Source organism: Oryctolagus cuniculus, chromosome 14 (assembly GCF_051225735.1).
Source record: "Oryctolagus cuniculus isolate XC-2025 breed Fujian yellow rabbit chromosome 14, ASM5122573v1, whole genome shotgun sequence".
Taxonomy (NCBI): domain Eukaryota; kingdom Metazoa; phylum Chordata; class Mammalia; order Lagomorpha; family Leporidae; genus Oryctolagus; species Oryctolagus cuniculus.
Window position 1 is genome coordinate 2400365 of NC_142880.1, and position 139669 is coordinate 2540033.

The 139669-nt window shown below is 55.3% G+C and overlaps 2 protein-coding genes across 12 annotated transcripts in view; one reads left to right on the forward strand and one right to left on the reverse strand.

Moving 5' to 3' along the window:
• Positions 1 to 24641: 24641 nt before the first annotated feature.
• Positions 24642 to 113002, forward strand: SCAMP1 (secretory carrier membrane protein 1). Of its 4 annotated transcripts, none has more exons than XM_089312904.1 (9): positions 24642 to 24666; positions 54239 to 54316; positions 70038 to 70136; positions 70896 to 71004; positions 73068 to 73196; positions 79069 to 79228; positions 93802 to 93903; positions 97999 to 98116; positions 110542 to 113002. In XM_089312904.1, exons 3-9 carry the CDS (start codon positions 70059 to 70061, stop codon positions 110704 to 110706), a joined length of 861 nt encoding a protein of 286 aa, XP_089169030.1. In that variant the 5' UTR covers positions 24642 to 24666; positions 54239 to 54316; positions 70038 to 70058; the 3' UTR covers positions 110707 to 113002. The 4 variants fall into 4 exon arrangements, with proteins under 4 accessions (XP_089169030.1, XP_051693552.1, XP_089169029.1 ...); XM_051837592.3 differs by lacking the exon at positions 24642 to 24666 and adding an exon at positions 25860 to 26055; XM_089312903.1 differs by lacking the exon at positions 24642 to 24666 and adding an exon at positions 30935 to 30991.
• Positions 113003 to 120576: 7574 nt separating this feature from the next.
• The window catches only part of LHFPL2 (LHFPL tetraspan subfamily member 2), a 110792-nt gene continuing 91699 nt past the window's right edge, over positions 120577 to 139669 (reverse strand). For all 8 annotated transcript variants that reach the window (XM_089312906.1, XM_070056314.2, XM_070056315.2 and 5 more), the window contains 2 exons: positions 136105 to 136612; positions 120577 to 123456 (listed from right to left, as the gene is read on the reverse strand). In XM_089312906.1, coding sequence (XP_089169032.1) covers positions 123200 to 123456; positions 136105 to 136528 — 681 coding nt within the window. In that variant the 5' untranslated portion in view covers positions 136529 to 136612 and the 3' untranslated portion in view covers positions 120577 to 123199. The remainder of the gene's footprint in view (positions 123457 to 136104; positions 136613 to 139669) is intronic.

The window sequence follows — 139669 nt, forward strand, 5'->3', positions numbered from 1 at the left end:
GCTGCGGCCACCTGGGGAGTGAATCCGTGGATGGAGGCGTGATCTCACTCTGTCACTCTTTCAAGTGAATATTAAAAATAAATAAAATCACACTTACTTAAATTTAATAAAGGGAAATGGAGGAGTGGTGGAACTTCAAGAAAATATTTCTCCAGCACAAGATGCGCTATTTCCTGAAGAATCCCCAACGCTCTGTGTGGGGAGCAACTGGGAGCAACTCGGACTAGACTAAGTTACTGGAATTAAGACTTATTCTATGCATCTGCTCTCCCACAATATGGCGCTGGGAGAGGAGGAAACAGCTTCTACACAGCTGCCTCCAGTTCAGCCAATAAACTGTAGGACTTGCTCCTGATTGGAGGAGAGCAGCGTACTCGGCGTGTGGGCAGCCGAGTTGGGATTGGCGGAGGAGGACTATAAAGGAGGAGAGAGACGAGAGACGGCATGCAGCAGGAACATCTAAGGGGAACATCTAGCTGAAGGAACACCTGAGCAGCCCCCGAGAGAGCCGGCCGGCGGTGTGCCGCTCCCCTGCGGAAGTGGGGAAAGTGGCAGGGGGAACCGCCCTTCCACAGAGGTGGAAGGGACAGTAGCCAACCCGGGAAGAACCAGCAGCAAACCCGGGGAGGGCCGAGCAGACAAAAGAACAGCGCAGGGTCCTGTGTCGTTCCTCCACGAAGAGGGGGAGCGACACTCTGTAACACGGAGAGGCTGGATCTGCTGTGTTTTAAAAGAGCTACGTGCCTCCTCCATCCTGCGAACCTTCAGTGACTCCCTGCTTTGGAAGCCGAGACTGCTGGTATCTTCAGCCCCTTTTACAATCACGGTTCTCACGGTCGTTAGCAGGGATGCCTCGTGTGCTGAGAAATCCTGACTGCAGCTCTGCCAGTCCCAGGGCCTTTTTACATTGAAGTCATCACTGCTGGGTTGGGGGGACACACGTGGGGACTTGCTGAACACCCCGGCAGGCGCTGCGCTCGGCCCCCAGGGAGGGAAGAACCGGGAACACCGGTGCACGGATAATTTCAGTCCTGGGAGACTTTATAACACGAGGACTTTCTGGAGTGGCAGCAATGGACAGTAGAATGCGCTGAAGCGACTTGCTTCTGAGACTTAGAGGAAGTGGGGACAGGAGGCCCAGGGTGGACAGGGCGAGAGGCAGAGGGCGAGGGCAGGAGGCCCAGGGTGGACAGGGCGAGAGGCAGAGGGTGAGGGCAGGAGGCCCAGGGTGGACAGGGCGAGAGGCAGAGGGCGAGGGCAGGAGGCCCAGGGTGGACAGGGCGAGAGGCAGAGGGTGAGGGCAGGAGGCCCAGGGTGGACAGGGCGAGAGGCAGAGGGTGAGGGCAGGAGGCCCAGGGTGGACAGGGCGAGAGGCAGAGGGCGAGGGCAGGAGGCCCAGGGTGGACAGGGCGAGAGGCAGAGGGCGAGGGCAGGAGGCCCAGGGTGGACAGGGCGAGAGGCAGAGGGTGAGGGCAGGAGGCCCAGGGTGGACAGGGCGAGAGGCAGAGGGTGAGGGCAGGAGGCCCAGGGTGGACAGGGCGAGAGGCAGAGGGTGAGGGCAGGAGGCCCAGGGTGGACAGGGCGAGAGGCAGAGGGTGAGGGCAGGAGGCCCAGGGTGGACAGGGCGAGAGGCAGAGGGTGAGGGCAGGAGGCCCAGGGTGGACAGGGCGAGAGGCAGAGGGTGAGGGCAGGAGGCCCAGGGTGGACAGGGCGAGAGGCAGAGGGTGAGGGCAGGAGGCCCAGGGTGGACAGGGCGAGAGGCAGAGGGTGAGGGCAGGAGGCCCAGGGTGGACAGGGCGAGAGGCAGAGGGTGAGGGCAGGAGCGCGCTGGGGCCAGGGCTGGCGGCGGGGCCGGAGCTGCACCCTGGGCAGGCGGCCCTGTGCTCACTCCCTGCGCGCTCCCCATTGTGAAGGGAGCTCACTGCTGCAGCTCCACATCTGGCCAGACAGCGGGGAGCACTCAGCTAACGGCGGCTCAGAGGAATTGCTGTGTTTGCAGCTGTGTCTCCTTGATAAAATAATTGTTGTTTCAAGTGGGAAATTATCATGTAGAGTTGTAACCGAATGCCAAAGTGGTGTCTTAGCACAGCTTGACTTAGTGGTATATAAATAGATTTTGGGGAAGGAAGGCATAATATTAAAAAGACGTTCATTATACATGGTGGGTAAGAATTTTTCCAAAGAACCAAAGGGAACAATAGCAGGGGGAAGTGACAAGATAAAGAGGCTTGGGTTACAGGCGAAGCCTACGGCACACACGGCCTCTAACCACATTCAGGGACAGCACACACACTCTTCTTTTTAAGGATCTTTTTACTTATCTGAAAGTCAGAGTTACACAGAGAGAGGGAGTGAGAGAGATCTTCCATCCACCGGTTCATTCCCCAAATGGCTTCAACGGTGAGGGCTGGGCCAGGCGAGCCAGGATCCAGGAGCTTCAGCTGGGTCTCCCACGTGGGTAGCAGAGGCCCAAGCACATGGTCATCTTCCGCCGCTTTCCCAGGCAGATCAGCAAGTTACTGGGTTGGAAGTGGAGCAGCTGGGACTCCAATTGGAGCTTCTATGAGACGCCGGCACCGCAGCCCGGGCTTAGCCCACTGGGCCTCAGCACCGACCCCACGCTCTGTGTCCTCGGGTGAGGTGGGTTACACAATCCGGGGAAGTCTGCGTGTCTCCCCACTTTGGAAGGCTCACTTGGCCGAGTGTGAATTCTCGGTCTGAGACTTTAACACTTGGGCTGTGCTACCCCCACGGCCTCTGGGCGCCACAGTTTCTGAAGAGACGGCAGCTCTGAATTCTAGTCCCTTGTGCCGGCTGAGTTACTCTCTTCTTCATTTAGAATTCTCCGACTTTCGGCACCTTGCCTCGGACGTGCCTATGTTGGTGTCTCCGAGTTTATCTTACTTGGGACTCACTGCGTTTCTCGGGCATGTGAGTGAAAGTCTTCCATCAAGCGTGCTTGCTCTTTGGTTACTACTTCTTTCTTTTTTCCTTTCCTTCTGGACTGCCGTCAGGTGTCTGTTGGTACGCTTGATGGTGTTCAAGTGGCCCCTTAGGGTCCATTCTGTTTTCTTCACTATTTTGTTCTGCATAATCTCAGCTGACGCATCCCTTCATTCCTCTGTCAGCTCGAGTCTGCTGTGGAGCCAACCAAGCAGGATTGGTGTATTTTTGTGCAACGTGAATGTGGATGTCGTATGAGCTGTGAATATTTATTTTTCACATCGCCATTAACCATGTACCCTCCCCCGAGCAGTGTGTTGTGAATCAAACATAAAATACTGCAGACGGTGTCAATTGTATCTGCTCCATTCTCAGGGAATGTAATTCTCATCACCTTGAAATTGACTTCAAGACTTCCTTAAATAGCTATCGGGCCAAAAAAGGTTAAAGTGGAAATCACAGGTCTTTTGGACAGTCGTGGATAATAATAATACACAACACACGGAGAAGTTCCAACATTTAGAGGCCAATATGTGGGTGCAAATGTTTTAAGAAAAGAGACACCCTAAGCATCCATTTCAAAAGTATGAGAAAATAATTGCGAAATACACTTTAAAATGAGCATGAAATTACTGACATCAGAAAACAGAAAATCAGCCGACAAACCCTGCGAGGCGCCTTTTAAAAATTACAGTTCATGGTTTTGGTCTTGGGATTGGTTCTTTATAAAGACTAATGTAACAGACGTGCTAGGCCCAGGGTGCTGCTTCACAGGGAAGCGAGGCTGCGTGCAGGGCCTCGCGTGGCCCTCTGACTGGGACGGCGCTCCGTGCACAACAGCGCTCGCTGACTAGCCGTCCGCACCGCGGCATCGGCATTCCCTGCGGGGGAAACCGGGCGAGCTGGGAAGGTGCTCGGCGGGACGCGATCCCGGAACCTGCGCCACCCTCCTCTTTGCTCTGCTCTGGCTACTTGTAACTTTTTTTTCCCCTAAAGTTTATTTATTTAATTGAAAGCCAGAATGACAGAGATCTTCTATGCGCTGGCCAAATGGCCAACAGTCTTCCATCTGAAGGCCAAAACAGCTGGAGCTGGGTCGGTCTGGAGCCAGGAGCCTGGAACTCCATCTGGGTCTCCCACCCGGGTCCAAGCGCTTGGGTCATTTCTGCGGCCTTCCCAGGCACATTAGCCGGAAGCTGGATTGCAAGTGGAGCAGCCGGGACTGAAGGGGTGCTGATATGGGATGTGGGCATGCACATGGCGACTCGACTGGCTGTACTCAATGCAGTCCCTTGGGGAACTCTGAAAATCGTGCTGTTGTCAGCAACCCGCCTGGCCATTGCTCTGATGGACACCTGAACCAAAGGCGATGTTTGTGACTCGATTAGAGTTTGCTCACAATCCACACTGCTTCATGTGTTATAGGACGCGGCCACTGTGACAGTTAAGGGGAGATCTTCCTGCTGGTTCAGAGAGAATCCTGCTGGAGAGAAGAGAGGCTCCTGAGTCAGTTATTCCTCGGGGGAAGTCATGAGCCAGGGCCTCGCCAGAGGGGCTGTGCAGGTCCCCAGACCGCCCTGTTCCAGTCGCAGCCGCTCAGCATCCAGCTCCCTAGTAACGCACCTGGGAAAGCAGCAGCAGTTGGCTAAGTGCATCCACGGTGGAGGCCTGGAAGAAGATCTGGGCTCCTGGTTTCGGTCTGGCCCAGCCCTGGCCAGTGCAGCCATTTGGGGAATGAACCAGCAGATGGAAGCGCGCTCTCTCTCTCTCTCTCTCTTTCCCTCCTCCTCCTCTCCTCTCTTGTAACTCTGCCTTCCAAATAAATAAATTAAAAAAGAAAACTTTTTTAAAAAGTGCCTTGTATTGAGAAAGAACATGACAAGAACAGAGAAATGCTTTTTGTTACATTAAAAGAAAACCAGATTTGCAATAAATGCTGCCTGCTATGGTTCTTTGCCTGCAATCTGTGTGACATGAGTGGAGGTGGGTGCTGAGCGTCAAGACACACACAGTTTCTGTGTGAAAAGCAGGTGTTGTTTGCAGTCTCTTCCACTGTGGGCCGAAGGCACAAACCCCATTTCCTAGGCTGTTACACTGCTTCCTGGTCTCAGGCACAGGCAGGAGCCGATCTGCTTCCTGCAGGAACGTGGTGGAAAGCTTAAGTTGATTTACAAACTACATAGTTGTCAAAGATATAATTGGATATGCGGGCAGCAACAGGACAGCACACAGGTTAAATGTAGATACATACAGTTTACACACATGCACGCATGCACACAGTGTTAGGCATGAACTTCGTCACAAGAATTTGCAGTTCTGTTCTCTTCATACACACGTAAACATCTGCAAATTGTGGTCACGGCAGGTTCTGTGTTGGGTGCAATGTTACAGCTAATTTTGACAGGAATTTTACACGCATCACAACCAACCATATGCACATTGCTGCTGTACAGCTATTTTTTAAAAAATTTTTTTGACAGGCAGAGTGGACAGTGAGAGAGAGAGACAGAGAGAAAGGTCTTCCTTTGCCGTTGGTTCACCCTCCAATGGCCGCAGCCGCTGGCGCACCGCACTGATCCGAAGGCAGGAGCCAGGTGCTTATCCTGGTCTCCCATGCGGGTGCAGGGCCCAGGGACTTGGGCCATCCTCCACTGCACTCCCGGGCCACAGCAGAGAGCTGGCCTGGAAGAGGGGCAACTGGGACAGAATCTGGAGCCCCGACCGGGACTAGAACCTGGTGTGCCAGCGCCACAGGTGGAGGATTAGCCTAGTGAGCCATGGCGCCGGCCTAAATTTTTTGAATATTTATATTTATTTTCATTTTCTTTGAGAGGCAGAGACAGAAGGAGAGACAGACACACAGAGAAAGATCTTCCAGCTGCTGGTTCACTGTCCAAATGCCTGCCACAGCTGAGGGTAGGCAGAGCAAAGCCAGGAGCCTGAAACTCGGCTCAGGTCTCCGTGTGGGTGGCAGGGCCCCATTAGTATGAAGCTGGCATCAGAGGTGGGGCTGGGACTCGAACCTGGGCACTCCAGTACGGGATGTGGGCTTCCCAACTGACGCCTGAACCGCGGCGGCACCAAACGCCCGCCCTGAGCAGCCATCTTGGTAAGCTAGAACAGGGCTGGCAGACTACAGCCAGAGGGCCACGTCTGACTGCATTGTGCATATCCCTATCCGTGTGTGGATTCTGTCAACTCTGACGTGCAGGGCGCAGTCCCCGCGCCTGCTCTCACTTCCACGCTCACTGTAAGTGTGAGAGGCTCCCCACACCGCCTTCAGGTTGAATTACTTGGAAGAAGTGTTCACAGAACAGATGGCAAGATGTTGGACGCAGGGTTATTGTTTCTTTAGGGAAACCATGTTGGGCAATGCCTAAAACCTCCATTACCACATGGCGCCTGGCGTGTCTGCGGCTGCCGCGGTTAAGCTATGTTGGATCGGACCACCGGCAGGGATAGGTACGCTTTAGTTCCGGACACGTGGACAGTGCGTGATCCCTATACTTTGCTTAAGGTGCCCCTGTGCGTGCTCCAGCCACGCCCGCGTGACCTTTTCGCTGACTGGCTCCCCTACTGCACATGTCCTTCGTAAGCTTTACAAGCCTGTACGCTTCCTCAATACGGCGGTTCCTGCTTCGACAGAACTCCCGGTGCTTGTGCTGTGTTCTTCCCTATCATGGACGCCTTGTGGGGGAGTGTCTGTGTGTCCCCTGCTGGTCAGGGGTCAGCCTCAGGCTTAAGACTCCAACAAAACCAGCCAAGAAAACAAGTGGAACATCAATGTGAGGGTGTGATCGGCTTCTCCCGTGGAGTACTGACCCTCACGCGTGACAACGTGTGTGGCGTGGTGTCGGCAGGAGGATGACCTGAGCGTTGGTGTCGGGGGCTTTAAGTGCAGCCACCCTGCCTGTACTCCAGGGAGACTGCCAGCCCCAACCACACCCTCCGTGCTCCTGACTCGTCCAGCCTGCACTTTACACAAAGATATCGCTGTCACTTATGACGTAAATTTCCTTTCGAGAGCACTTTGTACCTGCTGATCAAAAATAATCTCACATTTAAAACATAATTCATGCCAATATCAATATTTAGTTCTATGACATCCAGGCAGCCGATCCTGGTCAGGAAGAGCCATGGGGAGCGTGTCCCCACCAGGGCTGGACTTCAGCTTCTGAGTCCATTCAGTTTTCTTTTACGTTGGGGAGGGAGCCAGTAGTAAGGGACGTGTCATTCCATCAACGAACCTGCACTGAGGGCCTTGTCCAGCAAGTGACTGCCAGGCACACAGTTCTCCAACCGTTCCCAAATCTGCTTCATGCCCTGTGGGAGAACAAAAGGTGATTGACAAGCGAAGGCACAGAATTATCTGGGTCAAAACAGTTCAGTCCAGACCCATAGAGTAAACACTTTCAGCTCTAAGCCCCATGAACAAGTGGAGTTTTGTTTTTTTTTAAAGATTTATTTATTTATTTGAAAGTCGGCCGGCACTGCGGCTCACTAGGCTAATCCTCTGCCTGCAGCGCCGGCACACCGGGTTCTAGTCCCGGTCAGGGCGCCGGATTCTGTCCCGGTTGCCCCTCTTCCAGGCCAGCTCTCTGCTGTGGCCCAGGAGTGCAGTGGAGGATGGCCCAAGTGCTTGGGCCCTGCACCCCATGGGAGACCAGGATAAGCACCTGGCTCCTGCCTTTGGATCAGTGCGGTGGGCCGGCCACAGCAGCCATTGGAGGGTGAACCAACAGAAAAAAGGAAGACCTTTCTCTCTGTCTCTCTCTCTTACTGTCCATTCTGCCTGTCAAAAAAAAAAAAAAAAAAAAAAAAAAAAAAAAAAAAAAAGGGAGAGGGAGAGGAGGGAGAGGGAGAGAGCAGTTTCACCCAGGTCTCCCATGTGGCTGCAGGGGCCAGGGACTCAGGCCATCCTTGGCTGCTTTTCCAGGCGCATTAGCAGGTAGCTGGACTGGAAGAGGAGCAGCTGGGACTCAAACAGGCAAACGGGCACCCATACGGATGCCAGTGCTGCAGGTGGCAGCTTTACCTGCTACGCCACAGATCTGGCCCCGCACTGTAGATGTTTTGCACATTAGTTAAGTCAAAACAGAGCTATATTCCTTCTCCTGAACTTGTTTTTCAGTTGTGAAAGTAATGAATGGTATTAAATAGATGAAATTAAAGTAGGAAAAGGGAAGAGTACATTTTGTCATATATTTCTTTTCTAAAACATTGTTTTTTTTTTTAAATAGGTTTATTTCTTTATTTGAAAGGCAGAGTGATAGAAAGAGATTATATTTTCCATCCACTGGCTCAGTTCCCAAATGGCCACAACATCGAGGTCTGGGCCAAGCCAAAGCCAGGAATCAAGAGCCAGGAACTGCATTTTGGGCTCCCGTATGGATGGCAGGGGTCCAAGCACTTGAGCCATCTTCTATTGCGTCAGCAGGGAGCTGGACCAGAAGTGGAATAGCTGGGACTCGAACCAGCACCCTGATAGGGGATGCCTGGGTTGTAATCAGTGGCTTAACATGTGGCAGCACAGCGCTGGCCCCCTAAACACCATTTTCAATGTATTTATTTGAGAGAGAGCACCCCACCATTCACTTTGTCACTCCCAAATGCCCACAACAACTGAGGGGCTAAAGCCAGCAGTCAAAAACTCAATCCAGGTCTCCCATGCGGGTGACAGGATCCGCACTACTCACGTGAACACCACTGCTGTCCGCAGTGCACACTGGCAGAAAACTGGAATCAGGAACCAGAGCCTGGGACTGAACCCGGATACTCTGACGTGGGACACAGCTACCCCGACCAGTGACAACAGCTAGGCCACACACCTTCCTTTGCGTTCTAATTCAGGCTTTTAAAATGTACCTGTCTCTTCCCTTCCTACGGTAGATCCTACCTTTCCCACTAATTATTATTCTTGTTATTTCATGTTGCTACAGATTTCTTTTAAAATATCAGTAGATGTATAGTAATCCATGCAAGGATTTAGCATTGTTGACTTAACCACTTGACTTGCATTATCCACATTTTTTTCAAATAAAGTTTTCATTTGTGAGTTATTGGAACAATGCACCAGAATGTCATTCCAAGATCTTTCTTCTCCAAAGTCAGCAAGGCAAGAGGGGTCATCTAGAACCTTCCTTTTTACAGTTGGCAGTCGCTTGTATGATAAAACGTGTGTTCACATACAAATGAAATTCAACAATAAGTAAAATATTTTCCTATTTGTGATTTTCCTCATGCTGACACACTAAGAAACACGTACTCCGGCCTCTCCTCTCTAAGTTGAATAGAACCAGGCTTCCGGAAGCTCCACACGGGGGAAGAAGCAAGATCAGCGGTGCCCGGCCAGGGTCAGCGAGGTTCGGCCGTCCACGTGCGGTCACACGGGCAGAGGAGAGGAAGCAGGGCACGTGCGTACTATCAGAGTCACTGTGGCGCCCGCAACGGGGCTGCGCCTGGCGCCCGGCGCCCATCTGCAGGTGGGCAGCAGGGACTGGACTCCCGGAGCCCCGTCCTGGCCTCGCAGGTGGGTGAGGCGGGGCCGGGGTCCATCAGAGCCGCCAGACGCCGGCCCCCGTCTCCAGGCTACCTGGGGGCTCCGCCGAGCCCCCTGTCCGGCCTGCCTGCCCCGAGGTGCGGCGTCTCCCGCGGCGCCCTCCGTGCCCACGGGCGCACGCGCAGTCTCCTGCTCCGGGCGCACTCCGAGCGCCCAGCTGTTCAGGCCCAGCCTGTGTTCCGGGACTCCGCCTGCATTTATTTAGAAATATATTATTGAACTTGCTGTTTTTCTGCTAACATCAAGTTTTATTTTTTATTTTTAAGGATTTATTTATTTGAAAGAGTTACACAGAGAAGGAGAGGCAGAGATAGAGAGAGGATGGAAGATCATCAGAGAGGTCTTCCATCCGCTGGTTCACTCCCCAGATGGCCGCAACAGCCAGAGCTGTAACAGTCCAAAGCCAGGAGCCAGGAGCTTCTTCCTGGTCTCTCACGTGGGTGCAGGAGCCCAAGGACTTGGGCCATCTTCTACTGCTTTCCCAGGCCACAGCAGAGAGCTGGATTGGAATTGGAGAGCCAGGACTTGAACCGGCGTCCATAGGGGATGCTACACTGAAAGCAGTGGCTTTACCTGTTACACCGCAGTGCTGGCCCCAACATCAACTTTTAAAATCTCACATCATTATATCTCCATTGAGTTTCATTTTTTTTAATTTGACATATAGTTAGACAGAGAGAGAGAGAGAGAGAGACAGAGAGAAAGGTCTTCCTTCCGTTGGTTCACCCCCCAAATGGCCACTATGGCCGGAACTACGCTGATCTGAAACCAGGAGCCAGGTGCTTCCTCCTGGTCTCCCATGAGGGTACAGGGACCCAAGCACTTGGGCCATCCTCCACTGCCCTCCCGGGCCACAGCAGAGAGCTGGACTGGAAGAGGAGCAACCGGGACTAGAACCTGGCGCCCATATGGGTTGCCGGTGCCGCAGGTGGAGGATTAACCAAGTGAGCCATGGCCCCGGCCATTGAGTTTCATCTTTAAAAGCTTGCTTGTATTCCAAATTCCAATTTAACCAACAAACTGGTCCAGTATCCTTGAGAAAAGGTGATAAATTTCTTTAAAACCTGATAAAGTAAAGGTTTCTGGTCTTTATCGTCAGTGAACTTCCAGTACGCTTTATGGCGAAAAGTCAGTCACTAAGCCGGCAAAGGGAAGACAAGTGATTTTGTAATTTTATTTTTTATACAGTAGTCTCATTGCTCTTCAAAAATCCTTTTTCGGAACTTTTATTATAGCTCTTATGCACTAGGATAAAATACATAGCATTTTATGGGGAAAATTCAGAACATATGGTTAAAAAACACTTAACAGAGCCAGTCATAAAAAGAGGTCAGAAGCACTGCTGGGTCGGCCCAAGTCTGATGTGGAGGAAGGAAGTCTTGGCTGTAACTGCGTCTGTCCGTTCGCTTACGCACACGTGGAGTCATCCATTTGTTCAGTTACCTGTGTCCGTGCTGTGCCGGCTCTCAGAGATGCGAACGAGACGCAGGAATGGTGCGTGTCCCGCCAGGACGGATCGCTGGAAGGAGGCGGGGTGGGAAGAGGTGTGGGAATCGGCTCTGCCGGCCACGTCACGTCCTTTCAGCAGCCTGTGAGGGAGCCACAGCCGGGGTAGACGCTGATGGTGCGTCTCACGGCTCGTGCTCACGGCCTCTCAGCCTCTCTGCTTCGGAGTTTTCCCTAAAGCTGCCGGACTGCTGTGTGTGTGTGCGTGTGCGTGTGCGTGTGTGCACGTGTGTCTGTGTGTATGTGCGTGTGTGTGCACGTGTGTGTGCGTGTGCATGTGTTAACATCACTGGGGTTGGAGCTCAGCCGACGGTGTCAAGAGGTGGTGTCTGAAGCCCCCAGCTCCCCAGCCCCCGCAGGGCGATTCTTCGACGGGGTTCCGCAGGAGGTTCCCGCCGACTCTCAGCCTCACTCACCCACAGCGGTGACCTCTGTGATCATCTTTGCCTCTTTCTCCGCTCTCTCTATCACTCGGCTTCCTGGGAGCAGCACTCAGGAACTACCGTGTCCACGTCCGTCGTCACTCGCACGCAAGGCCGGCCTTTGGCAGAAGCCAGTTGTTGGGTTACAATACGGAGACCATTTCTGCAGAGGAGGGAGACGTCAGCAGGGCCCTCTGGTTCCGCAGAGGAGGGGCAGCTCCTTCCTTGGGTGTTGTCCGGACAGACGATAGCTCAGTTGCAGGGGCCAAACAAAGGGAGAATTGTGACACTGACAGATGAGAGAGGAGGCTGTCCCTTTCTTTAGTGCAGCCACTGGAGATACCCAGTCCCGGGATGGAGTGGAGTGGGCCGATTTGCATGTCTGCGTTTCTGTGTCGGAAGCCTTCTGGGGGAATCAGTGGTGAGCTGGGTGGAGCGAGAGCCCAGCTTAGGACTGAGTGGTTTTGAGAACAAAGGATAGGAACCTGCCTGTGCTTGACTTCTGAAACCACGCTCTGAGCGGAACGCTTTGAAGTGGGGGATGTCACGGCGCCCGTGTGAGGCTCAGAGAATGGCTGTGAGAGGGAGGGAAGAACCATGTGGTTGCCGCACGGAATTTGGTGGCCTTTTATTCTCTTTTAACCAAGGGAATCTGCCCAACTCCTGGAGAGACGGACTCTGAAAATGTAAAGCCAGCTTTGAAAGAAGTTGTCATTCAGTAAATCTTTGCACAAAGCCAGCAACAACCAGTCCGTCAGGAGGACCCGGATTCGTGGGGAAGCTCTCTGGGGACCAGTGGTTTGAGCAGGGCCTTGCTGGTGTTGACGGGAGGAGCTGCATTCACACCACACCCAGAGCCTGAAATTGTGCCCGAGGTGGATGGACTCATCATGGCACCTGAGGCCACGCGTGGAGGGAGACAACTGCCGGGGTACGGATAGCGGTGGGCAGGGCCTGTGTGCCAGGGGTTTGTCTGTTGTCCCTGGGAGACTCAGTCCAGTCATAAGTTTGGAGGTGGGGCCTTCGGCAAGTGATGGCATTGAATCGGGTTGTTAGGGTGGAGCCCCGGTGGTCAGACATGGTGGATTTATAAGCAGACAGGAAGATGGACTCACACCCCCTCTTGCATTGGGATGCTCTGTGCCCCCTGAACCAACCAGCAAGAATGCCCTCATCAGATACCCAGCCAACAGGGCCGTGCAATCCCAGGCCATGACCATCCAGAACCGTGGCCCAAAATAAACCCTCATAAAGGCAACTCTGTAGCGGGAGTCCCAGACAGAGCGGGACACCAAGGCTCTTCACACGGAAACAGCTTTTATGTTGCCTGCAGGCCCGGAGGAAAGTTTTGTCTCCAGACTCTGGGCCCCGAACAAAGCAGAGCGCTGTCTTAAATACCCTGGCGCGAACAGCTGTACGTTTTCTAATATTCAGTTATACAACTGTTGATTGGCTATCTTAGGACTGCAGCACTACCTACACAACTGTCACTCAAAGTCACAGGTGCGCGTACCCGCTCGCTGCAGCTGACCCAGCTGAGTCGCACGGAGGCGTTTGCCAGGAAAGCTCCCTCCTCCCCCTCCTCCCCTCCTCCCCCTCCTCCCCTCCTCCCCCTCCTCCCCTCCTCCCCCTCCTCCCCTCCTCCCCCCCTCCCCTCCTCCCACCCCTCCTCCCCCTCCTCCCCCTCCTCCCCCTCCACCCCCTCCACCTAGCTGAGTCGCACAGAGGCGTTTGCCAGGAAAGCTCCCTCCTCCCCCTCCTCCCCTCCTCCCCCTCCTCCCCTCCTCCCCCCTCCCCTCCTCCCACCCCTCCTCCCCCTCCTCTCCCTCCTCCCCCTCCTCCCCTCCTCCCACCCCTCCTCCCCCTCCTCTCCCTCCTCCCCCTCCTCCCCTCCTACCCCTCCTCCCCTCCTCCCCCTCCTCCCCCCTCCCCTCCTCCCCCCTCCCCTCCTCCCCTCCTCCCCTCCTCCCCTCCTTCCCCTCCTCCCCTTCCTCCCCCCCTCCCCTCCTCTCCTCCTCCCCTCCTTCCCCTCCACCCCCTCCTCCCCCTCCTCCCCCTCCACCCCCTCCACCCCCTCCACCCCCTCCTCTTCCTCCATCCCCTCCTCCTCCTCCTCCCCCTTCACCCCCTCCTCCTCCTCCTTCCCCTCCTCCCCCTCCACCCCCTTCCCAGAAAGCCCCTGCTGCCCTACCATTTCTGTCTTTAGCTGTCTTTTTTTTCCTACCTAAGGGAGGGGTCCCTGCCACAATGCCTCTCAGGTATTTCATTATAGTGATGAATGGACTAACTGGACTGGTCAGATGGAGGGAGGTGACCCGGGCAAGGGTGGGAGAGACTGAGGGACGATGGGCTCTGCTGGCCATGTGTGTGTGTCTGCTCTGCCCAGCCCTCTGGTAACTGGATCTGAGGAAGTGTGAGTTACTGCTGTGTACACTAAGAACACACAAGATTGTAAAAAACAACATGGAATTTGTTACTCGGGCGACACGACAAGTCCTAATTCTCTTAGAGGTTTTTCTATTTACTTGACAGGCAGGGTGACAGAAAGAGGTAGCGATGACAGGTCGATCGATATATTGATGGCTCTTCCATCTGCTGGTTCACTCTCCGAATGGCTGCACCAGGCCACAGGCAGGAACCAGGAACTTCATCCGAGTGTCCCACATGGGCAGCAGGGGCCCCGGTACTGCACTAGAGCCATGTTCCACTGGTTTCTCTGGGCATTAGCGGGGGGAGCTGGATTGGAAGAGGAGCAGCGGGGACTTGAGGTGGCACTCATGTGCCACAACACCAGCATCAACAAATCCTAATTCGGAATGCCGAGACAAACAGTACAAGACTCCAGGCAGGAGGCCTCTCTTTCTCATCGTAACTCTCAGATTAACTCCACTGTCTGAGTGCTGATTTGGTCACTTGTCAGAGGGAGGTGAGGACGCCTGGCTCCCCACGGGAACTGTCGGTTAAAACATGTGTGTTGCACCCCAGCTGCCAACTGCCACAAGCCTGGCCGTCAGCAAGGTTCAGCAGCCTCCGCTCCCAGCTCACACAAGGCGGGAGACAGCGGCAGCCCAGGTAAACTCGAATTCTTTCTTTCTCTCTCTTTCTCTCTTTCTCTCTCTCTTTCTTTTTTTTTTTATTTTTTTGACAGGCAGAGTTAGAGAGAAAGGTCTTCTTTCCGTTGGTTCACCCCCCAAATGGCCGCTATGGCCAGAGCTGATCTGAAGCCAGGAGCCAGGTGCTTCCTCCTGGTCTCCCATGCGGGTGCAGGGCCCAAGCACTTGGGCCATCCTCCACTGCCCTCCTGGGCCACAGCAGAGAGCTGGCCTGGAAGAGGAGCAACCGGGACAGAATCTGGCACCCCGACCAGGACTAGAACCCGGGGTGCTGGTGCCGCAGGCAGAGGATTAGCCTAGTGAGCCGCAGCACCGGCCTCTATTTCTTTTTAAACATTCTCTGCATCCAGGTAGATTCAGAGAACCCGAGAGTAACTTTTCTTTCCCTAAAGGCCTAATAATCAGATCTGGGGGAATTCCTTTTGGGAAGTTGGGAAACGCGTTGATGGCTGCAGTTGTGTCCACTCTTGGAAGAATTTTCTCAAGATTTATGTCTCATTCGCAATCTAAGAATTGTAAACCTTTTTTACTTTGAAGACTTATGCATTTGCATAGACATTAGGTAACATCAAGTATGATTATATAATTTATGGTTCATGGAAAAATAGTCAGTTTTCCAAAGCTAAATAAAAATAATTTAGATAAACGAACTTAGACAAGAATAGTTCTTTCTGACTTCACACACAGATCACACTGAGTACACAACTAGTCACAGGACTGTTATGGTGGGGCCTGCACTGTGCCACAGCAGGTTCAGCCACTGCTTGTGCCGCTGGCGTCCCATATGAGAGGTAGTTCCAGCTCCCTGCTCACGTGCCTGGGAAAGCAGCAGGAGATGGCCCAAGCGCTTGGACCCCTGGACTCCTGTGGGACACCCAGATGAAGCTCCTGGCTCCTGGCTTTGGCCTGGCCCAGCCCTGGCCATTGTAGCCACTTGGGGAATGAACCAGGGGGTGGCAGATTCCTCTCTGTCTCTCCCTCTCTCTCTTTCTCTCTGTGCAACTCCGACATTCAAATAAATGAATCTTTAAAAAAGGGGCTGTAATGTTATTTTAGGCTGTAATATGTTAAGTATGACCGCTGGTGAGCACCTCCTTAATTTTATACAGCTGATGGGTCGTAGTGTCTTTCTGTCTTGCAAAATGAAGATGATTTCACATCACGTTTTTATGAAGACCACAGACTGTTCTAGAAGTTACAGGGAGACCTGCAGTTAGTGCTGTGGTCTGAATGTGCCTCCCAAAGCTCAAACTCTAACACCTGACACCCAGTGCAGAGAGCAAGGGCCTTTGGGAGGTGATTCCTCCCGAGTGGGGTCAGTGCCCTCGTGGGCGGGGACCCAGGGACCTGTGTGCCCCTCCCACCTTCTACCACACGAGGACCCAGCAAGAAGGCGCCGTCCTGAAGCCGAGAGCAGCCCCCACCAGACACCGAGCCTGCTGTGACTTGATCTGGGACCTCCAGCCTCAGAACTCTGAATGATACACTTCCGCTGCGTATCAATATCCAGTCCCGGGGACTTTGTGAGAACAGCCTGCATGCAAGAAGTCAGTTCGTTCTTGCATCTCACTGACCTGTTCCGTTTCCAATGCTTCCTTGGTGTTTCTTTGAAAGTGTCGCTCCCCCTCTTCGTGGAGGAGCAACACAGGACCCTGTGCTGTTCTTTCGTCTGCTCGGCCCTCCCCGGGTTTGCTGCTGGTTCTTCCCGGGTTGGCTACTATCCCTTCCACCTCTGTGGAAGGGCGGTTCCCCCTGGCCACATTCCCCACTTCCGCAGGGAAGCAGCACACCGCCAGCCGGCTCTTCTCGGGGGCTGCACAGGTGTTCCCTTTAGATGTTCCCCTTAGATGTTCCTGGTGCATGCCGTCTCTCTCCTCCTTTATAGTCCTCCTCCGCCAATCCCAACTCGGCTGCCCACACGCCGAGTACGCTGCTCTCCTCTAATCAGGAGCAAGTCCTACAGTTTATTAGCTGAACTGGAGGCAGCTGTGTAGAAGCTGTTTACTTCTCTCCCAGCGCCATATTGTGGGAGAGCAGATGCATAGAATAAGTCTTAATTCCAGTAACTTAGTCCAGTCCGGATTGCTCCCCACAGATCCCCCTTTCTTTTTATTTTTTGGCGTTGATACATGCCTGTCTTCGGTGTCCCGCGGCACACACTCTGCTCTGCTTGCTAGAGTTGCCATAGGTTCTTACAAGTCCTATCAATCAGGCAAACCGAATCCGGGTCCTCTCTTCGCCATGTTATGAGGAGGTTTTTAGGCGCTGATGCGTGCCTGTGTTCGGTGCCCCGCAGCGCATGCTCTGCTCTGCCTGCAGGGGCTTACAAGCCCTAACAATCAGGCAAACCGAATCCAAGCTCTCACATTGCCGTATTGTGGGGGAGGCCTTACTGATGTTAATTCGTGCCTGTCTTCGGTGACCTGCGGCGCATAAGCTGCTAGCCGCCTGCAGGTGCTCATCGCCTCACTTAATCAGGCAGACCGAATCCAAGCTCTCACATTGCAGTGTTGTGGGGAGGCCTTATTGATGTTAATTCGTGCCTGTCTTCGGTGACCTGCGGCGCATAAGCTGCTAGCCGCCGCAGGTGCTCACCGCCTCCCTAATCAGGCAGACCGAATCCAAGCTTTCTCATTGCCATGTTGAGGGGAGGCCTTTCTATTTCTCTATTCCTCTATCTCCGGGCATTCCTATTTCTCCCATTTTACTTCTGTCTGCCAACATTCCTATTTCTCTCATTTTACTTCTAAACTTCTGTTTCTCTTATCCCCGCGGTTTCCCGGCGGCACTCGCCCCGAGGCTGCTTCTCGGCACCTTGCCCCGCAGCAGCTTCACGGCTCTGCGCGGCTTCCCGGCGCCTCGCCCCGCAGGCGGGTTCCCGGCTCTGTGCGCACGCTCCGCGGTCTCCACGCACTTCGCGCCTGCACCACGGCCTCGCGCCAGCCCCGCGTTCCCTATCTATTCACGCCCCGTGCTCTCTCTGCACGCGGCGGCTTCCGCGAATGTTTCTGCCACCACCGGCATTCAGTCCAAGTTCCCCGGACTAACCTGGCGAATTTCAACCTGGCGGCCCACGTCTCTGCCTCTGGTTCCGGATCTTCGCCTCTTGCTCCCCGGGGTGACTTGAAGAATTCCAAGGTGGCTTATGTCTCCGCCTTGGCCTGCACTCGTGGCTTCATCCTCCCTAACATTTTTCTCTACCCGGTATGTTTCTTTAAGTTTTCTTCCAACAATATTCCTCTCATTTCTCCTGGCTTCTCCCCACAGTCCGTATCCGAGTCCAAGCCTCCTCCAGGTTTCACTTTCGCTTTCAGTCTCCTAGCTTCCCCGCCATAGTCCGCATCCGAGTCTATGAAAGCTTTCACTTTCGCTTTCAATCCTAACTTCTTTCCCACAGTCCATATCCAAGTCTATGCCTAGGCTTTCAATAGCTTCTTCCGGCACCTTTCTTGTCCAGCTTTCCCCTAGGCTCTTCGCTAGTCTCTCTCTCCGGTATTTTCCTGCTTCTTCCCGTTTCTTCCCTCCTAAGTTTCCTATCCGAGTCACGGCACCATTATGTCGCTCCCCCTCTTCGTGGAGGAGCAACACAGGACCCTGCGCTGTTCTTTCGTCTGCTCGGCCCTCCCCGGGTTTGCTGCTGGTTCTTCCCGGGTTGGCTACTATCCCTTCCACCTCCGTGGAGGGGCGGTTCCCCCTGGCCACATTCCCCACTTCCGCAGGGGAGCGGCACACCGCCGGCTGGCTCTTCTCGGGGGCTGCACAGGTGTTCCCCTTAGATGTTCCCCTTAGATGTTCCTGGTGCATGCCGTCTCTCTCCTCCTTTATAGTCCTCCTCCGCCAATCCCAACTCGGCTGCCCACACGCCGAGTACGCTGCTCTCCTCTAATCAGGAGCAAGTCCTACAGTTTATTAGCTGAACTGGAGGCAGCTGTGTAGAAGCTGTTTACTTCTCTCCCAGCGCCATATTGTGGGAGAGCAGATGCATAGAATAAGTCTTAATTCCAGTAACTTAGTCCAGTCCGGATTGCTCCCCACAGAAATCGTTAAGAATTAAGAATTTCAATCCACACAAGACTATTATCATAGCTACTTAATTTTGTTTGCTAAAATCATTGCTCCTTATCTTACACTTGAGTTCCCTCTAACTGAAGATGGTAAGTGGCAGTCTGTTTAGTAAGACAAGAGATCTTAACAGTGAACACAACTTCTTTTAAAAAGATTTATTTATGTATTTGAAAGGCAGAGTGACAGGGGGAGAGGGAGAGGGAGAGGGAGAGAGAGAGAGAGATGCCTGCAGTGGCAAAGGCTGAGCCAGGCCAAGGCCAGAGACTGGAAATGCAATGCAGGTCTCCCATGTGGGTGGCAGGAACCCAGTGTTAAGCCATCAGCTGCTGCCTCCCAGGTGTGCACCAGCAGGAAGCTGGAGTTGGGGGCACAGGTGGGACTGGAACTCAGTACTTCCACTCGGGACTGGGTGTCCAAAGCAGTGTCTTGACTACTAGGCCAGACGCCTGCTGCTTCTATTTTATTTTGGAAATGTGCTGGTCATGGGCCACTGAGCTGGTTTTATGACCCATTAGTGAACTTCACTTCAAGAACTGAAGTTTGAAGAATAATAGGATAAGAGGAAGCAGATGCCTAAATCAATACATGTGGAGTGTCAGAGGCGGGGCAGCAAGGTGAGCAGAGACTGAGGTATGTCAGGAAGGCAATGAACTGCGCGCTTCTCCTGCAGCCTGCAGGATAATCATGGATTTAGGCAGTGGTCTACTTAGTCAGAAGTGTTAAGCAGTAACACTTGCAACAGTCGAGAGCTATTCAAAATGCAACTCAGTAAAGAACAGCTGATAAGGACCAAATAAAACTACGGCATCCATCCACCCTTCCTTCATCCGTCTATCCATCCACACAGCCGTCTATCCAGCTACCCATCCACCCACTCACCTTCCCTTCCACCTACCCATCCATCCATCTTTCCACACACCCATCTATTCACCCATCATCCTTCCTCCCATCCATCCATCCATCCATCCATCCACATACACTCATCCATCCACCCATCCATCCATCCTTCCACATACCCATCTATCCACCCATCATCCTTCCTTCATCCATCCTTCCACACACCCATCTATCACCTACCCATCCATCCATCCATCTACCCATCCATCCATCCATCCATCCACCTATCCATCCATCCTTCCACACACCCATCTATCCACCCATCATCCTTCCCCCATCCATCCATCTACACACCCATCCATCCACCTACCCATCCATCCTCCCATGCATCCGTCCACTTGACTCTTGCCCACACTGTGTAAGACAGAGTCACAATGTTGGAAAATGTGCAATTCCCGCCTCTGAGCTCTTGTGGTAATGAGGGAGCCTGGCCAGACTGGGCCCATCTTGCAGCTCCTTCCCAGCGTGTACACACTGAACAAATCAGGAGAGAAGCCCCATGTAATAAACACTTATTAACAATGAAATGATACTGGAGAATCAAAGGGTCTTTATCTTCACGCAAGAAAGAATTTAGGTGTGAGACAGAGAGCAGTGGAAAGCAAAGTAGCAAAGTTTATTAGGGTGGGGACATGCATGAGAACAGATGGGCACCTCTCTAGACAGAACCCAAGAGAGAGTGCGCAGTTCACATTTCAGCTGGGTTTTTAAGGGGATGGGTCTTGCCTTCCCGCCTTTTCTCTCCCCCTCTCCTCCAGAATAAAGGACCTGTTGGGTGTAAGAGGAAGCCTGGCTGGCTTCTCTCTAGGGTGCCCGCCTTAGAGGAAGGATGTCTATCAGGGCAGGGAGAAGGGGCGGGGCCGCCTGGACAGGTATCAGGGTCTGGGCGGGACTTTGAAGTGCAGATGCTGGGCTGCACCTGGGAGGTTATGGGGTGACTTTGAAATGCAGATGCTGGACTGTGTAGATGTCAATTCCCTTAGGCCCTTCTCACACATGTAGGCTAATTTCTGACTTCCTACCTAACAGTAAAATTTAGGTTTTGATAAAAAACTAGCTAGAAAAGGCTCCATTAAGACTGCCTGCCTGGGGCCGGCACTGTGGTGTTGCAGGTTAAGCTGCTGCTCGCAGCACTGGCATCCTGTGTGGGCACTGGTTTGAGTCCCAGCTGCTCCTCTTCTGATCCAGCTCCCCGCTAAAGCACCTGGGAAAGCAGTGGCGGGTGACACGAATCGTTGGGCCCCTGCACCCATGGAGCTCCTGGCTCCTGGCTTTGGCCTGGCCCAGTCCAGGTCGTTGCTGCCATCTGAGGAGTGAACCAGCCTATGGAGGATCTCTCTCTGTCTCTCCTTTGTCTCTGTAACTCTGCCTTTCAAATAAATAAATCAGTTGTTAAACACCAGACTGCCTCCAGCCTTCACAGTAATTAATGTATAACCACAGCCTTTGTTCCTTGGAGATAACCGAGCCCCTAGCCCCAGATCTGATCATGGTGTTGGGGGCTTCTGTTTTCCTTACTTAAATAAAACTTCACTTCTTCCACTTTCACTGGTGTGTCCAGGCTTGGAAATGGTCATCAACACCAGGACACATCTCGCCAGTTCTGCAGGAGCTGGGGGGGACACATAACGGAGACACAGTTACGGACAGAGGCGCACACGCTGCAGGTGTTACCCACTTTGAGGGTGCAGTGTGGGGCACAGCAGGGCAGCCTTCCTGCCGGAATGGGGGAGGGGCGGGAAGGAGGATGCAGATCTAAGAGGAGCCATAAATAGCACTAGTAGACCAGCGGCTGGCTGTGCAGAATGAAGAGGGAAAGAGACAAGAAGTGCTTTCCTTTAATAAGAGTAAGCCTCAGCTTCAAAGCCAAATAGAATTAAGTTGCATGTTCCAGTTTTTAACAATACCACCTCAGTGCTAGCTACACAGTGAGCTAACAGCTGCGGGAAACTGAGCCTGCTCGGAACAAGTTAGAGGCCTTAGCTTTCTCTTCATCAGCACTATTTGCATTTTGATCTTGAGCTGAAACGTGCTGCTTGGGAATCTTACACGGGGAGCCGAGTGACCCGTCCCTGCTTCTCCTCTGTTCTGCACTCCTCACTGGTGCGGGCTCCTTTTTTCTTGCTGCCCTAACAAAGCTGCTACAAATGGAGCAGATGAGAACAGCACGCATCTACATCTTGCAGCTGTGGGTCAGCAGGACTGGTATTGGTTTATTTGGGCTAAAATCGAGGTGCCCTGGGGCTGGCTTCCCTCTTGTCTCTGGGGTGTTACTGATTTGCTTAATATATTTGAAATTAATAAGCCATGTGGGCTCTTGCCACATTTTCAGAGAAGAATTCTGAATACTGGCACAAATAAACCAGGCAACATGGTAAGTTTTAAGCTTTTTATTTAGTTAGAGAAATGCATAGGAGGGTGAGGGCTCTATCTAAGAGAGAGAGATCTGGATTCATACCAAGCACCAGGAGCCAGCCCTGTGGAGGAGCGTGCAGGCTGGGAAGCATGGAGTGGGTGGCCCGAAGGCCACACGCCCCGAAGGCATGGGGCAGCAACAGAGACTCCGGGCATCGAGGAAGAAGGGCAAAAAGGCAAAAGGGCCAAGCCCATAATGTCCCAGGCCTTTATCCACTTCCAAAGGGAGTGGTTAATTAGCCTGATTGGCAGGTGGGCACACAGGTGGGGTCAGGTAGGGGGATGAGATCACACAGGGGGCGTGGTGACGGCGTGGTCTTGCAGCTCACAAATCTGATCCATTTTATCCTGGATGCCTGCCTACAACACTGGCAGAATTCAGTCCCAGGGCTGCTGCCAAGGCCCTTCCCGGCTTCTGCAGGCCACACCCAGCTTGGTTCTTGAACCCCTGGCTCCTTCCTCCAGGCCGGCGACTCTCCTGCCTTCCTACTCCACTTTGACTCCTGAGATTACACCAGCCCTGCTTAGCTAATCCAGGGTGATCTCCCGTCTCAGTGCCCTCGGTGTCACTGACATGTGCGAACGCACCCTTGCTATGTAAGGTAACACGTACAGGTGCCAGGGTGGGCACCTCCAGAGAGAGGGGGTATTTGGTGTCTTCTTTGGATCCCTTTAGGAAAGTGTAGCCCACGGCAGAGTAGGGGTCGGCTGCGTTCCTGCTGGGTCACTGCAGACACAGCGTGCAGCTGGAGAGGTGGCGACTTCAGTTCTCTCCCACGAGTCAGCCCAGAGTCCACTGAGCCGGGGTGGTGCATGTGCCAGCCCGCGTCTTCTCAGCATTTTCCACCTACATGCTAGCCACAAGGGCAAACATGGCATTCGGACCTGAGCGCCTGCCCAAGGGATTCATAAACCAAAATCGTCAGAGAAGCCGCGGTGATCATTGTGAGGGGCAATCTTAAAAAGACACAGGGATTGCAGGGGCCCGCACTGTGGCTCACTTGGTTAATCCTCCACCTGCCGCACCGCCATCCCATGTGGGTGCCGGATTCTGTCCCGGTTGCCCCTCTTCCAGGCCAGCTCTCTGCTGTGGCCCGGGAGTGCAGTGGAGGATGGCCCAAGTGCTTGGGCCCTGCACCCCATGGGAGACCAGGATAAGCACCTGGCTCCTGGCTTCGGATCAGCGCAGCGCCAGCCATGGTGGCCATTTGGGGGGTGAGCAAATAGAAGGAAGACTTCTGTCTCTCTCTCTCTATCACTGTCTAACTGTCAAATAATAAAATAAAAAAAATTTAAAAAAAGACACAGGGTTCGCAAGAGTGAGCCACTGTCCCAGACGAACAGCATGTGCAGGGGCCCACGATGGCCCTGTCACACGTTCCTCGGGCACAGGACCACCCTGCCTTTGGGTCATTGCTTCATCTTCCAACCTCAGCACTCAGTGGGTGCTCAACAGAGAACAGCACGGCAGCTGGCCAGAGGTGATCTGCTGAGACCAAGGCATACAGCTGGTTCTGTTAGGTGGGAAGTTACAAATTAGCCTGGCCTGCCAGGTGTGTTCTCTCCATTCAGCCACGTGACCTTGTTTCCCCACAAGCTGACTGGGCACTCCCTCAGATCCTGCCCCTGTCCCCAGTGAACCCTGCTACCTTGCTCTCTCACGCTTGAATTCTTTCAGACAAGAGCCCCACCACTCATCTCCACTAACAGTTTGATTCTTAATTATTTATTACATTTAGAAGGCAGCTCTTGGGAAACAACTCCTGCAGCAGACGAGGCCCTGTGGTGAGCTGACCTTCCACACAGCACATCCTTTTTACATGAAATTATCACTAATCAAACTCATCCACTGAAACCTGAGTGGAGAGACATGAACTCCATTCCCAGGTGCCCCACCCGCTTCCTTCGTAATCGAGGCCGACTGCCAAACCTGGCCAAACTCAAGCTTCCTCCGGTGTTGACGCTGAACCCTCCGGTTTTGTGATTGTGGTTTCAAGGAAGCTGACGGAGGAGAAAGCTGGGCCGTGGGCTGAGCGTGTGGTCACACTGCTGGGCGCTGCCTGGCCCTCAGAGTCACCCGGGGTCCTCTAAGCACACTAACTCTGCACTGTTCTAATTAAAAAAAAAAAAAAAATTTTTTTTTTGACAGGCAGAGAGGACAGTGAGAGAGAGACAGAGAGAAAGGTCTTCCTTTGCCATTGGTTCACCCTCCAATGGCCGCCGTGGCCGGCGCGCTGCGGCCAGCGCACCGCGCTGATCCGAAGGCAGGAACCAGGTGCTTCTCCTGGTCTCCCAAGGGGTGCAGGGCCCAAACACTTGGGCCATCCTCCACTGCACTCCCGGGCCACAGCAGAAAGCTGGCCTGGAAGAGGGGCAACTGGGACAGAATCCGGTGCCCCGACCGGGACTAGAACCCGGTGTGCCGGGGCCGCAAGGCGGAGGATTAGCCTAGTGAGCCGCGGCGCCGGCCTGCACTGTTCTAGAGACTGCGTTCGCGGCACTGCAGCCTGGGGTCCGGAGGGGTCTCCATTAGGTTGCGCTTCCAGCCCCCTTCACCTCTGTCGCAGGGGCAGATGCTGAGCAGTGGTGTCCTGAGGCCTCGGGCTGTGCTTTTGGCAGTGCACACCTTGCTGAGAAACTGTGTGGGCCCCACCATGAAAAACTAGCTGCACACAAGCCTGCATGATGATCGCGTTTTTCCAAAGTGCGAACACTTAGGACGTGTTCGTGCTATCAGCCGTGACAGGTACGTGGGTGAGCACCTCGTGAGAACCGGGAGAGGAACGGGCAGGGCTCTGTAACAACGCGGCCTGTAACCCTCGCATCGCATGCTAAGGCTGTTGGCTGCGACTGAGAGGAGCTGGGAATTTCCATCCTGCAGTGCAGGCTCCGCTGCTGCTCCTCGTCTGGGAATACAGGAGACGCACAGCCAGCCCAGGCTGATTCTCTGAGACGGTGGGGGAGTGAGGGCCAGGAGGCAGGCGCTAAGGACGGGCTGGGTCTCCTCGCCGCCGTCAGACCCTCAGCCAGCACTTCCCTGTCCTTACTCTACGCCTAAACCACCTGCTGGGGCTGATTGCCACTCGCCGGAGCTGGCAGCAGCACCAGCAGGCGGGCTCCCGCTCCCTTCCGGCCGCGCCGTCCCTTCTCGGTGGCGCCCCGAGGCCTCACCACCCCCGCCCCCGTGTCGGGGACCCCCTCGGAGGGAGCCCCCGCGGCGAATGGCTTCCCGTCCAGGCTCTGGGCGACCGCTTCACCTGCGGGGCTACCCTGCGCCGCGCACGGCCCGGGAAGGCCATGGAGGATCCCGTGTGGGTCCTTTCAATCCGCCCCGGCCGCGGGCGCGTCCTCTCCGCGCCGTCCCGCCGAGGCGGAGGGCAGGGGCAGGGGCAGGGGCAGGGGCAGGGGCAGGGGCAGGCGGGCGGGCTGGGGCAGCGGCGGTGCGCGGCGCGCGTTTCTGGAGAAGCTCCCTCCCGGTGCGGGGCGCAGAGCCAAGACCCGAGCGGTGGATGCGTGTAGTCCGCGCCGAAACCTCTGAACGTGAACGCAAAGGGGGCGTCTTTTGTCCTCCGCTGCCATTCACCGGAGGGCCTGGCCTCCTCACCCGACCCCAACCCTCCGACCTCTCGGAGGCCCGGCTTCCCGGGCCGGTCAGCGGCGCTGCGGCCCGCAGTCCTCACGGCCCGCGGCCCGGCCAGGGCGAGGCCCGCGCGCTGGGCTGCAGCTTCCAGGCCGGCAGGCGCGGCCCGCGCGCGTCGGCCCTCGCGCCGTGGCACGGCGACCCCTCGCCGGCCTCCGGTGGCGGTCACCGCCGGGACGCGGCGCGCGTCACCTCCGCTCGCGCCGCGGCCCCGGTCCGCGCTCGGTCGCCGCGAAAGCCCGGAGCGCGGGGAGCGGGCCGGGGCGCCGGGCATGCTCAGTGCGCGGCCGGCGGGGCGGCCCCGCGAGCGGCGCCCGGATCTGCGCGGCGGCGGCGGCGGCGGCGGCGGCGACGACGTGAGCGCGCAGGGGGGCGGCGGCCTCGCCTCGTCTCTGTCGCTGCGCCGGGGCCGGCAGGGTGACGCCGAGCGCCACGGAGATGTCGGATTTCGACAGTAACCCGTTTGCGGACCCGGACCTCAACAACCCCTTCAAGGTGAGCGCCGGCCCCGCACCTCCCGCGCCGCGGCGCGGCCGAGTCTGAGGAAGCAGACGCGTCCCTGGGGCGCCCGGAGCCCGCCCTCGGCGGCCCGGGCCCGGCGCCTTCGCGCCCCGTTCCTGGGGTCGCCCGCGGCCCCCGCGCCCCGGGTCGGGGGTCGGGGGTCGGGGCGGAGCCGGCTCAGCGCCGCGCCGGCCGCCGCCGAGGGTCGCGCCGCGCCCGGGCCCGCGCGCCGGCAGGGGCCCGGGCCCGCCTCCCGGGAGTCGGGGGCGCGGGCTGGGCCGGGGCGGGGGTCGCGGCGGGCCGGGCGCGGTTGTCATGGGGACCCGCGGCGGCGGCTGCGATGCGCGGGTGTGGAGGGGGCGAGAGGTGAGGCCAGAATCGCTGTGTCGTTGCGTTTTGAACTTGTGCTGCGCGCGGCTTCCAGCGGCGGCGCTGCCCTGCCCGGCTCCGCGCCGGGCTGCGGCTGGGGGGTCTCGGGTCTGCAAAGCGTTCCCGCACGTCTAGAAAACAATGGTGCACGTGCACGCCCCGCTACCTGCCTGCGCCCGGCCAGGTGACCGCTGGGAGCCTTGCCAAGCCCCTGCGCGGCGCGCTTCCCCGCGCCGTGCGTTTCCCACGTGAGCCGCTCCGCTGCCCGGAGTGGCCCGCGGCAGGCTGCGCCGCGCCGGGGCCGGGCGCCCGGACCCGCGGAGGCCGGCGGAGAGCGGGCCCGCGCCTGCGCCCGGGCGAGCGCCTACACCGCCTAGCAGGTGTGCTGCGTGGCCAGCTGCTGAGCGAAGCTAGTTTTTTTTTTTTCCTCCTGGCCGCGTGCGCTAGTAACCTAATTTGTGTCACACAGAATGTGTAGTAGCTGTCCTGTGTGGTCACCAGGAGTCACTCCGCATCCCATCTGTGGGAATCCTGGAAGATGCCCCTCTCCTGATAGCTGGGCTGGCGGTATCATGGAGGATGTTGGTGGCCGGATCCCGGTTATTCCTGACCCGACTCACCGTGTAGAAGCGCAGGATGGACGCAGGCCCTACTCCAGTGCCCCCGAGCTCACTTAAGACAGTGAATAAAAACAATTTATTTATTTTTTGACAGCTCACCTATAGCTGTGTGTTCGTTTATTTTCTTACAGATGATACAGTTGCATTTGAAGGGGGCAGCTTTTCCTCCCAGAAGTTTTTGTTTCAGTTCGTATTGGACTCACTTCCACGTTGTGGAAAATCGGGTTATTAAATCATGGATGATCTTTTATAGAGTTACTTATTTAATGTATTTAGAAGGCAGAAGGGCAGAGGTGGGCAGCTGGGTAGACAGGTGAGCACATCCAGTGGTACCTTCGTCCGCTGGCTCACTCCCCAGATGTCCACAGTAGCTGATCCAGCAGACAGGAACTCCACCCGGCCTCCCATATAGACGGCAGGGACTCGTGCTTGGGCATCCGTCATCCACTGCTGCCCAGGGTGACCAGCGGGGATCTGGATGGGGAGTGGAGCAGCCGGGACTGGATCTTTCACTGTGATCTGGGATGCCAGTGTCTCAAGTGATTCCCCCAAATCATACGTGTGGTAGAGACATTTCATGAGTTGCCAGATGGCCGTTGCTTTAAAATGGGGGGTGTGACAGTCAGAACTTTGGAACTTCCTAACCCGGATAACCCGTTGCTGCCATTTCTGACAAGTTGGCAGTTTAATTTTTCCCTCTTGACACCCATGTCCTGGCTCGCTGCGTATTAGCCGGTTGTCTTGTGCCATGGTGCGTTCCTCGTCGGAGCTCGTGGGAATTCCTAACCCACAGCGGTGGTCAGCTCGCCGTGCACTGCTTCACAGCTGGGACGCTCTGGGAGAAACGCACCCACCCCGCGGGTGATTCTGGCCGAGAGCCTCACAGAACGTACTTGGGCTGACCTGCGCGGGGCAGGTCAGTGCCTTGACCCGTCCTCCTGAGCCTTGTGTCTTGTAAGTGAAGTGCACTTTGAAAGGATGGCAGGAAGCATGGTGTGTTAAGTACACCGGTGAGTAGCAGTCGCTGACGGTCACCACTGGTGATGCCCTGCCCGTAATGCACCGTGGTTTTGTGTGCCTTGCATTGCCGTAGGTTTGCTTGCACCAGCACCACTGTGGACGCCTGCACTTGGACGTCACTGGGCAGGAAGGGTTTTTTACCTCTCGTCTTTTACGGGGGCCACCCTCACCCGTGCAGCGCGTTGTCCGGGCAGCGTGACCCCTCCCTGGGGCTCAGCGTTAGCAGCCTTTCCTTTCCCTGTGGACGCATTCAGACGACAGTGACCATCCCAGGTCTTAGCATGCTTCCAGGGGGGATGGCTTCAGCCTGAAGAGGGCTGGGCTGTGCGCGTGGCGGTGACTGCTGACCCAGACGCGGACCTGACTGGTCACCTTGGCGTTTGTGTCCAGGTGCGCCTCCTCTCCCAGTGGAGCTACAAGTCTGCCATTTTCTGCTTTTGCTTCCTTCTCCGAAAGAGTGATTTGTGAAGTAATGTTTCTGAGATTCTCTACTTAAGTCTAAGGAGTTTCTGGGCCAACCTTGGTTGCCTTATCTTCGTCTTTCTTTTCAAATCTGTTCTTATTTTCCATGGTTGAAAATACTGCCCTTATTTTCAGATAAATTGTGCTTCACGTTTGGTACCCATCCTAGTTTCTCCTTGATTAGTCCTAGTAGATTTCTGTTGCTTTCTGTGTAGTTTTTTCTTTTCTTTCTTCTTCTTTTTATTTTTATTTTTAAAATTTTTATTTATTTATTTTTTGACAGGCAGAGTTAGACAGTGAGAGAGAGAACCAGAGAGAAAGGTCTTCCTTCCATTGGTTCACCCCCCAAATGGCTGCTACGGCCGGCGCAGGAGCCAGGAGCCAGGTGCTTCCTCCTGGTCTCTCATGCGAGTGCAGGGCCCAAGCACCTGGGCCATCCTCCACTGCACTCCCGGGCCACAGCAGAGAGCTGGCCTGGAAGAGGAGCAACCGGGACAGAATCCGGCGCCCCGACCGGGACTAGAACCCGGTGTGCCGGTGCTGCAAGGTGGAGGATTAGCCTAGTGAGCCATGGTGCCAGCCTCTTCTTTTTTAAAATATTTATTTATTGATTTGAAAGGCAGAGTCACAGAGAGGCAGTGGCGGGGGTGGGGGTGGTCTTCCGTCCACTGGTTCACTCCCTAGATAGCCACAATGGCTGGAGCTGTGCCGATTCAAAGCCAGAAGCCAGGAGCTTCCTCCAGGTTTCTCATGCAGGTGCAGGGGCCCAAGGACTTGGGCCATCTTCCACTGCTTTCCCAGGCCACAGCAGAGAGCTGGACTGGAAGTGGAGAAGCCAGGGGATGCCCCGCAAAGCTACAGCACCAGCTCCTCCTTTTCCCTGTAAAGATTTATTTCTTTGAAATGCAGAGTTACAGAGAGATAGAGAAACAAGAGAGAGATCATCCGTCTACCCGTTTACTCCCCATTTGGCTGCAGGGGCCAGGGCTGGACAGGGCTGAATCCAGCAGCCTGGAGCTTCCTCCTGGTCTCCCACTGGGTGGCGGGACCCAAGCCCTGGGGCCCTTTTCCACTGCTTTTCCCTGGCCATCAGCAGGGAGCTGGATTGAGAAAGTGGAGCATCTGGGACAGAAACCGGCAGCCACAGGACAAGCTGGCGTCTCAGGTGGCAGCTCCGCCCACTACACCACTGCTGTTGTCCTTTAACGATCTTTCCCTTCACTGTCAATGTTGGGGACACTTCTGCATGCATCTTCATTTGAGCTGGGTCATGAAAGTGATCTAACCACATATTGTTCACTCCATATTGTTGGCTGTTGTAACATTATGTGCTGGATTCCCATTCATTATTAATATTGTTATTTTGGTTTTTTGAGCTCCTGATTTATTCCAGTGGCCACACTGGGTTCACCGAGTGGTTATGAAGTTTGAGTTGTTTCTGTGGTGCTTCAGGAGACATGGAATAAGTGCGAATCTGTAGTAATAGGTTAATTCCTGTAGTAATAGGTTAATTCCTGTAGTAATAGGCTACCTATACGGACGTTTCCAATACATGGCTCAGCTGTTTAATGTAGTTTTAAAGCTGGAGAGGAGAAATATTTTTCTCAAAGTCAGCAAGTTTCTTCTAGAAGCATTTCTGACCCTCTGTTCATTTGTACATCCCCTCGCTCATCTGCTCCTAACGCGTGGACAGCCACGCTTGGAAAGGGTGGAGATGCAACCCCTTGCAGGTCCAAGTGAGAGAGAGAGCAGGTGCCGGAATGAGTGACTTTGTTCACTGGATGGAGAAATTAAAAAAAGTTGGAAAATGTTTATGCCTCCTGATATGCTTCTGCATATTCATATGATAATTGAATTAGAAAATCTATTATGGAGAGAACATTTGAGTTCACATAAGTTTTAAAATATGAGGAGAATCGTTAACTCGGAGCTGGGAAGGGAAAATCCTGAAATGCATCCAGTCCTTTCTCTTACTCTGGATGAAGACACAGTGCCCCGAGAGGCGACTGGCCAGCCCGTCGTCCTGCCCTCCCGCGCAGCTCTTGCAGAGTCGCTGTCGGAACGTGGGCTCCCGACCTGCAGTCTGTTCTGGTCGCTGAGTGTGCTCCTGCGTTGCGCTATGGCACCAGGGCTCTTGGGGCTTTTGTGGCGTGGTAGTGAGGGGGTAGGGTTTAAAAGTTAGGTTCAAGAATTAGTGGTGACCTGGGGCGCCTGGGCCATTGTGTATCAGGTTAAACCGCCACCTGCTGTGCTGGGATTCCCATGTGGGCATCGGGTGCAGTCCCAGCTGCTCCACTTCCCATCCAGCTCCCTGCTAATGCACCTGGGAAAGCAGTAGAAGATGGCCCAAGTGCTTGGGCCCCTGCACCCACATGTGATACTTAGAGGAAGCGTCTGGCTTCAGATTGGCCCAGCTCCAACCATTGCAGCAATTTGAGGAGTGAACCAGCAGCTGGAAGGTGTGTCTTTCTAACTCTGCCTTTCAAATAAATCATTAAAAAAGAGAAAGCCTTATGTTTGCTGCTGACTTTGTCACTAACCAGCTGTGACACTTTGGAAAATTAAACTCAGCTTCAGCTCACTCTTCCGTAAAATAGAGTAACAGTGGTTTCTCCATAGGGTTGTTAATAGGAGTAGGTACCCTCTGCAGGACTGTGGCCTGGTGCGGGCCTGGTCCTCGAAGGTGGCACCCCCAGAGGCCTCCCGTGGTTGAGGGGAAGCAGGCCTGGTGTGGCCTCCTCCCACCCGTGAGGGCTGAGCTCGCGCTGGTCACTCGCAGGGCCCTCCAGTGCCATCGCCTTGGTGGGAGATTGCAGCACCTGGGTCCTGAGGGGACGCCAGCTTAGACCACAGCGCCGTGTGCTTGGATCTTGGCACAGATGCTAAGTGTTTCACCCGCTGACATTCGCAGTCGTGTTCACAATGCTTTGCTGTCGGTGCTCCCTCGTCCGGTGGGAGTGGACAGCGCCGGGAGAGGCCTCTGAGGGTTTCCTCTGTGATAGTTACGCTTTCACCATGAATCCTGGACGCAGCGATTGTGGTTTGTGGTCTGCGATACTGCATATGCAGGTCAGCTGCGTGGCGACTGCTTGTTTTTCGTCTGTTGAATATTTGTACAGAGCATGTGTTGAGCTGCTGGTTCTAGTTCATTGCTCCGAGGTGCCGTCTGCTGTGAGGTGCACCATTGTCTTATTTGCCACTGTCTCAGTTATCTCTTGGTGTGTAGCAATCACAAAATGTAGTGGCTTACGATAACTTACTTACTCATGGTTCTGACTTTTTGGCTAGATTTTTTTTAAGATTTTATTTATTTTTTGAGCGGTAGAGTTACAGTGAGAGGAAGAGACAGAGAGAAAGGTCTTCCTTCTGCTGGTTCACTCTCCAGATGCTACAATGGCCGGAGCTGCGCTGATCGGAAGGCAGGAGCCAGGTGTTTCTTCCCGGTCTCCCGTTTGGGAGCAGGGGCCCAAGGACTTGGGCCATCTTCTCCTGCTTCCTAGGCCACAGCAGAGAGCTGGATCAGAGGAGGAGCAGCCAGGACTAGAACTGGTGCCCATATGGGATGTCGGCGCCGCAGGTGGAGGATTAGCCTACTGTGCCAGAGCCAGCCCCTGGCTAGATTTTTTTTTTAATTATTTATTTGAAGGGGAGAATAAGAGAGAGAGAGGGATACCTTCCATCCACTGGTTTACTCTGCAAATGGCCACAGTGGCTGGAGCTGGTCCAGGCTGAAGCCAGGAGCTCCATCTGGGTCTCCCACGTGGGCACAGGGGCCCAGATACTCGGGCCAGCATCTGTTGCTTTCTGAGGCACATTTGCAGGAAGCTGGATCGGAAGCAGAGCAGCCAGGCCTCTAACCGGTGCCCATGTGGGATGCCAGTGTCGTAGGCAGCTCGGCTCGCTGTGCCCCCGCGCAGCTCCTTGAGCTAGGTTTCGCTGAGCATTGTCTTCTTGACGTTCTTGCTGGTGTGGCTCATGCTGCTTCAGTCGTCTGACAGCCTGATCCGGCGGTTTCGGAAGTCCGCGCTCAGGAGCCTGCTGCCACGTGGAGCTGTGCGTGGCGCGGCACCGTTCACGCCTCTTCCCCGGCACCAGCCTGGGCTTCTTAGGCAGGGGCAGCAGTGTTCAGAGACGGCAGGGGCTGAAGTCACAAGGTTTCTTGAGACTGTGCCACCTCTGCTCTCTTCTGATGTTGGTCAAAACGTGCCCAAGGTCAGTCCAGATTCAGAGGGGAAGCTGAACCTCGACTTGTTGACGGGAGGGGCTGTGCCCCTCTCGACAGAGACGTAGGAACTGAAAAGACGGCATGGAGTGGCGGGACGCCTACAAGATGACCGCCGTGGACCCTCGCTGGTGGGGGCGGGTGGCAGGTGTGGCCGTTGTAGGTCTGAAGCCTCAGCAGGTGTGTGCTGTTGTGATCGCCTGCTTGGCGGCAGGGAGTGTTCTCTGCTTGGGACCTGGTTTGCTACCCAGAAGGGGTTCCCTCATCTCTCACACTCTCTCTCTCTCTCTCTCTCTCTCTCTTTTTTTTTAATTTGACAGAGAGAGAGGGAGAGAGAGAGGTCTTCCTTCCATTGGTCCCCCACCCCCACCCCCCAAAATGGTCACTATGGCCAGAACTACACTGATCCGAAGCCAGGAGCCAGGTGCTTCTCCTGGTCTCCCATGGGGTGCAGGGCCCAAGCACTTGGGCCATCCTCCACTGCACTTGGCCTGGAAGGGGGCAACCGGGACAGAATCTGGCGCCCCGACCGGGACTAGAACCCGGTGTGCTGGCGCCGTAAGGCAGAGGATTAGCCTAGTGAGCCACGGCGCCAGCCCTCCCTCATCTCTTCAGTCTGCTCCTTGCCCATGGAAACTGGGGCTCTGTGAGCAACTTCATTTTGAAACGTCCGTGCACTGTAGCCTGGTTCTCGTTAGTCTTTTCAGGGTTCACAGTGTGCCTTGAAAACCGTGTCATGGGTGGGCACTGGCGCCGCAGCTAAGTGCCTGTATCCCATGTCGCTGGGCCGGGTGCGGGTGCAGTTCTGTTCCTGATTCCAGCTTTCCGTTCAGGAGAGCCCAGGTGCCAGCAGGAGGTGGCTCAGGTGACCGTGTCCCTGCTACCCATGGGGAGACCTCGATGGAGTTCCCAGCCCCTGCCTTTGGCCCGGCCCGGGCCCAGCTGTTGTAGGCATTTGGGGAGTGAACCAGTGCAGAGATCAGATACTCAGATAAAGATAAACGAGTAAATAATCAACGCGTTGTACTACTCTGCACTTGGAGTGGAGCATCGGCGCTGGGGCTCGACACCGTCTAGCTGCGTAGAAAACCTTTGCCTGGCTTGGGGATTGCCTGCGGCCAGCGGAAGCTCCCAGCAAGGTGCTGTGCCGCACAGGTACAGTTGTATTTAAGTCTCAAAACTGTTTTTTTAAAATAAATGTTTGTTTTCAACCACTTGAAAGGCAGAGTGACACAGAGGGATCTTCCATCTTCTGGTTCACTTCCCAAATGCCTGCAACCACCAGGGCTCAGCTGGGCCCGAGCCAGGAGCCAGGAGCTCCGTCCGGGTCTCCCACATGGGTGGCAGGGCCCAGGTGCTGCGCCGGCCCAGGATGCGTGCCCGGGGGCTGGATGGGAAGCCTCGCAGACAGGACTTGCATAGGCACGCTGACGTGGGGCACACGTCCCAGCTGGCAGCCTAATTGCTGTGTCACAGTGCTGGCCCCCAGCCTGTAGCTTTTTTTTTTTTTTTTTAAGATTTACTTATTTATTTGAAAGGTAGAGTTACAGAGAGGTGCAGGGCGGGGGGTCTTCCATCTGCTAGTTCACTCTTCAAATGACTTGCACTGGCTGGAGCTGGGCTGATCTGAAGCCAGAGCCAGGAGCTGCTTCTGGGTCTCCCGTGCAGGTGCAGGGACCCAAGCATTTGGGCCATCTACTGCTTTCCCAGCCCGTTGCAGGGAGCTGGACTGGAAGTGGAGCAGGCCGGCGCCGCAGCTCAACAGGCTAATCCTCCACCTTGTGGCGCCAGCACACCGGGTTCTAGTCCCAGTTGGGGCGCCGGATTCTGTCCCGGTTGCCCCCTTCCAGGCCAGCTCTCTGCTGTGGCCCAGAGTGCATTGGAGGATGGCCCAAGTGCTTGGGCCCTGCACCCGCTTGGGAGACCAGGAGAAGCACCTGGCTCCTGGCTTCAGATCAGTGCGGTGCGCCGGCTGCAGCGGCAATTGGAGGGTGAACCAACGGCAAAGGAAGACCTTTCTCTCTGTCTCTCTCTCTCACTGTCCACTCTGCCTGTCCAAAAAAAAAAAAAGGGGGAGCAGCTGGGACTTGAACCAGTGCCCATATGGGATGCCAGGGCATTAACCCACAGCACCAGCCCTCCCAAGCCTATAACTTTTTTTTTTTTTTTATTTGACAGATAAAGTTAGAGAGAGAGACAGAGAGAAAGGTCTTATTTCCATTGGTTCACCCCCCAGATGACAGGAATGGCCAGAGCTGTGCCGATCCGAAGGCAGGAGCCAGGTGCTTCTCCTAGTCTCCCATGGGGTGCAGGGCCCAAGCACTTGGGCCATCCTCCACTGCACTCTCGGGCCACAGCAGAGAGCTGGACTGGAAGAGGAGCAGCTGGGACTAGAACCCCGCGCCCATATGGGATGCCGGTGCCGCAGGCGGAGGATTAACCCAGTGAGCCACAGTGCCGGCCCCAAGCCTGTAAATTTTAACAGCAGTCATACTTGACACATTGATGACTGAAAAAAATTTGAAAGTACACTGTTTTTCTTCTGGTATTGACAACAGAAAGTGTTCTATGGAGTACTATTAATATTTAATGATGCTGAATACAGATCGGAGATGGTATGAACCACCCATGAGACAGTTGCTGAAAAATATGTTTTAGGTTAATGAAATTATTCCCAGTTCCTAGAAGTTATTAATGCTGTAACTTTGTGTCTTGGTCGGGCCATCAGGCCTTCTGAGTTCTCAGTGCGTATTTGAAGAGCGGATGTGCCTGAAGGAGGTGGTCAGGGTGGGCCTGGGGCTGGAAGCCGGTCCAGGAAGCTGTCAAGTCCAGGGTGCTTAGTGGTTCAGTCCACAGGAGGCTTGGGGGAGACGAGCTCCCCGGGGAGTCCTTGGCTGGTTTGGTGAAGGAACCAAACCCGCTCGGCCAGGCTTGCGGGAAGGGAGGTTTCTCCCACACCGCAGTGTTTTTGCTCTGTTGAGTGGCTGGATGCTGTTTTCCTGGTAGGGCGTGCTCCAGCATCGGCAGGGATTCGGGCAGGAGCTGCGTGGGACAGAGGGGTGCTGAGGTGGAGTTGTTTGGAGCCCTACTTTGAAGATTTATTTATTTTATTTGAAAGAGTTGCACACAAAGAGAGATCTTCCATCCGATGGTTCACTCCCCAAATGGCTGCAATGACCGGAGCTGCGCCGATCGAAGCCAGGAGCCTCTTCCAGGTCTCCCACGTGGGTGCAGAGGCCAAAGGACTTGGGCCATCTTCAACTGCTTTCCCAGTTGAGCCCTACTTTGACACTCTGCGATTGCCACTCCTCTGTGTTGATCCGTGAAGCGGAGTGCGATCGCACCCCCTGGGAAGGAGGCTGCAGCCCTGCCAGGCTCAGTCTCGTCGGCTGCTCACCAGAGCACAGGTGTCTGACCTCGCCCAAGGCCCTGGCCCAGGGGAAGCCCTGGGAGGAGCCATCTTGCGAGGGGTTCTGAGGAGTCTTTGCCGTGTTGCCACGCCTCGAAGGGTTCCAGTCTCCCAGAAACCTGGCGTAACGTCCCTCCCTTCCCTGGCATTTGGTGTGACCGAGGGAGGCAGTCTCCCTCCGCCGGGAGTGCCAATCAGTAAATGCAAAGTAGCATCTTCTTGCCAAAACTGAATGGAATTATATCTGTATTTGCACCGAGTCTTTGGTAGTGTCGTGGAGTAGTGCAGATAAGTACACAGCACACAGTTTTTACATGGATGTGGGATGTACAGTTCACCCTGGAGGGTGCTTGGTCTTGACCTTGAAACAAGTTCTCTTTTGGTTCGTGGCTGCTGAGGCAGTGGTGTGTGGCACTGTGGCTTCTGACTTCGTGTCTGCGCAGGGACTTCTGGGAACCTGTGCTCCGCAAAGGCCCAGTGATCCTCTTCTCCCTGGCATTCGGCTTTGGGTTTTAAGAGTCAGTATTGCCCATTCGTCAGCTGCCGGACACTTGGTTCATCTCTGTTTTCTGACGATTATGAGTAGTGCTGCCTTAAACATTTGTGCATCAGTTTTTGTTTGAACACCTGTTTTAAATTCTCCTGAGTATTTACCTGGGCGTAGAATTGCCGGGTCACGCGGTAACGCTGTTTACTGATGGTTGAGGAACTGTCACTCCCTCTTCCAAAGGAGCTGGCCTACTTTGCACCCCCGCTGGCTACCTGAGGGTGCGGGTTTGTCCACATTCTTGCCAGTACTTGTTGTTACCAGTTTTGGCTGTGGCTGTCCCAGTGTCCTGTGGCCTTGAGTAGCACTGTCCTTCGTCTGTCTTTGGACAAATGTGCATTCAGATTCTTTGCCTGCTTGTTTTTGTCTTTTTTTTAAATTTGAGTGCGTGAGAGCGAGCGAGCAAGCACTCAGCTGCGGGTTCACTCCCCAGGTGCCTGCCCTGTGCGGGCTGGGCCAGGGCTGAGGCCAGCAGTGCAGTGCTGCTCTCCCAGGCCTGTGGCGGGAACCCAGTGAGTCGTCAGTGCAGCTTCCAGGGTCGCGCTGGCAGGGGCTGGAGTCAGGGGCTGCGTCTGGGAAGCCGGCTCGGGCGCTGTGATGCTGTTTGGATGTGGGTGTCGTAACCGCCAGGCTAAGAGCCCACTTCCCCTCCTGTGTTTCATCTGGCCTTTAGTCTTTTTACTGCTGTAGGAAATTTTACATATTTTGGGTAAAAATCCTCTGCCAGATTCATGTAATTTGCAGGCATTTTCCTTTCTTAGTACTATCCTTTGAAGCACGGAGGTTTTTAATTGTGATCAAGTGCAGTTATTTATTTTTTGTTTCACTTTGCCAGATGCAAAGTTACAGAGATTTATTCTGTGTTTTCTTCTAGCAGTTTTATAGTTCAGCTCTTCTGTTTCATTCAGAGTTAATTTCATGTATGGTGTGAGAACAGGTCCAGCCTCGTTCCTTCCATATGGATGTGCAGTTGTCCCAGCTCCATGTGTTGGCAAGACTGTTCCTTTCCCGTTCAGTGATTTGTAGAAGATCTCAGCGAATTTTGGCTTTAATTTTTTAAAAAAGATTTATTTATTTATTTGAAAGGCAGAGTCGCAGAGGGGCAGAGGCAGAGAGAGAGAGAGAAGGCTTCCATCCCGAGAGAGAGAGAGAGAGAGAGAGAGAGAGAGAGAGAAGGCTTCCATCCCGAGAGAGAGAGAGAGAGAGAGATCCATCCATCCCTTGGTTCACTCCCCAAATGGCCACAATGGCCAGGGAAGGGCCGATCCGAAGCCAGGAGCTTCTTTTGGGTCTCCTGTGCAGGTGCAGGTACCCAAAGACTTGGGCCATCTTCAGCTGCATTCCCAGGTCATAGTAGAGAGCTGGATCAGAAGTGGAGCAGCCGGGACTTGAACTGGCGCCCACATGGGATGCCAGCACTGCAGGCACCTACTCTACCACAGTGCTGGCCCCAGTATACTTTGTTAATCTGTGTGTTTATAAAGGAGGTAAATGTTGATTATAAAGCATGCATTTTGAGTATTGGTGAGATCAAATTACAAAGGGGGGTTTGTGGTAGTTATGCACGGGTCCTTTCATCTTGACTGACCATAGCAGCAAACACAAGTTGGATGTTTGATGTAGTATAGGGGCCATTGTTGTGGCGCAGTGGGTTAAGGTGCTGCCTGCATGCCCGCCCTGGCTGTTCCACTTCTGATCCAACTCCCTGCTTATGGCCTGGGAAAGCAGTAGAAGATGGCCATGCACCTGCATGGGAGACCTGGAAGAAGCTCCTGGCTCCTGGTTCCAGGCAGACACAATCCTGGCTGTTGTGGCCATTTGGGGAGTGAACCAGCGGGTGGAAGACCTCTCTCTTTCCCTCTCTCTCCACCTCCCCTATCTTTCTGTAACTCTGCCTCACAAATAAGATAAATCTTAAAAAAAGAGATACTGTATACATAGCTATTAAAGATTTTTGCTGGCTCATCAGACACAGCGATGACAGTGCACATTGTGGAAGCGTCCCGCCACTTTGTCCCTGAGAGCAGAGCAGTGATGGGGCTGTGTGGTGCTATTGAGAGCCGTGTTCCCTGTAGCAGTCCTCTAACGGTGTGGTGTGGCCTGTGTGGGAGGTGGCGACGGCTGAAAGCAGCGGCAGGCGATAGGCAAGGAGGACCAGGAACAGTGGATGGTGCCACTCACGGCCAGAGGCTGGCCCGCTGGCTGCGCTTCGTCGTCACTCAGCGGTTTCCTTGTAGCTGTTGGTTGTTTGCGGTTGGTTAGCGATGACTCTGGCTTCATATATGGTGTAGCCTGCCGGACTTTTGGCATCTGAAACAGTCACGCATTTTAGTGAACTGCTTGCAAGTAAGTAGCACGTTAAACAACGTAGATTAATGTACTCCCTAGACTCAGTAGGAGTGTGACAGGTGCCCACTTGTTTCTGAAGCGTTCAGTGGAGTGTGTGTATTTGAATCCGGGGGAGTTCGGCCGCCGTTTGGAGTTGGTGAGGACATGGCCGCGAACCATGCCTGCTGCAGGCAGGTGTGACTGGGTGTGCTTTGTTCCTGGGCTTCACGGAGGGCACATGAGCTCTGCAGAGCTCTGTCTTGTGCCAGGACAGGGCGTGGGCAAGGGCCTGGGCTCTGGGCGGCAGCTAGGGAGCCACCTGCTGGGCAGGGCCCTCGAGCCCGTGACGGGATCCTTCTGCTGTCGGTGTTTATGTGTTGCTCTCCGTTTCTTACAGTGTCAGGAGCTCTCCTTTGAATCAAGACAAAGGTGGAACTCTTTTAAAATGACAGATACAGAAAACAAAGGGTAGTGCAAGTGTATCTTTGGTTGCAACATACAGATTATTCTTTTTAATCCCTTAATTGCCTGTATTGTTAAGGCAGACTAATTTTTATTAACTTTTACACTTTTCACGTTAACAGAAATAGTAACAAAATCAAAGCATATCTATTACTGGTTGCCTTACAAAGTATGGGAATTTTTCTTCTTCTCTTTTTAGTATTTATTTATTTGAAAGTCAGTTACAGAGAGAGAGAGAGAGATCTTCCGTCTGCTGGTTCACTCCTTAGATGGCTGTAATGGCCAGGCTGAGCCAGGCTGAAGCAGTAAGCCAGAAGCTTCATCTGGGTCTTCCACATGGATCATCAGGGCCCAAACACTGGGACCATGCTCTGCTGCTTTCCCAGGTCATCAGCAGGGAGCTGGATCGAAAGTGGAGCAGCCAGGACTTGAACCAGCTCCCGTGTGCCATGCAGGCCTTACCCGCTACACCACAGTGCCAGTCCATGATATATGGACTTTGATGTATCATGTGCGGACTTTAATATATCATGTCTCAAACTGTTCTGATAGTAAGAAAAACACATTTTATTCTAATGACAAATCACCCTGTGGTATAGGTTTCATTTAAATGTTGGAGATTTTTGAAAGGGACATCTGGGGTTTTTTATTGTGTTTCAGGCAGTGGTTTTAAAGTTGCTTCTGTTTGAAGTGCCTGGTTTTGGGTGAGCGCCGTCCGCTGTGGTCATGTTGCGGAGAGTGCGTGGGTTGGTGCCGTGACCCTACGCACTGGCCTAGGCTGCTTCTCCAGCACAGGGACTCAGCCAGGAAGGGACTCCAGAACTGTCCGCTTGCCTTCGGGGACAGGCTAGTGACATCTCTCAGTGTTCACACGTCTGGCTGCGGTTAGTGGTGAATGTGTGGGTATTCCACCATTCAATTTTTTAAGAATTATTTACCTGGGGGGTGGGGAATAGAGGGAGAGGGAGCGCGGGCTTCTGTCCACTGGTTCCATCCTCAAATGACCACAGCGGCTAGAGCCAGGAGTCAGGAGCTCCGTCCAGCTCTCCCGCAGGGGGGCAGGAGCCCACCCCCTTGGGACATCTACTGCTGCTTCTCATGCACATTAGCAGGGAGCTGGATCCGGAAGAGGAGCAGCCAGGATTAAAGTAGCGCCCAGGCCGGGGCTTAACCATCGCGACACAGCGTGGCCCCTATTCAGTGCGTGAAAACACACCACCAGAAAAGCTGTTAGTCTTGGCAGAGAACCGCATGGATGAAGCCCTCTTGACAGTTCGCTGTGCTTAGGGGCTCTTTGTCCTGCCCCAGGGAATCCGTTCAGTGACTTTGTTAAGCGGTCAGAGGTGAGTTAGCTTGTTGGTCAGTTGAACAGACACATGACCAGATATGCTCCTGTTCTGTGGGACCAGCCTTTTCCTTCTGTGTCTGTAGAGGTCAGTGTGCTATGACTGGGCACCTCACTCTGTTAGCTTCTCCTCAATGTTAGAAGGAATTTTGTGATTCTGTGTAAGTCTTTTTTTTTTTTTTTTTTTTAGATTGATTTACTTGAAAGGCAGAGTTAGAGAAAAGGAGATACAGAGAGAGAGAGGTCTTCCTCCTGCTGGTTCACTCTCCACATAGCCACCATGGCTGGAGCTGGGCCAAGCTGGAGCCAGGAGCCAGGAGCTTCTTCCTGATCTCCCAGGTGGGTGCAGGGGCCCAGCACTTGGCTGTCCTCTGCTGTTCTCCCAGGTGCATCAGTAGGGAGCTGGATCTGAAGCTTAGCAGCTGTGCCCACACGGGATGCTGGTGCTGCTGGCGGCGGCTTAACCCGATACACCAAGACGCCAGTCCCAGTGTTGTGTGACTCCTTAATGTTTAAGTGTTGTGTGGTGTTGACTGCTAATCCCCAACCCGTCTCGGGTCTCCTTACTTCTTTGTTAATGACCATTTGTCTTCATTCATTGAGGGCATCTAGTCTTTAGATTTCTAATATACATGGATTTATAGCCGGTTAACACCATGTCTCCCAAGATAGATTGTAGTTACGTCCTTTTTTTTTTTTAACAGCTTTGAAAATTCATATGGCCCACAGTTCTCTCAGACAGGGTGCAGCTTATGATCTCTTGTGGAGCTGAAGTTTGTAGTCCTTGCTACCACATTTTTTTTTTGACAGGCAGAGTGGACAGTGAGAGAGAGAGAGAGAGAGAGAGAAAGGTCTTCCTTTGCCGTTGGTTCACCCTCCAATGGCCGCCGTGGCCGGCACACCACGCTAATCTGAAGGCAGGAGCCAGGTGCTTCTCTTGGTCTCCCATGGGGTGCAGGGCCCAAGCACTTGGGCCATCCTCCACTGCACTCCCGGGCCACAGCAGAGAGCTGGCCTGGAAGAGGGGCAACCAGGGCTAGAACCCGGTGCTCATATGGGGTGCCGGTGCCGCTAGGCGGAGGATTAGCCTGTTGAGCCGCGGCGCCGGCCGCTACCACATGTTTTGGGGCATTCCCTTCCACTTCCCTGAGGACTCTCGTGAGCTCTAGCACCTACTCCACGTCTCCACCCTCCATTCCCCTGCTCTGGGGACTCTGCCAGCTCTAGCGCCTACTCCACGTCTCCACCGCTCCCTTCCCTGCCCCCGGGACTCCACCAGCTCTAGCATCTACTCCACATCTCCACCGCTCCCTTCCCTCCCCCGGGGACTCCGTCAGCTCTAGCATCTACTCCACGTCTCCACCGCTCCCTTCCCCTGCCCCGGGGACTCCACCAGCTCTAGTATCTACTCCACGTCTCCACCCTCCCTTCCCCTGCTCTGGGGACTCTGCCAGCTCTAGCGCCTACTCCACGTCTCTACCGCTCCCTTCCCCTGCCCCGGGGACTCCGCCAGCTCTGGCATCTACTCCACGTCTCCACCGCTCCCTTCCCTGCCCCGGGGACTCCGTCAGCTCTGGCACCTGCTCCGCGTCTCCCCAGTCCTCCAGCCCTGGGTGACCACATGTTGGTTTTTCTCGACATTCTCTGTCAGCGGCATCCTGTCACTGCTCTTTCATAAGACAGATTGACTTCCACTGCTGCTACTGTTTGTGTGGTTCAGATGTGATGCCACCACATGGAATTTGAAACTGGGAATAGCAGGAATCTTTTATTTCACTGGTGTCTCATGGCATTTGCCGTTGGGCCCTCTAATTTGTTTTGGTGAAATGACTAATGTGACTTTTTTTTTTTTTAAAGATTTGTTTATTTATTTGAAAGGTAGAACTATAGAGAGGGAGAGAGTCGGAGGCAGAGAGAGAGGTCTTCCATCTGTTGGTTCACTTCCCAAATAGATGCAATGGCCAGGGATGGTCCAATTCAAGCCAGGAGCTTTTTAGGGGTCACCTACATGGGTGCAGGGGTCCAAGCACTTGGGCCATCTTCTGCTGCTTTCCCAGGTGCATTAGCAGGGAGCTAGATCGGAAGTAGATTAGCTGGGACTTGAACTGGTGCCCATATAGGATGCTGACATTACAGGCAGCAGGTTAGCCTGCTACGCCACAGCACCAGCCCCTAATGTGAGTCCTAGTGGACCCAGTGGTGTCACTTGAAAATAAGCCAAGGGGCCAGCATTGTGGTGTATGAGGTTAAGCCGCTGCCTGCGATGCTGGCATCTCATATGGGTGCTGGTCTGAGTCTTGTCTGCTCCACTTCCGAGCGAGCTTCCTGCACGTGCACCTGGGAAAGCAGCAGAAGATGGCCCAAGTGCTTGGGCCCCTGCCACTCCTGTGAGAGACCTGGAGGAAGCTCCTGGCTCCTGGCTTCGGCCTGGCCCAACGCTGGCTGTTGTGGCCATTTGGGAAGTGAGCCAGAGGATGGAAGGCTCTCTCTCTCTGTGTCTTTCTTTTTTTCTGTCTCTCTGCTTTCAAATAAATAAATAATTATTGGAAAGAAGCAAAATAAGCAAAGTAGCAAAGCATATATTTTAAAAAATTTTCCATCTATTTTAGTAGAGTGAGAGCGAGAGTGTGAGAGAGCTACCAGGTCATTCTGTTGGTTTATTCCCCAGATGCTTGTAATGGCCAAGGCGAAGCCAGGACCAGGACTCCACCTGGGCCTCCCATGTGGGTGGTAGGGGCCCAAGCACTGGAGTCTCATTTGCTGCTTCCCAGGAGGCTTTGGCAGGAAGCTGGATCAGGAGTGGAGCAACTGGGACTCAGACCAGCACTCCGGGATGGAATCTGGGGGTCCCAGGTGATGGCTTAACCCACTGTGCCATGATGCCTGCCTTGCAAAGTGTGTTCTTAATCTGTGTCATCCATTACACTTAACATGGAGAGTCTGCAGTTAGTAAGTCTTTGTAGTTACTTAAAATTTTGTGTTATTACTGTAACTGCATTGGAGATGTAAAGAGAACCAAACTCAATGTCTGCAAGAGAGTGTTTCCACGGAGGGTGGACCCAGACCAGGCTGTTTATGGAGCAGATATCTGCAGAGCTCCTGACGGCCGACGCACATTGTGGTAGCCACTAGGGACAGAGGGCCAAAGCTCCCTGGTGCACAGTGTGCGCACTCCACTGGAGACCTGACGTGACGCAGGGGCCGCGCCGGCGAAGGCACAGGAGAGCCCGCTTTGCGCTGTGCCGTGCTGCAGGCTGCAGAGGGACAGCTTGCAGGGGAGCCGCGGCCTCTGCCCCCGGCACGGAGTCCCAGGCAAAGGTGTGCACAGGAGTGGAGTTCGCCCTTTGCTTCACAGAGAGGGAAATCCAGACCAGAGGTTAGTTCCCTTTCCCTCCCCCTCCCCATCCCTTCCCCCTCCCCTCCGGTCCCCTCCCCTTCCCTCCCCTCCCCTTCTTTTAAAGATTCATTTATTTATTTGAAAGGCAGAGAGAGAGGTCTTCCATCTGCTGGTTCACTCTCCAGGTGGCTGCAATGGCCAGAGCTGGGCCTATCCAAAGCAGAAGCTTCTTCCAGGTCTTTCACTTGGGAGCAGGGGCCCAAGGACTTGGGCCATCTTCCACTGCTCTCCCAGGCCATAGCAGAGAGCTGGATCGGAAGTGGAGCAGCTTGGTCTTGACTGGGTGCCTATATGGGATGCTGGTGCTGCAGGTGTAGGCTTAGTCCACTGTGCCACAGTGCTGGCCCCCAGAGGTTAGTTTTTCTAAGCTTACTCAGGAGTGTGGGGACTTGGGCCAGAACTGTTCTGTGGAATGACTCTAATAAAGATAATAAGGATGGTGATGTGTGAGTTAATTTCTCAAAGCAACACTGTGTGTGCTTAGGGGAAAATTAAACTAAGAAAGGAGCAGAGCTCTCCATTTCCTTTTGACCAGAGGCTAAGAAATAGTTTCTTGTTTTCTGCAATGTTCAAGTTCCTTACTTGGACCATTAGATATCTGGAGGGAATTTTCACCAAATTGTTTTCACAAATCATGTTTTATGGCCAAAATATTCTTCCTCTGTGATCTGGAGTGTACTAGATAATGGAATCATCTTTTGGAAGTGTCATTACTGCTGGTGTTCCTGGGGTGAGTGTGCAGTGTCAGGTGCTGTCTCCAGTGTTCCTGTGGTTGAGTGTGCAGTGTCAGGTGCTGTGTCCAGTGTTCTGTGGGTGAGTATGCGGTGTCAGGTGCTTTATTTACTTCCTGTGGGTGAGTGTGCAGTATCAGGCGCTGTGTCCAGTGTTCCTGTGGGTGAGTGTGTGGTGTCAGGTGCTGCATTCAGTGTTCCTGTGGGTGAGTGTGCAGTGTCAGGTGCTGCATTCAGTGTTCCTGTGGGTGAGTATGCAGTGTCAGGCGCTGTGTCCAGTGTTCCTGGGGTGAGTGTGCAGTGTCAGGCGCTGTGTCCAGTGTTCCTGTGGGTGAGTGTGTGGTGTCAGGTGCTGTGTCCAGTGTTCCTGTGGGTGAGTGTGTGGTGTCAGGTGCTGTATCCAGTGTTCCTGTGGGTGAGTGTGTGGTGTCAGGCGCTGTATCCAGTGTTCCTGTGGTTGAGTGTGCAGTGTCAGGCGCTGTGTCCAGTGTTCCTGTGGTTGAGTGTGCGGTGTCAGGCGCTGTGTCCAGTGTTCTTGTGGGTGAGTGTGTGGTGTCAGGCGCTGTGTCCAGTGTTCCTGTGGGTGAGTGTGTGGTGTCAGGCGCTGTATCCAGTGTTCCTGTGGTTGAGTGTGCAGTGTCAGGCGCTGTGTCCTGTGTTCTTGTGGGTGAGTGTGCAGTGTCAGGCGCTTTATTTACTTCCTGTGGTTGAGTGTGTGGTGTCAGGCGCTGTGTCCAGTGTTGCTGTGGGTGAGTGTGCGGTGTCAGGCGCTGTATCCAGTGTTCTTGTGGGTGAGTGTGTGGTGTCAGGCGCTGTGTCCAGTGTTGCTATGGGTGAGTGTGCGGTGTCAGGTGCTGTATCCAGTGTTCCTGTGGTTGAATGTGCAGTGTCAGGTGCTGTGTCCAGTGTTCCTGTGGGTGAGTGTGCGGTGTCAGGTGCTTTATTTACTTCCTGTGGGTGAGTGTGCAGTGTCAGGCGCTGTGTCCAATGTTCCTGTGGGTGAGTGTGCAGTGTCAGGCGCTGCATTCAGTGTTCCTGGGGTGAGTGTGCAGTGTCAGGCGCTGTATTCAGTGTTCCTGTGGGTGAGTGTGCAGTGTCAGGTGCTGTATCCAGTGTTCTTGTGGGTGAGTGTGTGGTGTCAGTTGCTGTGTCCAGTGTTCTTGTGGGTGAGTGTGCAGTGTCAGGCGCTGTATCCAGTGTTCTTGTGGGTGAGTGTGTGGTGTCAGGCACTGTATCCAGTGTTCCTGTGGGTGAGTGTGTGGTGTCAGGCGCTGTGTCCAGTGTTCCTGTGGGTGAGCGTGCAGTGTCAGGCGCTGTGTCCAGTGTTCCTGTGGTTGAGTGTGCAGTGTCAGGCGCTGTGTCCAGTGTTCCTGTGGGTGAGTGTGCAGTGTCAGGCGCTGTATCCAGTGTTCTGTAGGTGAGTATGCAGTGTCAGGTGCTGAATCCAGTGTTGCTGTAGGTGAGCGTGCAGTGTCAGGCGCTGCATTCAGTGTTCCTGTGGGTGAGTGTGCAGTATCAGGTGCTGTGTCCAGTGTTTCTGTGGGTGAGTGTGCAGTGTCAGGTGCTGTATCCAGTGTTCCTGTGGGTGAGTGTACAGTATCAGGCGCTGTGTCCAGTGTTCCTGTGGGTGAGTGTGTGGTGTCAGGCGCTGTGTCCAGTGTTCCTGTGGGTGAGTGTGTGGTGTCAGGCGCTGTATCCAGTGTTCCTGTGGGTGAGTGTGTGGTGTCAGGCGCTGTGTCCAGTGTTCCTGTGGGTGAGTGTGTGGTGTCAGGTGCTGTGTCCAGTGTTCCTGTGGTTGAGTGTGCAGTGTCAGGCGCTGTGTCCAGTGTTCCTGTGGGTGAGTGTGTGGTGTCAGGTGCTGTATCCAGTGTTCCTGTGGGTGAGTGTGCAGTGTCAGGCGCTGTATTCAGTGTTCCTGTGGGTGAGTGTGCGGTGTCAGGCGCTGTGTCCAGTGTTCCTGTGGGTGAGTGTGCGGTGTCAGGCGCTGTATCCAGTGTTCTTGTGGGTGAGTGTGCAGTGTCAGGCGCTGTATCCAGTGTTCTTGTGGGTGAGTGTGTGGTGTCAGGTGCTGTGTCCCGTGTTCCTGTGGGTGAGTGTGCAGTGTCAGGCGCTGTATCCAGTGTTCTTGTGGGTGAGTGTGTGGTGTCAGGCGCTGTATCCAGTGTTCTTGTGGGTGAGTGTGTGGTGTCAGGTGCTGTGTCCCGTGTTCCTGTGGGTGAGTGTGCAGTGTCAGGCGCTGTATCCAGTGTTCTTGTGGGTGAGTGTGCGGTGTCAGGCGCTGTATCCAGTGTTCTTGTGGGTGAGTGTGTGGTGTCAGGCGCTGTATCCAGTGTTCTTGTGGGTGAGTGTGCAGTGTCAGGCGCTGTATCCAGTGTTCTTGTGGGTGAGTGTGTGGTGTCAGGCGCTGTATCCAGTGTTGTTGTGGGTGACTGTGCAGTGTCAGGCGCTGTGTCCTGTGTTCCTGTGGGCGAGTGTGCAGTGTCAGGCGCTGTATTTACTTTCTGTGGTTGGATTTCAGATGCCAGCCGTAGAGGTAAATCTACTCCAGTGTAATTGCTTTTGTTTGGTTTCTAATCTGCAAATCACTGACTGGGTCTGTAAACATGTGTTTACGAGTAAGACTGCCATCACTTGCCACAAGTATGCGTTTTTCAAAATCATGATTTATTGAATAATTCCTGGTGATTTTTGAAGAGTCTTCATGAGAATTTTAAATGGCTTCTCTTAATTCCTTTATTTATTTGTTTAAAAAGGGGGCATTTGGAAACCATTACTGTTCCAGGTAAGTGAAAATCTCGGCAGTAGTAAGTTCATAGGATCTCAGCAGTTCGGAGAATTAGGGAATAGGGGCGGAGTTAACCCCTGAGGGCGGGCTCTGGGCTCCGCGTGTGTAAGCGGAGTTGCGGGGGTGTGTTTAATTAGTTCAGGAGCGACACACTGCCTCACTCCGTGCTTTCCTTTGGAGGAAGTGTAGTGTAAACGCGCATGTGTCGTCTGACATTTCTTTAGAACAGCGTGGTCCCTGGGATTCAGATTTGGCTGGGAATGCTGGCCCTGCCGCCTGCAGGTGTGTGGTGGTACATGGACGAGGGCCGTTCACTTAGCACTGAGAGGCGGCGTGTGGTGCTCTGGCAGGAGCTACACGAAGTGCTGGGAGCCCAGTGCTCTGCTGATCTGGGGAATTTGCTCCTCCCGTGGGCTCTCTCTGCTTCAGCCTTCTTCAGGTTCCCATAGGCTTCCTTGATAGAATTGTAAATTAGCATTTCTTTTTGTTTTTAAAGATTTGTTGAGTAATTGAAAGGTAGGAGGGCAGGGGCCTGAGCACTTGGGCCACCCTCCACTGTGTTCCCTGGTGCATTAGCAGAGAGCTGGATCGGAAGAGGAGCAGCAGGGACTTGAACCGGTGCCCATATGGGATGCTGGTACTGCAGATGGTGGCTTTACCCATGCTAGCCCCAATAAGTATTTCTTGTAAACATTTTAATATGTTCCGAATCCCGCCTCTTCCTGTCTGACGTGAGGAAGTGCGGGGAGGTGCGGGGATACTGCTGGGCGGTACAGAAGTCCGTTCTGGCAAGCTTCCGTTCAGGACTCTAATTCTGAACCACCTAGAGGAAATTGGAGTCGAGTGTGTTGCTTTCCATTTTACAGCTGAATTTCTCCAAAGGCGTGTGGGTGAAATTACACTATAACCCAGCCTAGAAAAAGGTGTGAGAACTAGATCAGTGCTGATCAGTAGAAATATAATTGTGTCACATATATAATTTGAAATATTCTAGTAGTCACATGAAAAACATAGAGAAGCCAGGTGAAATACATTTTAGTATATTTTATTTTACTCCATATATACCTCATACTAGCATTTCAACACGTAGTCAGTTGAAGATTGTTAGTGCGATGTTCTACTTTGTGTAGTGCTGCACCTTGGACACTGCAGTCCTGGTGTCTCCCTCAAGTTGGCCTGGCTGACAGCCGAGAAGCTGCGTGTGCTGGTGCCCCGAGTTGTGCTGCCCAGGTCTGGGTGAACACTGTCAACCCAGACGGCAGTGCAGCGGGAAGAAGAAGGGTGAATCCCGGAGTTCAGTTAAACCGGGATTAACAGCAGCTGTGGGTCAGCGTGTCTTGGGGATCAGTTAAAAACAATACTGAAGGCAGTAAACTTTTTAAAGATTAATTTACTTGAAAAGCAGAATTATATGTAGAGACGGAGACAGAGAGAGGGAGAGAGGGAGAGAGGGAGAGAGGGGTCATCCATCTGCTGGTTCCTTCCCCAAATGACCACAACAAAGCCAGGAGCTGCATCCGGGTCTCCCATGAGTGCTCAGGGGCCCAAGTACTTTGGCCATGTTCTGCTGCTTTCCCAGGTGCGTTAGCCTGGAGCTGGATAGGAAGTGGAGCAGCCTGAACTTGAACCGGAGCCCTTATGGGATGTTGGCGTCACATGTGGCGACTTAACCCGCAGTGCCACAGCGCTGAAGTGCCTAGTTCAGAGTTGACAGCTTCTGGGTGGTGAATCTGGCGTTGGAATACAGGCAGTCAGCCTTCCGGGCAGTCAGGACGTGACCTGAACTGTGCTGTTTCGGAGATGCTTAGAGAGGAGAAACTCCAGACGCAGCGAGTTGGGGCGACCTGCCTGGTGTCAGAGTTAGTCACTGCCCGGAGCTCGGAGCCTCTGGTGTGAGGACCAGTGCTGTTTGTCCTGCCAACACAGGTTTTTCACGTTCGTCTTGAAACCTCACCCTGTTCTGTGTTAGCAGGCGTAGCAGGTGGACACACAGCGTGTGGCTGTGCACAGCCATCCCTGTAGGCTTTTGTGTTACGAGACTGTTGGGGAGCTCCAGGGTGGCACGGGGAGAGAGGAGTGGGGCGGAGGCTGAGTTGGACTGGCACGTGAGTTGTTGGTTGAGTGGGCTTCCTCACCTTGAGCTGGAGGTACAGCATTCCCTGGCAGCTTGGAACTGTGCAGGTCGTGGGTGGCACTGAGTGAGACCCAGCCAGTGTCAGGCATGCTGTCGGAGTGCATTTGAGATGCAGTGCAGGTGAACTGCCCTGGACAGTTGGGGAAAGAAACAGAAAGTAAACATACAAAGTGGATTATGCTAGAAGTAACATTTTTCTTATTCTCTTTGATAAAAATTGCTTTCACAATGCACCGTGATTGGAATGCAGCGCGGCCGTGAGGTGAGTGGTTTGGCCGAGGGCTGGCAGAGTCGCTCGTTCAGCTCATGAAGAGAAGTGGACCTCTGGTGCCCGTGCTCAGCAGGGCCCTCGTGCTGTCCCCCTGATGGCTCAGGGATGACTCGGAAGTTGATACGGAAGCCTGCTGTGTTCTTGAAGTCCGTTAATGAGGCTGTCTCTGCGGAGCTGCTCCCTGAAGGCGAGCGCTCGCACATCCAGACGTTGGGAGTGAGAGAGGGCACTCATGGGGCCCTCCAGTGATCCCAACGCGTGCCGGCGTCCGGGAACCCCTGCCAGGGAAGACACGGTTTTCAGCGTGAGACCGCTTCATCTGATTCTGTGGAAGGTGAAGTATAACTTTCTGGCGGAAGTATTGGACAGGCAGTCGGCTCAGCCAGTGTCTTTTTGTTAGAGCTGTTCTTGTGGGGAACAGCGGTTTCAGTGTCTGTTGGGAAGAGTGTATGTAAGCCCGGCAAAGTCCTGGTTTCATACCTTGCCTTGGACGTACGCTGATGGGTGAACTTCAAGGAGCTTTATGACCTTCCTAAAGGCACAGCTTGTTTCTCTGAGAAACGGAGCTGCGAGTCTGCCGGAGGGCGCGTGGCGAGGCCCGAAGTTCCTGGTGCCTGTTAAAGAGCACTCGTTGGGGTCTGAATCTTGTTCAGCCTTGGTCTTCCCCCAGCTCAGAGGCTGGCTGCAGCTACGTTAGTTATGTGATAAGGTGGCTCTCGTCCCACTCTTGTGCTGCACGTCCTCCACTGCCTAGCTGTTTGATGTTGGGTTGCTGGGACAGGAACCAAGTGCGCTGTAGTTACTGTAGCCGAAAGCAGAGGATTGCAAGAATGACTTCTTTGATTCATTCTGGCTCGTCAGTACTGCGTTGTACCATGTTACTTACTTCTTTGTTGTTGTAAGAATCTAAAGTGAGTTAGGGCACTTGAGAGAATGGATCTGTGGGTTTGTAAAACGGAGTTAGGACTCCTTGTCCTTCTGTGGCTTTGGGGAGCTGACATGGACACGAATGGGGCGAAGCAGAATGCATCTTGCCAACTCCGTGTTCTGCCTCTTTCCTTCGTTCTCTTTGAATTAGTTTTCTTCTAGAATTATGAAAAACATTTTCATGGTTCCAGAGTAAAAGCTATGAAATCCAGAGAATTCTAGATTGCAGTCCTGCTGTTCCCACTTCATTGTTGTCTTCCTGCCCCCAGTTACCAGCTTTTTTTTTTTTTAATATTTTTTTTTTTTATTTTTGACAGGCAGAGTGGACAGTGAGAGAGAGAGACAGAGAGAAAGGTCTTCCTTTTGCCATTGGTTCACCCTCCAATGGCCACCGTGGCCGGTGCGCTGTGGCTGGTGCATTGCGCTGATCTGATGGCAGGAGCCAGGTACTTATCCTGGTCTCCCATGGGGTGCAGGGCCCAAGCACCTGGGCCATCCTCCACTGCACTCCCGGGCCACAGCAGAGAGCTGGCCTGGAAGAGGGGCAACCGGGACAGAATCCGCCGCCCCGACCGGGACTAGAACCCGGTGTGCCGGCGCCGCTAGACGGAGGATTAGCCTAGTGAGCCACGGCGCCGGCCCCCAGTTACCAGCTTTATCAGTTACTGGTTTATTCCTCCTTTGAAAATGGGTGTGTGGGTGTTTGTTTTACCTGTGCTGTTATGCCCCTGACCGTCTCCACTCTGCTCCCGGTAACACCGTAATGGTGTCTGTCTCCTTCTACCACATGTGGTGTCTGTCTCCTTCTGTCACATCCGTGATGCTTCATTCTGGCTTCTGTTGGTGGACGTTTAAGTTGCTTCCAGTTCTCATGGTTGCTAATGACATTTTGCTAAAAAATATTTGGAACAGATTCCTAAAGTCAAAGCCCATTTATTGATTCAAAGAAGTCACAGTTCAATTTGGGGAAACAGTAGCTGCGTGAACATCATTGTGATTCCGTGAGATACGTGCTTATGGAGGTGAGAGCTAGCGGTGGTGGAGCCCTGGGTGACTTGGGTGGAGCCCAGGAAGCTCGTGGCTTAGCCACGAGGTGACGATTGAGTCTGGGAGGAAGAGGAGGAGGCTGCGTGGCTGCCCACGCCGGCAAGAGTGTTCCAGCCAGAGGAAGCCGTGCCAAGGAGGAGTCTGCGGTGTGGGGGCGCTGGGTCACAGCTCTGTGGGCGGGGTGGGCCCTGAGACTGCGTCCAGAGCTCACGGATTAGGTGAGGGTCTCTGCTTGTTGATCCTGATCTAGAGTGGGTGCATTTCCGCAATGCCCGGTTGAGAAATCTGCCTGAAATAATTGTACTTCCTTTGTCTTGATTTTCTCCCCGAGGTAGGCACCCTCTGCCAGTCGTCTTTCTCCCCTCACTCTTGGATAAACTGGGAGGGGGCCCAGGGCAGTCAGCGACTGTGCTCCCCTCCTCAGACCCGGAGCCTGCACTCTGCTGGTTATGGATGCTTGCTGCTGGCTCTTTGCCCGGGTTGAGGCCCCTTTCGCAGTAACACGCTGGGTTTGATTAGGGAGAGAGAGGTGAGGTGAGGGTGGCCGCAGGCTTTCGTCTCATCGGCTGGAGTTGTTTCATCTTAGTGGAGAGCTAAATATCCACGAGAGATCAGGACTGAGGGAGGGGTTGGCAGAGGGGGACGGCAGGATGAGCTTTGCGGCTTTGAAAGGTGGATTGGAGAGGGTGTGGCACGGCGGTGGCAGCGGTGTCGCCTGGAGCTTGCCGCACTCTACCCCAGACCAGCCAAATCAGAAGTGACTGCACTCTCACCATGCTAACAACGTGAGGGTCCGTCAGGCTGCAGCACTGTTTGCGAATGGTTTTCATGTGAGTTACGTAGTTGGTTTTGTGGACGTGTTCACTATCTTTGGACCCGTGTTTTACATTTATGGTGAAGAGGAGTAGAACAGGCATCTAGGATTTCACTGTGCCCGTGTTTTACATTCACAATGAGGAGAGAGCATCACCATGCAGGACTTGGTGACTGGGTTGTTTCTGTGAGCCCAGTAGGAAAAGATCGGAAGAGCTGGGATATTGTGGTACTACGTTATTCTTGGAAGACGGGAGGCAGTCTAGGATCATGTGGACAAAGAATCTACAGCCATGCAGAGATACTGGAGTGAAGTGAAGCAAGAGAGCTGTCGCTGGCTGAATGCCCTGAACTATGGCTGTGTGTGACCTCGGTGTCTAATGTGGTTGGGAAAACTGGTTGAAGATGTTGTGGAACGGAACGTGAACTTTGCGGGAAGCCCCCAGGATGTGAGATGCTATGTGCGGTCAGCTTCGCGTGGTCCGTGGGTAAGCAGCAGTCTACCTTGTGTCTCCGGGTAGTAGCTGGCAGCTGATTTGCATCTAGCCCAGTTTTTGTTTTTCTTTGAGAGTGTGAGAATTTCGAATTACTATTCACCCCGCGGCTGGTGTTCGGTGTGGTGCTCAAGGTGCTTCTTTCTTTTTTCTTTTTTTTTCTTTTTTTTTTTACAGGCAGAGTGGACAGTAAGAGAGAGACAGAGAGAAAGGTCTTCCTTTTCCGTTGGTTCACCCTCCAATGGCCGCCACGGCTGGTCTCCCATGGGGTGCAGGGCCCAAGCACTTGGGCCATCCTCCACTGCACTCCCTGGCCACAGCAGAGAGCTGGCCTGGAAGAGGAGCAACCGGGACAGAATCTGGTGCCCCTACCGGGACTAGAACCCGGTGTGCCGGCGCTGCAGGTGGAGGATTAGCCTAGTGAGCCGCGGCGCCGGCCAAGATGCTTCTTGGGTTGCCTGCACCGCGTGGCCAAGTGCTTGGGGGCGAATCCCATTTCCTTTTCCAGTCCAGTGTCCTGCTGGTGCACAGTGGCCTTTGCCGACCACGTGGGAAGCTTGGATTGAGTTCCTGGCTTCCGGATTTGTCTTGGTCCAGCTCAAGCTGTTGAGGGTGTTTGGGGAGGGAACCAGCAGATGGAAGGTGTCTTGTTTGTCCCTTATTGAAATGGCACTGAGCAAAGCTGGTAATCTTCTTGTTCCTCGGTTAGGCACAGACAGAGCAGATGCTGTGTGAATCCCAAAGTCACGTCTCAAAGGATGAGTGATTTTTTTCTCTTCTGAATTTTGTTCCAGGACCCATCAGTTACACAGGTGACAAGAAATGTTCCACCAGGACTTGACGAATATAATCCATTCTCAGATTCCAGAACGGTAAGATCATTCTTACTTGGATTACTTTGAACTGTTTGAATGGAAATTCAGTGGGAATTACATTTCAGTTATGGTTCCTTTTTCAGTTAATTGGATAAACTTAATGTAAAGCAGGCTGTTAATTTTTTATTTAGAATTCAACAAGTTAGGATTTTTTTTAACATGAGGGGATATTAGTAGTAATTGAAAATTACCATAATGATCCTAGTGAAATACTTGAGAATTTCCTTATGCAAATTAAATTGCTAATAACCCCTGTGACACTTAAACCTTTCTACAGTGTTTCACCTGCGTGAACTGGGCGGTGTCTCTTGGAGATGCGCTGTCTTCCTGGTCACAGGGGTGGTGCTGGTGCATGGTTGTTGTTTGAATCCCCTGTTCTTGGTAGCACCAGCCTTCTGCTCAGGTGGAGTAGAACCTCTAGAACCTGACCTGGTTCTGGAGAACCTCTAGAACCTGACCTGGTTCTGGAGAACCTCTAGAACTTGACCTGGTTCTGGAGAACTTTCTAGAACTCGACCTGGTTCTGGAGAACATCTAGAGCCTGACCTGGTTCTGGAGAAGCTCTAGAACTTGACCTGGTTCTGGAGAACTTTCTAGAACCTGACCTGGTTCTGGGGAACATCTAGAACCTGACCTGGTTCTGGGGAACCTCTATAACTTGACCTGGTTCTAGAGAACTTTCTAGAACCTGACCTGGTTCTGGAGAACATCTAGAGCCTGACATGGTTCTGGAGAACATCTAGAACCTGACCTGGTTCTGGAGAACTTTGTAGAACCTGACCTGGTTCTGTGGAACCTCTAGAACCTGACCTGGTTCTGGAGAACATCTAGAGCCTGACCTGGTTCTGGAGAACATCTAGAACCTGACCTGGTTCTGGAGAACTTTGTAGAACCTGACCTGGTTCTGTGGAACCTCTAGAACCTGACCTGGTTCTGGAGAACATCTAGAGCCTGACCTGGTTCTGGAGAACCTCTAGAACCTGACCTGGTTCTGGAGAACATCTAGAGCCTGACCTGGTTCTGGAGAACATCTAGAACCTGACCTGGTTCTGGAGAACTTTCTAGAGCCTGACCTGGTTCTGTGGAACCTCTAGAACCTGACCTGGTTCTGGAGAACATCTAGAGCCTGACCTGGTTCTGGAGAACATCTAGAACCTGACCTGGTTCTGGAGAACCTCTAGAACCTGACCTGGTTCTGGAGAACTTTCTAGAACCTGACCTGGTTCTGGGGAACATCTAGAACCTGGCCTGGTTCTGGGGAACATCTAGAACCTGGCCTGGTTCTGGAGAACTTTCTAGAACCTGACCTGGTTCTGGAGAACCTCTAGAACCTGGCCTGGTTCTGGAGAACTTTCTAGAACCTGGCCTGGTTCTGGGGAACCTCTAGAACCTGGCCTGGTTCTGGAGAACTTTCTAGAACCTGGCCTGGTTCTGGGGAACCTCTAGAACCTGACCTGGTTCTGGGGAACCTCTAGAACCTGGCCTGGTTCTGGAGAGTGTATCCTTGCCCTCAGAACATGGTCTGACTTGTGAAATGTGGGGGTGTGCGGAGAATGAGATTCACTGCCCCGGAAACTCCCGGGGAGCTTGGGCCTCGTGTCTTACGGGCAGCTTCTTCCCCCTCAAAGCCCCCTTCAAAGCTTTTATTTTGAGCAGAACTTTAGGGCCACTGAGGTGGATTCTGTTGAGGCTTGTTCCCCAGATTTTTCGTTACATGATGTGGTCTGTATCTGGATCATTGGCACAGTTAGCAGTTTCAGAGGTTGGCTCTTGAAATGTCAGTCGCTGAAAGACACTGGAGTTGCTCGCTGGGATGCTTGGGTTTGCATATCCGTGCGGTGCTCCGTAACGGGGCTGGCATTGTTACACAGCGGGCAGAGCTCTGTCTGCGATGCTGGCACCCCGTGTGGGCTCTGATTGCTTTCCCAGCTGCTCATTTCTCAGCCATCTCTCTGCTAATGGCCTGGGAAAAGCAGTGGAAGATGACCCAGATGTTTGATGCCCTTCTGCCCACGTGGGAGACCTGGATGAAGCTCCTGGCCCTTGGCGTGGGCGTCACCCAACCCTGGCCATTGGAGCCATCTGGGGAGTGAACCTGTGGATGAAAGATCTCACTGTCTCTCCCTCTCTCGGTGTAACTCTGACTTTCAAATAAATGAATAAATAAATAAATATTTAAGGGGCCAGTGCAGTAGCATAGGGTAAAGCTGCCTCCTGCAGTACCAGTGCAGTTGTTGCTTTAGATCACTCTTGACGACAGTAGTGTTGGTCTAGTTGTCTGCGTTGCGCCGTCTGCTTTGCTCTGTTGAATTCTCCTAATACTGAAACGTAGGTGTTTTTAATTTGCGTTTTTTTAGCTGGAAGAAGACTCTAGGAGTCAGGTTGTGCAGGATCTGCAGCCTGGTGCTGACTCAGCTGTTTGCTGCAAACCCTTTGCCTGCTCCATTTTCCCGGTGCTGCCTTCAGGGACAGGTGCCCGGGAGATGGAAGGTGTAGTTCTGATCTTGGAAAATTTCTCACCTGGTGGGGATTTTAAAAAATTACACAGTCACAAAGAAGATATATCCAGGACATATAAATGTAAATTATGGTCCTGAATTGTGAGACCTCACAGTCCCAGAAAGATTTTTGAGTGGGGAGCGCGGCACAGTGAGAAGCCAGTTTACCCTTAATGAGTTCCTTGAGATCTGCTGAGTATTAGTGCAGTATCAGAACCAGGAGGATCAATGTTGTGAGAGAACAATAAAAAAGTACTTTTTCCACTGCATGATGGAAAACACAAGTCAAACAGTAATTAAACATTCCTTTGTTTCCTGTGTGGTCCAGTCTCAGAAGTTTGTCTGTTTGTGTGTGGCTGTGACTCTTTGCCAGACACAGGAGCGGTGCGTGGATCATCGATTGCAGTGATGTGCTAGACCTTGGTCCAAAGGCTGTTTTAGTTGATTGCTGGTGTTCATAGTCATCTTGAAGAATGTTTTGAAGACGAAGCTTCTGGATTGCTGCACACTGGACTGCTGAGCTCAGCAGTCAGAAGGGAGCTCCCGCAGCGGGCTGCGAGTGTGACCTTGCTGGGGTTGAGTGCTCCTCGCCTGCCCTCCTCCTCCTCCAACTTGTTCCTTCACTTTGTCTGGAAGGCAGAGGGAGAGCGAGATGCACCAGCCGCTGGCTCAGGGGTGGCCGGGCTGCTGAGGGCCTTTGGGTGTTTTAGCATCATTCACAGGCCATAGAAGGTCATCAGCTTGAAAATCAGCCTGCTATAAATTTACAGAATTTTGAGTTCCGCCTGAGGTTGCCCGGGCAGGGCCAGACAGCCAATTTCACAGGCCTCCCCTGGCCGGCGGGCTGGCTGTCCCCACCCCTGACGGGGGCCGTGAGGCCGTCTTGGGGCATTGCCACAGAAGGCTGCGGAGCACTGGAGATGTGGCCAGTGGGACTGAACGCGCTGCACGAGAGGGGGGAAGCTGTGAGCTGTGAAGTCATCTTGTGGTTTGAATTAGAAAGTGTGTTTTCCTCCTGAAGTTACGCCGCACTTGGTGGTGGGCTCCCTGGCCTCCCCTCGACAGTGGACGTGTGGATTAGGGGAGCGGGGTCTGGTCCCTGGGGTTGAGTGTACTTGGTGGTGGGCTCCCTGGCCTGCCCTCGGCAGTGGACGTGTGGATTAGGGGAGCGGGGTCTGGTCCCCGGGGTTGAGTGTACTTGGTGGTGGGCTCCCTGGCCTGCCCTAGACAGTGGACGTGTGGATTAGGGTGTGGGGTCTGGTCCCTGGGGTTGAGTGTACTTGGTGGTGGGCTCCCTTGTGCGTTACAGCTGCAGTTCTTTTTGCTGCCCGATTCTCGCTGGGTTCTGCCCCTGTGGTGGCACGCATGGCTCTGGTGAGGACGGGGGGACAGGGACAGCCTGGCGTGGCGTGGTGTGGCGTGGTGCTGCAGGCCCGTTTGCTGGCCAGCTTGCTGTCAGCTTTCTCTCCCTCAGGGCTGGTTTCCTGGCTCCCCCGTAGAACAGGAAGAGCCGTCCCAGCGTGGGAAGGGACGTGCCCCAGTGGTCATCTCGGACTCTCGGGCAGAACGGCCAGTAACAGCTCAGGATGCAAGGCAGGCTGGGCGTCAGAAGCTCTGCATTTTGTTTATTTCTAAAACTGGTCCGTCTTTGTTTAAAGCGCTGGTTTTCTCCCCAACGTGTCTGCAGTGGGGCTGCAGGCTGCAGCTGGGAACCAGGACCTCCCCTCGTTCCCCTGTGCGTGGTTGGAACCCAGTCGCACTGCTGCCTCCCAGGGTCTGCGTCGACAGGAGGCCGGAGGCCGGAGCTGGGTGTCCAGTGCACACTGCTGTGTGGGACATGGCGTGTTGACTGCTAGGCAGACACGCACCCCAAGAAGTTCCAGGTCTTCACGTGCACTTTACCACTGAGTGGTTGTTAACTTCAGGCAACCTTTTTCATATCTGTGTCATTATCTGCACTTCCCTTAATGTGCTACGACAGAGGAAAATGGAGGGAGGAAAATGGTGAGTGAACAATCTTTTTTAAAAAAAGATTTATTTATTTATTTATTTTAAAGGCAGTGTTACAGAGCTGGAGTGAGACAGACACACACACACACACACATAGATATTTTGTCTGCTGGTTCGTTCCCCAAATGGCTGGAACAGCCAGGGCTGGACCAGGAGCTGTATCTGTGTCTCCCGTGTGGGTGGGAGCGCCCACGCACTTGGGCCATCTGCCGCTGCTTTCCCAGATGCGTGAGCTGGTGCTCATGTGGGATGCTGATGTCACGGCTGGTGGCTTAACCGGCTGTGCCACAACACTGGCCCCTGATTAAATAATTTCTAATTACACTTTGCTTTTTCAAAATGAAAGTCTTTTTAGCTCCTGGAACTGGCTGGATATAATCGTGCGTAGTAGTTACCCACCTTCAATGCTGTGAAAGTTAGTGCCTGTCTTTTTCCTCTTTCTGAGCTTCTCAGGGTTTTGTCCTCTCAGAGCTCCAAGCGGTCACTCTGGGTCAGATCTTTGCTTCCAGTGCCATGGAACGGTGCTGTGGCCTCTGCCTTCCTCGGGGGTTACAGATCCCAAGTCCTCTTTGCCTCGAGAGCTTCTTTTCGTTGCCATATCCTGTAACTCGTACGTCCAAGGGATGTTACTGTCTCGTTTTCTTTCCTGCTAAGCTGTCCTGATTCGGGCCCTCATGAGAAACAACACAGTGGTCTCTGTAGTTACTTGACTCCAGTGTGTCTATTCTTCAAACCATTTTTCTAGAACTGTTTCTGGGGTTGTTTTTCCTAAAGCACATCTATTAGGTCCTTCACCTGTCTTGAAAGTGAGTGTGGGGGTGCTGGTGCCATGGCGTGGCGCGTAAAGCTGCCACCTGCAGTGCCGGCATCCCATATGGGCACCACTTAGAGTCCTGGCTGCTCCACTTCTGATCCAGCTCTCTGCTATGTCCTGGGAAAGCAGTAGAGGATGGCTCAAGTCCTTGGGCTCCTGCACCCGGTGGGGGACCCAGAGGTGGCTCCTGGCTCCTGGCTTCGGATCAGTGCAGCTTTGGCCATTGCGGCCAATTGGGGGGTGAACCAGCAGATGGAGGACTCTCAATCTCTCTCTCTCTCTCTGTCTCTGTCTCTCCCCCTCTCTCTCTCCCTCCCTCCGTCTCTCCTTCTCTATGTAACTCTGACTTTCAAGTAAAATAAATAAACCTTTAAAAAATAAAAGAAAGTGACTGTGGTGTGGGGCAGGCATTTGGCCCGGTGGTTAAGGTGCCGCGTGGGCCACTGCATCCCACATAGGAGTGCCTGATGGGGTCCGGCTCACTGCTAATCCAGCTTCCTGCTGACGCACACCTTGGGAGACAGCAGCCGATGACTTCAGTGCTGGAGGCCTGCCCCTCGCAGGAGACCTGGCCTGAAGTTCTGGCCTGGTGCTGGCAGGTGCACACGTTTGGGGAGTGAACTAGCAGATGCAAGACCCTTCTCTGCCGTTCAAATAAAATGAAAATGAATAACTTTAATACATGGTTGTGCATTTCCTGCTTTGTAGTGTGCATGTGGAACTGTGGTTTGATGCCCGTATCAGATGCCAGCATTGCAGGCGGTGGCTTTACGTGCTACACCATAGCACTGGCTCCTATAGACTATTTTTTAAGAGCGTTTTCTTTGTTTTTGAAGATTTATTTATTTATTGAAAGGCAAAATGACAGTGAGAGAGATGGAGAGATTGAGGTCTTCCTTCTGCTGCTTACTGCCCCAGTGATCGAAAAGACGGAGATGGGGCCGGGCCGAAGCTGGGAGCTGGAGCTCCATCTGGGCCTCTCACATGAGCGGCAGGGCACAGGCACTGGAGCCCCTTCCACTCTTCTCCCAGGTGCCTTAGCAGGGAGCTGGATCTGCAGTGGATCTCCAAGCAGTGCTCGTGTGGGAGGTCAGTGTTGCTGGTCGTGCTTAATCCCCTGGGCCGCGGTGCCAGCCCCAGCAGCTTATGCTTTGGAGGAGCTGAGCAGAGCGTGGAGCGTCCCAGTGCAGTGCCTCCCGCCTGTCTTCTGACTTCAGCCCAAGTCTCTGCACGTGCATCCCCAGTCCTGCTGAGACCCCTCTCTGGGGCCTCCTCTGGTTGACTGGGGTCCAGAGAGAAGGTGTGAGAGCCAGGAGTACGTGGCTTCCCGAGCCGGTCTCACACTGCAGAAGCCCAGGGAGGACCCCTCACACTGGCCATACGGATGTGCTGTTACTGTGCAGCAAATTAGCACAAACTCAGAGGCTGAAATGATAACAGGTTGTGTTGATTTCACTGGATCAGGAGACCAGGTGCAGCACAGGTTAGAGGACCCCTGCAGTAGACACACAGCACAGGGGTGAGGACCTGCAGTAGACACACAGCGCAGGGGTGAGGACCTGCCGTAGACACACAGCACAGGGGTGAGGACCTGCCGTAGACACACAGCACAGGGGTGAGGACCTGCAGTAGACACACAGCACAGGGCTGAGGACCTGCAGTAGACACACAGCACAGGGGTGAGGACCTGCAGTAGACACACAGCGCAGGGGTGAGGACCTGCAGTAGACACACAGCGCAGGGGTGAGGACCTGCAGTAGACACACAGCACAGGGCTGAGGACCTGCAGTAGACACACAGCCCAGGGGTGAGGACCTGCAGTAGACACACAGCACAGGGGTGAGGACCTGCAGGAGACACACAGCACAGGGGTGAGGACCTGCAGGAGACACACAGCACAGGGGTGAGGACCTGCCGTAGACACACAGCACAGGGGTGAGGACCTGCCGTAGACACACAGCACAGGGGTGAGGACCTGCAGGAGACACACAGCACAGGGGTGAGGACCTGCAATAGTCACACAGCCCAGGGGTGAGGACCTGCAGGAGACACACAGCCCAGGGGTGAGGACCTGCAGTGGACACACAGCACAGGGGTGAGGACCTGCCGTAGACACACAGCACAGGGGTGAGGACCTGCAGTGGACACACAGCACAGGGGTGAGGACCTGCCGTAGACACACAGCACAGGGGTGAGGACCTGCAGGAGACACACAGCACAGGGGTGAGGACCCTGTAGTAGACACACAGCACAGGGGTGAGGACCTGCAGTAGTCACACAGCACAGGGGTGAGGACCTGCAGGAGACACACAGCGCAGGGGTGAGGACCTGCAGGAGACACACAGCACAGAGGTGAGGACCTGCAGTAGTCACACAGCCCAGGGGTGAGGACCTGCAGTAGATACACAGCACAGGGGTGAGGACCTGCAGTAGTCACACAGCACAGGGGTGAGGACCTGCAGTAGATACACAGCACAGGGGTGAGGACCTGTAGTAGACACACAGCACAGGGGTGAGGACCTGCCGTAGACACACAGCACAGGGGTGAGGACCTGCAGTAGACACACAGCCCAGGGGTGAGGACCCTGCAGTAGACACACAGCCCAGGGGTGAGGACCCTGCAGTAGACACACGGCACAGGGCTGAGGACCTGCCGTAGACACACAGCACAGGGGTGAGGCCCTGCAGTAGACACACAGCACAGGGGTGAGGACCCTGTAGTAGACACACAGCACAGGGGTGAGGACCTGCAGTAGACACACAGCACAGGGGTGAGGACCTGCAGTAGTCACACAGCACAGGGGTGAGGACCTGCAGTAGACACACAGCACAGGGGTGAGGACCTGTAGTAGACACACAGCACAGGGGTGAGGACCTGTAGTAGACACACAGCACAGGGGTGAGGACTGCAGTAGACACACAGCACAGGGGTGAGGACTGCAGTAGACACACAGCACAGGGGTGAGGACCTGCCGTAGACACACAGCACAGGGGTGAGGACCTGCAGTAGTCACACAGCACAGGGCTGAGGACCTGCAGTAGACACACGGCACAGGGGTCATCCTCTACTGCTATCCCAGGCCATAGCAGGGAGCTGGATCAGAAGGGGAGTAGCTGGGACTCGAATTGGCATCCGTATGGGAAGCCGGCACTGCAGGAGGAAGCTCAGCCCCGCAGTTACTGTGAACAGCCACCGCTGCGTGTTGAGCACTCACTGCTGCCGTTCTGTTTGTTTTCTGGTTGCTTTGTGGGTCCTTTGTTCCTGTCTTCCTCTCTTGTTGTCTACTTCTGGGATTTTTAGATTTATTTTAAAGTACTAAGCCTTAATTCTCTTTTTCATCTGTATGGCTGCTAAAGGTTTTGGTTTTCTGGTTACCATGAAGCTTACATAAAACATCATTTAGCAGGCCCAGCTTTGTGGTGTAGCGAGCACAGCCGCTGCCAGCAACTGTGGCGTCTCCGTAGCTGAGCCCTGGCACAGCTGTGTCTGCTGCAGCCATTGCAGGAGTGAATCGGCAGACTGGAGACTGAACTTGGGGCCTGCACGGTGGTGTAGCAGGTGGAGCCCCTGCCTGCAGTGCTGACGTCCTGTCCAGGCACTGGTCCAGTCCCTGCTGTGGCCTGGGAGAGCAGTGGAGGATGGCTCAGGTCCTTGGGCCCCTGCACCTGTGAGAGTTAAATGACAGTCCTGGCTGCTGGCTTCCGCCTGGCCTAGCCCTGGCCTTGGGGCCACTTGGGGAGCAAACCAGCGGGTGGAAGAAGTTTCTCTATGTCTCTGTGTCTCTCTGTTTCTTCCTCTGCCTTTCAAATAAATGAAATACATCTTAATAAAAGATCAATCTCTCTCTCCCCCTTCACAAAGCAAATAAAGTTAATGAAAGCAAACAAAAACCGTAATCAGTTTTAGCCGATAATAGCTTAACTTGTATTATATTTTTTATTTTTTTAAATTTTTTTTATTTTGACAGGTAGAGTTACAGACAGAGAGAGAGAGACAGACAGACACACACACAGAGAAAGGTCTTCCTTCCGTTGGTTCACTTCCCAAATGGCCGCTACGGCTGGCACTGTGCCGATCCGAAGCCAGGAGCCAGGTGCTTCTTCCCGGTCTCCCATGCGGGTGGAGGAGCCCAAGCACTTGGGCCGTCCTCCACTGCCCTCCTGGGCCACAGCAGAGAGCTGGCCTGGAAGAGGAGCGACCGGGACAGAATCCGGCGCCCATATGGGATTCCGGCGCTGCAGGCGGAGAATTAACCAAGTGAGCCACGGCGCCAGCCCTAACTTCTATTATATTAAATAAGCCCTAGACTTAGACCATCACCCCACAGTTTACTTTGACGTCGCAGTTTACCTGTTTCTGTATTGTGAATTCCTAAACAACCTAACTGTAGCTTTAGTTGCTTTTGATCGGTTTTGACTTCTAACCTTCATACTAGCAACACGTGTGATGGGCCCACTGCCATCTCGATTTTGAAGAACTACAGGTTGGACTGTGTGTTGACTTCCCCCTTGCTTCGGCCTCAGCACCCTCCAAGGCATTTCTGTGTCCCACATGGGTGGCAGGCGACCAGATACCCGAGCCATCTGTTTCTGCTTTTCACGGGCCGTTAGCAGGGAGCTGGGTCGGAAGTGGAGCGGCGGGGACACAAGCGTGCCCGTACGGGGTTGGGTGTTGTAGGTGGGAACGTCACCTGCTATGCCACAACCTCGTCCCCTCTCGTCGTTTTTGGAGATCTTTGCTGGATGTAGTGTTTGTGGGTAGCCGTTTTTCACTTGCTGCATTTAGAACGCGTCAGTGTTCTCTCCTGCACCTGCCTGGCTCCTGCTGAGAAATCTGCTGACTGTGTGGGGGCTGCTGATGTGTGATGCGATGCTCTTGCTGCTTTTTAAAGTCTCTTTCACTTTTTTAAGATTTTTATTTATTTGAGAAGGACAGTTAGAGAGAGAGAGAGAGATAGAGACAAGTCTTCTGTCTGCTGGTTCACTCCCCAAATAAATGCAACAGCCAGAGCTGGGTCGATCTGAAGCCAGGGGCCAGGTCTCCCACGCGGGTGCCGGGGCCCAAGGACTCGGGCCATCTTCCCCTGCTTTCCCAGGCCACAGCAGAGCGCTGGATGGGAAGTGGAGCAGCCGGGACATGAGCTGGTGCTGATGTGGGATGCTGGTGAGCAGCTGCGTTTTCCTAAGATTATCATCTTGAGTTCCTTTCCAGGAAATTCCGGTTCTGTCTCTTTGTCATCCGCGGTTGGGAACTTGTGTTGCTTCCGTGCTTCACGTCTCTGTGTCCAAGCCTTGACTGCTGTGCGTCTGCTAGTGGCAGTCTCTGCCCGAGGACTCTGCCGAGTGACTTTGGTATTGGAAACTTTGACCTGTACCTGGGCCTGAGGGTGCAGGCTGGGCAGGCTGCAGTGGCTCTCATCCCGGTGGGCGCGCTGGTGCCGTCTCTGGTTCAGGTGTGGCGTCAGCATGTGCATGGCTGAGAGAGGCAGGGACTTCTGAGCACAGTGGGTGCCGCACCGGTGCCCGCCCTGGGTTCAGAGGTCGGCGTCTGAGAGTTGGGGTTCACACCAGTGTGAGCACGGGCTCGCCCTCATTCTCCTTGTTCCCAGTTCTCCCTCGTAATATCATCATTTTCGTAATGTGTTGTATTGTCCCATCTTTTGGTCTCTCTGTGCTGCATTCTGGGTAATTTTCTTTAGACCCACTTCTGTTTCCCTAAGTAGGTCCTCATCTCCTTGTTGCTTCCTCTTCAGCCTGTCTGTCAGGTTTGTGGTTTCAGTTATTAGTTATTCTTTCTAGAAGTTCCAGTTACACATTTTAAGGAATTGGTCAGTTCTGACACTCTCCTGATACTCAGACTTTTGTAGCACTCTTTTATTTCTTTATTTTTAAAAGATTTATTTATTTATTTGAAGGCAGAGTTACTCAGAAAGAAGGAAGGAGAGAGAGAGAGAGAGAGAGAGAGAGAGAGAGAGAGAGAGAGAGAGAGATTGATTGATTGATTCACTCCCCAAAAGGCTGCAACATCCAGGGCTGTGCTAGGCTGAAGCCAGGAGCCTGGAGCTTCTTCTGGGTCTCCCGTGCATGTGCAAGGCCCAGGAGCTCGGGCCGTCCTCCACTGCACTCCCAGGCCCATTAGTGGGGAGCTGGATTTGGAGTGGAGCAGCTGGGACTCAAACTGGTGCCCATACGGGATGCCGGCACTGCAGGTGTGGCTTAACCTGCTTGTCACCACCCTGCACACACTCTTTCATTTGTTTATTAAATATACCTGTTTTATACCTGATAATTCTGACGAATTCAGGTCTTATTTGGTAGTTTGGTTTGCTCATGTTGCCTTATTTCTTTGTGCGTCTGAACCACAAGCCAGTTACTTGCACCTCTGTCTGTAAATTCTTAGAAGCCTGATTTTAAACTGTATCCCTTTGCCAGGTGTCTGAGGTTGGTCCCAGCCAGGGCTCCCTTGTACCGAGAATTTGAGTTTGGGTCAGGTGAATTCTGGGCACAGATCTGCAAGTTGGTGGTTGTGGCGGCAGCCTGCCACAGCGCCAGCTCCAGTACCGTATTCCTGAAAAGAAATTTGATCCTGTGTTTTTAGGTATCATGTTCTAGGGTCTCTAGATACGTGTGTTCTGCTGTGTTGCCAGAAAAGGAAGTCCCGAGTGGCTTATTTGAGTGTGGTTTGTGTGTTTGTCCATTTGTGCGGAAGTGAAAAGTTGGGAAGAGTTTGGGACTGTCATCAGAATTGGTCTTTGATGATTAGGGCAAGAGGCCATCTTCCGGAGGTGTCCGTGGCTCGCGGTGTCTGATCGAGTGCGTTATGGCCAAGGAAATACCAGAGAGAAGCACTAACATTGTGAATGAGAAGTGATGAGGATAGCTGCTGTTAGATTAATATTAATGTTTCCGGAGATTTGTGCTTCTCCAGTGTTTCTTTTTTTTTTTAATTTTTATTTTTTGACAGGCAGAGTGGACAGTGAGAGAGAGAGACAGAGAGAAAGGTCTTCCTTTTGCCCGTTGGTTCACCCTCCAATGGCCGCCGCGGCTGGCGCACCGCGCTGATCCGATGGCAGGAGCCAGGAGCCAGGTGCTTCTCCTGGTCTCCCATGGGGTGCAGGGCCCAAGCACTTGGGCCATCCTCCACTGCACTCCCTGGCCACAGCAGAGAGCTGGACTGGAAGAGGGGCAACCAGGACAGAATCCGGCACCCCGACTGGGACTAGAACCCAGTGTGCCGGCACCGCTACGTGGAGGATTAGCCTAGTGAGCCGCGGCGCCAGCCCTCCAGCGTTTCTTGTCATCCCTCAAGCACCCAGGAGTTCAGCGTATCAGACAGATGGGTCTGACTGCACCTTCCTCCACACCCAGGAGTTGCTGTTCTCAGACTTTGTTATTCAAACAGCGAAGCCTTCAGTGAAGTTTGAACTGGCGGAGCGGCTGAGTCATTGCTTCGGGTCTTTCCTGAGCTCTGCTGCCGAGCCCACTCTGCCAGGCTTGTTTCTCCATCATCCTCACATTGTTGTCACCTACTAAACCAACAAAGCTTGGGACCACGTGTTTATAACTGGAGAACAGGACTGACCGACTGTAGCTTCTCTGCCTGTTATCTGCAATGTTGGGAGTACACAGGACTTGTGATTCTTTTGGTGATTTTAAAAGATTATGGTAGGGGCCGGCGCTGTGACACAGTGGGTTAATGCCCTGGCCTGAAGTGCCGGCATCCCATATGGGTGCCTGTTTGAGACCTGGCTGCTCCACTTCCTATCCAGCTCTCTGCTGTGGCCCAGGAGGGCAGTGGAGGATGGCCCAAGTGCTTGGGCCCCTGCACCCGCGTGGGAGACCAGGAAGAAGCTCCTGGCTCCTGGCTTCGGATTGGCGCAGCTCCAGCTGTTGCGGCCAATTGGGGAGTGAACCAGCGGATGGAAGACCTCTCTTTCTCTCTCTGCCTCTCCTCTCTCTGTGTAACTCTGACTTGCAAATAAATAAATCTTTTAAAAAAATTATAGTAGATATAAAAATATAACATGCTTTTAATCTTACTAGTATTAAGTATTTTGATATATTTTTATTATATCTTAAAATGAAGTTAGGATTATAGTATATATTCAGCCTCTTTTATAACTTACTTTTATTATAATTTGCCCAAATTTCCTCATTTCAGTAAATATTTTTTCAGAACCTTTAATAGTTGTGTAATGTATTCTCATTGGTGAATCATGATTTTTGCACCATTTTCCCGTTGGATGTTTGGGGGGATTTCTGCCTTTTTACTTTCATAAATAAGGCAGCAGTGAACATTGTTGTACACATTTGTGAATATCTTGAATTATTTCCTTAAAAATATTTTTAAAGACCAGCTACACATGACATGGAGTATGAATATTTCTGTGGCTCTCGATATATGTGACAAATTCTGTCATAGGATTGTTATATTAATGCTTATTTTACTACATCTTTTTCAAAATGTGTAGTCCTGTGGTAATAATTGTTTTATAAATGTCTAAGTAAAATTTGTTTCTTTGGTTGCTAATGAGATAGGAATTGTTTACTTGCGGCTGCCAGTTAGGGGTTTCATGCTCACTTTCGCGATTAGCCCATCGGTCTGTCTCTGACTTGTGTGTGAAGTTACTGCCTGTAGCGTGTATTGCTGTCTCTACACCCTGCGCTTCAGGCTTGATTGTGAAACGCCTGTGTCAGAGCTCCGGGTTTCTGTGCGGTGAAGCGTAGCGCCCTCTGGTGAGGGCTTCCGTCCCCACATCCTGGTGACCATGGCTGTGGCTTTGCCCCACAGGGCAGCAGCAGGTGGTCCCCAGGTGCAGTCTGCGCAGTTCACAGGGTTCTCAGGTCCCCACTTCCATCGTTTGCCTTGACTTCTCGTCTGCTCGAAGTTTACTGTTGCTAGCAGGTTGTTTCTGTGTCCCAGCGCTGTTTGCTGGTCATCCTTCCTGAAAGACAGTTATAGAGAGAGTTAGAGACAGAGAGAGGTCTTCTATTCGCTGGTTCACTGCCCAGATGGCCGCAACGGCCGGAGCTGCGTCGATCAGAAGCCAGGAGCCAAGAGCTTCTTCGGGGTCTCATGCGGGTGTAGGGGTCCAAGGACTTGGGTCGTCTTCTGTTGCTGTCCCAGGTCACAGCAGAGAGCTGGATCGGAAGAGGCACATCCAGGACTTGAACTGGCACCCATATGGGATGCCGACGCTTCAGGCCAGGGCTTTAACCCGCTGCACCACAGTGCTGGCCCCTATACTACATTCTTAGTTACTGTAGCCTAATAGTAACTTTTGATATCACTGGTCTCGCAATCTAACTTTTTTTTTTTTTCTTTTTCAAAACTGTGTGGCCCATTCTTAGTCCTTACTTCTGCATGCAGGTTTGAGAATGAGCTGTACTGGGAGTCTTGGTGGTGACTGCCTTCTGCTTTCTGGGCTGCCGTTAGCTGTGCAGGGTAAAATCGTGCTACGTAGCTAGTTGCTTGCAGTTTTTTAACTCTGTGTTCCTTGAACTTCCCTTTGCAGGTTCTTGTTTCCTCCCTCCCTCTTGTAAAGCACCAGCTCTCTGCTGGTGGCGGCATTGTAGGCATGCACAGTAATTTAACTTGTCCTTCACGGACAGACTTTGTAGACTCGTGCCTGTCTTTTGGTCCTGCAGCTGCACTCAAACATTGCAGGTCGTTGGTGGCAGAGCGGACGTTGTGTAGCTTATTTTCTGTCTTCCCAAGCCTGCCCTCTTCTCTTTCCACATTGCGTGAGTGGCTTTGACCAGGAGTCTGCTCTGTGCCTCTCAGGAAGCCACGGGCTGGAGTCAGCAATAAACCTCGGTGCTGTCCGTAATGTACCATAGAGAAATACTTTAACGCTTTTTCTTAAAGATTTACTTATTTATTTGAAAGGCAGAGTTGAAGAGAGAGAGAGAAAGTCTTCCATCTGCTTGTTCACTCCCCAGATGGCTGCAGTGGCCAGAGGTGTGCCGATCTGAAGCCAGGAGCTTCTTCCTGGTCTCCCACACAGGTGCAGGAGCCCAAGGACTTGGGCCATCTTCCACTGCTTTCCCAGACCACAGCAGAGAGCTGGATTAGAAGTAGAGCAGCCGGGACTCGAACTGGTGGCCCTGTGGAATGTCGGCACTGCAGGTGGCGGCTTTACCCACTACACCACAGCGCCGGCCCCAAAGATTTTTTTAAAATGTGATATCCTGGAGACGTGTGTGGTGAGGCCGCCAGACGGCCAAGATGCGGAGTGAGTGAGCCTGAAGCAGCTCTCTGCACACTTGACCATGGGCGGGCAGGAGAGGAAGACGGGCAGATGGTGGAGTTTGCTTTTTTCTTTTGGTCACTGGGTCTTCTGTGAGAGGCTGAGTTGGCCCCTTCTGTAATGGAATTTGTCCTTCCTCTTTCTAGCCTCCGCCAGGCAGTGTGAAAATGCACAGTGCACCCAACACGCAGCCCGCGATCATGAAGCCCACCGAAGAGCACCCCGCTTACACGCAGATCGCCAAGGTCAGTCCCGTGCAGTCACCGTGTGCTGTGTTCTCATTTCTCAGCTCACTTTTGGATCTGTCTTAGCTTTCTGACTGTCGGTACCTGCTCCTCTTGGTCAGTTTATAACGTGTGCTTTTTGTTGTAATGATTGAATTCATTTATCATCTTGGGGTGCAGTTCCCAGTGCATGGTACTGGCGCAGTACTCTAACAGTGACAGGCTAACACAGTAACCGATGTTGCTGGGAGTGAGTCCATGGCTGAGCCACGGACAGTAGGGGGTGAGGGTGCGTCCAGGCACAGTGCCCGTGAACAGATACTGGTGTCAGGTGAGGGCACGCGGAGGTGTACACTGGGATTTCTTGACTGCGTCTTTATTTCACTGTTTGTGCTTTGGACGACGTTACAAAGCCCTCTTGTGTTTGACCCAGTTTGTAAGGCCCAGTTCACTCCCCCTTTTTCTTTTCATCCATTGCCCTCAGCTCTCTCCGCTGCCCTCCTTCCTGGCTCTCAGTGAGGCACAGAGGTCGCCCCACGCCGGCCTCGGACCATGCTCTAAGGAGAGCGGTGGCGTCTGTCGCCATGGGCTCAGTGTTTCCACGGGGGCTTTTCCCACGCAGGAGACCAGATGACCCCCACCGTGTTTTCTGAACCCACTCTGCAGAGCGCCTGTGGATTTTAGGACAGTCGAGCAAGGCTTTGCTCGCACAGAGCAGGGAGGCGGTCCCACGCCCTGTACCCCTGACCTGCTCACCGGCTGCGCTGTCTGTCTGATTAGGAGCACGCCTTGGCCCAGGCCGAGCTGCTGAAGCGCCAAGAGGAGCTGGAAAGGAAAGCTGCGGAGTTAGACCGGCGGGAGCGGGAGATGCAGAACCTCAGTCAGCACGGTAGTACCCTCGGACGGCTGGGGGGCTGCACCCGCGGCAGGGGGCTCGCCAGGGCGGGGTGGGGGGACGCTGTGTCAGCTGCAGGGGGCTCGGCCGGGGGTGACACTGTGTTGGCTGCAGGGGCTCAGCCGGGGGTGACGCTGTGCCAGCTGCAGGGGGCTCGGCCGGGGGTGACACTGCGCCGGCTGCAGGGGGCTCGGCCGGGGGTGACGCTGCGCTGGCTGCAGGGGGCTCGCTGGTGGGTGACACTGTGTCGGCTGCAGGGGGCTCAGCTGGGGGTGACACTGTGTCGGCTGCAGGGGGCTCGGCCGGGGGTGACGCTGCGCTGGCTGCAGGGGGCTCGCTGGTGGGTGACGCTACGCTGGCTGCAGGGGGCTCGCTGGTGGGTGACACTGTGTCGGCTGCAGGGGGCTCGGCCGGGGGTGACGCTGTGTCAGCTGCAGGGGGCTCGGCTGGGGGTGACGCTGTGTCGGCTGTAGGTGACTCGGCCGGGGGTGGAGCGCTCCTCTGTGCAGGTGGCAGGTCCCTGTGGGCGCCGCGCTTCTCCCTGGTGGTGACATGCAGTGCTCCCCTCCTGGGGAGTGTGGGGGGTGTGTCAGCTGCCGGCTGCGCTTGTGAAATCACACGCGTGCTGGAGTGCGTCCTCCGTGTGACGCTCTTGATTGACTCGGGCCAGCGTCAGAGCCTCCACAGGTACCGTGCGCGTGAGAACGGGCTGTGTGTGCCACACGGCTGGGAGGTCTGTTCAGGCTGTGACGGCAGGCGTCGGCTCCCAGCCCCTGGGGACGGACCCTGGGAAGCGGAGTCAGCCGCTGTCGGCCTGTCTGGGTCCTGCGCAGGGGCACCCAGGGAGCTCTCGGGGAATGTGTGGGTCTAGGCCGCACAGGGCTGCCTGCCCCGGGCGATCTTACGGCGTCAGAGACACAATCCCTAGGGGAGAAGCTGAAGGGTTTCTTGGCATCAGAGTTGGGTGGCACCTGTAGCTGAAATCGCCCTGGGTGCTGACCCTGACTAACACGAGGTACTTGCGCGAGAGCGGCTTTGGGGCGGGGTAGCGCAGGTGGGAGCTAACCACTGGCACAGTGTGCTGGTGAGTTTCAGGGTTTGCACCTCAGAGCAGCTGTTGCCGCAGGGCCCCCGAGGGTGGCACGGCCGCTGTCCCCCGGGAGAGGTTGGGAGAGGTTGAGTGAGTGGCGTCGGCTGCCCGTGTCCCGGCTTCCTCCTCCCTGCTCTCAGGCTGTGTGGAGGCTGTGCTGTGATCCCTGGTGCGCGGGAGACGTGCTGGGTCACACGGGGGTCTGTGCGGTGTGGGTCACAAGTAGAGGGGTAGACAGCTGGAATGAACGGCCTTGGGTGCTGTCTTTACCCTCTGTTTTCATGCTCTGACTTGCTGTGTGTGTAACTTTTAATTCCCCAGTCCTCTCAGGCTGGTTTCCTTGGGGAGCCACCTTTGGCGCTCTCCTCACAGTTTGAGTTGCTCTTCTCCAGGTTTCCGAGGGTGCTAGGATTCTTCAGCTTCCTTCTCGTAGCTTGTTTTTGTGTTTTCTCCAAGTTTGACGGTTTTCTTGCCTGGGTCTTGTGCGTATCGCTTTCTTCCAGACTTTGATTCCAGATTTGACTCTGGGGCTTTGACTGAATCTTGGTTTCTTCCTGGAGTTGACAGACTATATGAGCGACTCAGGAGCTGGTCTTCCTCTCCGCGTGGGCTAGGGCTTGCAGCAGGGTCTCCTCCGAGGCGTGAGGACGCCAGGCCGCTGACGCCGGCCGTGAGGCCCGTGGGCCGAGCAGACCCGCCTCTGCGCTTCCTTCACGCTGCTCGTGTCTCCTCCACGGAAGTGGTCCTGCCGCACATGCTGGGATCCCATCCTGGACGATTATTTTACCGTCTGTCGTTCCTTCAATGATGTTTGGAGAAGATTTTTTTTTTTAAATAAATACAAAGCTTGGCTTTCAAAGTGGTGGGAGTATAGAGATACAGTGTCCTTTTTAAAATGATGAAACAAAAACCTAAAAATGGAACGCATTTGTTGTGGTGTGAATAACATTTTGCTTCTAATTTACAGGCAGAAAAAATAATTGGCCGCCTCTGCCTGCCGGCTTTCCCGTGGGGCCGTGCTTCTACCAGGACTTCTCCGTGGACATCCCCGTGGAGTTCCAGAAGACGGTGAAGCTCATGTACTACCTGTGGATGTGTGAGTACAGAGCAGGCCCGCGCGCGCTCAGCTCCTCCTCCTCTCGCCAAGGTGCACGGTGCGGCAGTCACCTTGTTCTGCAGACAGAGTAATGACTGTGATTGTTAGAGGTGAAACGCGTTGTCTAAATACTCTAACGTGATCCTGTATGGGACACACAGTCCTTGGCTGAGGAAAATTATGTATCGAGAACTGGCATTGTCTTGAGGAGGTGACAGCTTCTTTGTCACATGGGTAGAATTTTCTAGTAATCCTTTTTTTCTTGAAAGATGCTATCTAAGCATCATTTGCTTCCAAAGAATCACGCACACCATTTCCGTGTTGAGGAAGCGTATTTAAAACTTGTTAAATGCAGGCATTGTGGCTGTTTTAAAAAGCAGCATGAAATACTGTAAAACTATAATTTGTTAATAGATTGGAGCCAAGGCTGCTTCATTTTCACATGGTCACGCATACTTCTGTGATGGACGGCACCTCGCTGATGCAGAACGTTTTCCTGAACAGAGAGGGGACGCCGCTCGGGTCGCGGTGCGCAGTCCCAGCGCTGGAACGCAGACGAAACATCAGCCTGTAGGCAGCCCTGCGCAGCCTGCCTGTTTGCACACAGACTGCCACCCACTCCTGGTTTTGTTTTTCCAGCAGAGGGTCCCAAGCTGGCTGGGTGTGGTCACATCGGTGAGGGAGGGGCTGATGGGTGGTTTGTGGGGTGCATTTGTGCTTCCAGTGATTGGTGAGACCCATTGCCATACCCCACAAATAGATGAGGGCCTTTCAGTCAAAATCTTGGAGGTGTGTTCTTTTTAGTTTAGAAATAAGTCACTTTATTCATTTGGGAGAGGAAGGCCACGCAGAGATCTGTCCAGTGGGTCACTGCTGAAGTGCCTGCGACGGCCAGGGCTGGTCCAGGCTGAAGCCAGGGCTCCCACCTGGGTGGTGTGAAGCCAGCCACTCGTGACCGCTGTGTGTCTTCCAGGCTGTGCATTGGCAGGGAGCTGGAATCAGGAGGGAGCCAGGACTTGAGCCAGACACTGTCCTGGGGGGTGCAGCTGTCCCACAGCCTCTGGGCTGCTGTGCCACATCACGGCCTGCAGGACCAGGCCTCACTTAGGTGCAGTTACTTTGGTCTGAGAGAGGTGATTCCCTGTGGATAGCACTGTTGGAAACTCTTACATTTAGCTACTTTTTAAAGATTTGGTTCTTGATCCAGTACCTTTTATTGAATCTCCACCCTCAATAATCAATATTTTTGGGGTCAAAGGTGTGGGGTGAGCTTTCAGCTGAGCAGTTATGGGGACACCTGCTTTCCGTATCCGAGTGGTGATGCAGGTCCTGGCTCTGCTCCCGGCTGTAGCTGCCTGCTGGTGTGTGCCCTGGGCGTAGCAGGCTGGGCTCAGGAGCCGCGTCTCTGCCACACATGTGGGATTCTCGGATTGGGTGCTTCACCTGTGCTTGGACTTGGCTCAGCTTTGGCTCTGGTGTGGCATGCCGTCTCTCTCCTCCAGTAAGCGAGGCACATGCCAGCAACCCATTTTAAATAATCTGTTACAGGTGCATTTAGATTTATATATGTGTATCTTTCACATGGTATCAGTTGGCCCAGCATTTTAGATTTTTTTTGTGAAGAAAACTATTGGAAGAAAATTGCACAAGGAATTTAGTAAATCTAGATAGGATGGGGTAGTTAATTTTAGCTAAAGCACAGATTACTTTGCCACGGAGGATTGTTTGAAAGTAGCTCTGTTTTGTCATGGAAATGCGTTTCCCTTCTGGGGCCAGTGTGGTGGCACGGCAGGCTACGCTGCCACCACAGTGCTGGCGTCCCCAGTTGGAGTGCCCTTTCTAGTCCTGGCTACTCTTTCCTTTCTTTCTTTTTCTTTTTTTTTAAAGATTTATTTTATTTATTTAAAAGGCAGAGCTACAGAGACAGAAGGAGAGAGAGAGATCTTCCATCCACTGGTTCACTCCCAGATGGCCACAGTGGCCGGAGCTGGATCGGAAGTGAAGCAGCAGGGACTTGAACCGGTGCCCACGTGGGATGCCAGCGCCTCAGGTGGCGCCACACTGCCGGCCCCACCCAGCTTCCTGCTGATGCCCTTGAGAAGGCAGCAGAGGGCGCCAGGGTGCCTGGGTCCCCGCCACCCGGAGCCAGGCAGAGGACCTGGCTTCCGGCTTGGGCCTGGCCCAGCCCTGGCTGCTGTGACCGTCTGGGGAGTGAACCTGAAGCTGGAAGTCCTCCCTCCCTCTCTCCCTCTCTTTCTGTCATTCTGCCTTTCAAATAATGAATAAGGAAGTGAATAAATCTGTGAAGAGAGAGAAACATTCACCTCTGGGCCCCTTAAAAATAACGCACGTTCTCCCCGGTGTTCCGGTGGCAGATCTGTGAACCCTGTGAAAGAGGACTCAGGGTGCCAGTTAGGTTTGTGTGTGGAAGGGAGGAAGGAGGGCTAAGCACCAGCTCAGTCGGTGCCTCAGGTTCAGGGAGCGTCACCCGTTGCTGGCCGCCTTCCAGCTGTGCCCCTTAGGGGAGAGCCTGACACGTATTAAGGATTAACCCTGTGCGTACCGCAGTGCGGATTACTGCATCCACTTCCCGCATCCTGCGAGCCAGCTCTGTCCTTTGGTGGTATAGATGGGGAAGCCCGCGCTTAGAGAGTTTGTGTAACTTGCCCAACAGTGTCCCACGAGAAGGACTGGTTGGATAGCTTGACTTTGGAAGCCAGGCCTGTATTTCCTCGTTACAACCCCTGCTCAGCACCAAAATGAACACATAACTTTAAGCGGAATATGATGAAGGTCTGATCCTTGCCCAAAGCAAGTAATTTATCCCATAAACAAAGCGGAGCAGTTTGAAATATCCCCATGGGATGAGTCTCCACCTTTTTGAATGTACTCTTGAATTGAAAGACAAAGAAAAGTGGGCGGGCGTTGTGGCCCAGCAGTTAACACGGCTCCTGGGAGGCCACACCCACATCACTGCCAGTCCTGCTCTCCAGTCCAGTCCTGCCAGCGCCAGCACCGGGCGGCAGGTGTGGTGCTCAGGTACGTGGGATGCTGTCACGCCCATGGCACACCAGGGTCGGTTCTTGGCTCCCAGCCCTGGCTGTTGTGGGCGTCTGGGGAGTGAACCAGCCTATAGAAGATCTGTCTCTCTGCCTTTTAAATGAATGAATAAATAAATCCTAACACTGAAAACCTTAAAGGGAAAAAAGAAGCCAGCTACGTTGGAGACCACTGGGTGCAGGAGGTGACACGGCGCTGTCAGCTGTCTGTGTTGTAACGCACAGTGCATCGCGCTGTGTGTGCAGAGCTGTGCTCCCAACACCAGGTCTGGGTGTGCAGGCCACGAACACACAGGGGCCTTCCCCTGGGGCTGTCAGCGCAGAGCCACTGCTCACTCAGGCTGGGCTGGAATCAGCACGCACAGTCACATGTGTCACACTGACACGCACAGTCACGTGTGTCACACTGCCTCAGTCACGTGTCACACTGCCTCACAGTCACGCATGTCACACTGCCTCACAGTCACACGTGTTACACTGCCTCATACAGTCACACATGTCATGCCATGCAGTCACACGTCACCCTGCCTCACAGTCACACATGTCACACGCCATGCACAGTCACACATGTCACACGCCATGCACAGTCACACGTGTCACACGCCATGCAGTCACGTGTGTCATACCGCCTCACACAGTCAAACGTGTCACACGCCATGCAGTCACATGTCACACTGCCTCACAGTCATGCGTGTCACACGCCATGAAGTCACATGTCACACTGCCTGACAGTCACACGTGTCACATGCCATGCACAGTCACATGTGTCACACTGCCTCACACAGTCATGTATGTCACACACAATACATAGTCACACGTGTCACACTGCCTCACAAGTCACGTGTGTCACACACCATGCACAGTCACGCGTGTCACACTGCCTCACACAGTCATGTGTGTCACACTGCCTTGCCTCTGCGTGAGTGGACATCTGTCAGGAAGGAGCTCTGGTCATATTAGTCTTCCCTCGGGTACAGCTGGGGGCTCAGTGATCATGCTTGTTGGTTATAATGAAAACATTCAGAAAAAAGTTTTGAGAGAGAGATTACATAAAATAAATTGATATTTTTTCATCTTAAGAATTTTGTGCACTGTAAAATGTGTGCAGGATCTGCCAGATGTGCGTGAAAAATGCACTGGTATTTTAATTCCGTTTTCCTACAGACTTGAGAAGCACACCATCCCACACGCACATTTCTCTCTTCCTTTAATGAGTCGGTGGATAACCTTCAGAACCACTGCCCTGGAGGCTGGGATTCACGTCAGAGCGTGGTCAGCAGTTAGAACTCTTTAGGCCGCTGGACGCCGCTGAGTCCTTAGGGGCCACTTCATGGTCTTGGAGATCTGTGTGCAGCCTTCCCTTGAGGGGCAGGGTTGTGAGTCAGGGCATCAGAGAGCCTGGGGCTCCCTGCTGGCATGGAGTGATGTGAGAGTCTCCCTGGGACTGCGGCCCGCGAGCCCTGCAGCCCCCCAGTGGGAAGCGGGAAGTCCCGGACCTGGGCTCAGCGATCGCTGTCACGCACCCCCCCCCACCTCTGGGGCTCGCCCCTCCCCAACCTCAGTGATCGCTGTCATGCACCCCCCCCCCCACCTCTGGGGCTCGTCCCTCCCCAACCTCAGTGATCGCTGTCATGCACCCCCCCCCACCTCTGGGGCTCGTCCCTCCCCTACGCTCAGCGATCGCTGTCACCCATCCTCCCCCCCCACCTCTGGGGCTCGCCCCTCCCCTACGCTCAGTGATCGCTGTCACCCATCCTCCCCCCCCCTCTGGGGCTCGTCCCTCCCCTACGCTCAGTGATGGCTGTCACGCACCCCTGCCCTGCTCTGGGGCTCGTCCCTCCCCTACGCTCAGCGATCGCTGTCACCCATCCTCCCCCCCCACCTCTGAGGCTCGCCCCTCCCCGAGGGTCTGTGATTGCTGTCACACTCCCCCCACCCCCCCCCACCTCTGGGGCTCGTCCCTCTCCGACGTGGGCTCAGTGATCGCTGTCATGTATCCCCCCCCCTCCTCTGGGGCTCGCCCCTCCCCTACGCTCAGTGATCGCTGTCATGTATCCCCTTCCTCCTCTGGGGCTCGCCCCTCCCCGAGGGTCTGTGATTGCTGTCACACCCCCCCCCCCACCTCCCCACACCTCTGGGGCTCACCCCTCCCCGAGGCTCTGTTGGTCAGAGGAGAGAGGCTCCCAGCTCTCCCAGGTGTGGCTCTGTCCTGTTTCATGGTGAATTTTCTTGGTTTGTGAAGCAATTCTAACATCTGTTCTTACTGTGTGTTGGGGTTTTTATTCACCCTCAATGAGTGTTCCATTTGTTCACTTTCGTTCAGGCAGTGTTTGGTTGGCGTGTTTTATTGCATTGATAATTTACCTCTAGCATCACTTTAACTTGGATTCAGCGTGTGAGCACATTCAACACCCTTAAAGGAATGTGTTCTCTCTACAGGGGTGACGTGCGTGGGGTCCTAGTGTTTCTGCTGTTTCTCCTAGCAGGCTCCCTTGGGACTAGGAATCCGAGACCTGCGCGTGTTTCCTTCTCAGAGAGAAGCCCTTGAGCTGCTGCGTCTCTGGTTTGGGTGCAGAGTTCTCCCTGGAGAGGAGAGGCCACAGAATTTTTTTCAGACAGGGCATGTATGAGGACTTGGGTTCCCGTGTATACTTTGTTTTCAAACCAAATGAGAAACAGCAGTGTTTTGAAAAACGCTAAGTGGAAATGTGGAGGACACCGTTCCTCTTAGAAGTTTTCTTGTTTATGGTTTTGCTGAATGAATTCACCCGCTGAATGTAAGCATTTCTCTCTGTTCTTTTGTGATCCCACAGTCCACGCTGTGACACTGTTTCTGAATATCTTCGGCTGCTTGGCCTGGTTTTGTGTTGACCCCACGCGAGGAGTTGATTTTGGACTGAGTATCCTGTGGTTCTTGCTTTTCACTCCTTGCTCATTTGTCTGTTGGTACAGACCACTGTACGGAGCTTTCAGGTAACATGTGTGATTTAAAATGCACTCTTTAAAGTCTTCGCAGTAGATAATTGTGACTTTTTCATCAAAATTTTGAAAGCCTGTGTAACATCCCTTGAGAGAAGTCCAGTAGAGTTTGCCTGTGTATTTGTTGGGTTTTGTAAGTCACGAGCTCTCGTTCTTTTTTCCTACTTATAAAAATGATCAAACGTGAGCATTGTAGAAGGGAAGAGAGAATGTCTTAGATCTTAACATCTGTAAAAAGACGCTTCCATGGGATAAACTTGACTCTAAGGAAAATCTTGCTTTCCACCCCCCAGCTCCAAACTCACACTTGGTGATTATGGTCTTAATTTCTGAATGACTGTAGGTGAGGTAAATTTTCACCCAGCGACTTAATAATTATGTTCTGTATAAATTTATTTTGGCTACAAGATTTAGTATAACAACTTAGCGTAGCGTATTTTAGTCAGTGGTTAGGAATAGCATTCCCTAAGTGTGTGTTTTATGGGTAATTGATAGATGTTGGGGGCAAAAAGAGTTGATTAGCTTTCATGAGTTTGAAAGTGGGAAGATGACAGACTTAGGAAGGTTTCTGAATTTCGGAATTTCTCAAACTCTAACCACCCAGTGTGCTTTGTCACGTGACCCTGTGGTCTTGCCTTCCTGGGAAGCACGTGTGAAACTGTAGGTTTAAGAGAAAGTCTTCTAGGAATTGGAACGCGCACCACACCTCCCCCTTGTCCTGAGTTAGAGTGAGGCGCATGGTGGATTGGGGGTTAGGAGGCTGCGGAACAGAAGTGAGGGCACAAGGGACAGCTGTAGGCAGCTTGGAGAGCAGGGAGCGACAACAGGAGAGTGACTGGTTAGGAGCAGCGTGGAGGGAGGAGGGCCAGGAGGCGTGAACCTCTGGCCTCTGGAGAGTCCAGGAGTGTGGCTGGAGGGGAGCCCTGCGTGGTGTCAGAAGAGAGGGATCCCCGCCCGAGAGGGTGGCTCCCCAGTCGCCGCCCAGCCTCTGTGCACTCACGTCCGTGCTGTCACCATGAGTGACGCAGGCGGCCCGGGTGGGGCTGTCGTTGTGAGACTTTTCTTCAAAGGTGGAGACGCGAGATTTTGGCTTTTAAATCTTCTACGACTTAGAGAATAAGCTCCTGAAAGCCAGCTTTCTGCGCGACCCTTGAAGTCCCTTGGTGCCTTTCTTTGACAGGATTAGAATTCCTGGTAGGACATTTTTAGTTCTGACATTGTTGAGTCCCTAGGTCACGTTCTCGTCGCAGACTTTGCATCAGTTACCAGGTGCAGAGCAGAGCTGGGAGGAATACCCGTTCAGAGGGAAAGTCGGGGAAAGTGTTGACGTCACCAGTGGGCCTCCCGCCTGTGCCTTGGCCTCCCTTTGGCTGTGCCCGTCCTGCAGAGGTGAACCCGAGACGCACATGTTCAGGAGTGTTTTACAGCGCTGTTCCCCGGTGCAGAGTTAAACATGGAGTTACCACGGGCATGTTTTAGAAAGATTGGGACTCTGTTCTTAATTTTGTGTTTCCACAAACCACTTAGCAATATGCGATTAGGTAGTTATTGCTAGGTAAATAATGATGACGTAAATATTAGCTACAATAAGCATCAGGTAAGTAATTATTAGGCACATATTAGGTAATTACCAGTGAGGTGGCCTTGTTGGTCGGGAGCGAGCTGAGGAGAGATGCGTTTCCTGGCCACCTCACTCAGTCTGTGTCGTTCTGGTCAGACGGCGGTGACACCTCCCAGGTCCGGCGTTTGTGAGGTAAGCGTTAGCAGAATCCCGGAGAGGAGCAGAGACTGGGCACAACCTCCCTCTGTTCGCTCCATTGTTTACTTTGGGTGATCTGTAAGTGAATTCTGATTGGTTACACGTTACGTTTTATTTCCTTGAGTGAGTTGTTCTCACGTGACCCGGTCTGAGCCCAGGACTAAGGACGGACTTGGACTAAGGTGTCCATTATGTTGCCAGATAAAACGGAACTTAGAATGCCTCGTCTGATAATGTGTTTTAAGGGAGTTTTGTGTCTTTTATGTTTAATGTGTTTGTGTATTAATCTCTGGCTCCTTACATCTGCTGCTTGCTATACTAAACTTTGACTTCATTTTCTCTTCTTTTAGATGAATCTTTCATACACTCTTATTATTTTCTCCCTTTCCTTAGTACACATCTGCTGGCAGTGACCTCCCTCAGTTTCTGTTAGACCGAAGACGCTGTCGGGTCGTGTCCTTTTTTTGTTATTCCCGTGGTTTAGGCTCGGCGTGCCGGCTAAGTTCATACAGTGCGCCAGCACCAGCGGGTGCTCTTCCTCTGTTTTCCTCGTTGCTGTTGATAAGTTGGCTGTTTGCTGCGATAATACTTTCCCCCCCCCCTTTTTTTTTAAAGGAAATGTCTTTTACCTTGGGTTGTTTTAAAGATTTCCTTTTTGTGGTTTTCAGTATTTTTCTTTGTATTAATTCTGTAGACTTCTTGGTTTTATAGGTTGATTCTTTTTTAGCAGTTTAGAAAGAACTTGACGTTGTTTCTTGAGACACCGCTTCTGTATCTTTCTCTCTTGCAGGTTGAGTTCACATAAATTAGACCTTTTCATGCTCTTACGTAACTTTAATACCTTTTCTAGTTTTTCTTACTGAGGTTTCAGTTAGAATGTTTTCTGTTGACCTGTCTTCTCTCTGTCTCTTTAATCCTCTCTTCAGTATTATCTAGTCTGAAGTTAAACTCATATATTGCATTCTTTTTTTTTTAGTTTTATTTATTTATTTGAAAGTCAGAGTTACACAGGGAGAGAAGGAGAGGCAGAGAGAGAGAGAGAGGTCTTCCATCCACTGGTTCACTCCCCAACTGACTGCAACAGCCGGAGTAGCACCAATCTAAAGCCAGGAGCCAGGAGCTTCTTCCAGGTCTCCCACATGGGTGCAGGGGCCAAAGGACTTGGGCCATCTTCTACTGCTATCCCAGGGCACAGCAGAGAGCTGGATCAGAAGTGGAGCAGCCGGGTCTTGAACTGGTGCCCATATGGGATGCCAGCACTGCAGGTGGTGGCTTTACCTGCTACACCACAGCACTGGCCCCAATATTGCATTCTTAATTTTAGTAGTTTCAGTTTTATAACATGCACTCAAATCTTTTTAAAAAAGATTTTATTCTCTAACAAAAATCATTTTTTTTTTTTCTGTGCATACTTCAATATCTAGGTCACTCAGTGTATCTCTTTGTATTTTCTATTTTTCCTCTTATTTTTAAATCATATTGTACCCTCTTTTAGCATATTTAACAGATCTTGGTTATGTCTGGAAGCGATTAATGAGAAATCATAGAGGACTATGATGATGTTCAGCTGTTTCAGAGAAAATCCCCCTTTTTGCTCTGCTTGCTGGCCAGGGCTGACGTCAGCTCTGTCTCCTGCCCCTCTCTGTCTCTGTCTGTGGCTCTGTCCTCTGCTCTCGTCCAAGGTTTTCTCCCGGGAGCCCGGGTGTTCAGCAGGGCGTCTCCCCTGGCAAGTCCTGGACTCTCAGTGTGCTCCCGTAGGTTCAGAAGTCCAGGCTGTCTCCTGTTAGCGTTGGCTGTTGCTGGCATCTTCGGTCTTTTACTGAGAATCACGTAGAGGCTGTAGGATGGATGGTATCCCAGCAGGGGATACAGACGCAGCTAACAAGCAGAGCTTTTAGGAAGCCAGATGTTAAGAGGTCTGTCAGAATATAAAGTAATACCTCTTTTATCATGATTTCTCATTAATCTTGTTTATTAACTTGTCACTGATACTTTTTTTTCTACAAATGAATGAATGCTTTAGATACTTCTCTCTTTTAATACCGATTTGGTAAGTCAGGAGCTATAACCCACACAGTTTCCTGATGCTGTTGTTGGCTATTTGTCCCACGAGGGTTCCGTTTGCCTGGTGCTCAGTGTGGTGATGCTAAGAGGTAGTGGAACCTGTGAGAGTTAGGGGAGGGTGTTAGGTCACTGGGTTCTGCTCCATGAGAGACCAAGGTGGTTCTCAGGAGGAGGAGGTTGACAGAAAACAGCAGGCCCCGCCCCTTCCGACTCCCTGACTTTCTGTCCTTTTTTTTTTTAAAAAAGATTTATTTATTCATCTGAAAAGCCGACTTAGAGAGAGGAAGAGGCAGAGAGAGAGAGAAGTCTTCCATCTGCTGGTTCACTCCCCAAATGGCCCCAATGGCTAGAGCTGGGCTGACTGAAGCCAGGAGCCAGGAGCTTCATCCAAGGCTCCCTTGTGGGTGCAGGGGCACAAGGACTCGGGCCATCTGCTGCTGCTTTCCCAGGCCATAGCAGAGAGCGGGATCGGAAGTGGAGCAGCTGGGTCTGGAACTGGTGCCCGTGTGGGATGCCGGCACTGCCGGTGGCGGCTTTACCCGCTGTGCCACAGCGCCGGCCCCCGACTTCCTGTCTCACTGTGTGACCCCTTCCCCCTGTGCTGCTGCACTGTGGTGCCGTCAGCCCTCAGTCCCTCTCCAGGGTGGGCACGTGGGGCTCTCTGATCTGGGACCAGAGGGCTCAGTGTGCAGCCACGGTAAACCTCTCCTCCTTACGCGTTGCTTGGCTTGGGAGTCTTGTTACAGCATGGAAATGGGCGGGTACAGTTGGGATCCTTAACAGTTTCTACGAGCGAAAAGGAGTCTTGGGACCCAAAAAGTGTGAGAACGGTGCGCTGGGTCCTTGTCACCTTGGGGAGACCACAGGAAGCCACTCTGCCTCCAGAGGCTGCTGATGACATGGCTGCCTGAGAGGGAAGTGGGCTGCCTGTGAGGCCCAGTTCTGCTCGGTGTTGTTCCGCACCGCGTTGCCCGTCGTGTGTCTGGCTCCGCGGGACTCCCCGTGGTTCTGCCGGCTTGCCTGCTCCCCGGCAGGACCCGTCTCTGCAGCAGAGTGAGGGTGCTCAGCCACCGTGCTGCCCCGGGACAGAGTGGGTGTGGAAGGCCAGCCCAGGTGCGTGGTCCCCTGCATGCCAGAGAAGCTGCTGCCGCGGTGGCGGCTCTCCACAGACCCAGACAGACGCTCCATGCGTTTCATTCCTCTTGTGCTATTTTTGGTAGGGGTGTGGCGGACACCGGCGTAGAGTCAAGGTCAGAAGCCTGAAAGTGGTTTCAGACTTGGGAACTGTTGCTGGGTTGGTTTTTAGGTCACACCGTGAACAGTTTCAGCAGTAGTGCCCCCCCCCCCCATTAAAGTTCTGTTTGCTGCGTGCCAGCGGCCATCTGAGACGGGAGTGACGAGGACCGCGGTGACACGCCTGAGAGCTGGCAGCGCTGCCCGGGTGAGAAACACCGTTCTTCCCGCTGCCCAAGCCCCTGCCCGTGGGTGTCACCAGCCTGAAGTTAGTGGTGTCTGCGCATTCCCCTGTCACATCCCTGGAACCTCTGGTGGCTTGTAGACAGTGTGCTCGTTCCTGGTGGCTGTGCGGGGCCCCGTGCAGGTAGCCAGATCTGCCGATGCTCGGGTCACTGGGCGGCATAGCATTCGCTTTGTCCTGCACGTGGAGACCCTCTCTGCGTCAGCTGTGCCTCCGCCAGTGTAAGGTGGTTGCGTGAGGCTTCTTCAGAAGCTCACGGAGGCTGGGTTGTGACGCGGGGGGTGACGCTGCCTCCTGTGAGGCTGGCGTCCCGTACGGGAGTGCAGGTTTGGGTCCCAGCAGCTCTGCCCCTGATCCAGCGCTGTGCTGACGTGCCTGGGAGGTGGCCCAGGTGTTTGGACTGCTGCCAGCCACGTGGGAGACCAGGGTGAAGTTATTGGCTCCTTGCTTCGGCCCGCCCTGCCCTGGCTGTTGTAGCCATTTGGGAAATGAACCATTGAATCGAAGATCCCTTTGCCTATCTGTCTCTCCTTCTCTCTGTCTGTCACTCTCTTTCAAATCAGTGAAATCCTTAAAAAAAGTTCAGTAAGAAAAAATTGTGCATGGATGTCAGGATTTTCTGTACCTAATAAACTTACCTTTAATTCCACTTTTCTGCAGACTTTTTGTTGTACCTTCATGTTTGTTAAAAAGATTATTTCTAGTTATGTTGACCCCACCCATTTATCTTCTTCGGGGCTGTTGCCATTGAATAATTTGGACACTGAGGGAGTGAGAGGTGGCCCCGACCTGAGTCGTTGGAATTCCGCGTTGCGGTAGCTGGGGTCCGTTCCAGCTCCGGCTTCTGACTTCCGCTTCCTGAGGACGTGAACTCTGGGACGCGGTGGTGCTGGCTCAGGCAGTGGAGTTCCTGTTGCCATTTGGGAGGCCTGGGTAGCAGTCCCGGCGCAAGCTTTGGACCTGCCCTGGCCCCGTCCTGGCTGTGGCGGGCACTTGGGAAGTGAACCGCTGGACATGAGCTCATCCTGTCACTGCCTTTCTGCTCCTCAAGTAGATAAGTAAACATTTAACACAGTTGGTGGTGCAGCACTTACTTTTTAGTTCAGTTCTGATCCACTGAACTCTGTGCCTTTGCATGGACTAATGTCCCCTTCTTGATTAAATCAGTCTTCGAATTTTGTTCTTTGTTAAGATTTTTTTTTTTTTTTTTTTTGACAGGCAGAGTGGACAATGAGAGACAGAGAGAAAGGTCTTCCTTTGCCGTTGGTTCACCCCCAAATGGCCGGCGCAGCCGGCGCACCGCGCTGATCCGATGGCAGGAGCCAGGTGCTTCTCCTGGTCTCCCATGGGGTGCAGGGCCCAAGCACTTGGGCCATCCTCCACTGCACTCCCAGGCCACAGCAGAGAGCTGGCCTGGAAGAGGGGCAACCGGGACAGAATCCGGCACCCCAACCAGGACTAGAACCCGGTGTGCCGGCGCCGCAGGCCGAGGATTAGCCTAGTGAGCCGCGGCGCCGGCCAGTCCTTCTCATGTTGATTTGAGTGAAACTGCTTTCTCAGTTTCTTCCTTGGATTCTGTCTACACAGCAAACGTGCTGCTTATTTTCTCCAGCCCGGTTACCTTGAGTTGACCACCTTCCTTCGTCCCCACCCCCCTGTGGCCCTGTTAGACCGGCCACAGCTTCCCGCAGGTTGGGAACAGAGGTGGGAGGGGCGACGTCCTTCAGGGCTGGTGCTGGGAGCAGGCTGTCCTGTGGATGTGTTTGTTGTTTTGGTTTTAGGAACTCATTTCTGTTCTAGTTTGTGAGAGCTGCAATCGTGAACGCTATCAGTTTTCCACTTGCTTTTCTTTGTTGAGATGACCGTGTGATTTTTGTCCCATTATTTTATTGGTGTGAAGTATTGCCAGTTTCCTGCTGGCCTTTAGTAACGCCGTTCCGGCTCTTGGCGTGCTTTTGTGCAAAGATCTCTGTTTCCCTATCCTGTCGCAATCACTTTGCCCGAGAATTTCTCACGGCACAGGTCTGCTGGCTGTCAGTTTTCTGAATTGTATCTAACAAAGTCTTCATTTCTCATTCGTTTTTGAAAGATACCGTAATTCAGGGATGGGAGATCTGTTTTCTGCCAAAGGCCTTTTGGTTATAAGTGACATCTTCCACCCCTTCGAGTCCTGGCTGCTCTGCTTCTGATCCAGCTCCCTGCTAATGCACCTGGGGAGTCCTTGGGCCCTGACCCATGTGGGAGACCAGATGCAGCTCCTGGCTTCGACCCGGCCCAGCCCTGGCTGTTGTGGCTTTTGGGGAGTGAGCCGGTGGATGGAAGATCCCCCACCACCACCACTCTGCCTTTCAAATAGAATAAAATCAGTCTTAACTTTGGTTTCCTTTGGATGTGTCTGGCTTGTGGTTTCTGGTGGGAAGTTTGCTGTGGTACTCGACTTGTTCTTTTCTACGTAGAGTGCCTTCTTTTACTGCCTTCACGCCTGTATTTCTGTTTTTGGTTTTGGGCTTTTTCAATATGATATGCCAGAGTGCGTTGCGTGTGGGGTGTGTGTGTGTGTTCAGTGTTCATTCGCAGACCTCGCTAATGTTCCAGGATCTGTGGTCCCTTCTGCCTCGTCCGTTGCCTCCCTGGGCTCCTGGCTCAGGTGGCGATGCCGGTGCCCCTCGCTGCTTGGCTGTCCCCCCTGGTGCTGTCCCGTCTTTGCCTCATGGTCCGTGTGATTTCTGTTTCCAAGCTCACTGCTTCCTCCGCCCCGTCCCCAGCGGCTGGATTGATTGGTGCGTTCCTCAGAGGCGTTCTGCACGCTACAGCCTTCTTTGTGGCTGCCACGGCCGATGGTTCTTTCCTGCAGCTTGTGCGTGTGTGAGGGTTCCCCATCTGTCCACGTACGCAGCCCACCTTTCTGGCTGGAACGTGAAGCCTGCTAATCTTGCTTATTCTCAGCCCCGTGTCTGGTGGTGCTGGTGTCTGAGTTGTACCCGAGTCACTTCTTTGGGAGTGATCTGTCTGCTGGCGTATTCTTCCTGGTTTCTTTTTATTCCTGGGAATTTCTTGTTCACAGCTGGGCATCTTTTGAAAGCAAGAGAGACAGATAAGGAGATTTTTGTGCTGAGAAGTGGATATGCCTTTTCTGTTGTGCTAAGCCTTTCGTGTGTGAAGGGTGAGGGCAGGTTGCAGGCCGTCTAAGCGGGGACGGATGGGGTTTGGCTTCCCTTAGTACTCCACAGACATCGACTGCTGTGTCTTCCTTTGGTGGTGCCCTGAGTGTGTGTGCGGTGAGGCCTGATTTCCCAGAGGTCTTTGCTGCTCTGTCTTCCCATGGAGCCAAAGGGCCTCACCTGTCACTCTGCTCGCGAGCCTGTGAGGAAGGTCGGTGGGGTCTGCAGGGAGGAGGAGACAGTGCTGGCTGGGCCAGGCTCAGTCTTAGGCAGCTGGGTGTCCAGACCCTGCGTCTTCCTGTCTGTAAGGCATCTGTAACTGTGCAGCAGGACAGAGTCTGGTTCCCCCTGCTGGACGCAGGTTCCCTGTGCCCTGACGCGGCCTTGGTGGGTCTCTAGTCGTGCCCGGAGGAAGGTGGAGTTTGCTGTCCCTGCTCATCTCCTGCTGAAGGCTATTTTTTAAATTAATTTTTTTTGAAAGGCAGAGGTACAGAGAGGCAGAGGCAGAGAGAGAGAGAGAGAGAGATTGATTGATGTTCCATCCGCTGATTGACTCCCCAGATGGCCACAACGGCTGGAGCTGTGCTGATCCGAAGCCAGGAGCCAGGAGCATCTTTCAGTTTGCCACGTGGATGCAGGGGCCCAAGGACTTGGGCCATCTGTTGCTGCCTTCCCAGGCCATAACAGATAGCTGGATTGGAAGTGGAGCAGCTGGGACTTGAACCGGCACCCATATGGCACTGCATGCGGTGTTACTTGCTACCCACATCACCGGACCTGATAGCTGTTGTTTGGAAGGGATGATGGGGAGTGGTGGTGGCTGTTCTTCTGCCCCACACTTGGCCCCCAAGCCTGCAGTCCCTCTTCTGAGCGCTTGGGGCAGAGCCTGCCAGTGGGTGTGAAGTCCCAGGGTTCTGTGTTCTCACTCTGAGCAGCCTGCAGCTGCAGTGTCTCTGTCTCTCTGTCTCTGTCTCTCTCTCTCTCGTATATAATTTTCAGTGTCTGCTGTAGGTGAATGAGTGCTGGTCTTTGGCCTCTCCCCGAGTTGGGTTTCGGAGAGATGGAGAGCCCCTTTTAAGCACAGCGGTGAGTTTGCAGGTTGTCCAACCCTTCTGTTGTTGCTATTGAGGGTTAGGAGCTGTGGCTTCCCAGTCCTCCACAGTCTCCGCAGAAGCTTTCCCCCACTGCCTGTTAATTGCAGGTTGAGAGACGTGAGACGCTCCTTCTCAGGGACCACTGTTGTGGCTGGTAGGGTGAGTGGCTGGTGGGGTGAGTGGCTGGTAGGGTGAGTGGCTGGTGGGGTAAGCCTCCACCTGCAGTGCCGGCATCCCAGATGGACGCTGACTGGAGTCCCGGCTGCTCCACTTCCCATCCAGCTCTCTGCTATGGGCTGGGAAAGCAGCAGAAGATGGCGCAAGTCCTTGGGCCCCTGCACCCACGTGGGAGACCTGGAAGAAGCTCCCGGCTCCTGGCTGGGAATTGATCCAGCTCTGACCATTGTGGCCGTTTGGGGAGTAAACCAGCAGATGGAAGACCTCTCTCTGTCTCTCCCTCTCTGTCTGTAACTGTGCCTCTCAAGTAAATAAGTAAAAGCTTTAAAAAAAAATTCATTTTTGGACAGGAGACACATGTTTTTGGTCTTCAAATATTTTAACAATTACTACCTGTGAATCATTGTCAGCTATTTCCTTGTTACTTCTTGGAGTGAGCTGTTTCTGCAGGCAAGTCCGCTTTACAAGGCAGTCTCGTGCCGTCGTCACTCGCACTGTGGAGCAACACTGTGCTGTCACACGCCTGTGTCTCAGGGACTGGTGGAGCTGTGGCAGGAGGAGTTGATTCAGGCCTCGTTGACCTCAGTGTATCTTTAAAAAGGATTTCACTCGAAGGGCAGAGTGACACTCACAGATACAGATCTTCCGTCTGCTGGTTCACTCCCCAAGTGGCTGCAATGTCAGGGCTGCTCCCGGCGGAAGCTGGGAGCCAGGAACTCCTTTGGGTCTCCCCTGTGGGTGGCAGGGGCCTGAGCCCCGAGCCCTGGGGCCGTCCTCTGCTGCTTTTGTAGGCGCGTTAGCAGGGAGCTGGCTCGGAAGCAGAGCCGCCTGGGCTTGAACCAGTGCCCTGATGAGGTTTGCCAGTGTTGCTGTACCACAGTGCCAGCCCCAGCGTCAGGCTTTAAAATACCCATCACTTTGCAAGACCATATAGATGTATATTCTGAAACTGAAGGTGGTAATTTGGGGTAGAACTTTCCTGCTAAAAGTACGTTGCAACTTGGCAGTGAAGACCGAAGCCAGCTGCCTGGGATGCAGTTCTCCGGCAGGCTGGTCTGGAAGTGATAGGAAGCCTGTCATGCATTCCTTCAGACAGGAAGACTTAGGGAGATTCGTGAGGAATTACTACTGTTGATAGCGTAGATGTTTCATTGTAAATTAAGGCAGACGACAGCGTGAACCGTGTAGCTTAGGTCCATCTATAATGCTCTCTTACTGCATTTTCACCTTGCTTGATGCAGTATAAACGGCTGGCACAATCCACATCTGTTCATGTTAAAAGCCCTGAATAAACGTGGCCCGGGAAGGAACTTGGTCATACAGGTAGAAAGGGCGCCCGTTAACATTGTAGCTGGCAGCTGACAGCGCCCTGCTGGGGAGGACGGAAACCTCTCTGGGCAGATCAGGAGTGAGGAAGGACGTTGGCTCTTAGCGTTTCTGTGCAGTGTGGCCAGTGTTGCAGGCAAGACAGAGAAGTGAAGGCAAACGTATGGCAGCAGAAGCACGGCCGTCTGCAGATCACATGATGGCCCGTAGGGATGTGTGGATGCAGAGAAAGCCCTGCGCGGTCACAAGCGTCAGTGTTACCGTCAGGTGAATTCTCTTGGAACCGGTCTCAAGCAACGTTGAATTCCTGGAGTCGAGAGTTCAGAGGTACACCTGTTCAGAGGTCCGCCCGCCCGGGTGCAGGCTGTGGACTTGCAGTGCAGCACAGAAAGGACAGGTTTTTTTAAAAGATTTATTTTTATTTATTTGAAAGGCAGTTACAGAGAGAGACAGAGAGAGGTCTTCCATCTGCTGGTTCGCTCCCCAGTAGGCCACAACGGCCAGAGCTGCACCTATCTGAAGCCAGGAGTCAGGAGCTTCTTCCCGGTCTCCCACATGGGTGCAGGGGCCCAAGGACCTGGGCCATCTTCTACTGCTTTCTCAGGCCACAGCAGAGAGCTGGATTGGAAGTGGAGCAGCCAGGACTAGAACCGGTGCCCATATGGGATGCCAGCACTGCAGGCCAGGGCTTTACCCCAGTGCGCCACAGTGCCAGCCCTAAAAGGACGGTTTTTAAAGAACAGATGCTGGGATGGTGGAATGTCCGTATGCAGAAACATACAGGAATTTTCAATCCATGCTTGTAATGTATTAAAAAAAAGATTCGAAAGGAACATACTGGGACACATGGAAAAGTTTGTGGAAAATGGAATTAAAAAGCAAGCTTGGGAACAGGTGTTTGGCTCGCAGTCCAGAGTGCTTGGGTTCCATCGGTCTTGACTCAGTTCCAGCTCCCGTCAGGGCAGACCCTGGGAGGTGGCAGGCGATGACTCAGGTGATCGGGTCCCTGCCACGTGGGGCACCTGGATAGCACTCACCAGCTCCTGGCTCTAGCCCAGTCTTGCCAGCTGTGTGGGCATCTAGCAAGTGAACTGGCAGATGGCAGCTCTCTCTGCCTGCTTCTCAAGTAAATAAATGTGATACGTTTATTCTAGTGTGAAAAAAATAAAAATCATGTATATATGGATTTAAATGTAAAGTTGAAAAATAGAAAATTTAGGAAAACAGGCCAAAAAGAAAAAAAGCCCAACTTGTGTATTTGACATTGGAGAAGATTTCTGAGCTCCAAAAATATAGTCAGCGTCCTTGAAAGAGCAAACGGATAGTGGAGGTGAGAGAAAGGCAGAACTGAGAAGACACGCCGAGATGAAAAGATAAGCCACACACGGGGAAAATCTTTGAGAGTCCATTTGTGATAAAGGTTCTGTATGTGCAGCGTATGTATAAACTCTCCAATTCAAATGAGGGAGAAAACGACCCAAGTAAAATATCAGCAAAGATTTAAATAAAGAGTTCACCAGAAAAATTCCTTCTTTTTTTTTTTTTTTTTTTGAATTGTTCTATTGTTCAGCTGGATGACAAAAAGCATGCAGTGATGCATGTGTACTAGGAGACGAAATGACTCAGTAACAGTGTGTACTAGGAGACGCAGTGACCAGTAACAGTGTGTACAAGGAGACGCAGTGATCAGTAACAGTGTGTACTAGGAGACGAAATGACTCAGTAACAGTGTGTACTAGGAGACGCAGTGATCATTAACAGTGTGTACTAGGAGACACAGTGATCAGCAACAGTGTGTACTAGGAGACGCAGTGATCAGCAACAGTGTGTACTAGGAGACGAAATGACTCAGTAACAGTGTGTACTAGGAGACGCAGTGATCAGTAACAGTGTGTACTAGGAGACGCAGTGATCATTAACAGTGTGTACTAGGAGACGCAGTGACCAGTCACGGTGTGTACTAGGAGACGCAGTGAGCTCAGTAACAGTGTGTACTAGGAGACACAGTGATCAGTCACAGTGTGTACTAGGAGACGCAGTGATCAGTAACAGTGTGTACTAGGAGACGCAGTGATCAGCAACAGTGTGTACTAGGAGACAGATTGACTCAGTAACAGTGTGTAGTAGGAGACGCAGTGATCAGTAACAGTGTGTACTAGGAGACACAGTGATCAGTAATGGTGTGTACTAGAAGACGCAGTGACCAGTAACGGTGTGTACTAGGAAAATGTCAATAAACCCAAGGATGACACTGAATACACTGACCACAGTGGCTGTGTGGGGCATACTGCTTATTCCCAGTGCCGGGAGCTGAGGGTGGGCTGGGTGTTCGTTCACTGCCATGGGATGGCACATGGAAGAATCTCCCCTGAAGATTGTATGGCAGTTTATTAAAGATTCAGACCACACCTGCCTTACGTTTCTGCCCTTTCCTTGTGGATGCGTATCCAGGAAGCCAAGGACAATCTGTTCACGTGAACATTTGCGCATGCACGTTCCTGGCAGCTTTGTTTGGAGCAGTGCAAACCTAGGAACTGATGCCAGTGTCCACCATCACAAGGGAGTGCAGTGCAGCCCGTTGCATCCAGAGCCTGCCCAGCCGCGCACCAGTCACAGGTCCCTGCAGAGTGAGGCCGGCGCCGCGGCTCACTAGGCTAATCCTCCGCCTAGCGGCGCCGGCACACCGGGTTCTAGTCCCGGTCGGGGCGCCGGATTCTGTCCCGGTTGCCCCTCTTCCAGGCCAGCTCTCTGCTGTGGCCAGGGAGTGCAGTGGAGGATGGCCCAGGTGCTTGGGCCCTGCACCCCATGGGAGACCAGGAAAAGCACCTGGCTCCTGGCTCCTGCCATCGGATCAGCGCGGTGCGCCGGCCGCAGCGCGCCGGCCGCGGCGGCCATTGGAGGGTGAACCAACGGCAAAGGAAAACCTTTCTCTCTGTCTCTCTCACTGTCCACTCTGCCTGTCAAAAAAAAAATAAATAAAAAATAAAAAAAAATAAAAAAACAGGTCCCTGCAGAGTGGAGCAGTAGGCATGTGTGCTGGGACCCACTCACCTAGGTCTCTGAAATGCACCAGCTGTAGTGACCAGACGTGTGTCCAGGCGAGGGAGCGGCTAGAGGAGAGGGTTACCCAGGGGCCCCCGGATATTTGAGGATGGGTGAGATCCTGATGTATACCGTCAGAATGCGAATCTTAAGTATTTGTTGTTTATTACGTACTAATAATGAGTCTATGAGGCTATTGAATGACAAGTGGAAAACCAGATAGTTTCCTTTGTTAAGATGCACTGTGGCACAGGCAACTGAAGTGACAAAGTGGCTTTGGGACAATGGCATCATGTGACGTTAGCGTGAAGGTTTCCAGACATTAGTGCATTATGACTTAATTTCAGCCCCCTTTCTGTTAATTTTTGTCTGAGGTTTGAGTGTTAGTCACATCTGAGTGTAGAAGATAGGAGAGAGGTGCCGCGTCTGCCTTCTTACCCTTCTCCCCTCCTCTGGCCTCTCTCCAGGAGTGACAGTTCATTCCGATTCTTCGTGTTCTTCTTCGTCTACATCTGTCAGTTCGCTGTGCATGTGCTGCAGGCTGCAGGATTTCATAATTGGGGAAATTGGTAAGTTACTTACCTTTCCTATTTCAGGTTGTTAACCTGGTATCTTGATGTACCTTTCGGCTTTTTAAAATCGTTAACACAGAAGAGTCAAGTTAGCAAATATAAACAAAACCAAAAACAGTAAAAGGAAAAACAATTAAAAACGTTCTGAGGCATAGCCTTTGGACAGACCATTCTCACTGAAGATTATGTCCCCATTCAAGAAGCCGTTTGAAGGAAAGTGTGTATGAATGGGCCTGCACAGCTGCCGAGGGTGGGAGGAAGAGGCCGTGGGTGGCGGATGGGAGAGAAAGGAACCGGGCGACCTGGCAGGTGCAGGGTCCCTGCTGCGGGGGAGGTACTGCTGTAGCACTCCAGCACACGTGCCTTGTGGTGCACACATGCAGGGACCTGGTCTGTGGAGCGTGCGATCCCCGCATACCCACGCACACACGCGTCTGGCGTGCTGAGCCGTTCTCAGCGTGGGTCTCAGCGTGGAAGGCTGCTCTCCCAGTGCGGGTCCTCAGAAACTGGAACTGTGCGGCCCGGCCGGGAGATTGCAGCGGGCTTAGGTCTCCTTTCTCCCACACAGCAGCAAACATCTCTAGTGAAATGGCGAGCGGAAGGATCCGTGGCTCTAAGTTACTTGTCTTCGTCTCTGGAGTTGTGTGTGGTTGAGCTCTGTGCTGGTGGTGCTGCCCGTGTCCCTGGGCACGCGTGGCTCTGTGTCCTGGCCACTACTCAGCAGTGACTGCTGGGCGCTTCCGCAGGCTCCTGGCTGCATTCGTCCACGTGTTGCTGCCCGTGTCCCTGGGCATGCGTGGCTCTGTGACCTGGCCACTACTCAGCAGTGACCGCTGGGCGCTTCCACAGGCTCCTGGCTGTGTTTGTCCACGTGCTGCTGCCCGTGTCCCTGGGCACGCGTGGCTCTGTGTCCTGGCCACTACTCAGCAGTGACCGCTGGGCGCTTCCGCAGGCTCCTGGCTGCATTCGTCCACGTGTTGCTGCCCGTGTCCCTGGGCACGGGTGGCTCTGTGTCCTGGCCACTACTCAGCAGTGACCGCTGGGCGCTTCCGCAGGCTCCTGGCTGCGTTTGTCCACACGGAAAACTCCTGTGGGTCTTTAGGATTGGTTCCTGGAAAGCAGTTCTCTGTGTTACTTTAAGTAGTGTTTTCAGTCTTTGGCACTTTAGGGAGAGGAAATGCTGAGTTTAAAAATAGACTGATTACTTCAGTAGCAGAAGATCTGGTGAACTTGAAGTCATTCCTTCTGCGTTTTAGCACAGTGAGGGGAGGATGTTAGCACTGAGGAGGTGGTTGTGTTAGGGCTGCCTAGCATGGAGGAGGCTGCCCCTGTGGGGGACACAGGTCAGCCTCGTGTCACTGGGATGTGTGGGGGCACAGGTCAGCCTCGTGTCACTGGGAAGTGTAGGGGCACAGGAGCGACCTCGTGTCACTGGGATGTGTGGGGACACAGGTCAGCTTCGTGTCACTGGGATGTGTGGGGACACAGGAGTGACCTCGTGTCACTGGGATGTGTGGGGACACAGGTCAGCTTCGTGTCACTGGGATGTGTGGGGACACAGGAGTGACCTCGTGTCACTGGGATGTGTGAGGACACAGGAGTGACCTCGTGTCACTGGGATGTGTGGGGACACAGGTCGACCTCATGTCACTGGGATGTGTGGGGACACAGGAGTGACCTCGTGTCACTGGGATGTGTGGGGGCACAGGTCAGCCTCGTGTCACTGGGATGTGTGGGGACACAGGAGTGACCTCGTGTCACTGGGATGTGTGGGGACACAGGAGTGACCTCGTGTCACTGGGATGTGTGGGGGACACAGGAGTGACCTCGTGTCACTGGGATGTGTGAGGACACAGGAGTGACCTCGTGTCACTGGGATGTGTGGGGACACAGGAGTGACCTCGTGTCACTGGGATGTGTGGGGACACAGGAGTGACCTCGTGTCACTGGGATGTGTGGGGGACACAGGTCAGCCTCGTGTCACTGGGATGTGTGGGGACACAGGTTGACCTCGTGTCACTGGGATGTGTGAGGACACAGGAGTGACCTCGTGTCACTGGGATGTGTGGGGACACAGGAGTGACCTCGTGTCACTGGGATGTGTGGGGACACAGGAGTGACCTCGTGTCACTGGGATGTGTGGGGACACAGGTCAGCCTCGTGTCACTGGGATGTGTGGGGACACAGGAGTGACCTCGTGTCACTGGGATGTGTGGGGACACAGGAGTGACCTCGTGTCACTGGGAAGTGTAGGGACACAGGAGTGACCTCGTGTCACTGGGATGTGTGGGGACACAGGTCAGCCTCATGTCACTGGGATGTGTGGGGACACAGGTCAGCCTCATGTCACTGGGATGTGTGGGGACACAGGTTGACCTCGTGTCACTGGGATGTGTGGGGACACAGGTTGACCTCGTGTCACTGGGATGTGTGGGGACACAGGAGTGACCTCGTGTCACTGGGATGTGTGGGGGACACAGGAGTGACCTCGTGTCACTGGGATGTGTGGGGACACAGGAGTGACGTCGTGTCACTGGGATGTGTGGGGACACAGGAGTGACCTCGTGTCACTGGGATGTGTGGGGACACAGGAGTGACGTCGTGTCACTGGGATGTGTGGGGGACACAGGAGTGACCTCGTGTCACTGGGATGTGTGGGGACACAGGTCAGCCTCGTGACACTGGGATGTGTAGGGACACAGGAGTAACCTCGTGTCACTGGGATGTGTGGGGACACAGGTCAGCCTCGTGACACTGGGATGTGTAGGGACACAGGTCAGCCTCGTGTCACTGGGATGTGTGGGGGACACAGGAGTGACCTCGTGTCACTGGGATGTGTGGGGACACAGGTCGACCTCATGTCACTTGGATGCACATAGATTGAGCTTTTATTTTGAGGGCCCCGGAGATCGGTGTGTGGTTGTGAGAAGTGGCGCATGGAGAGCCCAGGGCCCTTCTCCGTTCCCTCCAGTGGCAGTATCTTGGAAAAGTGTAGTAAAGTACAAACACCAGAATCTTGGCATTGGTGGTGTTAAGACACAGCGTTTGCCTAGTCCCAGAGAGGGCCTCGTGTGGCCGGTTTCCAGCCCCACTCAGGCGCTGCTGCCTCTGCTGGGCCCTGAGCCCTGGCCAGCACTGGCCTGGGTGTGGGTTCTGTCACTTTGTCCTCTGGAGGGTGTTCCATAGGGACAGTCGTAGAGTAGCTGGCTCTGGCTGCTCTCTGGAGACCCTTCCGGGCTGGGGGTCATCGGTGTATCCCCGTGGTCTGGAGTAGTAGTCGTGGTTGGCTGCGTCACGGGGTGTTACTGATGTCGAAGCTCTCTGGATTGTCCACAGCGTGGTGCTGTTACGAGTTGAGCTGCTGTGAGCTCCCGTGACCAGGTCATTGTGTGGACCTGCGTGTTCTTTCTTGGGGGTGGATTCCCTCGAGTGTGCTGTTGGTTGTGCAGAAGTTGCGTGTCGGGTGCACGTTAACAAGCTGACAGACTAGCACGGCTGTTCCGCGGTGGCTCCCAGCGGCAGTCGTGAGGGCCACGCCCTCCGCAGCCTCCCGTGGCGCCCGGTGCTGTCCCCGCTTGTCTCTGTAGCGGTTCTGGTGGTGTGGACATTCGCCGCTGAGGCTGGGCTGATAGGCTGAGCCTGTCCGTGGGCCTGAGGCCGTCTTAGACCACTCTTCAGGATTTGCCCATTTCAGGGGATACACAGAACTTTGAAAGTTCTTTGCATAGTCTAGGTGCTAATCCTTTGTTGGAAATAGTTGGCGAATATTGTATTCTGTGATCCAGGAGACTTTAAAATGAGCACAAAAAGACACAGTGATGGACTCGTAGGCCTGAGAATCGCAGCCCCCGTGTAATGGAGGCCCAGGAGCCGGGGCTGTGCCGCTGAGTGGCAGTGGCCCTGGGGGGTCCGCGCGGGCGGCCGCTCCCTGGGAGAGAGGACCCGAGCGGCATCCTCCAGTGCCGCTCCCGGGAGGGACGGGGGTTGGTGGAGGCGTGAGGAGCGTGGACAGGAAGTGTCAGACAGGTGATGTCTTTGCCGCGAGCGCCGGCCGCCCCACCTGATGCTGCCTCTCTCTCTCTGGCTGCGCAGCGGTTGGATCTCCTCCCTCACGGGCCTCAACAGGAGCATCCCGGTGGGCATCATGATGATCCTCATAGCGGCGCTCTTCACGGCCTCCGCCGTCATCTCGCTCGTCATGTTCAAGAAGGTAAGCGCCGCCCCGGGAGGTCCTCCCTGCCGTGTCTCCCTGCTGGGGTGCAGCTTGCTCTCTGGGGATTACTCCTTTAAATTCCAGTTCTTCATAGGTATATTCTGGAAAGTCACATCGCCTCTCGAACTAATCATAGAAAGAGAATATTGTAAAATCCTGCTAGTCCTTTCAGCCACGGAAGGGTCCACCTCATCTTTAAAATGTGGGTTTTTAAAGTAGACTCTAATGTATTGCTTTGAACAGGAAGGATTTTAGCCTGATTAATAACTAGAAGTAATACTGTCATGTGGAGTGTGTGTTTTATCCCTGTTTAAAACTTAAAGACACTGAATTATTTATCCAAGGGTATACAGTGAACTTCTGACAGGTCCAGGCTAGATGGACGTGAATTTCGCCTTTAGCGACTCCCAGTTATCTTAGCTACACGTTTCGTGTGTTGTCATAGCCTTTTGCAAAGAATCACGTTTTGTGGGTGATGAATGTTTTTATTTATTTAAGTTTTGTGCATTGGATGTTTTTGGTCTTGGCATGTATTCAAACGTGATACAGAGGCCCTGTGGATAACAGTCATGTTTTAAAATGGTAACGATTCTTTGGTGGGTCTTACTTTGAATAAGTAAGTCCTTAGCGTATTGACGAACGTGAAGTCCTCACAGCATTGTGTCTTTTTGTTATCTAGTAACTTGGAAAACTTGCACGTACAGGCAGCGTGTAGATTAATCGTACCTGCATTGAAGACCACCCTGCGTTCCGGAAGCTCTTCAGTCATGTAGTTGCTTTCTGTCCTTTGAAAACCCCATGAAATAAATAAAAGGAAAAAGGAGGGGCAGGTGTTCAGCCGGCAGGTAGTGCACCTGCGTCCCACGTCCCACCTGAGTTCCTGCTCCAGCTGCTCGCTAATCCAGACCTTGGGAGGTAGCAGGTGGCTGGGTCCCTGCCGGCCCACGTGGGAGACCTGCGTGGAGCTCCTGGCTCCTGGCTTTGGCCTGGCCCAGCCCTGGCTGTTGTGGCCCTTGGGGGAGTGAAGTAGCAGGTGGAACCCTCCCTCTCTCTGGCTCGGCTGCTCATAGTAAACCGGGAGTGGAGTTCTGCTTACCGAGGCCAGGAGTCTGCCTGGCAGAATGCGGCCTCTGCGCCCCAGGCAGTCCCGCCCCCGGGCCTCTGCATCTTCCTCCCTCTGTCTCTGTGTGCAGCGTGTAAATGGAGGCCTTCAGCTCCGTCAGCGCTCTGTGCTTTGCTGGAGCCCCGTGTCTGCCCCTCCTGGGTGACCCCTGGTTGATTGGGGTCCCCATCTTGAGATGGCATCGTCACCGACCCTTTCCTTCTCTCTCCACTCTCCTGTTCTTCCAGACACTCCCATTCGTCTTCAGGAGCCGTGTGCTGAGACCGCGTGTTCCAGGATTCTGCCTGTAGGACGGGGCCCAGATAGGCAAAGCGAGAGAGACAGAACGTAGACCATGGCTGCCCAGGGCTGGCGTGGGCTCAGGGCTGTGGAATTTCTCTGTGCGGTGATAAAAATGTTCCCAGAGTAGGTTCTACAGATGTTGTCATCACAACTCTGTAGGTAGAACTGTACAGATTTTAAATCTCAGTGAAGCTGTTTGCTTTCTCAGATTTATTTGACAGTGTTAGGGAGAGACAGAGAAAGATGAGAGAGAGAGAGAGAGAGATCATCAGTCTAACTTATTACCAAATGGCGGCAGTGGCTGGGGCTGGAGCAAGCTGAAGCCAGGAGCCTGGTGTCCATCTGGGTCTCTCAGGTGGGTAGCAGAGGCCCAAGCACATGGGACATTCTGTGCTGCACATTAACAAGGAACTGGATCAAAAGCGGAGCAGTCGGGACCCCAGCTGCGCTCCTGTGGGTGCCGGCGTCACAGGCTGGGGCTGACCCTGCAGTGAAGTTGCTTTTTGTTGAGTGCCCCTGTGAGTGAGACGCACCGAGCACCTGCGGTGGCTCCACGAGACACCCGTGTCCCTGCTCCGCTCCCTCTCAGCCTCTCAGCGTCCTCTCCACCTCCCTCCTTTCCGTTCCTGTCGTTTTCACAGGCCACTCACGGCCCCTACTCCTCTCAGTCCATTTCATCTGTAGTTACTGTTTTAGTCTAACAAAAACCCAAAAACCCAGACCCACAGGTTTTTGTGTGGACCTGGAGGTGAGGGTGGAAGAAGGGTGCGTGAGACATTTCACGGCTCCTGTGGCCACGCACACCCTGCTGCGCGGGGTCTGCACACACGGCACTGTGGTCACCTCTGTCCCTGCTGCTGCCTGACCTGGGTGCCCACGCGAGACCACGCTGGCCCTGCTGCCCTTCTTCACAGTCTCCCTCGAGAGTCCGTGTCATCAGCTTCCTGCCGCCCCCCTTGCTTAGGGAGCTCCCGGTGGCCTTGTTTGTCATGGCGCGGGCACGGCAGCCACGTGGTGGGGGTGCCCAGCTTGTGAGCACTGCAGGTGAGGGCGTCTCGGCTCTGAGATGCTCCTCTGCCTGCGGCCCTGAGCCCCGAGCCCCGAGACGGGCTGCGGAGGGCGTGGGGCGGTGTCGCCGCTGCGCTCCTGGCTGTGGGTTGTGGGCGTGCAGGCTGAGTTCTGCCCACTCGGGGCAGTGGCGCGCAGTGAACGCAGTGGGAGTGCTCCCCCCCCTCCCCAGGGCTTGGTGTGAGGACTGAGGAATGGGGCCTCCTCAGAGCAAGTCTCCCCTCTGGTCGCTGACCCCGTGTCATGTTACAGCCCTGGTGTAGTGTGCAGTGTTTGCCCACAGAGACTGGGCGTGGCTCACTCGGCCTCCAGGGCGCGCCGCGGGGAGGCAGGCGAAGGCACGGCCGAGGCTGAAGCGCGTGTCCATGGCTGGGGTTCCTGGTCCTCAGAGGGACCCCGCTGCTGTCCCTGAGGCCGACAGCTGAGTGGCTGCGGCACCTCACCTTGCAGGATACACTTCCGAAAGCCAGCTGGCCCGTCCGCCGGGCAGCACTAGGTGAGCGCTTCATGAGCGTCAGCGACCGCCCTGTGACCTTGGCGCCAGTCTTTGGAGAAGCCCTTTGTTACTCCACACGTGTCCTTAGGGTGTTCTATAAAACCAGAATCAGGACAGATTGAGAGCGAGTCGAGGGCTGCGCGGGGTGCTGCAGGTGCCACCCAGACAACCACGTCAGACAACCGCGGGGCACGTTTACGTTCCGGACCCGAGCACAAGGAGCTCACGCTGTGGCCGGGCAGAGGCCAGTGAGCAGGCCCCACAATCCAGGGGCTTGACGGCCGACGCAGAGGGCAGTGTGGGAGCAGTCCTGGAGGTGCCTCTCAGTCCTGAGCATGGCCTCAGCCGTCGCGGTGGCTGTTACTCGAGTGTGGGGCCAGGGGCGGGGAGAGGAGGCTGAGACGGTGCCAGGGAGTGGGGGCACCAGGCAGTCCCATGGCGGACACGGGGAGTTGAAGGTGGCTCGGAAGGGGTGGGAGATGAGCTTGGGGCCTGAGCTGAGGGAAGGAGAAAGGTGGGGTGTTGGTGGAGGAGAGGGAAGAGGACTTCGCACGCGTCACTTGTCACATCCTGCAGGAAACCTGGGTAAGAAATCGGCATCCTCTCCAGCAGATGGTACCGTGGTAGCAGCCAGGTCCCCATGAGCTGTGGAAGTGCTCTGGGCTGGTCTCGGGCCCCTGGGGCAGAACTGGGGCCGGCGAGACAGGGAGGGGAGCACTGCTGGCCGTCTGCACGGTGGTGGAGGAAGCTGAACCAGGGCGTGGGGTGATCCTGGGTGAGAGGCGGTGACAGGCGGCCAGAGCTTGACCTGGGCTGGCTGGGGTGGGAGCACACAGGGTGGCCCCCGGGTCAGGTGAGAGGAGAGAGCAGTAAGAGACCTGTGAGTGATGTTTCCACCTTCGGATATGGAAGCTGTGAGGTGCTGGTGGGGCGGTGAAGGGTAAGTACCTGGCGCGGTTTTGCATGTTCAAATTAAGAGCAAGGGGAGCGCTTGGGCTGGATTTCCAGACCTGGAAGCATTGATTTCTGACAGTGGGTGAAGGCTGGAAGTGGGGGTGGGGTGTGGAGGGCGGCGGAGGTGAGAGCCCAGGGTTCGGGGTCGGCCGTGGAGGGCGAGCCTCTGGCGTGTGCTGCCCGCCGTCTTCGTCGGCAGTGTGCCTTCCGTCCCCCGGCACGCGTCTTTGCGGGCTGCAGCGTGTGAACTGGAGCGTGTGCCGGGCACCCAGGAGGAGCAGGGCTGGCCTCAGGAGTGCCCCAGTGTGGGGACCACAGCCAGCTCCTGGTGACAGCCTGCCGGCTCGCTCTCTCCATGAGTGTGCGCGGCCCTGGCTGCTCCGCGGGGCCCTGAGCTAGCCTGTGGACAAGGAAGTGCGGGGAGGTGTTTCTGTGGGGCGTCGTGGAGTGCAGTGAGCGTAACACAAACTGAGATATGGTTGGAGCCAGCTATGGTATTTCTGGAGAGAAGTTCTCTTAGTGTGGTACGAGTTGTGGGCCAGTAAAAAACAGCTGATTTTACTTTGATTTTCTTCTAGGCCTTTGTGGGTGTGCAGCGGCGGTTCCTAGCCACCAGGGGGCAGGCTCCTCACGGGCAGCCCCTCTGCTCTGGCTGGGCGGCTCTGAGGGTGTGGTTTTTTAATTTCTTAAAATGATTATCATTATGCTTACCTTGATGGGCGCAGCTTTGGGAAGCCCGGTGTTCTGGACCCTGAGGGGTTGGGGTAGGTAGCCGTCACCGTGCGCCGGGCCGGCATGGGGGTGTTCTATAACCCACAACTCAAACACTGAGAAATGCGCGTCTTTTCTACACCTTCCTGGGCGAAGCGTTCCAGTCCTTGGCTTTCACAGACCTCAGTTTTCTGCCAGTTCACTTCTGTCAGGTATTTTCACAAAGAAGCTTTTTTTTTTTTTTTTCCTTTTTCCAAAACATTTTTGAGAGGCACAGGAGTGAGCGGGTGAGTGAGAGGAGAGAAACTGCCACCCTGTGGTTCTCTCCCCAGATGCTGTGGTAATCAGCCAGCACAGCGCTGGGCTGGGCTGGGAGGCGGGGCTCTCTCCTGGGTCTCACTGGGTGCTCTGACCTTGTCACTGGGCTGGGAGGCGGGCTCTCTCCTGGGTCTCACTGGGTGGTCTGACCCTGTCTCTGGGCTGGGAGGGGGGCTCCCTCCTGGGTCTCACTGGGTGCTCTGAGCCTGTCACTGGGCTGGGAGGCGGGCTCTCTCCTGGGTCTCACTGGGTGGTCTGACCCTGTCTCTGGGCTGGGAGGGGGGCTCCCTCCTGGGTCTCACTGGGTGCTCTGAGCCTGTCACTGGGCTGGGAGGCGGGCTCTCTCCTGGGTCTCACTGGGTGCTCTGAGCCTGTCACTGGGCTGGGAGGGGGGCTCCCTCCTGGTTCTCACTGGGTGCTCTGACCCTGTCACTGGGCTGGGAGGCAGGGCTCTCTCCTGGTTCTCACTGGGTGCTCTGACCCTGTCACTGGGCTGGGAGGGGGGCTCCCTCCTGGGTCTCACTGGGTGCTCTGACTCTGTCACTGGGCTGGGAGGCGGGCTCCCTCCTGGGTCTCACTGGGTGGTCAGAGCCTGTCACTGGGCTGGGAGGCGGGCTCCCTCCTGGGTCTCACTGGGTGGTCAGAGCCTGTCACTGGGCTGGGAGGCGGGCTCCCTCCTGGGTCTCACTGGGTGCTCTGAGCCTGTCACTGGGCTGGGAGGCGGGCTCTCTCCTGGGTCTCACTGGGTGCTCTGACCCTGTCACTGGGCTGGGAGGCGGGCTCCCTCCTGGGTCTCACTGGGTGGTCAGAGCCCTGTCACTGGGCTGGGAGGCGGGCTCCCTCCTGGGTCTCACTGGGTGGTCAGAGCCCTGTCACTGGGCTGTAAGCGGGGCTCCCTCCTGGGTCTCACTGGGTGCTCTGACCCTGTCACTGGGCTGGGAGGCGGGCTCCCTCCTGGGTCTCACTGGGTGGTCAGAGCCCTGTCACTGGGCTGGGAGGCGGGCTCCCTCCTGGGTCTCACTGGGTGGTCAGAGCCCTGTCACTGGGCTGTAAGCGGGGCTCCCTCCTGGGTCTCACTGGGTGGTCAGAGCCCTGTCACTGGGCTGGGAGGCGGGCTCCCTCCTGGGTCTCACTGGGTGGTCAGAGCCCTGTCACTGGGCTGTAAGCGGGGCTCCCTCCTGGGTCTCACTGGGTGGTCAGAGCCCTGTCACTGGAGCCATCACTCTGCCTTCCGGGTCCTGGGTTAGCAGGAAGCTGGAGTCCGGAACTGGAGCTGGGCTCTGTTTGGGACCAAGCGTCTTAACTAGTGGCCGAAACAGTGGTTCTAGAAGGTTCCTTTCTGTTGTAAATTTTGGAAAGAAGGGATAATGGTTTTGAGTGAAGGGGAAAGAAAAATGGGTCAAGTAACAATAAATGAATTCCATCAGAGTTAACATAGAAATGATTAGTGGATGATCCTAATTTGTGTCTCTTTGGGGAACCCTGGCTTTATCTTTTTCACAAAACCTGAAAATTTGTTCACAGATTGTCATTTCTGTTTTAATAAAAATTATTAGTTTTCTGTGTATCAAAAGAATTTTAGAAAAGATCACTTGACTTCTCTCAAAAACAAATTTTCCCAGTTGATTTAAGTTTTTAAGCTATACTGGAACATTTATTCTGCAGCTATTTTTTTTTTAAATTTATTTATTTGACAGGCAGAGTTAGTGAGAGAGAGACAGAGAGAAAGGTCTTCCTTCCATTGGTTCACTCCCCAAGTGGCCGCAATGGCAGGAGCTGTGCCGATCCGAATCCAGGAGCCAGGTACTTCTCCTGGTCTCCCATGCGGGTGCAGGGCCCAAGCACTTGGGCCATCCTCCACTGCACTCTCAGGCCACAGCAGAGAGCTGGACTGGAAGAGGAGCAACTGGGACAGAACCCGGTGCCCATATGGGATGCTGGCGCCACAGGCGGAGGATTAACCAAGTGTGTCATGGTGCCAGCCCCTTGGACCATCTTGTACCACTTTCCCAGGCCTTAGCAGGGAGCTGGATCGGAAGAGGAGCAGCTGGGACTCGAACCGGCGCCCATATGGGATGCTGGCGCTGCAGGCGGAGGATTAACCTGCTGCGCCACAGTGCCGGCCCCTCTACATGTGTTCTTACACGCCACATGTTTTTCGTTCCTTGAGGACCAGACCTAATTTTCACTCACTGTATAGCTCCTGAAAGACACAACATAATAGTCTGTAGTAGAAGCCACGGAATAGTTATTTGTCTATCTGCTGGGGATTAAACAGCCCGAAACTATCTTCACTGTTTTATCTAAAAAGGTACCAAATAAGCACAGCACGCATGCCGTCTAGCAGACGTGTCACGAGGCAAAAGCTTCTCTCGCAGCTGCTGCGGAGGGTGAGACGCCAGGAAAGGCAGCGCACACCTACCAGGCGGCTACACGAGCAAACCGGCAACAGCGAGCGCTGGCCAGGAAGCAGAGGGGCCGCTGGGGGACCCAGGACAGCTCTGCCACCGCAGGAGACAGACGAGCGGCTCCTCCGGCAGCTGAGCCCAGAACCCCCTGCGGCCACACACAGCCCCACGTCAGCAAACGCACAAAGGGACTGAACACGGGGCTCGGACGGACACCCGATGCCAGCACGCCCAGCGCACCGTTCACAGGAAAACACCTCCCTCAGTGTGTGAGTGCACACCATGTGGTCTGCGCACGCAGGAGAAGTTCTGACACAAACAACCCTGGCTTGCTCTCTGCGGAGTAACGGTAGCAGTCACTGGAATCACTGTAAGGGATACCAAAGTACAAGCGAGGGCCAACTTGATTCCCCTGTGAGTGAACGCACGCAGGACACACAGGACCTACTCAGGGTGCTGTCTCCCCAGGAACTCAAAAGCCCCCTCTGCCTGCTCTGCGCCCCAGGGTCACGGTGATGGAGATGGAGTCCACTGGAACAGAAAGACAGGAAACTCACCGGCTGTCTACCCCAGGCTCAAAATAAAGTCTAAGAAAAGGTGGGCGGAGGGTGGTGACCACGGTCTTAACTTCAGAGAGCCCAACACGGATCTTTAACCCACGAGGGCCAGTGCGTTGTGTGGGACCAGGCATGTTCACAGAACACTCGCTGTGGAAGACCAACTGCGCAATACCGGGACAACAGCCGAGACTCGATCCTTGCCAGTTCCACACGCCACGCAAATTAAAAGAACAGCTGCAGGGGGCCGGCGCCGGGGCTCACTTGGCTAATCCTCCGCCTGCAGTGCTGGCATCCCATATGGATGCCGGGTTCTAGTCCGGTCGCTCCTCTTCCAGTCCAGCTCTCTGCTGTGGCCTGGGAGGGCAGTGGAGGATTGCCCAAGTGCTTGGGCCCTGCACCCACATGGGAGACCAGGAGGAAGCACCTGGCTACTGGCTTTGGATCTGCGCAGCGCCAACCGTAGCTGCCATTTGGGGGGTGAACCAATGGAAGGAAGACCTTTCTCTCTGTCTCTCTCTCACTGTCTAACTCTGCCTGTCAAATAAATAAAAACGAAAAACAAACAAAAAGATGTTCCAAGTCCTTGGGGCCCTGCACCCTCGTGGGAGACCTGGAGGAAGCTCCTGGTTCCTGCCTTCGGATCAGCTCACATCAGCTCTGGCTGTCGCGGCCATCTGGGGAGTGAACCAGCGGATGGAAGACCTCTCTCTCTCAGTCTCTCCCTCTCACTGTCTGTAACTCTGTCTCTCAAATAAATAAATAAAATCTTAAAACTTTCTTAAAAAAAAAAAAAACACATGTAGAAAAGCCCTACAAAAGGAGCACAATACAGAAACCCTAGAAGATGTACAAAGTGTTGGATCCATACTTTTTAAAAAGAGAAAAAAAACAAGAATGAAAACATAGATTTAAGCAGCTCGCTTGTTTTTTATTTTCTCACCTTTTATAAAAGTTAATATGTTACATTAGTGAGAGTGTGATTTCTTGACATGGACTGGAAACGTGGGCTTGGATTATTTTGAATGAAGGACTGTGGTGTCGGTTTCCTGGATTTGTGGCCGTGCACCACCAGGGTGCGCTGTTGCTGGGCCTGGTGGCGGAAGCAGCCCTCCCTTAAGGAATACACTGGGGTAAGCCCCCTGCATTCCGCCGTGCATCTTAGAGAGCAGACGGGCTCCCGGGGCTCCCGGCGTTCCGGCTCGTGGGAGGTATACTTGAGATTCTGAATGGTGGCCATGCAGTTAGGAAGTACAGACTGAGGACACAACAGATCGTGTCCTTTTAGTGATACTCCTAGCACTGAATACTGCGGTTAATAAAATTCTCAAAAAAGAGAAAATAAAAACCAGGAAGGAAGAAAGAAAGAGAAGGGAGGGACAGGAGTGGTGTTGTGCGTGGCTTCAGCCTCTACGTGCAGCACCCGCGTTCCGGATCCGAGTTGAGTCCTGGCTACTCGGCTGTCTGCTAGTGCGCCTGGGAAAGCAGTGGAAGGTGGGCCAGTACCGGGGCCCCTGCACCCACGTGGGGGACCAGCATCGAGGGCCCAGCTCCTGGCCTCAGCCTGGCCCAGCCTGGATGTCGCAGCCGTGTGGGGAGTGCACTGGTGGATGGGAGATCTCTCTCTCTGTCACTGTCTGTTCAGATTAATACATCTTGAGAAAGATAATGGAGTGAAAGATACAGTAAATACTTCAGTCATTTATGTTTTAGAGACCACAGTGCTTCATGTTGGAGCTCTGTCCCTGGTTTCCCGAGGAGTCTTGAGTTACCAGTTTCCAGTCTGAAACCAGAGGGAGGCGATCGGCATTTTGAGTGAGTGTTGATCTCGTGATTAGCCGGCAATGAGGAGTCGCCTTTCTCACGTGGATGCTTGCCAGATGCGTGTGTGGTCCTTGCCCTCTGGACTGTGTGGACATGCACTGCTGGGGGTCGAGTGTCGTGTCTGCTCCACGGGACGAGGACCTGCCACCCGCATGCTGAGTCGTTTAACTGTGAAGCCCAGAAACACAGCAGCCCCTCAGTGTCACAGGTTGGAGAGGGCAAACCAGAGCTATGCTTGGTTAAATGCCTGTGTGTGGGGAAGGAAGTAGAGACAGGGGGCTTGTGATTGTAGCACACCGTGGCTGGAGCTAGTGAGTAAAGACGTTTATTGGTTTATCTTTTTAAGATTTACTTATCTGAAAGACAGAGTGGCAGAGAAAGAGGGAGAGACTGAGAGAGAGAGAGAGAATATCTTCCATCCCCTGGCTCACTGCCCGGTTGGTTGCATCGGCCTGGCTGAGGAGCCTGGAACTGTATCCAAGTACCCCCTGCGGGTGGCGGAGACTCAGGTGCTTGGCCCCTGGCCCACTGCCTTCCCAGGTGCAGAAGCAGGGAGCCGGCTCAGAAGCGCAGGACCCAGTGCTGGGAGCGCGGATGCCGGCGTCGTAGGCAGCGGCTCACCCTGCCGGGCCGCACTGCTGCTCCGGGTCACTAGGTCCCTATCATGCCCCTCACTTCGCAGACCTCGGCGTTTGTTCTCACCGTCAGATACACTTCTGGAAGCTGGGAGTCGGCTTCCGCTGTTTGCTCAGCTCATGCTGGAATCGGGGGAAGTCCTTGGTTAGTCCATTCCTCTTCCGACTGTTCTTTCTTGCTGTGAGTGCCTCTGAAATACTGGTGTGCTGCTCCACTGTGGTGTCTGACCGCCTTCTCCCTCCGCTGTCTGTGTCCTCCCAAAGCAGTTTCACACGTGCCGGGGTCTCACCCACCAGCTGCACGGTATCTCAGTACCTTTGGCTCCTGTAACAACAGCAAGTGGCGCATGGTTCTGGGGGCTGGGAAGATCAAGGCGCAGGCAGGCTCTGTGTTGGGTGGGGGCTGTGTGCTCGTGGTGGACAGCCCTCTGCTGTGCCCTCAGGTCATGCACAGGGCACAGGCGCTCTCTGGGCCTCTGTTTCTAAGGGACTTGCTGATGTCCTCATGCCGGGGTTCCCACCTCAGTGCCAGAGTGTGTGCAGGGGACAGCACGGACCCTCGGTCCGCACAGAGGCCATGGGCTTGCATCTGGGCAGCTCATCTCTCCTGAGCGCCACACCAGCTCTTCCTCGGGCTGCAGACAGTTGCCGGGTGGATGCGTGGGTTTGTTGTCCACCTTCCCCTCTGTCCAGCTTATTCCATCAGCTCTCCACCATCTTGAATCTGCTTCCTGGTTCTGGGCTTGGCTTTGGAGTCTCTGGCCGGGGTTCTTTGCCTCACTCGGCGTGCACTTGGCAGTGAGCACTTCCTGCCGGGTTTGGGAGGAGGACTGGGCGGATGCAGCAGCCCCGCGGTCAGCCTGCCTGGGTTGGTGTTGCAGTGAGGGTCCCTCCTGGACCTCTGGACCCGTCACCCTGCATGGCGCCCCCCAGTTCCCTCGCGTTCCCCCCCAGAGTCGGAGGGCCTGGTGATAAGTAGTGTTCCGAGGTACGTGGTTATGTCTGTTTGCAAATCTGTGTTAGACTGAATGGCTCCTGTTCCGTGTTGATGGGCTTCCTGGTTGGCTTCTGCAGCCTGAAATGTATGCTGCTGGGGAAGCTCTGAGCCCCTCTGGTGAACATGAACCAGGATTTGAATGAATCCCTAGACAGGCAGTGCCGAGAGTGTTTCCTGGCAAACCCTGCGGAGCTGACCACACGCCAGAAGCTGAATGGCGTGCGAGTGGACGGCGGCAGCGTGCTGAGACATCAGTAGTGCGCGGTTCAGTGAAGGGCACGATGGCAGCACTGGGTGGTGTCAGGTGGGTGGAGCATGTGCCGCCAGTGAAGCAACAGATGCGCTGTCATTTTCTTTGAATTGTCAGGTGTAGTAAATTGATAGTATCGAAGCCAGACTGTCTTGCTGTGTGTAGGCCGTCCTGTTGTGATGCTGTAATGTCTTAATTACATGTTGGGTCCAGGGGAAAATGTAATTTTGCAGCTGGTTAAGGAATTTTTCTTGAGGGGCCTGGCGCTGTGGCACCGCGGGTTAAGGCTGCCTGCTGCCTGCCATGCCACCGTCCCCCGTGGGCATCAGTGGAGCCTCCGCTGCTCCGCGTCCAGCCCTCCTCCCCTTCCTGCCTGGGGAAGCAGCAGCACACGGCCGAGTCCTTGGGTCCCTGCCACTCAGGAGGGAGGCCTGAGGGAGTCCAGGCCTCTGATTTCAACAGGGGGGAGCCCTGGCTGTCGTGGCTGTTTGGGGTTTGAACAAGCAGATGGACGATCTCTCTGTCTCTGTCTCTGCCTTTCCCTGTCTCTCTCTTACTCTGCCTTTCAAATAAATAAACCTTTAAAAAAAGGTTTTCTTTAAATGGCGTCTGGCTTGAGTTGGCGTAATGATCTCTGCTGCTCAGGTGAGAGACTCCTGTGTGCAGAGACGGGCTCAGCCCAGCTCTGCGTGCCCGCGGGGGCTGCTCTTCCTGTCCCCGAGTCGTGGGCTGAGAGAGCAGCTGCACCTGCCCGTGCGGGCCGCCGCTGACCGCCTCTCACTGTGTTGTGGCTCTGCAGGTGCATGGACTGTATCGCACCACAGGTGCCAGTTTTGAGAAGGCCCAGCAGGAGTTTGCGACAGGCGTGATGTCCAACAAGACCGTCCAGAGCGCAGCCGCAACCGCGGCCTCCAGTGCAGCGACCAGCGCCGCGCAGAGCGCGTTCAAGGGGAACCACATGTAGAGCCCTCGGACAGCACCAGCTACCCGGACTGTGCTTTCTCTCCAGTTACTGTACTCTACAGGTATTTTTATGTTCCAGACACACAGTATACACAGCATGGATATTTCCTGTTCACCTGTGCATGGGCTAAGACCAGAAAAACTTCCTGTCTCATTACTTCGCCTGGTAGTTTCTTAAAATTCCAATGCCCCTTGCAGAAAAAGAAAAATACATGCTAAATAAATATTCTCCATATTTTTTGGGGGATGATGTTCAGCAGATTATTTCAGTGGTGACACACTGAAAGGAATATGGTACTTACGATTAAACACGCATTCAGCACTCCCGGCAGCAGCTCTTTCAAGACTCGTTAGAGGGAAGGATTAGACAAGCCAGAGGAGCTGTGTTTCTCCTGTTTGTATCGAAAGGAACGGGCCAGTACAAAGGAATTGGCTTGCTTTTCAGCAGTTTCAGTCACCCGAGAAGAGCCTTGTGCACTTCGTAGTAGATAATGTAAATTGTATCTTCTTTTTCCTTTCTCTTTTTAGAGTAGTTACTATTTTGATAACAACCTCTAGTCTTGCATGGGTCCCATGTTTCTTAAATTAAAAGAATTAGTATTTTGGGTTCTGTACTGCTTATGGTTGTTAGGATTCAGGGGTTCTTTATGGAATCATAGAAATGATTTTCTGTAATAGTTTCTTTTAAACACGCATTTATTGGGGTGCAATATGAGAGTTTATTACAGTATGCAGTGCGTCATCCAGAGACTGGACTGAGTAGGTGCAGTGATCATGGTTCCTCCTATTGATTTGTCCTCATTTTCAGTGTTCACGTAGTAAAGTCTGCTGTATGAGACTGTGTGTACCCGTGGCTCCCTTAGCTGGCTGGGCTTGTGTTTGGCAGTGCCTGTGGGTGTGTGCGTCATTTTCAGGGAGGTAGCAGAGGCCAGCCTAACCTTCGTCTAAGGAGAGCATGCAGGATTTAAGGGATTTTTCTTTTAGCCTCTCATTTTCAGTGGCATAAAAAATAAAAAGAGCTGCCGTTTTTCCTGGGCTTGAATCCCGGGTGCACCGAAGTCTTTCACTTTTTGAGTCAGACTGGATACATTTAAAAAATAAAACCTTTAACTAGTACCAAGCAAGGACACACAAACACAATCAAGGGCATTCATCATGAAGGCAGAAACAGCAAAGTTGTTAGTTATTCTGCAGCAGAGAACTTAATTCTGGGTAGGCTTGGGTGCAAGCCTGGGGTCACTTCTTAGTGCTGACGAAGCGAGTGCAGGCATGTGAGCGTCGCCCCTTGGCCCTGCAGCGACGGGCGTGGCTTCCTGGATGTGCAGGGAGGACAGTCTGCTGGAAAGCATCCTCTGAGATTGCAGTTCTATTTTAGAAGGATCAGTTGGGCATAAATGGCCCAGGCGCTTTGATCCTCCTGCCCACATCTGAGCTCGGGCTCTGGCTGGCGGTGGCGTTTTGCAGGCGCTCTGCTTGAACCCAGGTAGTGCCGATCCCCGGGTGGCGGACTGTCCATCTGTTCGTCCGTCTGGTCTGTCCCGGGCGGGAGGCTTTGGGGAGGAGACTTCCGCTCTGGGGAATCAGGGCTCAGAGGAGGGATTCACAGCTGTGCAGATGTTTCTGGTGAGCCGCGAGCTGCACCTGCATCCTCACCCCAAGCGAGCTGGCGGAGCCCATGGCCTCCCTGGAACCCGCTTCCTCCGTGTGCCGTGTGCACGTATGGGGCGCTCGTGGCCACGGTGAGCCTGTGTCCCAGGCCCATCCTTGTTTTGCTTTAAGCTACCCGTGAAAGACACACGAGAGACTTCTGAACCGGAATGCCGTTAGTATGTAGGAATTCCCACAGGTAGCTCACTTCCTAGCGGGGAGCCACTGCACAGAGGGGACACGGTGTTCAAGTTCGGCGGGTTGATGGAAGTCTGAGAGGGAAACGCGTTTTTTTAACAGTGTAAACACAGCTTTAAACTCTCCCAGTCACGTTCCCCGTCGGGGATCGGCTGTGGCCGGTTTTCAGGCCGGGCAGTTGGTGCCGTGCGTGTAACACCGGAGCGACCCGGCTGGCCCCGAGGGGCTTCGCCAGGGGGCGCCCTTGCCCGTCAGTTCGCAGTGTTTAGTCATGGCTGCTTGTTTCAGACTGAAGGTGGAACACTGGAAACCATTGCCCGCTGATTGTAACGCGCACTGGTCCGCACAGACGCCTCCGTGGTCCCTGATGTTGCATGTTTCCGTGGTTTGGAAGTTTTGTATATTTATTGTATTAACACAGAGTGTCACAAAATAAAATGCTGTTTACTGGACGTGTGCGCCTGTGATTCTGAACACCACATTCAGGTGAACGCTGTGTGCATTCAGAGGAACTTAGCGCCGACGGCTTAGCGTCGGAGCAGCTTTCCGTTTCATTTCCTCACGCAGTCTGTGCGTGACTGTCAAGTGCTGAACACGGTAACTGGTGAGAACTGAGGTTAAGCAGGACAGCTGCTCTTCCGTTGCACTGACGGACGTGGGCTTCGCCCCTGTGATATGCACCACTATAAGATAAAAATAGAGACTGTTTTTTAGTTAGATTAAAAATGGGTAAAGTCCCATGGCTGCTTTCTCCTTATGGGTTAGAAAAGGGTGCTTGTGTTTCTGGTGGTGTGCTGATTCCGTGGAGTCCGTGTGCTGTGTTGTAACCTTGCCACCCGTTGCTGTTGAGGTACCACATTGTGTGTTGTTTGGCTAAAGATGGAAAATGTAATCTGCAGTATTGCTCATCACGAGTCTTTGTTTTGAAAAATACTTGTTAAATTAAAAATGGGAACACTGTTTTTTATCTCCTGAGTGTATCTAAGCAGGTGACTGGATTTTCACACTTCGTGTACCAGGAAAGAGTCTTCACCTGTGTTTCGTGTTGTGACAATATATAATCTGCTTCTTGAGGATTTATACGGCTGGGTTTCTGCTCGTTTGTCGAAGTTGTTTGTCATAGCCTAATGCCTTCTATACCCATCATGTATTTTCTGAAAATGCTAGTGTTAGCTCCTCATTCTGCATCTTCATTGGTAAAAGCTGGGTTTAGCATGGCTTTCTATATGCAGAGTTTGTTATATTTTGGGCATTTTTATGATATGTATAGCTTAAAACTGTCATAACACCTTCTCAGTGTATCTCCTTTCATTTTTTTTCTTAAGAAAAATGTTTAGAGGAATTTGTTGATTCATGTGGTGAAGTCCAATAGGGGTGAAATTATAGTGGTTAATTTAAGAATCATAGAGAGTGGCTTAAAATAGAGAACAGCTTACTTTGGTAAATTTTCAAGTACCACAGTATACATTTATTTAGAGTACTGTAGAATAATGTATTTCAAAACATTAAGGTTGTTTGGGATTTTTAAAAAAATATTTTATTTATTTATTTGGAAGAATTAGAGATCTTCCACCCACTGGTTCACTCCCCTAATGGCCACAGGGCTGGGCTGGGCCAAAAGCAGGAGCCAGGTGCTTCCTTCAGGTCTCCCGCGCAGGTGCAGGGGCCCAAGCACTTGGGCCACCCTCCAGTGCTCTCCTGGGCTCATTAGCAGGACCTGGATCAGAAGTGGAGCAGCCGAGACCCAAGCCAGTGCACGTATGGGATGCGGGCACTGCATATAGCTGTTTAACCTGCTATACTACCTGCCCTTGGATAGTTTTTAATTAAACTAAAAAGTTGTATCCCCGGGCCAGTACTGTGAAGTAGTGGGTAAAGCCACCGCCTGCAGCGCCGGCATCCCATATGGGCACCGGTTCTTGGCTGCTCCACTTCCAATCCTGCTTTGTGCTATGGCCTGGGAAAGCAGTGGAAGATGACCCAAGTGCTTGGGTCCCTGCACCCACATGGGAGACCCGGAAGAAGCTCTTGGCTCCTGGCTTTGGTCTGGCCTAGCTCCGGCCGTTGCAGTCATTTGCGGAGTGAACCAGCAGATGGAAGACCTCTCTCACTTTCTTTTTTTTTTTTTTTTTGACAGGCAGAGTGGACAGTGAGAGAGAGACAGAGAGAAAGGTCTTCCTTTTGCCGTTGGTTCACCCTCCAATGGCCGCCGCGGCCGGCGCGCTGCGGCCGGCGCACCGCGCTGATCCGATGGCAGGAGCCAGGAGCCAGGTGCTTATCCTGGTCTCCCATGGGGTGCAGGGCCCAAGCACCTGGGCCATCCTCCACTGCACTCCCTGGCCACAGCAGAGGGCTGGCCTGGAAGAGGGGCAACCGGGACAGAATCCGGCGCCCCGACCGGGACTAGAACCCGGTGTGCCGGCGCCGCTAGGCGGAGGATTAGCCTAGTGAGCCGCGGCGCCGGCCTGACCTCTCTCACTTTCTCTCTCTCTCCCTCCCTCCCTCTCTCTCTCTGCCTCTCTGTAACTCTTTCAAATAAACAAATCTTAAAAAATTTTTTGAAGAATTAAAAAAAATGTATCCCTGTGGTTAAGTATTATGAGATGTGAAATATTTGCACTGGAATTTTAGAGTACATTTTATAAAAGAGCATGCTGACTGCATTGGTGAGTTTTTAATTTTTTATTTTAAAATATTAATTAGAAAATGAAGACGCAAGAAAGCTCTCCCGTCAGCTGGCTCAGCCCTCAGATGCCTGCAGCAGCTGGAGCTGGGCCCGGTGGAGCTGGGAGCTGCATGCCGGGCTCCCACGTGGGGGCAGGGACCCAGCTCCTTGAGCTGTCACCAGCTGCCTCTCAGGCACACACCCACCAGGAAGCTGGAGTCAGGAGTGGCGCCGGGACTTGAACCCAGACCCCGAGACCACGTGCCCACCCTGGCGTGGGTATCCTTAAACTTGATTGCAGTGCTTGGTCACCGTGTGTGCAGCACTCGAGCAGGGTCTGTGGAAACTCCGTCAGGTAGCCGTTGCTGCTGGTCCATTGCGCACAGGCAGGTGACTCGGACCGGAAGATGCTGAAGTGGGAAGATGTTGCTTCCCAGCCCCCCTGTGGCTTTTGTGTTCACATTTAGCTGTTTGGGTTGAGTAAGACAGAACCTTCCGGCTACAGAGTGTTCACGAGCACCGTTCGTGCTTTCAGATGGCAGAACACGGGAGTGGCCTTCGGGAGCGCCGTGAGCGCTGTGTCTCGTGTTCATCCAAATCCAGGTTGACTTTGCAGCCCCCAGCTGTCCGGCCTGGGCGCGATGGCCAGGCTACGCTGCAGCCCGCTCACTCTCACCTGGAGCAGGGACAGGAGTGGCGCCCTTCTCCTGGGAGCTTTCCATCTACTGTGCAAGATGACGTCTCCGCACCGAAGCAGGTGGACTTTATACAGCCACACCAGGCAAGAACTGCCCGTGAATTCTTGGGTTGTTTCAGGACTTCCTTAGCTGTAATACCACGGTTCCTTGTCTTTTGTATTTTGTGGGCACATGATTTTCCGGGTGCAGCAGCTGCTAATGTTAACGGTTTGCAGTGTTCTGTTGCAGGTGTTGGGGGCTGGTGAGGGGGAAGAGCAGACTCAGAGTCCTTCACCTGGCGCCCGGGGTCCGACAGCATCCGGTGTCCTTCTGCGGAGATGGCGCCCCCTGGGCGTGGACGGCCTGCAGGTTTTCGTTTTTGAGTGTGAGAGTGGTGCATACCTCCCGTAGATAACTGAAAGACGCGCGACGTGGTAGACGGGAGAATTTTAAAAATCCTTCATTCTGTCACCTAGGGCAGTCTTATGTTTTTTTTTTTTCTCCTACTTTTCTATGCAGTGTATTATTTATAGACTTAAGGGATATAAGCAATATAAGTTTTTAAGATAATATTTTCCCTGTCTTGGCATTTTATGGTAATGGCATGATAGTTTAGTTTTGAAAAATCTTTTAATTTATAAAGTCAGTGCACATTCCAGTATAAATTGTAGAAAATACTAAAAAGCCAAAGAAGACAACTAAAATTGCTGATCATCTTTACACCCGTAATTTCTGTTGAAGCCTGACGTACACACTTATATTCATTTTTACAGGCATGAGTAACTTCTGTTAAAGCCTGCTGTATACACTTGATTGATTTTTGTACCCATGAGTACTTTCTGCTAAAGCCTGGCGTATGCACTTGCATTAATTTTCACACTCACAAGTCCTTTCTGTTAACACCTGGCGTATGCACTTGCATTAATTTTCCTAGGAAGAATTCCTCTTCCTGAGACGGAGCAGGGCTGAGCCCCCCTCCCCTCGCGGGCTGTTTGCACGCTGTCACAGCCCGATCCTGTGCTGTCTGCCGGCCCAGCGGCGGCCTCCGCGTTTTGTCCTGGAGGTGACTGTGTCCTCAATGACACTGCCCCAGATGTGGGGGCGCTGGGCGCCATACTGTGCGTGGAGAAGCAGCACCGCGGCGGCCAACCTGCAGTCGGGCAGGGAGGACGGATGCCGGGGCACCGGGGGCGCCGGGCAGCTCTGTGCCTCCTCCTGCTAGGCTTGACGCTCTCTCCCGTTTTCCTCCCAGGGCCGACTGGGCAGCTCAGCCAACAGAGCGGTCGGTTATCTTTTCTCCGCTGCCTCCAAGTGCATGCGGGGCTTCTTTGCCCCTTTCTGAATGTGTTCTCCAGCCGCCAGCCATCGCTCTGGCTGTGTGCATCCAAGTCGTGCCACTCCTGTAGGTTCTGATCGCCCAGTGCTGTTCTTACAGCCCGTTCCCCAAGGCCTGTGCTGTTCTGAGCTCCGGCCCCGGCTTCTGCTGGGTGTGCGTGTGTCCAGGCGGCCTGGGGGGGAGCTGCTGCCGCCGCCGCCTCCGCCCGCAGCTCACACAGGCTCTCCTGCTCGAAGTCTTCCAGACCAGTGAGTTTCCACAAACGATCGGGGGTGTGCTGCTGAGGACCTGGGCTGCCCGTTGCTGGGCCCTGCCCGGTGCGATGGGTTTCTTTTGGTTTTGCTGTGTCTCCTGCCTCCACGAAGCGGGCGTCCACTGGAGGGCCGAGGGAGCACGCGGTGGCCGCAGGGAGCCAGCCCTCTGGGCTCTCGGGGAAGTAGGTCGGTTCTGAATTGGGTTCTGACACAAAGTGCAGTGCTAACAGCAGCTCCTAAGTGATTGTCTTTCAGTCTCCTCATAGTAACTGTGACTTATTGAGGACTTGATGCACACTGGAGGCCACACTAAATGCTTCCCGTACGTCACTCAGCCCTGATGTGAGCCCCACGATGCCATTCCTGTGACCAGTCCCTGTCGGGGGTGGGGGGTGCTGGGCCAGCCAGGTCCCCGCCTGCCGCGGCCACGCAGTGGCCCTCTCTCCGCTGTTCCGTGTTCCCTCTGTCCTGCCACATTTCCAGTCATCCCTGTCCATCCCTCAGGAACGGCGAACACTAGGCCGACAGCCGAGGAAGAGCGAGAGCGTGGCCGGGGTCTCCAGACCAGAGGCTGCGCCCTACCCTGACGGTGAGTACCCGCCGCCTTGGGCGCGAACTCGAGGTGCAGACGAATCCTTACTAGGCTGACTGTGCGCTTACGTGGGCCTAACAGCTGCTTCCTCTGGAAGGGAGATCCCGTGTGGTAAGAAGCTGAAACCATCGGCGCCTCCCCGTCACGCACCTGCTGAAGTTAGAAATCACGGCTGCGTGTGCACTGGCACACTCCCGTCCCCAGCCCTGGACTGCCAGCTGCACGGCCCAGGCTGCCCTCCCCGCCCCGGCCCTCCCCTCTGTGACTGCACCGCTTGCCACCCTGCGCACGGCGGCTCTGGCAGTCACCCTGGCCTTGGCCGGTCTCCGGGCCCTGCGTCCCGTGTCCCACTGTTGTCTCCACCCTCAGAGCCGTCACCCAGGCGTTCTGCTCTCGTGAACGGATTACTCTGCTGTTCCCCGGACACAGCTACCTGCGGCCTGCCTGGAAAGACAAGGATCTGCGAAGTCTTGGCTTTGCCTGTGGTTTCGGTTTGGCTGCTTTCTCCTGTCGGTGCGCTTATCCGTATGCTGTGTACCTGAGCCAAGTCAGGTCCCTGAAGACTCGCCCTGCACAAGTGTTGAGGGTGCTGGGTGCAGAGTGCGAGGGAGACGGCAGCGGGAAGGCGGCGGTGCACGGGCCCCAGCACGCCACGGGGCTGCTGCCGAGGGCCGGAAGTCAAGACGATTGTGGGTCCTGATACTCTGAGGAGCAGCGGACGCAGGCCTCTCCGCCCTTGTCCTCGGAGAGCTGAAGGAGGCATCAAATTATCTGAAACCTTATCTGAAACCTAACACAGGAGCGCGACCCCCGTAAAGCCATTTGCAGGGCAGTAAGGCTGCGGGTGCTGGGCTGCGTCACGCAACGCTCGGGCGCCCCGGAGTAAGCGCTGTGTGTTCCAGGCGGATCAGAGCCGGGACGCTGAGGCAGGCAGGGCTTGGGGAGCACGCGGGAGGGTTCCCTTCCTCCGCGTCGCCACATCACAAGTGAGACAGCAGCTACGTTTCTCTAACCTCGGATCACTCGGATCATGATTTGTTCAGAACACATTTTCTGTAGTGATTCGTAGGGCTTCGGCAGTTTTCCGCATTGGTTTCTTTTGGGAAACCTGGCAGGTGTGGAGTGTTGAGAAACCAGGTGTAAATGGTTCAGCTGCCCCAGGCCCTCGGCCGGGGTTGCTCCTTCCGTTAGACAGGAAGTGCCTCGCGGGACCTGCAGAGCTGACTGCGTTCACAGACCGGGCTACTTCGCGTCATCTTCGAGCTCCTGAATTAGGATTAGGCCTGTTGTGTGTGAGGCCTTGGGTGGCTGGGACCACAGGAAACGTGGGTGTGGAGTGGCCGTACACCTGCCTCATGGGCTTCTCCTCTCTCCCCACTTTTTTTAAGATTTATTTATTTGAAAATCGGTGTGGCAGAGAGAGAGAGAGAGAGAGAGAGAGAGAGAGAGAGGCAGGCCTTCCATCGCTGGTTCACTCTCTAGTTGGCCACAATGGCCAGAGCTGTGCTGATCCAAAGCCAGGAGCCAGGAGCCTCTTCTAGGTCTCCTACGCAGGTGCAGGGGCCCCAGGACCCAGGCCATCTGCTGCTGCTTTCCCCCAGGCCACAGCAGAGAGCTGAATTAGAAGTGGAGTAGCCGGGACTCGAACCGGCGCCCATATGGGATGCCGGTGGTAGCTTTACCTTTTCTGCCACAGTGCTGGCCCCTTTTCTCCCCACTTTTTGAAAAAAAAAATATTTGACAGGCAGAGTAAGAGAAGGAGAGAAGCAAAGAGATCACCATCTGCTGGTTTGCTCCCCAAATGGCCACCACGGCAGAGATGGGCCAGACCAAAGCCAGGAGCCTGGAACTCTATCTGGGCCTCCCAAGTGGGTGGCAGGGGCCCAAGCACTTGGACCATCTTCCACTGAAGTCCCAGGCCATAGCAGGGAGCCGGGTCGGGACTGGAAGCTGAGCAGCTGGACCTTGAACCGGTGTTCCCATGTGGGCACAGGTGTCACGGGTGCTGCACCATGATGTGCCCTCCAAACCTTGTTTTGAGACATTTCCTTCCCAAATGCCTGCAGCAGCTAGGGCTGAGCCGGGAGCTGGACACACAACCGGGTGTTGCAGGGAGGTGACAGGAAGCTGGAGCCAGGACTCAGACCCCGCTCTGGTGTGGGACCCCGGCCGGTCTGTCTGGTAGGCTGAATGTCCCCACCACCTTTGGTGTAAAGAAAGATGTGTCTTTCAGGTAAGAAGGTAATTCCCCAGCTTGACTTGCGGATTCTGCCAGTTTATAATTATGTCGAGTTTCTCCCAGGAAGAAATACACTTAATTAGGTGTTAATGGTAACCTGGGCAGGGCCGTCTGGGTTACTAGCAGAACAGCTGAGAAAACCTGAATCTCTTTTTTCCTTACCGATACGATGTACAATACTTAAAATATATTTGGACTGGGAGGTGTTTTATCAAATTATCCGTATCATATTGAACCCATTATAATCAGACTGGAAAGAAAAATAATTTGCAAAATTTGGTTTAATTCAGACCGGGGGAGGGGCGAGGAACACACTGGAAATATATGTACACGGGGACCTAACCCGCTAAGGAACAGGGTCGGTTTACAGGACACGAGGAGAACCACCAGTCGGAAGGCTCAGGAGTCCACAGCTGTCAGTCCCATTTCACATTGGCTCAGGGGGTGCGTGTTCCTGCAGAGCACCTCCCGCCCCGGCTCCGGGCCTCCCCGCCGCTCAGTCCTTGGGCCCTCGGGCGTCAGTGCTGCCCAGGGACTCCCGGCGGCCACAGCGAGGTGTGTTCTCAGCCGGACGCTGCCGGCGCAGGAGGTGTCGGGTCAGCCCTTCAGCAGTGGTCTAGCATTAACACGGTCTGCACAGGCACGCTCAGAAGAGCCCTCAGGGATTATGTACCAGCTACGAGTTACCACACTAGCAGGAAAGCTTCACATTTCACACGAAAGACGAGCATCAGCTGGCCCGCTCTGCTGGCGTCAGGCTCACATACAGCTAGTGATTACGCGAATGGAGACCCAGGGGAGCGTGGTCCATGCCAGTCTCCTCTTCACGTAGGATCTGTGTAGCATTAGCATCGTTAGGAGTTTCATGAAGGCAGCAATGTTTAACTCTTCTTTGCCAAAACATCTCTGTTTTGACTCCTGTCCAGTTTCCGAAAAACGCAACACACATACGCCTGTTATTGCACATCTTTCACACAAATCTGTGTATGTGTAATATACATATATACTTTAAATACGCTACACGTACAAAAAGACTATGGCACGTTACAGAGTACACGTCTACCAGAGATCAGTACACCACAGATGTCCGAGCACTCTCCAGAAAGCCGCACACACTCGGGCAGCATCGCTGAATTCGCACACAGGTTTAAAGGATCCACAAAGGTCCGAGTGGATGCCGGCAGTCGTGCAGGGCCGGGGAGCAGCGCTGGTTATGGCTGGGGCCCAGAATGGCGTCCCGCGGCGGCTGGCTCAGGCGCTGACGGCAGGGGGACCGAGGGGGACCGAGTGGTCATCGTACTGTCTCTGGAAGCAGAGCGGGGCTGTGCTGTGCGCGGGCAGTGGTCAGTGGTTTGGGCTTGTGTGTGCATGCGTGTGTCCGAAGCCTGGACATGAACGCGCTGACCCCAGCGGGGCTCGGTTCTGGCAGTGGGGTGCGTCCTCCCAGGCACGGTCAGGGTGGCCTCAGCCTTGGGGACGCAGCAGGGGCGGCGCCTGCACAGGAGCGGAGGCTTCACCTGCCTGGGGCTTGGGCGCAGACGGGGACGATTCCCCAGTGGTGGAAATGGGCTGTTCGTCCTGCAACGTCCCGCCGCGGTGTCAGCGTCGGCACAGGGACTCAGAGGACGGAGCCCTGGCCCCTGGCGGTCTCCTCGGCCGCTGGGAAGCCATGTTTACCCCACGTCCCTGCACGTGGCTGACGGAGAAACGGGAGCTCCGCCCGAGCCTGCCCCCGCCCGAGCCTGCCCCGGGGGGAGGTTCTGTTCAGCGTGGCCTCCGCCGCCCCAGGCCTGGTTCCAGGGTCAGGGAGCTTTGATGGGACTCCTGGGGCAGTGCGGGCCGGGAAAGCTGGTCAGCACCTTGCTCACAGCAGTGCCGAATCGGAACGATTCTGCAGCCGCAAGTGAACGCCGCGGGAACCGAGACCGGTACTTCCTCCCCTCCTGAACGCGGCCCTGGCTGGCCCGGCTGAGTGCCTGCTGCTTCGGGGGCACCGGGACCGCCCCGTTCTGGGACAGCCACGAAGCCGGATGAGACACCCCGCGTCCTTCCTCCCCGTGGCACCAGAGCCTTTGTGGACAGGCGCCGTGAGCTTGGCCCGGGCTCCCGTCGTGGCTGGGGGATGTTTCCTTGGCAATGACGTCTTCGCTGCTGCAGACTCACGTTCCTCCACTCTGCTTTCAGAATCCACACCTGTACCTGGAGGAACCCAACCCCACGGCTGCTCCTCTCCCCCTGCTGCCGGCGGGCGCCGCGGGTAGCAAGCAGGGAGCAGCGGGACGTGCAGATTCCGTCCCGAAGCCCAGGAGAATGTGACTTGGGCTCGGGGGCGGCTGGCTGGGTGCTGGCCAGGTCGCTGGGCAGAGGACGCTGGTCTTCAGGAGCGAGACTCTACTGGGATGCTCAGGTGAGTGCCCAGGGCCTGCCTCCACCCCCACTGATATTCCCAAAGTTCCAAGAGTCAGGGCTGAATTGATCCAGCTTGGTTAGCTAAGCACGAGCCAGCGTGCGGGGGGCCCGCCCACACACGTCCTGCCCCAGTGGTCTGTGGTCTTCCTGGAGCGGAGGGAAATGCAGCCACCGACCCGACATCACTCTGGGGTTGAGATGCTCACGGCGTGCAGGTTGGGGGCCGGGACAGGAGCATGCTGGGAACGGCCTGCAGCTGAGGCTGCGAGTTACAGACAACGGCCGCCCTGAGCCCGAGGGTGATGGGTCTGCATGCACGCCAAGGCTGAGGACCGCCGGCGTGCCGCGGCCCTCGTGTCCGGTAGCCTGGCGTGGCTGGAGGTTGCATCTCCTTCGTCCCTGGAAGGCCTGGGGCTGTGCACGTGGCTGTGGCAGGGGAGGCTGGCTGGAGGCCAAGGTCGCAGCGCGGACAGGGCCCTAGAGCAGGCAGATGAGGGTCTTGCCCTCTTCGATCTCTTCCTGGACTTTGTCGCTGGAGGTGGCGATCTCGGCCTGTGCAGAGAAGACGGCGCACACGAAGGTGAGGACCGTGCCGCCGATGGCCGTGTAGAAGGCCCAGCCCAGGGAGCAGTCTCCAGGCTTGTAGGCAGACGCGTAAGGTCCGCAGTAGTCTATGGCTTTCTGGCAGCCCCAGCCCGCAGGGTAGAGTATCAGCCCGAGGATGAGGAAGAGTCCTGTGGGAGGAGAGAAAGCAGGTGAGACCCGCGCGGCAGTGGGCAGCGGCCGCACCGACTCCGCCTGCTCTGGGCGTGGCCTCAGCTCCTCCCCCAGGAGGGCCTGCAGGCACGGGGGCCTGCTCTGGAGACGCCATCTTGCTTCCTGGTGATTTGCACAGGGCCCTGCGGTGGCGCACGGGGGCCTGCAGGCCGAACGGGGCTTTCTCAGTCACTTCTGCTGGAGCACGGCCACGCCCGTTCCCCCACGGTCTGCCCCGGACCACGCGGCCTGCAGATCCTGGCTGGACTGCTGACCGCCTGCTCTCTGCAGGAGGATGTGCAGAGCCCCCTGATGCCCCCACATGCAGGAAGCAGGGGTCCCTGCGGGAGGCCGGCTCTTAGCCCGAGTCTGCACCCGCGGGAGCAGCGGATTCTGGATCTACGTGTGTAGTTAGAAAGGAGAATTTTCTCTCTGGAAGCTTTTCAGTGGACTGGCCTGCAGTCACCAAGCAGCTCTGCCTCCGTCCTGCTGCCCCCCCACCCCAGTCACTTTAACCGTTTTGTTCTTCCCTGTGGTGTCCCTGCTCATAAGTCCCCCGAGTCTGAGAGCCCCGTCCCTGCCTGGCCTCACGAGTGTGGGGGCTGGGGCCGTGCAGGCGAGGCCCACACCCCCTGCACACCAGCAGGTGCCAGCCTGTGCCAGCCCACCCCGCCCTGGGCCTGGCCCTGGCCTCTATCTAGCGGAAGCCTCTCCTGAGAGACGCGGGGCCCAGAGCTGACCCAGCAAAACCTGGGGAGGAAGTCCCCTCACGAGGTCTTCACTTCCCCACAAAGAGGCAGAGTGCAGGGCGGCTCCGCCCACCCGGCAGGGGACGCTTGGTTCTGATCCCGACCCTGCCTCCCTCCCGGGCCTCGGAACAGGCACCCTGGGCTGCCAGCTCAGCCTGGGCTCCACGTGCTGTTCTCCCCCACTCCCTGCGTGCAGCCTCCCGGCGGGGGGGCACAGTGGGCACGGGCAGCTCAGGGACAGCGTTTGACACCCCGAGGGCACCCTCCAAGCTGGCTTCACGGGTCACCGTTAGAACAGAGGGGTCCCGTGGGCCCCAGCTCGGGCCATCGTCCAGCTTGGAGGGTGCGGTAGAGCAGGGGGCGCTCGTGCATGGCTGCCCCGCCCCCCACTCTGTGGTGTGAGCTGTGAGGCCGGCCTGGGGGCTGTTCCTGAACCCCGGCTCGAAACCATGCAACAGGCGACAGCGGGGGACAGCCCAGCACCACGGCGAGGTGCACCGAGAGAGGCCCGGGTTGGCAGTAGGAGGCAGCGCCGCTGACCCTGCACCCGCATGCCGGACTCGCCTCGGCCCACAGGTGCTTCCCAACCGTTCCCAAATCTGCTTCATGCCCTGTGGGAGAACAAAAGGTGATTGACAAGCGAAGGCACATAATTATCTGGGTCAAAACAGTTCAGTCCAGACCCATAGAGTAAACACTTTCAGCTCTAAGCCCCATGAACAAGTGGAGTTTTTTTTTTTTTTTCCAAGTTATGGATTCAAAGAAACTACTATTAAAATGTCCGCACTGTCCAAAACAATCTGTAGATGCAACACAATCTCCATCAAAATACCAGCCACATCTTCTACAGAAATGCATACAGAAGGTAAAAATCCCTGCAGCCACAGCAATGCCGAGTGACCAGAACAGAGCTGCAGGCACCGCACACGTGCTTTCAAGATACAGCGCAGAACCACCGAAACCAAAACAGCGCGGTGCTGGCACAGGGACAGACACACGGGCCCCTGGAACAGAGACCCCAGGAACCACCCGCACGTTTACGATCAGCTGCTTGCTGACCGATAAGCCGAAAACAAACTGCAGAGAGGGAGGACTCTCCACCAATGGTGTTAGAAAAACCAATTAGCCAGACACGGAAGATTGAAACCTTTTACCCTCTAAAAATCAATCAGAATGGATCAAAGACCCAAATGTAAGACATGAGAATGGCTCCTTCAGGACGTGAGTACAGGCAGTCATGCTTTGGACGACTCCAGAGGCACAGGCAGCGGAGGCGAAAGGAGGCAAGTGAGATCACGTCAGCCACGACGTCTCCGCACAGCACAGACAACGGAGCGAAGAGCCGGCAGATAGGGACAGGAGAAGATACTTGAAAACTGTAAGGGTTCATATCAAAAACATGTAAGGAATTTTACAAAACAAAGTATTAAGAAAGGGACAAAGGAAGAAATACAAATGGCCAAGGAGTGTATGAAAAAATGCTTCATCTCACTGTCATCACGGATCAGCAAATCTAAACACAGGTCTCGTTCCAGCCCGAGTGACTCTTACCAAGAGACGAAAGCACACTGGCAACCTCAGTAGACCCACTGCGGGAGCGCAGCGGCAGGGCGCTCCCTCCGATCCCACGTCTGGTTACGTCCATCCGAAGGAAGTGGACCTACACTCCGTGCTCACCGCAACACTGTTCACAACAGCTGAACTACGGCTCAGTCTAGATGTCCACTTGGGCCATCCTCTGCTGATTTCCCTGGCGCATGAGCAGGGAGCTGGATCGGGAGTGGAGCACCTGGGACTCGAACTGGAGCCCATATGGGATGGGTGGAAGACAGAGGAAGTGTGACACACACAGACACACACCTGTAGCAAAATGGACTGAACCAGCAGGGGTGACGAGGCGGGCGCACAGGGACAGCACCATTCTCTCCCCCATGTGGAAGGGAGCAGTAAAGTCAGACTGACCACGAGAGCCTGGCTCCCAGGCACCTGCCACGCAGGCAGAAGTGCACCTGCTGAGGGCTGCACGTTGCAGACGCCCTGGGGAGAGGAGCGGGGAGGCTCCGGCAATAGAGAGAAGAAAAGGAACCGGCCCGCGGGGGTCACCTGTGCCCTGCGCTCAAACGCCGCACTGTGCCCCACAACCCAGCGGTGGCACCATCACAATCTCTCCACGTGACAATGCCGTCCTCTGTCTGATGCGGATGTCGTATACGGTGGAACCCAAGGTGAAGGCGTGCACACTGTCGGCACACGACTTTGAGATGAAACACAGACCGGACGTGGAGGCCCTGGGCAGGGCTGTGTCCTGTCACAGCCTGGGAGGCTCTGTGGGACCCGTCGCCCGTAGCCCCCTGACCGCCCCTGGCTGCACTCCAAACTGAGGGCCAGGACAGAGGCACGTGTGTCTGCCTGTGCGCTTTTGCCCCTGTCGATGCCCATTTACCAGGTGGGTGGTTCTGGGCAGGTGTGGTGGTGCAGCCAGTTACCCCACAGCCTGCAGCCCTGGCACCCATGTGGGCACCAGTTCAAGTCCCGGCTGCTCCACTTCTGATCCAGCTCCCAGCTGACGTGCCTGGGAAAGCAGTGGAAGATGGCCCAAGTCCCTGGGCCGCTGCACCCACGTGGGAGACTCAGAGGAAGCTCCTGGCTCTGGCCTGGCCCAGCTGTTGTGGCCATTTGGGGAGTGAATCAGTGGATGGAAGATTCTAACTCCACTTTTTTTTTTTTTAAAGATTTATTAATTTGAAAGAGTTACAGAGAGAGAGGTCTTCCATCTGCTGGTTCACTCCCCAGATGGCTGCAGTAGCCAGAGCTGCTCCAATCTGAAGCTAAGAGCCAGGAGCTTCTTTCGAGTTTCCCATGTCAGTGCAGGGGCCCAAGGACTTGGGCCATCCTCTGCTGCTTTCCCTGGCACATGAGCAGGGAGCTGGATCGGAAGTGGAGCACCTGGGACTCGACCGGAGCCCATATGGGATGGCAGCACCGCCGCCATGGCTCCAACCTGCTACACCACAGCACTGGCCCCTCTCTCTCCAGCTTTCAAATAAAAAAGGAGTGAGTGGTTTTAATTCTGTTGCATGAGCCGACACTGCTGCGCCCATCTGGGACTTGGGGCCTATCTGTAGAGAAGGCAGCTGTTTGTGCTGCCTGCAAATCGAGGACAGGCCATGTGCTTGGCTGCTGGCCGCCTGTGGACAGGCCACCGGAGAGACGCCACCCTCGGCACGGCCACCAGGGTGCGCTCCAGAGGCAGCCTCAGTGTCTGGGCGGCCGCCGGTGCCGGTCCTGCAGGGCCACTGCTGAGGGCCGTGGCGGTTCCAGGGGCGGAGGGTTGCTGCTCTCACCCTTCGGGCACGCGTCCACCCGCAGTATCCCCCGTCCCACCCACGTGTCGCCCCTGCTGCCTGTTCCCGCCGCCCTCCCTCTGCCACGTGGTGCGTTTCCAGCCATTTCCCGGGCTGAGCCCACTGCAGGCGGCAGAGCTGGGTTCCCGGCGCACTTCCCACACTGACCGTCAGGCCCCGGTGCTCTCCGTCTCCACGGACTCTGGCGGCACATCAGTTGTGTCATAACCGCGGACAGAGCTGCCGGGGCTGTGCAAGGTCAGAGCTCAGGTAACTTCCGGCCCCAACACAGTGAGGTCATTCACCGGGGAACACAGCAGGAGGCAGCTGACAGACGTCCACTGCCTCTCCCCAGCACTTCTCCGAAAAAACGAAGTAAGAACCCCCTGCCCCGAGCCCCTGCCCGCCTGTCTGGGCTGTGGACTCGGCTAAGCCTTGGGCCCCATCTTTGGGGACCAGCTCAGTTCACGTGTCCCTGCCGCCACCTCCCCTTACGCTCCTTGGTCCATCACCCAGGCAACCATCTCACTGATGCCAGGCCAGGGCGTAGATTCCGGGGCCCCACCCCATTCTGGGCCAGAGCATGGACTGCCAGCTCGTTAGGGGTGACAGCTTCAGCCATCAGCTGTGGGGAGGGGCACCCGCCTCAGCAGGGCTCTGCCCCCGTGTGTGGGGGGCGGCCTCTCAGGTCTGGCTCCTCCTGGCCCTCCGCTGTTCTCCCTAAGCCTTCCAGCCCCCAGCCAGTCTCGGGACCCCTTCCCTAACCTCACGCCCATTGTCTATCTGGTCCTGTGGTCTCAGCACTGCCTCGTGCTGCCGTCTTCTGAGTTTTGGACTCGAGATTTGCACATCCGGCTGCCTGTGTGACCCCCACTTCAACAAACCCAAACTCCCGAGTGCCACTGCCCACTTCCGATCTGTGCCTCACCCCGTCAGCCTCATTCCCCGCAGGTGGGCGTTCAGGCCAACACCATCGCACTCCTTCCTCCTGGACCCCATGGCAATCCGCCTGCCCGCCCGCCCCTGCTGTGCCTGCTCCCCGACTCCCTCACGCACAGCCCTGCAGCCCCCTGTCCTCCCACGGACGCCGGCCTTCTGCTGGCCACTCGGCCATCACGCCAGCCCCTGCTCATGTCCTGTACACTTTACATATCTCGTTCTCGGGCTGCCCAGCCTGAGTCTGCACTTGGTGAGGACACGGAACTCGGTGCTGTCTGTTCTGTGTGTCCCGGCTGCCTGGAGCGGTGGCGGGCGTGACATGCCCTTAGCAGATGTTGCCTGGGTTCAGGGAGATGTGGGGAAGCATAAACCTGGCGGCAGGGCGGGAGAGGGCAGAGCCACCGCGCAGGTGCCAGGCAGGGCGGGAGAGGGCAGAGCCACCGCGCAGGTGCCAGGCAGGGCGGGAGGGGGCAGAGCCACCGCGCAGGTGCCAGGCAGGGCGGGAGGGGGCAGAGCCACCGCGCAGGTGCCAGGCAGGGCGGGAGGGTCAGAGCCACCGCGCAGGTGCCAGGCAGGGCGGGAGGGGGCAGAGCCACCGCGCAGGTGCCAGGCAGGGCGGCAGGGGGCAGAGCCACCGCGCAGGTGCCAGGCAGGGCGGGAGGGGGCAGAGCCACCGCGCAGGGGCCAGGCAGGGCGGGAGGGGGCAGAGCCACCGCGCAGGGGCCAGGCAGGGCGGGAGGGGGCAGAGCCACCGCGCAGGGGCCAGGCAGGGCGGCAGGGGGCAGAGCCACCGCGCAGGGGCCAGGCAGGGCGGGAGGGGGCAGAGCCACCGCGCAGGGGCCAGGCAGGGCGGGAGGGGGCAGAGCCACCGCGCAGGGGCCAGGCAGGGCGGCAGGGGGCAGAGCCACCGCGCAGGGGCCAGGCAGGGCGGGAGGGGGCAGAGCCACCGCGCAGGGGCCAGGCAGGGCGGCAGGGGGCAGAGCCACCGCGCAGGTGCCAGGCAGGGCAGGAGGGGGCAGAGCCACCGCGCAGGGGCCAGGCAGGGCGGCAGGGGGCAGAGCCACCGCGCAGGTGCCAGGCAGGGCGGCAGGGGGCAGAGCCACTGCGCAGCCCCAGCGCCGAGCCTGGGAGGCGGGGCTGTAGTGCAGTGAGGGCCAGCTCCTTCCCAGCAGTTGCCACGTCTGGGCCCGTGCACGGTGACACGGGACACTGCTGTGCACAGCCTCGCCTGTGTCTGTGCGCGGCCTTGCGTGCGTCCTCACTTCCCTCGCCCTCTGCCCGGTCACCTGTCCCCAGTTGTCCTTGCTGAAGCCGCAGGTCGTCGTGGCCGTCCCTACTACTTCTGCAGGGGGACGTTCTCTCCCACGATGTCCCACCATCAGGCCGTACCCCTGCTTCTGCAATATGCTCCCTCGCCCTGGTCAGGGCCTGAACCTGGGCCGTGTCATGGGCAAGGCCACTGTACCCCACGGGAGAGGGAAGCGACCGACTCACCACGACACAGTTCTCAGAGAATGTCACGGGCAGGAACCTTAAAAGCTAAATGGGAACAGCGAGCCAATGATGTGAAACACTGCACAACGCTGACAGTGAAACCCGTGTCTTGTCACATGACCTGCCCCAGGACAGGGGTCACTGCTTCCGGGCCCACGCGGCCCACGGGGACTCCTGCCCGGTGAGCACGTGTTCCCCGCCCTGGCGTCTGTGTCTCAGCTCCATCCCAGCTCCACACTCCACGTGGCACTGCTGGTTAGTCTTCGCTTAGTTCCAGAAACTTCCAAAAAGATCTTCCATGGGAAAAATGGCAGTTTCCAAGTAGAGAGGAAGCGAGTTGAGGTCACCAACACCCTCACCGATTTTCTACCCTCACAACCGACACTGGGAAGTTGGAGTTTGCAGAGCAAATGCTCCGAGGACCCCGTGACAGCAGCCACAGTCGCCATGACGCACCTTACACTCGGTCCTCAGCTGGCCCGTGAAGCCGGTGCCGTCACTGCCTGCGTTGGACAGATAAGGTTAAGTAAGGCGGCACCGCTGACGAGTGCCAGGGCTGGAGCCACTTTGCTCTGGATCCACAGGGGCTCAAAACACCAAATGCCTGCCGGGGCGAGGGGGGTGACAGGCGTGTGCTCAGCAAGTGGCTTCGTCGCTCCTGGGGGAGCCAGCGTGCAGAAGACGAGCGCCGCCCCGAGTGAGGAAGGCCGGGAGGCTGCACAGCTCCCACGGAGCAGGCTCGTCTCCCAGCCAAGGAACCCGAGCAGCAGGACACAGAAATCCGTCCACACCCCTCGTCCACGCAGGGAGCGAAGCTGCCTCCTTTCTCAAGTGTCGCTGCTCTGTGCTTGGCCACTTCTGGAGAGACAACCAGCCAGCAGGCCGGCAGCGAGAGGCTCGCTCAGCACAGGGAGCACCGGTGTGAGCCGAAGTCTAAAACCAGGCACAAAACCCACGGGACCAGTGAGCGCCTCGAAGCCACGCCGTCAGCTTAAAAGCGAGTCCCTGCTCTGAGACCTGGGTGCCTGGGGACCACATGGAATCCCGCCTCCGCCTCGGCGCTGTCCACAGACACCACGCCCTGTGTGGGCGGTGGGTTTAGTGACCCCTGCTTGTCCCTGCACCGCCTCTCAGGGAACCGTGGTTCTGACAACTTCAGGCACCAGGTTGGTGGCAAGAGCGCTTCCTGTGACTGGAAGGTTCTGGCTCTGTGTGAGCCGGCCCGAGGCTGCCCGGCAGCGGCCTGAGCCTGCTGCCCTGCTGGTGCCGAGGGAGGCCCCCGGCTGCAGCACCGATGCGGGGGCGGCACCGGGAGTCCTGCTTTCTCTTCGTCTGTACCTGGGCAATCACTATTCTGGTTGGAGGTCTCTGAAGGTCACTTACGGATTCCTCCCACCAAGTGTTTGGATGTCGGTTCCATCAAGCCTGACCTCACTCCCTGGGAGGGCAGAACCGCGTCCGGATGGAGGCTGCGCGGTTCTGAGTCCGTATTCTTTCCCAAGCACCCTACATTCGCACCGGGCAGGCACAGACTGATGCTGGTGTCGGAACCGTGCCCACGCACCTGCTAGGTACACAGCAAGCTCTCGCCGACGACTGGGGCGTCCCTGAGACGGCAGCCCGCAGCCCGAGGGGCTTGTGTTCTAGAACAGTGGGGCTCACGCTTCCCGATGCACCCCCGAGCTACCGTAGCCAGAAACACACTGAAAATAACCATCAGCTCCAGGAGTGTTTCAACACGGCATGACGAGAGCAGTCTGCGGATAAAGGGCCACTGCACACGCGGCGCTGTCTGCAGTCTTCCCCCTGTTCTTCCTGTGTCCGCCCTGGACTGGGAGGAACCCTGGCATGGAATGACTGCCTCGTGCCAGGGCCGCGGCCACTGCTCTTGTGACCTTGTGAAGGGCAAGGGGTGTGCGTGCGTGCGTGCGAGTGTGCGTGGAAGGTCCCTGTGGTAAGATGGGGACACCGTGCTCGGACGCCTGTTCGCTGTACACACGACCCCCTACGGGCTAAGGAGGCTCCCGAGTCTTCCGGCTCCCTGGGACCCAGCTCCAAACTTGTTTCCATTGCATCTCACGTGCAAGGTTCAAGAGTCTGCATGCAAGCTAGGCCGGGCCCCACCTGGACATTTGGTACCTGCTCGGTCAGAGGGCTCGCTGGCCACAGTGTCGCCGAGAGTGGGCTGCAGCCAGTGTCTGCTGAGCACGTGGTCCACGGGGTAACATGTTTCAACAGCATGTTCTGGGGTCGGGGTGGAGGAGGAGGGGGGGAAGGAGGAAGAGGGGGAGGGGAAGGGGGAGGAGGGGAAGGAGGGGGAGGGGGAGGAGGGGAAGGAGGAGGGGAAGGAGGGGGAGGGGGAGGGGGTGGCTGCCACAGACAGGTGCAACCGTTGTATAAAGAAGCTGGTATTAACGCACACCCCATGTCCCCAGGGGAACCTAAGGGCACCCCACTTGTGACCACAAGGCGCCTGTGGTGTCACACTGGCAGGGAAGATGCTCTGCAGGGGGCGGGGGAGGCCGCCGGGGCCGCATCCATGGAATTCTCCAGATGACATGCGCCAGCCGGCGGAGGAAGGGCGCCAGGCCCCGAGGAGACGCCCGGCAGTCACAGCGGCCACCGACCAGGAGCGGCCTGGTGCCTCGGGTCATGTGGACAAGCAGCCCACGGGGAGATGCGGTTCCCCTGTGGGCCAGCAAGCCTGCCCCAGCTGCGCGCCCGCTCCCGTGCCAGTGGCTCCCGGGAGTTCTGGAAGGCGTGATGCTGCCGCTGTCGGAACGCCCCCAGGCCAGCTGAGCCCGACGGCGCTTCCCACGAGCTCAGTGGGAACCTGAGCTTCGCGTACTCGGCGAGCAGCTCACCTCCCGATGCCCGACCCTGAGGAAGCGCGGTGGGAAGACCCCCGAGTCCACAGGACTGGACCCCGCACGCACTGTGATTTAGGCGCAGGGCCGACCCCAAGCCTGTCTGCTCGCACACCCCCTCCCCCTTCAGTGTCTCCCTCTGCGAGGGAAGCGCACGCGCTGGCCTCCCACATGGCACCCCACGGGGACCAGGCCAGCCAGCGCCAGGGAGCCAAACCCTGAGCTCATTTCCGCGGCTTCTGTCCCAAACGTGAGGCACTGGGGATCCCACAGACGTCTGAGCGAGCCCTACGTGAGTTTCCAAAAACCCGCGGTGACCTGGGTCCGTGCATGCTATGGTTTCACGGTGGATTACAGCCCGGTCACAGCCTCAGCCGGCCTGGCACCACCCTGCTGGCCGGCAACCCAGCTGTCCTAACACGGCCCAGGAGGATGTGAACCCATGGGTGCCTCCGCCCCGGCCACGGCCCAGCCACGTTCTCACCAGGCTGACACCTCCTGCACGTGGTGCAGCTGCCCCTAGAGGGACGTCGCTGGGGAGTCCGAGAAGCCCCCGTGACGCAGACCCCGTGCTGCCTCCAGAGGCCGTGTGACCAGTCCACGGCTGTCTCCTGGGGTTGTCAAATGCCAATGAGAGGCCGGCGCCGCGGCTCACTAGGCTAATCCTCCGCCTAGCGGCGCCGGCACACCGGGTTCTAGTCCCGGTCGGGGCACCGGATTCTGTCCCGGTTGCCCCTCTTCCAGGCCAGCCCTCTGCTGTGGCCAGGGAGTGCAGTGGAGGATGGCCCAGGTGCTTGGGCCCTGCACCCCATGGGAGACCAGGAAAAGCACCTGGCTCCTGGCTCCTGCCATCGGATCAGCGTGGTGCGCCGGCCGCAGCGCGCCGGCCGCAGCGCGCCGGCCGCGGCGGCCATTGGAGGGTGAACCAACGGCAAAGGAAGACCTTTGTCTCTCTCTCTCACTGTCCACTCTGCCTGTCAAAAAAAAAAAAAAAATTAAAAATGCCAATGAGAGGACACCGTCCCCTGGAGACAGGAGCGAGGGGCCGGGCCTGCACCCAGCAGCCCCGACAGCCGGCCAGGAGGGACCCGGGAGTGTCCTGTGCCGTGGGCCCAGGTTCAGCTGGAACACAGCACCGGGCTTCTGAGGGCTGAGAAAGATGCCCGAGTACCAGGCAGGGGCGCGCACGGCACCCACCCGGCCTCGCCAGGGCCGCCGGGCCAGCCCTGCGTTCACACTGCCTGACTGCGGCCTGGCCGTGGTCTCTGTGCTCACTGAACGACGAGGGGGCCAGCACTTGGGGCAGGGCAGGCCTGAGCCCATCTGTGGCCGCCAGTGCTGAGCTCCAGGGCAGCGGCACCACGTGCAGGAGCTGTCGGCCTGGCTTCGTGTGAGGTCTCGCCGTGAACACCAACTCTGGTCCAGGTGAACTTAACCATGGGTCGCTGTGAGTGTGGATTTGGGGCTTCCATTCTCTCACACGCGATTTGTACAATCAATATCAAGACATCAGCAACTTGTTTTCTTGACAGACCGCGGGGGCCCGTCTGGCCTGGAGAATTCCGTCCAGCACAGGAACGCGCGCTCAGTTTGCTGCGCCTCGCTCAGTCCCACCGCACAAAAACCAGCCTGGCCCCAGCCTCGTCATGAAGAATCCTCTGTGGCCTGGCCAGAGCCGCCTCCATCACCATTTGTTCCCTTGTCAGACCGGGAGGGGATGGGGCACCAGCATGCTCAGCCAAGGCCAGGGCTTGGCTGACAGACACCAGCTCAGCCACAGCTGCCGCGTCCGCGGGCGGCCCTGGGAGCGTGGCCCTCCCCCGGGACGGAGGGCCCACGTCTCTGGTTTCAGGGCTGGCCCTCGGGGCAGTGCTCCCTGGAGAGCAGGGCGGCCAGTCCGTCCAGCAGCCTCTGCCTCTGGCCAGCTGAAACCTGAGTGACCCTGGAGTCTCCGAGATGCCGCGGCAGGAGCACGCGAGGAAGCTGAAAGCCCTTCGAGAAAGCCCACACTCCGGCACCACTCGGGTGACCGGGTCACCGGCAGGCGCGCCCAAGCCTGTGGCCCGTCCCCCTGCTTAGGCCTTCTTCCCCGGGAGGGCAGTCGGCAACGCTCACGAGGGTGCGCAGCGGTCCCTGCACGACGCACTGAGCCGCGTGCAGAAGCCAACGCCGTGGCCCTGGCGGGCAACAGAGCAACGCCGGACCCGCTGGCCGCATCACGGCGCCAGGGAGCGCCTTCGCGGCACTGCTCCGGACTGAGCGCGGCCGGGAAACAGCCCGCCCGCGGAGGCAGCCCAAGCTGAGCATCCCTAGGGGACGGAGCAGGCGTCTCACCGCACGGCACGCCGCCCAGGCCCACAGAGCCAATGTGCAGAACCACAGGTGAGGGCAGACGAGGCCACCAGGCGCCTCTCGGGTCCAGGGGCCCTCAGCCTGGCTGCTCAGCCGCGTGTCCTGGCTCTGTCTCACTGCAGCAGCAGAGCCTACCTGACTTCACGGAGGACACTCTGACATCGGGAGGCTCGGCTTCTCTGGCGCTGTGGCCGGGAGCCGAGCGCCGCGGGCTGGACACCAGGCTCGGCGCCGACCCTCCCTGCGCGCAGCCCCAGCAGCCGCTCACCTGTGGCCACCCCCTCTCCAGCTAAAGCTGACATGACTAAGGCTCCCAGTGGAGGTCAGGGTCCACCCCTCCCCCCCCAAGACGTTGTGCAGCGTGGCACGGAGTCTGTCTGCCATGCGCAGTGCCGTGTGCCAGCCCAGGGCCAAAGCCAGCAAGCGCAGGGCGAGGGCTTCCTCTGCCGCCCCTGGAAGGAGCCCCTGCTTTCCATCCGTTTGCCCTGGGTGAGAAATTCCCAGAAGGCAGCATTCGCTTAACTTCTGATGTGAGCGCAGAGAACAGGGCGCAAACGGCAGCAGCCAGCGCACACCCGGGCAGCGGGGAGCACAGAGCCGCGCGGGCTGACTCCTCCCTGCGCGGGCTGACTCCTCCCCAGCCGCTCCTGTCGGCCCAGAGCTCGCAGGCAGGGGTGGAGAGCCGGCAGCACCAGCAGGCTGCTGCCTGCTGGGGGCCTGGCACAGCCCTCCCTGGCTGGCACCCGGGCGCACGGATGGGAACCACAGCTTAACGGGGAAAGCAAAAACCAGGAGCTCCCGCAACAGGCGCCAGGAGCCTGGCGCCCAGAGCGGAGCGGCTGTGGCCAGGAGGGAGGCCGTGGGACGGGCCCGGCACCTACCTGCGATGCCCTGCAGCAGGCCACACACGTTGAAGATGCTCTTCTTCATGACGCTCTGCACGCACATGGAGAAGACCGACACCAGCGCCACCGCGCACAGCACGAAGATGCCGGCAGCCAGGAAGATGGCCGTGGCCTGCCAGAAGCCGCTGGCGATCTCGCCGAAGCTCTCAGCGTAGGGCCCGCACAGCGTGTCGCGCGGCACCTGCTGCACGCCCGGGTTGCGGATGCAGCGCGTGTACAGGCCCAGCGTCGGGTGCGGGCGCTCCAGGGCACCCGGGCCTGGCGGCTCGGCCCCGCCGCGGCTCCGCGCCTTCCCGATCAGCCAGTCCGCGCTCATGAAGGCGATCAGCTCCGCGAAGGCCACCACGATGCTCAGGAGCGTCCAGAGCATGGAGCGGCAGGTGACGATGACGGGACACATGGCGGGCTCCCGGCCGGGCTCAGGGCTCCGCGGCGCTCCTCCCGAGTGGCGGCCGGGGCAGCGGGCGGCATGCACGGGCCTCACCTGTGGGGACAGAGCAGAGGGCGTGAGCGGCTGTGGGCCTGCACCAGGCGCACGCGTGGGACCACTGGCCCTGTGCAGGCGCAGGCCCGCCCCGGGACCCCAACCACAGGCCCGGGACTCCTGCTTCTCTCAGGTGCCAGGCCCGGGGCAGGAGCGCGCGCCCTGGCTGAGCCGCCCTGGGTTCTGCACTGGTCACTGGCACTCCACGAGCTCCAGAAGCCGCGCGGCGCAGGGCTCTAGAGGCCTGCGGGGGCCTCCGGTGAGGGCTGGGTCCCTAGGAAGCACGCAGAGCGCTGCCGCCCGCACCACCTGGCACCCGTGTCTGTACACAGATCCCGTCTGAGAGAGGTCACGACTTCCGTGGGCTTACTCACAGGGGTCGCGCGGGACCACCTGGCTGACTGCTGACGGCAAGTGCCGCCTGGTCTGCCGCATCGCCCCCATCCGCCCCGCAGGTGCTCCCCCGCCCGGCCCCTCAGACAGGGGCCCTGTCAGGGTCAGCCAGGATGAAGACGTCCAGCCTTGTGGCCCCTCTGCACGACTGCCCGAGGCGGTGTCCGGCCCACAAGGGCTACCGGGACGGCTGTGGTGAGCAGGGCGGGACGCTGGGAGAGGGAAGCCAGCGCCCAGCTCCAGCTGCCACCGGGACACCGCAAAAGGCCGTCTGCTAAGGGCCGAAAGGCGTCATGAGTGCTGGCTCAGCCGTGGCACCCATGTGCTGAGACACCCCCAGGGCACTGCTTTCGCACACGGTGCTGGCTGGGGACCAGGCCCTGCACTGTCAGGGTGCCTGTGCGTGACCATGTGCACGGAGACGGGGCTGAGCCGGGCACTGCGGCAGGGCCAGGCGTGTGTCCACCGAGAGATTCTAGGAGCCGAGGCCACGCTTCTAATCCCGCTGTAGATTAGAAGGCAAGGAAAGATGTGAGGTCACGCCAGGCCCGCTGGCCAGCCAGACACCCGAGAACAAAGGTCTCATCCACTCAGACAGGCAGATGGAAAGGGTGAGGGCATGAGTCCAAGGCGCTTCCAGGAGCCAACACCCTCCCTACCCCACCCCAGCCTGGCCAGCTGGCACGTGGCCACCTGTGTACCCAGCAGGGCTCCGGCTTTCAGGACGGTGGGCGGGAGCAGAGGGTGAGCACCCCACGACCCTGCGCACACGAGCACTTGGTAGCGTCTTCCCGTCTGTCCATCTGCAACACACACATTCCCACACCATGTTGTTTCTGGGCCATGTGACAATGAACTTGACCCCTCAAGACCACAGCATATACCTTCTAACAGTAAGGGCGTTGTCCTACCTACCCACAGCAAGTTCACACCCCCGGCAGAAGTGGCCATCACCCCCACACAGCCAAAGCTCGGTCCACACGCAGGGCTTCCCCTACTCGAGAGCAGTCTCTGCTCCGCCCCACTCCCCGACGCTGTCTTCTAGAAGGTTCTAAGCCAGGTGTCTCACAAGGACAGCCTGGATGTGTCTGTGTCCTCAGGATGTCCCTCAGGCCCATTCCCTACCCTGGGTTCCAGGCAGCAACGTCAAACTGAAGGCTGCTTTAGGTTCCGATCACACGTGTCCAGTGCGGATCCTCTGTGGGGACACTGTGTAACTGCACCGCCCTGGGAGGCATGTGGTGGTGCCACCTGCACACGTGTGCACACGTGTGTCTCTATAGCTCCACCCTCAGCGTCGGCAGTTCCATCTGCACATGTGTGTCATGTGTGTGTGCCTCCCATGGGGCTCCCTCAGCACTGGTGTCTGTCTGCACACGTGTGCATGCCTACGAGAGGGACCCGCACGCCCCACGCCCTCCACATTCTGGTCAGGGCGGGCGCTCAGCACCGAGAAGGGACGCTGTCTGCAAGTGCAAGGACCTCCCTTCTCAGAGCAACATGCTGTGGTATCATTGCACACATTCTGCGATCGGTGGCAGACAAAACGTTAACCTGGAAACACACGCGTGGTTAAAGAACGGCGACGGCGCATCCCAAAGCTCCCGGCCTCCGCCGGGTGTGCAGCAATGCCATCACGGCAATACATCATCTGGGAACCGCTCCTGACCTGCCAGAGAGCTCCAGTCTCCAAGCCACGGAGGCAGCCGCGATTCACCCCGGGCCCTGACGCCACAGCCACCACCTCCCCGTGGCCTCGCTGGGGCCACAGAGAGCAAGGAACCAGGAAAGGACGTGCGACGACGCAGAGCAGAGCCCCAGCTCAGCCAGCGACCGAACGAGCCCCGTTCATGCCGCGCTGCCCGGTGCCGGCTGTGCAGGGCCAGGGCCACTCCCTGCCACGCTCGGCTCGGAGCCACGCCTCTGCTGTGTCCACTTCCCGCGCTTCTGAAAGCCACGTGCTCTGAGAAGGACCTCAACAGGGCCTCGCCTTCATGTTGGGACACATAGCCGCCCAGGGGCAAAACACGCAGGGGCCGTCCCCAGCCAGCGCCTTCCAGTGCGGTGTCTGACGGACAGCCTCCCTGATGCCTTATTTCTCTGGGATTTAAGAGCCGTGCAGCACGGCGTGATGAGGAACGCACGCCCGTATGTGACGGGAGACTCACAGGTCCGTGAGCTGCGTCCATGCCAGTGCATCCCTACGATTTCACAGCCAGAGGGGAAGCCACCACTCTCCCTAATGAGAACGCCGACTTCAGAACTGTGCTCAGGTTCAAACTTTCTTCATTCATTAACCAGAGGAATTCCCCTGATGTGTGGGATTGAATTCTGATCACAGACCGATGGGGTGAAGCGCAGGTTCCACAGGCATGCACGCTGGGGGAGGGAGGGGTGCTCTCAGATCCAGCTGCACCCGGAGCGGCCCCGGCTCAGGCATCCCCTATGTCTGCACCCTGATGCCCCTGGGGTCCTAGCGGGCAGGAGCGGCCCCAGCTCAGCCATCCCCTGCCTGACCCCTGATGCCCCTGGGGTCCTAGCGGGCAGGAGAGGCCCCGGCTCAGGCATCCCCCGCCTGACCCCTGATGCCCCTGGGGTCCTAGTGGGCAGGAGAGGCCATGCTATCCACACCTCAGCCTGGATGAAGTCACTGCAGGCCCGGCG

Coding starts and splice junctions, on each gene's coding strand:
- SCAMP1 (XM_051837592.3), top strand. CDS start 25,999: ATGTCGGATTTCGACAGTAACCCGTTTGCGGACCCGGACCTCAACAAC. Junction 54,317..70,037: donor CATTCTCAGATTCCAGAACG/GTAAGATCATTC, acceptor TCCTCTTTCTAG/CCTCCGCCAGGCAGTGTGAA. Junction 93,904..97,998: donor TTTCATAATTGGGGAAATTG/GTAAGTTACTTA, acceptor CTGGCTGCGCAG/CGGTTGGATCTCCTCCCTCA.